We start from the raw sequence: 133,099 nt of genomic DNA, 5'->3' as shown, positions 1-133,099 counted from the left end.
TTTGGGCCTAAGCCCGCACGGTTTTGCTCTTGGGCTTCACCCCAAAAGGCCTCATACCAATTGGAGATGACACACTTACATATAAGCACTTCACCTTTCCTCTACCTAGGCGATGTGGGACTGTGCACCCTTAGCTCGCCAATGTGGTAGCCTGTCAGTGTCTCTCGCACCCGCCCACGACACACCCACCCACAAGGTCATCACAATCCACCCCCCTTGGAGGCCCGATGTCTCCATCGGCACACTTCCGGCTGGGTCAGGCTCTGATACCATTTGTAACAACCCATTCCACCACATGGTATGATATTGTCCGCTTTGGGCCTGAGCCCGCACAGTTTTGCTCTTGGGATAAAACCATGGGCTTTATTAATTAACCCAATAAGGCTTCATTCAAGCCCAAGACCATATATTTTGATCCAACTTTCCTTAAGCCCAATCCAATTAATTAAAATAAATAAAATAATTAAATAAACACTTAAATTAAAAAAACTAATTACACTAAGCACATAAACAAAACAATAAATTATAACCAAGTCATACTATACCAATAAAATCAACACGCCAACAATTCAATCAATAATTAAGCACACACACAACAATCATCATATCAATAATTCACGAAATATAAATAAAATAAAACAATTAATCTAAGCACTCAATAAAACAAATCAATTAAAAATTAAAATAAATGCAATTAATTCAAATTGAATCAAATAAATTATTTAAAAATAAAATAAAAATAATTAATTTCAATTAATAAATCCTTTAAAATATCGGGGCATTACATGAGCTGAGCTCAAAAATCACTTCGTTCACCTTGTTCGTGTTCATGAACAAGCTTGAGTCAAGGCTCCTTTTTTTATATCTATATCTATATCTATACCTATACTATTCTAAAAATGTAGCTAATTTCTTAACATTTTTAGATTTTTCAAAAATACAAAATAGTTTTCATTAAATACTTTTCAATATATCATATACTTATATATATACTACTTAGAATTCTAATAGCCACATATGATTAAATGAGTCATCTCTCTATATATAAAAGTTAAAAAAAAAAAAAAATCCAATAGCCACATGAGTTAAATAAGTCCTCTCTTTATATATAGAATTTTAAAAAATCTAATAGTCACATGTGATTAATGAGTTAAATGAGTCATCTCTCCACATATAAAAGTTTAAAAAATCTAATAGTCATATATGATTAATGAGTACATATATTTTTTTTTATTATTTTTATACATTTTTAACAACTTTGAATTCAAATATTTTTCTAAAGGTTAAACACACATACCTTAATCAATATTCTGAATAAATAAAATAAAATAAAAACATTTTTCGTCCAACTTTTTAAAAAACAGCCCATTTCTCTTCCCCAAAAATTCCATGCCCAATCCACAATATTCCAAATAAAAAATAAAAAATTCCCATTTTTTGCGCAGGAGTTCCTAGTAAATAGAAAAAATCATATATTTTTAATAATTTTCAAATACAATTATTATTTTGTTGGCAACTTTACTTGAGGTATACTATCTTTAAAATTCTTTTTATCTATATATATATTTACACTATGCATAGAAGTGTAAATTTTTTATTTTTTTTTATTTTTATGTACTTTTCACTATAAATATCAATTGCAATTAATTATAGTAATTAATATTATTTCTTATCCTATAGACTCCAAAGGACATGAAGACTAAAATTTCTTACATTTATTGTGGACACTCCAAAGGACACAAATAAAGCTCTGAGCAAAATTAAATATAGTTATTAATATAATTTTATTTTCCTAAACCATCATAATCCAAAGGCGTTTCCTTTTCTTGATATCTCCAAATGACACAAATCTTTTGCAAAACTAACTAGATATATATTTTCTTTCTATAAATAGATGATAAAAACAAGATGGACGAGGAACAGTGGAACATGTGGTTTAGATACAAATTCAAAAAAGTTACTGTTATTGTTATATTAGATCTTGATTAACAGTAAATAAAAATTAATACGATCTCATTCTAAAACATTCAGTGCAAAGAGATGCATTTAATATATTTTTCATTTTAATATTAATTTAAATTATTTTTCTTGTATAGATAATTGTTATGGAAATTGTAAAATCATTAAATTTTAGATGGTGTTGATTCTTAGATTTTATTTCAATGTAAGGTAAGCATCTTTCTTTAATCTTTAAGTTGTAAAGTTGTTGTTGTTTTTTTAAATGCTCTAAATGTTTTACCAATTTAATACAGTTGTTCATATCTTATCAAATATTTGAATTGAATTATTGCAATGAATTGATTTGCTCAATTGTTAGGGATTCTAATGGACACAGTTCCCAGCAAAGGTCTTTTTGGACAAGGCGTGTATTACACTTCACACACTCATCATTTTTTCGTTTGTGTACCTATATTGTTGCTTTAATGCAAATTTATGATCTTTTTTCCTTCTTTCTTTTCAGATTTTTTGGTGATGTTCTGTTCTCCTTGCAATGTCACAAACATACATGAATTTTAGTGGTGAATCTGTAAGTAACTCATCTGTCTACTTAGCATTTCCTAGCTAAATATGTTTATGTTTTTTTTATTTTATTTTTTTATATATATAGAATTTAAATCATTTTTGGTTATTTGCCGTGTTGATTGTTAAATGTTAATGGTTTAAGCTATATATCTTATTTTTTTGTGATTTTTTTACATTGTTTTTCTAGGTTACAAAAAATATATATTTTTGGAACCAGAAGAGTTTTAATTCTTATATCAAATGTTGATATCTCATAGACTTAGAAGTTATGTGGAGGCATTCCATAGTCCTTTAATTTTTAAGGTTTTTTTATTTATTTTATATATATATATATATATTTAAGATGTTATACAAGGTATATCAACCATTGAACAAAAAATGAAGAACTAAAATAAAAAAAACAAATTATTTGGACTCTACAAAAGAATCTGTAGAAACCGTATCTCCCATTTAAAGCCAAAATAACAATATTTTAACATTAAATAGTCCGGTGAAAGTCATCACCAGCACATACCATTTCCAGCCAAGTTATGTTTTTTTGTGTGTTAAGAGTTTCAATTGAAAACTCATTCCTGAATTTTGTGATGGAGGATGATAACAATAGTGGTGATAAAACAGTGAGATTGATTGTGGATATGAGATTGATTGTGGATATGGACCCATTAAACTGAGACTTGATATCCATTCCAAAAAACTCCCTTTCTCTCTCTAGATTTATGCGTCTTTGAGCGTGCTCTAATGGAAGCTTCGTTCATCCTAAAGACTCCGTCCGACCACTCCATTGTCAACAGATTTGTGCCACTTCTTCCACCAAATGTCGACACCACCATCCACCACCGTTGTGTTCCTCCTCCGCCGCACCTTCCTCATAACCTCACCTTCAAGCAACCACAGCCTCGTCGCCGAAGATAGTTCTGTTAAAAAAAAAAAAAAAAACAAACAAACATTTACAGAACTGCAAGACAGTTGCCCGCTGTCAACAGTTGTTGCTCGTTGCCGAAGCTTCTTCCTTGCATCGTCGTTCATCCCTCACCTTCGCTTTAGCCTTTCTGTGTTCCTCAATTTTCAATTCATATTCATTGTTTTGCCTCTTGATTTTGTTGTAAACATGGGTTTGCTCTTGATTTCTTGATAGTGCTACCACGCCTTCATTTCCAGTTTTTGCTTATTCGGGTTCACAAATGCTTTTTATAATTAGCTTTTTTGTGTACTTAGTTCACTGTTTATGTATATTTTATTCAATTTACTAGCTTTTGATATTCACTTTATGGGTTAGGCAAGTAGCTGACGACGGGGATGCAAATATATATATATATAACTTGGCCGAAAATGGTGTTTGCTCACCGAATTAGGAGGGTATTTTGAAATTTTTATAAAAAAAAAATTGGTCAAAATAGCTAATTAGGGGGTAATTTGCACCCAAAAAAATAGTAGGAATTTTTTTGCACCAAAAAAAAAAAGAAAAAAAGTAGGGGGTTTATTGCACATTTTGTATATAGTGATGGTATTTCTTACGCTTAACCCTTGATTTATAAATAACAATAATAAAATAATAAAAGTACAAGGAGGTGTTAAGGTGTTTTAAATTATTTATAAATAAAATAATAAAATAAGTTACCAAATTAAAATAATAATCCTATTCTTCTCATCTTTCCTATCATTGATTTATAAATAAAATAATAAAATAAGTTATCAATTAAAATAATTATCCTATTATATTCAGGATTTCTCAGGACCAAATAAAATAATATTAGGTGTTTTAAATCGTTGATTTTTTTTTTTAAATGATTTTTCAAATCGTTGATTTTTTTAGGATGGTGTGAATAATAATCATCTTCATCCCTTAAATAGAGAAACTGTTTCGGATTCACATGTATTTGGACTGTTCTTATTTGTAAATCATGCCTTATCGCGGAGGTAATTGTAAGCCTTTTTACTTGTTGAATCATATTGGTTTCCTCAAGTTGTGTTATTTAGGGTTCGGCTTTGTTATTTAGGGTTCGGCTTTGATTTTATTTCAATAAGTAAAAAGGCTTACAATTACCTCCGTGATAATATATATATATATATATATATATATTTCTTTTTGGGGGTTAGATTTAGGGATTTTTACATATAAATAGGCTTAAGGCCTCATATTTACTGATTGACTGAGTCAAAGTTTGAGATGACATGGCACATGAAGATTATTATTTCAAATTTGTGTTACCTAAAATGCCCTTCTCCCTATTTTCAATGTTGCCTAAGATGCCCTTCTCCATATTCCAATACATTTTACCCTATTGGAGCCCTAACCTTCACTCAAAATCTCATTCGTGAAGAGCCCTTTCTTTCTTTCTTTCTCTCCCCCTCTCCCCCTCTCTGTAACATCGATTTAAGCATTGCCCTAACCCTCATTCGTGCGCCCTCTAGCTCTCTCCCCCTCTCTGTAACCCAGCGAAGTAGCAGTCCTACTTTTCCACTTCGTTTACTCTTGTTGTTGTTCTTGTTATTGGTGGTCACTGTGCTTCTGTGAACTAGTAAGTACTCTCTCTCTCTCTCTCACACAGACACACACCCGTTTTGGGTGGATCTCCCCCTACCCGCTTTGACCACCTTTTAGTTTCAGTAATTTGCTCAACTGATTTACCATATCCTTACCTGATCTATAAAATTCTTTCTGTTGATTTGGTAGAACGAACCTAGGTTTTGAGGTAAAATACCGAATCTAATTTAAACGTATGCATGTGTTTTTTTGTGGGTTAGTTCAATTTGGATGCTTAATTGGTAATTGATTGTATGCTTGAACTTTGAATGTCCTAGATTTTTTTTTTGGTAATGAGCATGGTGAAATTTCTCACCTCTCAATGTTTCTGTAGCTATATAATTACCCACATTTTTTTTTTTTTTTTTTTCCGTTTTATCTGTTCCATTTGGGTTAAGTGATGCTTTATCTATATAATTACATCTTCATTAGGAGGAATGAGCCATTGATTTGACGTTGATTTATTTTTTTTCATGCTACTCATCTATTGAAAATATATCATTTGTTGATAAAAGTAGAGTCCCGGCAAAAAAGAACAGAAAATTGGTGTTTGTGAATAATGATTCACATTCAAAAACAAATACAAACCTACGAAGCTGCACAAAAATAATAATAATAATAATAATAATAATAATAAATAACATCTTAATTATTTTCATTAATTAAGGTAAGTTTGAGTTTTATCCTGGGACTAATAACATGAATTACAATCACTCAATTAAATGAACTTTATTCTGGGGTTTCCAAGACCTACTGAATATATAATGACTTTCAAATATTTCAAGTATAAGTATATTTCCATGAAAGAAAAGGGGATCACCACTCAAGTAGCAGATATGAATAATTGCATTTGAGCATATATGTTCTTCCCCTCAGTCTATGATGCCTCCATTATCATTTTCTATTTTTGAGATATTCGGAAACAATGATAAATGGGCAACCAACTAACTACAAATGTGCTTACTTAAGTTGCCTGATGTTTTAAGCATTTATTTTCCTTGATATCTTAAGCATTTACTTTTTTTTTGCGATATGAAGACATACATTAGCCAACTTATTATACCTTGGCATCTCCTTTTAGTCTAAGCTTAGAAATCAATCCTATATCAGCATTATGTCTTCCCTCCAAAACTAACTTGGTCCCTTGGCTAGCATCAGAAAGAAAAATAGAGCATTAAAATTCAAAACTACAGAAGCTTTTGTGCTATCACTCAGCTCAATAAAGCTTTGATGGTATCATCAACAACCTCCCCAAATAAAAGTTGGTTGTTTGGGCAGCTGGCATGATGAGCAAGTTAATAACTATGGATGACCAGCATACTTATTATATATACAATAGTTATAAATGATCAAGACCTAACATCACAATTAGATCACTATAAAATCCCTTTTAACTAAAAACCACAGAGATGTACTGACAAATTCTAGAAACTCTATAAGTCAACAATATTATCAGACACTTCAAGCTGTGAACAATACTTTTACACATACCTCTTCAGGTCATATCACACAGGTGAAAGATGAGTAAACTTAACGTTGAACGTTTTCGCAAGTCCATAGCCACTGGAATTCCTGCACCATTCAGCATTTGAACATGAATTCATTAATGTGAAAGCTTGTTATAACAACTATGTGAATGTGAACAACATAATTTAATCAAGTAAACAACTATTACTACAACATAACATTTAAGTAAAATGGCCAAAGATAAACAAAACCTCGTAACATACTCATACGTTCAGGCACAAGCTTCTAACAATTCAGCATGATAAAAAGTTGGAAACTGTGATCTTGTAACAATTCAATAAGAAAAAATATATGGAAATGAATTATAAAAAGACTATTTAGGTAAATCAACAAATTTTATGTTGAAACGACTGAATTTTCTTAACTTCTCTATGTATTTTTTCGCTTATTGCCAGTATTATTCTGATAATAAATTACCTTAGCTTAATTAAGAACATATGCAGCTACTCGAAATCTAAATTCATTTAACCGTCTGTCACCATTACTCAAAGATTAAAACCAAGCCCCAGAAACTCAAGCAACAAAGTGATTACTCTGGAACTCAAATTGAAATCTGTCCATATATGCGTTCTATCCTTCCTTTTTGTATCTAATATGTCTTTGTTGATAATTTATTTGTAAATATTGAATACCTGGTGTTCTACATGTAGATTCAAGGAAGCGGTATGCAATTTAAGTGAGGTAAAAAAGGTAGCCATACAAGAGATTGGGTTTGGGTCCCTTTTAAACATTGAGTGTACCAATTTGAAGCACAACCTGCACTTATGGTTGGTAGAACACTTTGATCCTAGAACATCCTATCTCACCCTTGAATCTGGCGATCAGATCCTTGTTACGCCAAGTGATGTTGAAGAGGTGCTTGGCCGACCCTCGGGAAGAGGAGAAGATGTGCCAAATTATATTGTAGAAAATGTGAATTGGTTAGAAAATGAAATTTTTTTAAAGAACGGTGCAATAAAAGTGCCAAACTTAGTGCATCAATTGGACGTTCTTCCTGTTGGGGATGACTTCAGGAGAGCTTTTGTCCTTTTCACTTGCAGGTCACTTCTATCACCCATATCGAAAAACGATATAAGCAAAAAGTTGTAGGCGGCGGTTGACAATGTGGATGCTATTAAATCATACAATTGGGGGAAGTTTGTTTTAGATTTGTTGAAAAAAGGCATTGCGTCCTATAAAGGAAAGGAAGGAAGAGAAGGTTGTAAATACATATATGGATACTTGTTCTTTCTCATGGTATGTTCTAAGATATAATATTTGTAATGTGTATATCATTTTTTTTTAAATAGCTATAATGTCATTATCATAATGGCTTATATGTTGTAGTTTTTCCACCTACACCATGTGGATGTCAATGGCCCAAAACCGATGGTTGAGATTTCATGCCTATGTGGATGGACCAATATATTAATTAGCGAGAGGTTGAATTTGGAGAAACGTAAATATAATGGTTTCGGCTGCGGTGAGGTAAAGTTTGTAACTCATATATCTGAAGATACTGATTATAAGGCAATCATATCAATCATGGCTTTTTATGATTAGTTCTAAATATACGGTTAAATTTGCATATTCACAATTACTTGTAAATCTACGGTTACATTTATATATTAACTGATATATATTTATAAAAAATTTTAAAAATTGTTAGGAGTTGGAATCTGAAATCATTACAGTGTTTAAAAAATGGAAGCAATGACACAATGTAGGCCAAGGTAGGGAGTCGAGATCCTCACAAAGCCTTGCTACAAAACCCAATTCATCCACACGACAACCTAACCCACCTTCGCAATTGTTTGCATAACACCGTCCGATGAAAGAGGAATATGAAACCCACATACTAGTGGAGGAGGAATACGAAACCCCCACATGACAAGCAAACTCACCTTGGCAATCTTTTGCAAAACACAATCCCATGGAGGACGAAAGAAAAATCCTCGCACCAATGGAGGAGGAAGCGGGAGCCTCCACAGCAATGTGATGCGACTGAGCGTGTGCACAAAATAATGCACAACACTTTAGGTTTATAAATAATGTCAAGTGGGCATCATATTTTATAATTTATAAACTTCTAAACACTTATACTATGGAGTATGAAGCGAGCAGGGATCGTCCCAAAAGATCTAAACAATTATAGGTTTTTAGAATTGAATTCTACTTTAGTGCTTACGTGATAGCTAAAAAGGGTTTTGTTTATGATTAAAACTAATTTTAAACTAAATGACTGCAATAAAGAAATAGAATTTAAGAGATTGGAAAGAGACTTAAGGTGTAGGATTCACCACTAAGCACATTCCCTAACTCACTAACTTTCAACTAATTGGAGAAATAATACTATGTAATCTATATGTGGCTAACAATTGCAATGAAAAGTGTAAACGATCAATTTCAAGCATGAATCAACTACCTAATGACAATTAAACTAAGTGTAGTGCAATTCACTAATTCAAAGCATGATTCATCAATCCAAATTAGAAATTTAACATACATTAATCTAGAGGATACATAATTGTGACAATAAGTATGGATTTCAAACAATTGTATGGATTGTCTACTTACCTAATAATTAAATTGCAATTAACTAATTTACCTTAAATTAAACTAACCAAACTTGAAATTAAACTATTTAAACTAGACATTAACCTAATTGTGTAGTACAACCAATCTAATATAAGCAATTTTTATCAAATTAGAACACAATTACATCAAATTAATACAATGCATAGCCATCACATGATTCAATTCACAAAGAAATCAAGTGTAAAAATTAATTATCAATCAAAAATATATAAGACAATATGAGATTGATCAATCCCCCAAGGGCATTTTTAGTTCTGTAAATAGTGGGGGATCGATCTCCCAGAGTTGGAATTTCCTTTTACACCTTATTTAGCTCCATTTTGACCCCTGGCTAATTGGATTGCTTCTTCATCTTTGGGAATATCATCAAAGGCCCGAGAAAGGTAGAATTGACCGTTTTTGAAGAATAAGCACGCTATACAAGCAATGAGCTACGACCTCTTTTTGCTATTTTTTGAACTTTTTCTTAATGTCTTTGCTTGACTCTAAAAAGGTTTTAGTGAACTAAAATTAGTCTGTTTGAATCTTATTGACCTGAAATTGACAAAAACATAAATTAGAACTAAAACATGAAAATAAGATAGATGCAAAGACTAAAATACCCTAGTTTAGGTGCTGAAATGTGCAACATTTAAGCACTTATCCCAAGGTGATATGCAGGAAGCAGTGAGCATCCCCTTATTACGTGTTATAAAGCCTGGGTACCATATGGGACCACCTTGGGTTGAAATAAAGGTCAACCGATTGTGTGCCATTAGTGCAATAGCAAAGATAGTCCTCACATATGCCATATATAAAAGCAAAAATGATAAGTGAGAAATTATATAAATAATTATTAATTTGCTCTATATTTACTTACTTTCTATACTCAAACACTTAATATGTTATTGTTTAATTATAGTGAAATCCTGGTGGACATAAATGATTTTTACCTCACAAGAAAAGAGATGAGAACAATCTCTTACAATAATTGGATATCAAATGTGGTATGTTCACTTAAAGTTCATTGATTTTTCAAACTAATCACACGCATGCATTTATGGTTTAAATGTGATCGTTGTAAGTGGTTAACGTCTATTGCCAAATGCTCCAACTAAAACAAAGGCGTAGAGGATCCAAATTTTTTTTTCCTTCTTGGATGGGGGTAACAAATTCTTCTATCTATAATGAGTGTTTGTTTCACATATATTAGGTTATCTATTGTGCATTTTTAGATTGAACTTTCCAAGATAGCTTCAAAAGTGGTTGATAGGAAGGCCAAAATATAATCAGTATGGAACGAGTATAAAAGGATAATGAAGTTCAATGACAACAAAGTTTGCCAATTCAATACGGTAATATTTATCGCTTGGAAACATAACCATTTATTATCTTTTTATCAAAAAAATATTATTGTAAAAGTAATTAAATTTTTATATTTTTAAATATACAGCTTTAGCTTTACTTTCCAATACTTGTGTATGTCTTCAACATCTGCGATTGTCGTAAAGTTATGTTGAATTTAATGAAGCGATGTTCACATGATAAGCCTACTCCTGACAATATGTCAAAAGATTTGGTAAATGCTTATTACATACGAGCTCATTTTTATGATTAAGTATTCATTTACTGTTAAATTAGGACGGTAAAGTATACTGGTTGCAGAATCTTTACTGAATTTTCTACTCTAATCATTTATATATTGTGCATTTGTAGATAATGTTGGTTGAGATATTCACCGGAAGAGATCTACAAAACTTGTTATACAATGTGCCTAACGTACCTCAACAGCCCGATAGGTAATTTTATCACTTAATGTTCCTGATTTGGTGTATTGATTATGTTCACAATTAATTATAATTGAATTATACCCAAACAATCTTCTATTCAGTGATAGTTGTGGTGCTTTCATGTTGGAGTTCATGGAGAAATGGGATAGTTCACTCAATCACCCAAGAGAGAAGGTGAAGTGGAAAAATCTATTTTTTACGTGGGTCGTATTTATTTTTTTAAATGGTGTTTCTAATTTTGAATTTTCAGAGGACAATAAAGATCCTTATGGTTGATCATAAAGTTAAAGTATATGCTACCTAGTTAAGAATTTATTAAGTTTAACATAATACAAAAGTTGAGATTTCATCATCAACATAAATGTTGATACTTAATAACCATGATTGGCGTGAAGCATGATAGCAAGAAAAAGGAAAATCAATAATCTCACATGGAGCATGCTTGACATGTCGTGTAATTAAGATAGGTTAAATGATGTCTTACTTTAAGTTTATTGTTGGTTATATGTTGTTAATTCAATCTTATTAATATTTTATTATATTTTATAAGCCGAGGGTATTCTAAATATTTGTTGTGTTTTTACATTGGTCTAATAATTGTTCATGTAATTAGGTTTTTTAACTTGAAACTCGACAATCAACCAATGGCTCTTTTAACTTACTATGTTTATGTTGATTAAGAGGGTACACTAGTACTCGACAATCAACCAATGCATGTGCACACATTTTTTGTTCTATTAAAATGCAGTCTCTTGCTTAATTTAGCATTAAGGCTATGTACAAAGTTCTCTCCTATGTCCCTTATGAATCTCTTAATTATTGTGTGATTATTGGCTGATAAGTGTCCTTAGTTCTTCAAAGTTTTTCTCCCGGAACGGAGCTTTCAACGACTGCAAATTCCATAAATTATATATATATATATATATATATATATATATATATATATATATATATATATAATGTAGTGACGAAAGAACAGTTGATGGTTGAAGACAATGGCAAGTAGCAAAAAACTAATAGGACTTTACGTCAGAGGGTGTCATGGCCTCACGAAACGTCGTGAGGAGTTAAAAATGGAATAGCTTCAAATATGAGGAGTGAAAAATGGAATAGCTTAGAATGCTATAATGAATGGATATTAATTAATTTCCCTCCATACATCAACAAGAGAGAACTAATGAATGACTACTGCTTCAACATAGGATTTGGTTTGTGTATTGGCTATATAATTTTATCTATAAAGATAAGATGAGAAAGTGGGATGGTTTTGTGTATATATGTACTAGAGCTGATATTTTTATAGAGAGTCCTATTATGTGACTAGCCATGCGAATGAAGAAAAAGCCAAATTATGTAAAACAACCTTAGGCCATGGCAAATAAAGAGGTATGGTCACATCATCACATGGCTATACCAACTTTTGTATGCCATGGGTGGGTTATCAAGAAAAAGCCTTAGTGTTGAAAGTTGTTATAAATATCTGATTGTTGTCATGCGACAGACTATTGGCATTCCTATTTGTAAGTGCAATTTACTTATCTAATGTTTTTATTTTGGTTTTATTTTAACAAAACTATTATAATGTTAATTTCTTTTTGAAATATATTTCTAAGTGCAATTTGATTATCTAGTATCTTTATTTTGATTCTATTTGATCAAAGTATTATAATTTTTTTTTTTGCCAAATAGATTTCTAAGTGCACTTTGATTATTTAATATCTTTATTTTAATTATATTTAATTAAAGTTATTATAATGTTTTTTTTTTCCAAATAGATTTCTAAGTGCATTTTGATTATGTACTGTCTTTATTTTGATTCTGTTTGATCAAAGGTATTATAATGTTCTTTTTTTCACATAGATTTGTAAGTGCACTTTGATTATGTAATGTCTTTATTTTGATAATGTTAATTTTTTGTAGATACCTGACGGGAGGACGAAGATATTATGTTGCTTTCATTGGCCAAAATGTATGAATATACATAAACCGGGATAAGTATGAGGCACAGACATGCGGTTTACCGAATGGCACGCATTGTGTGTACAATAGCAAAGTGGAGGCTACAGAAGCACTCAATAGATGGAACAATCAAAATTTTAGTGATGGGTTAAACAAGAATGAGAAAGTAGATGATGTTCCTCTTCAACCTCCATCTCTAGTTATGAACCTTAAAAATAATTTGAGGTATAAGAAATTAACAGAGCAAAAGAGTATTCTTGCGGCAAGGTGTAGAAGAGAAGGATTACCTATTCCTAGGGCGTGTTTCGTTGAACTTTTGCATTCAAAGATGACAAACATGGAATCCGTAATTACTCAATTCGAATGTGAAAACCATCAACTATATATCAGATGTTGCAGCAATGAGAGCATTTCCATTGCAAAGAAGATGAATAAGGATCCCACTGAAGTTATTTAAGCCATAACTAATGATCCAGACTTACAATCAGATTCAGAGTTGTCAGATTATTCAAATTCAGGGATGATGACTTTGTAAGTTCACCTCCCCGTTATTGCTAAAAAAAAACTTAAAAAAACTCAGTAGTTGAGTTTAATTTATTTTAGCTTTGATAATATTTAGAAGAGTTTATGGAAATATAATGACTTATTTTACTTTGGGCAAATCTCAATATACACTTAAACATATTGAAATATTACACACTTAAAGTTGAATTTTTTATTTTTTTAAAAAATAGTCCAACTAATTATAAGAAGGTCCTCGAGAATAATAAGGTCCGGGTGGAGGAGATGATGATTACATGCTAAGCGTCATTACATAAAAAAATGAACCATCGATACGAGGAGATAAAAATGGAATAGTTTTGAGTATCATTGAGAATGTATAACAACTACTACTTTTAATCCATGCATTTCTTAACGAGTACTTTTGCTCTATATAAATTCGCTCCATATATCAACAATTGAGATTTACTAGTGCTAATGTTATGGTTTAGTGTATGTGTCATATGTCATTTAAATAACCCAATTCACAGACATGTGATTGAATTTTAGCCATGTGATGATTTGACAACGCCTTACACACTCTCTCTTTGGCACAAAAGGGGTGTCTTTCATAATAATTCACGTGTTTATACACCTAGCACCACAATTTTTAACTTTAGCCATGTGATTATTTGACAACACCTCACTTATCTCTATATATCATAAAATCATGTCACACTGAAGTCTAAGACAGCCTACCTGTATCAGTTCTATCTCTAACACGTGTGTCATCATATGTCTTCTAATATAAAGCCCAATTCACAGACATGTAAATGAATTTTAGTCATATGATGATTTGACAACACGTTACACATCTCTCTCTTTGGCATAAAAGGGGTGTTTTTCATAACAGTTCACGTGCTTATGCACCCAGCACCACTATTTTGAACTTTAGCCATGTGATGATTACACAACACCTCACATATCTCTCTATATCATTAAATCATATATGATACTGAAGTCTAGGATAGCCTACCATGATCATTATAGTTTCCTCCTATAAATTATTTCTTTCATTTAGAATTTTTTAAATTATTTCATCCATCACTTTTTCAAGTTATGCTTTAATGTGTCTAGTTATCACTACAAGAAAAAATTCATTTTATAATTCAAAAATTCATCATTTATCAATGTGCCAAAATAATTCACCATTTAGCAATGTTCCAAAACAAGAACTAAATCCATTTGTCAAGAAAATCATTAATTTCCTAGCACTGCTGTTGAAAAATTTATAAACCTTTTAGCACTTGAGTTTCAGTCTGCACTTGTCAAAAAATTACCTCATTGTCCATGATACAAAATCCAAGCAAGTAGTTACATCACACAAGTCTCAAATTTAGTATGCTAATAACAAAAAGGAAAGAACAAAATTATCATTTATGAATCAAGTGGAAATCATTGTCATCCATAAACAAAATGCAGCCAAGAAACTACAACAAAAAAGTACTAACAAAACAACATATAGAAATAAACAAAACCAAGACAAGAGAAACTATTGTAAGGATCAACTGATTTAAATATATAAGATTATATGGCAACTTCTAGTTACATACATGGGGAAGGTAACGCGACAAAATGTAGTTGATTTTTAATGTAAGTAGTTCCAACCCTTCAAAAGAACTTACGTTCTTCTAGCTAGTTCAAACACTCTATCCTTAACAATTTCTCAACCTCCATTTATGCACAATAAATGGTCACGGTCACTTAAGGCACGTGACCCCCTATACACCTTAAAAAAATGGTTACTTAAAACACGTGACCCCCTATGTAAATGAATATATGGCTATATTTATATAGTATTTTTATGAAATGCATGAATCTTTATTTTAGCTTTGATAATATTTAGAAGAGTTTTATGAAAACATAATGCCTTATTTTACCTTGGGCAAATCTCAATATACACTTAAACATATTGAAATATTACACATTTAAAGTTGAAAAAAAAAATTAAAAAAAAAATAGTTCAACTAATTGTAAGAAGGTCCCGGAGAATCATAAAAAGGTCCACTAAAAACGTTAGCCACTGCGAGATTTCACTCTTGTTAAATATTATTACATTGGTAAGCACACATTGAAAAATAAATACATACCAAATCTCTCTTTGGCATGAAATGAGTATCTTTCATAATAGTTCATGTGTTTATGCACCTAGCACCACTATTTTTAACTCTATCTATATGATGATTTGATAACATCTCACATATCGCTCTATATTATAAAATCATATGTCATACTGAAGTGTAGGACAGCCTACACCTGTCAGTTATATCTTTAACATGTGTGTCATCATATGTCTTCTAATATAGAGCCCAATTCACAGACATCACATGAATTTTAGCCATGTGATGATTTGACAACATCTAGACAAAAGAGCCAAAAAAAAAAAATTATATTAAATAAGTAATTTAGGAAAACAGTGACAATTAGGGGGATATGGAAATCAGAGAAGGCAAATTGAGGACTTAATAAGGAAAAAAAATTAACCTTCATAGTCTGAGATTGGGTACTTATTCTAAATGATCATATCTATTTCAGGGTATGCCATAGACTCATGCTATATAAGTTTTAAACAAGCTTCATATTCTGAGCCAAACATATTGTATATGCATTATATCCAGACATCAATAGTACTCTGAGTTGCAGTTCCATTAATCAGTTGGTTACTAGGTTTGTTGGATATCAAATTATTTGCACTAATATCGTTCTTTATGCATTAAGAAACCAGTTCTCTTATGAACAGCATAAACCACAGTTTTTCCACCATTCTAATTACATATTATGAAGTTGTTTTATCAATTAAAGTCGCTACAACAAAAAATTGCAACTCATATTTAACAAAGAAAATGATCATTTCTTTGTCTTAAATTAAGTACCTCAATCCCTTGCTCCTTGTACCAATCAGGAGTTTGCCTTTCCCCACTTGATCCAACACAAGTACGGAAACCCTTACATAATGGAAATGCCAAAAAGTGCGATCAGATGCAATGTTGGTAAGATTAGCAAAAAGAGCATTGCATAACAAAATCTTAATTATTCTAAACACCTATCTAGTTATTTTATTCAATCTTCACAAGAATTGGGTTAAAATGTTTGTACTTTTGATCCATAAATATACAAATTCGAAATTCAAATTCGAAAATAGTCACCTCTTTAGACACAATACAAAGTTTTCCATTGGCCATCCTGTGTTCGACAAAAGTCCAAGTTGCATATCCGGCTGCATTTCCACCCCCTACTATCACAAACGTACAATAATCAAATCCAACACTCACAATTCCATTTCATATAATACAACAAACAAATTTAAATTCAACAATACATTAACACACTTACACACACACACACACACACATGAATACAGAGAGAGTAACAATTTAACTATAACTATTCTCTATATAGTCCATTTTTAAATCTCATCTTTTCCAGTTTAATGGTGATTATATAATTCAAAAAGTTAATATTATATATTTTCAATTTACCTATTATTCTCTCTTATCACTAGACAAAAATTTTATAATAAAGAAGTCTTAAATCTTAATATTGTGCAATTAATATTGGTTCAGGAAGTAAACTTCAGGTTCAGAAACAAATATTTGATCAAACTATTCTCATCACATTTTGATGTGAATTTCTTAAATACATCAGGAAAAGCTATTTGAAAGTTAATTCAAATAGAAATTCTTGTATTATATTACAGTGGAAAATCAAAGTTTGTATCTGCTAATCGAAGAGGGATATATAAGTTCATATCAACATGTACATATCAATTTTGCATGACAAAATGGCATTATAAATGGTTTGCAGCCATCCTTGAAATGTAATTGTTTCTTTTTGACAATACAAAAGATACTAAATGCCACCACTCTCGAAGATGAAGGACACGTTGTCTAATTTCGCCTAATATTAATAGCCCATTAAGCCAACCTTACAAAATTCTTTCACGTGTAGCCCGGCCATTGTCACATAATCCAATAGCCTCCTTGTATGCTTTGGCATTGTGAGGAAACAAGTCATAATGACTTTAATATGATGTTATTTTCCTAGCCTTTTATAAGCATGTTAAATGTAAGCTCGGCCATTGTCACATAATCCCATAGCCTCCTTGCTTTCATGACCAGTTCTCTAACTGCCAGAAAATTCGTATACTTAAGATTTAAATAACACTCCACAAGGGACTCATATGAGGACCCAGGAAAATAATTTCAATACCAAAATAAACCACCAAAGGAATAATAGAATTTCAACTTAGAATAAGTTACATCTGTAGACACTAAAATTTTAGTGAACTTTAATTTGGACAAATGGACCCATTAAATATGGGCCCAATGTTTAATTAAGTTATTTAATTGGCCCAAGTATGGTCCACTTAAATTATTTAATTAAGCCCAGTCTAGAGTCTAGATGGTCAAATAAAAAGAATAATTATTCCTAATAAAATATATTTGGAATAATTATTTTTAAGGATATACGGCCCGGCCCAATTATAGTTTTTTTCCTTATCAGGAGATGACACGTGTCATCATCCTATTAATCCAAGAAGCCTATCAATAGAGGCTTGGAGGAAGAAAAAGGGAGAGGATTCAGAATTCAGAAGTCTACAAATTCAGACACAAATTCAGAATTCAGAAGTTCAGAGACTCAGAAATCCAAAGACTCAGAATTCAGACACAAATTCAGAATCGAGACCCAAAAGCGAAGAACATCAAGCACATCCAACAACGTGCCGTTCTTCATCAAATTCCATATTGATTCAAGAACAAGCTCGTGCAGCCCTTGGATCCAACCAACTAAAAACAAGGAGATTGAATAAGAGGACCATTCTTTTTTTGTAAAAGATATTACAACGGACTGTACTCCACATTCATAAATTAATAAAATTCTATTTGCTCCATATTTTGTTTCTATTGCAGACTTACAAAATTTGTGTGTACAAATTTGTGGCACACCCGGTGGGACCACCTTTGCCTCTCATCTCTTTCTCCTACCATCAAGTTTCTTCTCTATCAGATTCTATGGCTCCCCCTAAGATTCAGACAGACAAGAAAGCCCAAAAGAACATCGCTATTGCAAAGGTCGACGCTAAAGCCACCATGAAAAGTGGCACGAAGACCAAATTAAGCGATGGAAGTACCTTGACGGGCCCTGTAACACGTAGCAAGTCCCAGGCGATGGCGTCATTCAAACTTCAGCAATATGTGGTGACAACTAATCCTGCAACACCGGCGAACGTGAAAACTCAACATGTCAAAAACCTTGACATTATTCCAGAGGAGGCTCCACCACCAAATTCACTTCGTTCTATCTATGATACTCACTCTAGTGTCGGTTCACCCCCAGAGTCACCACGTCAGACTTCGGAGCAATCAATCACTTCAAGGAACGTGGATTCTCAAGGCCTATCATACTCAGATGTGGTTGCTGCAATGATGACTGGAGCTGCTACGGTGGAGGAACAACTAGCAACTATGGCTCATTCCATTGAGAACCTCACAAAGACTATTGAAGAAAAGGACTTGCAAATCGCTACACTAATGAATAAATTGGAAGTTCAGACCTTCGGTGAAACACCAATGCCATCCGGGAATCGTGCAACTTTCACACCACCACCGTCTGGGAAACCTACATCTTCCACAGCAATACTAACGGAGAATCCTAATTCTACAGCACAAGGTACTCACAGGGAGAATCCCAAACAAGCGACCAGTCAAAACCAGACGCCGGGGATAGAACAGGCGACTGGTCAAACCAATCATACCTCGTCTTCAGTTTCTTCATTATCTGTCGAACAATTGCAAGATATGATAACGAATACAATCCGAGCTCAATATGGTGGTGTCTCACAGAGCACTCTCATGTACTCAAAGCCCTATACAAGGAGAATCGACAGTATGAGAATGCATGTAGGATACCAACCTCCGAAGATTCAGCAATTTGACGGAAAAGGTAACCCCAAGCAACACATTGCCCATTTTGTCGAGACTTGTAACAATGCCGGAACAGAGGGGGACTTACTAGTCAAACAGTTTATCCGGTCCCTTAAAGGAAACGCGTTCGAGTGGTACACTGACCTAAAGTCAGAATCAATTGATAGTTGGGATCAGATGGAACGAGAATTCTTGAACAGGTTCTATAGCACTCGTCGTACTGTTAGTATGATAGAGTTGACTAACACGAAACAATGGAAGGATGAGCCTGTAATCGACTACATTAATCGGTGGAGAGCCCTCAGTCTTGACTGCAAGGACCGTTTGTCAGAAGTATCTGCTGTAGAGATGTGTATGCAGGGAATGCATTGGGGCCTGCTCTACATTCTGCAAGGCATAAAACCTCGCACATTTGAGGAATTGGCTACGCGTGCCCATGACATGGAGATCAGTATGAAATCCCATGACGGCAAAAGTCCCATGACTATAGAACCACGCAAAGATAAGAAGGACTGGAAGAAGGGCGACAAGTCATCAAAAAATGCGGCTAAAGATTCAATGGCTATCTCAACCACCCCAATTAAGATATCTGTTAAAGATGACAAGAAGGATGATAAAAAGCCTCGCCAGTTTCAAGAGAGGGAGAGACAGCGTCCTACGCTAAAGGAGTTAGAGAAGAAAGAATACCCCTTCCCCGATTCCGATGTTCCTGGCATCTTGGAATGTTTACTTGAAAGTAAAGTTATAGAACTCCCTGAATGCAAACGTCCTCCAGAGATGGGACGTATCAACGATCCAAAATATTGCAAATATCATCGCATTATCAGTCATCCAATTGAGAAGTGTTTTATCTTCAAGGAGGTGGTGATGAATCTGGCAAAACAAGGAAAAATCTTGTTGGATACAGACGAAGTTGTAACTTCAAATCATACAACTGCTACTTTGACAACCTCTGTCGTGGGGAGTGCTCGTTCTCAACCTTTAACTTCGGAGGTATCTTGCACAACTATCCAGTTTGGTTCATTGGAACCAATCCCAATCTATATTGGCCAAGGGAGTGTACGGGACATTTCAACATTTGGAAGGGTTTTTCCTCAGGATGATGAAGAAGGATGGACTCTGGTGACAAGAAAGAGACCACGGAAGCAACAAGCTGATATTTTTCAGACTAATTATTCTGATAGAGGGCAAAGGAAGAAGAAACCCCAATATCACCATAAACAGTCTAGCCATAACAGAAAATGGGTCAAGAAGACACAGTCAACTAAACACACCTCTATAAGCAAAAAGAGTCAGAAGCCTATTACTTTGCAAGAGTTCTTTCCAAAAGGATACCTAAATGACGAAGTTGAAACAACTTACATGGTGTCAACTAAGAAAACAAGCCTTAATGATGAGAAAAACGAGGATCAAGATGAAGTCCAGACTGTAGAGAACCATAATACAGCCATCATTGAAAAATCTGATGATGATGAAGTGGTCAGAGGTACGTTTGAGTCATGTTGTGCACCAATTGTTTTCACGGACGAGGATCTTCAGTTGGGTTAGAAGCCGCACAATTGTCCTCTCTTCGTCTCCGGTTACATAAAAGAACGAAGAGTTACTCGTATTCTTGTTGATGGTGGCTCGGCGGTGAATCTAATGCCAAAATTTACGATGAAAAATCTTGGCATCACAATTGACGAGTTATCGCGTAGCCGTCTTATTATTCAAGGTTTTAACCAAGGAGGACAGAGAGCTATCGGCATGATTCGGGCAAAGCTAACTATTGGCGAGCTCCAAGCAGAAACCTTATTCCATGTGATTGATGCAAAGACGTCCTACAATTTGTTGTTGGGAAGGCCTTGGATACATAGTAATGGCGTCATTCCATCAACTCTTCATCAGTGCTTCAAATTCTACAAAAATGGCGTACAAACGGTTGTGGCTGATCATAAGCCATTTACAGAGGCAGAATCTCATTTTGCCGATGCCAAGTTCTATATCGATCATGATACACCTTCGAAAGTGCCCATCCCAAGCCTTCCGTCTACACAAGAGATTCAATCTACAAAAGCAAAAGAAGCATTAAGTGATCCACTAGACGTTTCGGTGACAGACATTGTAAAGGTAGCTAAAACGCGAGGGGTCTCGATAAAAGCACATCGGACGAAACCTATTTTAAAGTATGTTCCAAAATCTCAGCGATAAGAAGGGCAGGCACCTGTTATCGAGATAATTGAAACTAAGGAATTTAAATTAAAGATGTCACAAACCAAGGAAAAAGAAGATATGCAAAAGCTTAAAGGAGAGTTAACTCTTCCTCTCCCTAAGATTCAGAAGTCTTCGCCTTCCAAGTCTCCGTTAAAAGGGTTCGTGCGGCCTTCTCAATCTATGGTTGATCATTTACCACTTCCAAAACAAAGGACCGACGAAGGATTCGATCCTAAAGCATTCCAACTCTTGGCTAAGTCGGGGTATGATTTTACAAATCTTGCAAGCCTTGGAAAACTGAATGCTGAGGTCACCGGTGAGAAGGTGCACAGCCTCAATGAGACACAGAAGAGGTTGAAAGATCAAGGGCATAAAATCATTTCACCTAAGTCTGGTCTCGGTTTCGTAGCTTCTGAGCCACTTCGAATTCAAATCACAAAGAGGGATAAGAAGTCAAGCACCTCATACATTGGGTTTGAAGAAGTTGAGGATGAACAAGATCAGCAGACTGGGCATCAAAAATCAGTCTTTGACCGTATAAGAGCTCCATGCGATTGAACATCTGTATTCAACAGGTTGTCAAGCCGAGAATCAAATGTTTCAAGTTCTCATATCAGCAATTTGCCTCGTACCTCTGTTTTTAACAGAATGAGCTTTCATGACCAAGGAAGAAAATCTGCACAACCTCAATCTCGAAAGTCAGTATTTTCTCGAATTGGTACTATCCATGATGCACCACTAAAAAACAGCAAGATTGTGAAGTCAAAAGAAACTAACATCGACATGGTGAATAATAGTGAGGTTCAGAGCCTAGTGCCTTCGCGAATGAAACGTAAGACAGAGATAGATGTCACCAATGATGTTACATTGAAAGCTCGAAGGCGAACCATTGTATTTACTAATCAATCAGCAGAAGTGGATAGAGTAGAAGGCACTAGCGAATCGTCTTGTGTTACTTCATACCATATCACTGTTGAAGAGGAACCTGACTATGAACAACCAGATGATATCGAGAAAGCTCCACCAACACTAAAATACAGGGGGCAGGCTACTATTGATCAACTCAAAGAAATCAACTTAGGAACTGACGATCAACCCAAACCAGTTTTTGTTAGTGCATTCCTAAACCCCTCAGAAGAAAATGATTACTTTCAATTATTGTCTGAGTACAAGGTTGTCTTTGCTTGGACATACAAAGAGATGCCCGGTCTTGATCCTAAAATTGCAGTGCACAATCTCGCTGTCAAACGTGGGACACGTCCGATTAAGCAGTCTCACCGTTTCTTCCGTCCAGAGCTAGTTCCAAGGATAGAGGAAGAACTCAACAAATTGATTGAAGTAGGGTTTGTCCGTGAGGTCAAATATCCAACATGGATTTCGAGCATTGTTCCAGTGAAGAAGAAAAATGGACAGATTCGAATCTGTGTGGACTTTCGTGATTTAAATGAAGCATGCCCAAAAGATGATTTTCCTCTTCCCATCCATGAGCTCACTGTAGATGCAACCACTGGACATGAAGCTCTCTCTTTTATGGATTGTTACTCTGGGTACAATCAGATAAGAATGACTCTGAGGGACGAGGAGTTAACTGCCTTTCGCACTCCTAAAGGCATATATTGTTACAAAGTTATGCCCTTTGGACTAAAAAATGCGGGAGCAACATACCAGCGCGCTATGCAAAGGATCTTCAACGACATACTTCACAAGATCGTTAAATGTTATGTTGATGACTTGGTGGTTAAGACAAAAGAACGAAGAAATCATTTACAGGATTTACGTACTGTCTTTAATCGCCTTCGAAAATATCAACTTAAGATGAATCCCCTTAAATGTGCATTTGGTGTGACTTCAGGGAAATTCCTGGGATACATCGTACGTCATCATGGTATTGAGATTGATCCTAATAAAATTGAGGCCATTCAAAAGATGCCGCCACCAAAAAATTTACGTGAACTTAGAAGTTTACAAGGTCAACTTGCATTCATTCGTCGGTTTATCTCAAATTTAGCGGGTTGTTGTCAGCCTTTTAACCGACTCCTAAAAAAAGATGTTCCATTTAATTGGGACCAATCATGCCAAAATACTTTTGATAGCATCAAAAAGTACCTTATCAATTCTCCGGTATTGGGAGCACCGGTACCTGGAAAGCCACTCATACTTTACATTGCTGCGCAAGAAGAATCGCTGGGTGCCCTACTTGCTCCAAATAATGAAGAACATAAAGAGAAGGCATTGTATTATTTAAGTCGCAGACTCACCCTGACAGAGCGAAATTATCCTCCAATTGAAAAAACATGCCTCACACTTGTCTTCGCTTCTAAGAAATTGAGGCATTATTTCTTGGCTCATACGATACATCTTGTTGCAAGGGCAGATCCTCTCAAATATGTCATGTCTAAGCCGGTCCTTTCCGGACGATTGGCGAGGTGGTCAATTTTGTTCAACGAATTTGAAATTATTTATGTGCCACGAAAAGCAGTAAAAGGACAAGTCTTAGCTGATTTCTTAGCTGACCATCCTATTCCAGCCGATTTAGAAATTTCTGAAGATTTTCCTGATGAAGAAGTCTTCCTTGTGGACATCCTCCCTCTATAGATGATGTTTTTCGATGGGGCAGCACGATCAGATGGGGCTAGAGCAGGTGTAGTTTTTGTTTCTCCAAAGAGACATGTCATTCTATACTCTTTTGCACTTGCTGAAAACTGCTCAAATAATGTAGCTGAGTATCAAGCCTTGATTATCGGCCTTCAAATGGCGAATGAGATGAACATCACGGACCTCGAAAGATATGGAGACTCTAAGTTGGTGATCAACCAACTTCTTAAAGAATATGAGGTTAAGAAAGATGATCTAGTACCGTACCATCGTTACGCCTCTCATTTGTTGGAACGGTTTAATAGCGTCATACTAGAGCACATTCCAAGAAAAGAAAATCGGATAGCTGATGCTTTGGCAAATTTGGCTACAACATTGGCGTTAACTGATGAAGACCTAGTTGATGTTCCTGTATGTCAAAGATGGGTCTTACCACAAGTCTTGGAGGATAAATTTGAAGAAAGTAATGTAGTTTCTTGTTGGACACAAGAGGAAGAAGACTGGAGAATCCCTATCATTGATCATCTGGAACATGGAAAACTTCCCGAGAACCTACGCCATAAGACTGAAATACGAAGGCGAGCACCTCGTTTCATCTATTACAACGATACATTGTATAGGCGTTCCTATGAGGGCCTTTTCCTTCGCTGCCTTGGAAATGATGAAGCAACGCATGCAATGAAGGAGGCACATTCCGGGATTTATGGAGCTCATCAATCTGGTCCAAAGCTGCACTTTCACGTCAAAAGAATGGGTTATTATTGGCCCACCATGGTCAAAGATTGCTTGGAGTATGCAAAAAGGTGTCAAGCCTGTCAATTCTATGCCAATTTCATACACCAACCACCGGAACCATTACACCCTACTGTGACGTCATGGCCGTTCGATGCATGGGAATTAGATGTAGTTGGTCCTTTAGAAAAGTCTTCAAAAGGCCACTTGTATATCTTGGCTGCAACTGATTATTTTTCAAAATGGGCGGAAGCTGCACCCTATAAACATGTGAAAAAGGAAACAGTGGTTGACTTCATCAAGTCCAACATTATTTATCGATATGGTGTCCCTCGATACATCATCACTAATAACGGGACGAATTTTAAAAACAGTTGGGTAACTGACCTTTGTGAGAAATTTGGATTCAAACAACGTAAATCCTCCATGTACAATGCCCCTGCAAATGGTCTCGCAGAAGCATTCAATAAGACTCTATGTGAGCTATTGAAGAAAGTACTCAACCAAACAAAGCGAGATTGGCATGAGCGAATGGAAGAAGCATTATGGGCATACCGCACTACGCATCGGACACCTGCTCAAGCAACTCCATATTATCTGGTTTATGGCGTAGAAGCAGTTCTTCCATTGGAACAACAAATCCCATCATTAAGGATAGCCACACAAGAAGGTCTTACAAGTGAAGAAAATGCCATCTTACGTCTTCAAGAACTGGAAGCATTGGATGGAAAGAGATTAGAAGCTCAACAATAGCTAAAGTGTTATCAAGCTCGACTTTCTAAAGCGTTCAATAAGAGAGTTCGACCTCGGTCATTTCAAGTTCGAGACTTAGTATTAGCTTTTCGTAGACCGATTGTCATAAATCGCGAGGGAAATAAATTTGTATCCAAATGGGATGGACCGTATGTTGTTCGCGAAGTTTATACTAACGGCGCATATCTCATTATTGATGAAGACGGGGTAAGAGTGGGGCCCATTAATGGAAAATTCCTGAAGCGCTACTACCCATGAAGGCAATGCTCCTGATCGTACGAGTTTAAACTGCACTATGCTCCTGGCCCGCATGAGCAAAAACTGTGTACGGCCCAAAAAAAAAAATAAAAAAAAATTCTTTATAAACTCCTGGCCCGCAAGAGTATAAACTATGAACGGTGAAACAAATAAATAATGATAACATCTTTGTAAATAAAATGGAGATAATAAATCATTTGTTTTATTGCTAAAATTCAAAGTTACAACTTTGTTTTTGAAAAAAAATGATGATCAATACTAAAATTCCATAGCGATAATTTCGTCACGTTCTTGCCATAATATCTCTTCCAATTGTTTCACTACTTCAAGATCGCTATTCGAGATGACGTTAGCTTCTTCTATTGATTTTCGATCTTCCCAAAGTTTGGTGATGGCTTCCTTCTTCTGAGATAACTGTGCATCCGTTGTCGATATGAGGACTTTAAGCCCTTGAGTCTCTTCCCTGGCTTCTTGCAATTCTTTCACTAATCTAGCTTCTTTAAATTCAGCTTTACTCAAACTAGATTGAAGTGATTCTATACGCTTAGAACCATCATCTTTTATAGCCCTAGCATTGGTGAGCTGCGCATCAATACTGGCCAATCGTTGGGATTGAGAGTCTGAAGTCATCATACAGGCATATGAAGAAGATGTAGCAATATAATTGGCCGCATTATTGGTATATGAGTCAATTCGCTTCTTCAAAGCTGAATGGTCTCCAGGGAGTTTTGCGAGTCCTTCATAAAGTGTTTGAAGTTTAGGTGCTCGAGACGGTATTTTATCGGTAGGAGTATCGCGTATGATATTCTTTATGAAATCAATAAAGAATAAAGCAGCACGACGATGAACATCAAGAACGATCTCTTCCGCATTGAAAATTGACATTTCAGAAGGGGCAACACAATGCAAGGGTGGACCCTGTTCTCTTAAAATCAAAGAAGGGATAACTACAAGATCTTTACCAATATTTTCAACCGCCTCCATAGCTTGACTAGTCATTTCAGCAACCCCCAAAACATCCGAGTGTTGATTAACTCTGCTTCTTTGTAGTGAAATCTCTGTACCTTTTCCTATCGCAGTGGCCAACTCTAAGGCAGACGGTCCATAAATAGATTCTTCACTACATGTTGGATTAGCAACAATGACGACATCTTCCCCAAGAAATCCCTTGCTATCTTTTATCTATTAAAAAAAATAATAATAAATAATGGTAATTTGTAGTACCAAAAAAAAAAAAATTATATATATAGGAAAGTTCAATTTAAATACCAGTTACCTGTATAGGTTGTGAACTGCTAGGTACCCCAGTAAAAAATTGATCAAGAGAAGTGGCAACACATTCCTGTACTGAATCAAGTCTCACTTTGTCGGTGACATGCTTCCAGTTACGATACTCATCATAAGCTTTCACATCCTCCTCTAACTCCATTAACAACTGACGACGGCGACGGTTATTGATTAGTGGTGGGATATCTTCTGCTGTTTGGTGATGGCTACTAGATCCTCCAACAACGTCACAATCATTATGAGATTTGATGGTTAACTTTGGCACTGGCTTAGATGGGAGATTTGACTTCAACCCCTTAATTAAAACCTTTCTGATTTTAGTTGGTTTCTCTGGTGGGGAAATCGTGCGTTTAGATTGCTTTGAGGTAGTTTCTTTCTGTGTAAATGGATCAATATATACGCTGGACCACCATTTGGCATATGCTCTGGTAACTGAGGATTTTTGGTGGCTGAAGGTTGAAGGAAGCAACGCATCACAACCAGAAGAATAATGAACGGATGAGTCCCAATGCTTTAAAAATTCCTCTAAGGTGCAAGTACGAAAGTCATTTTTTAATTTTCCAGGAATATCTTGATGGTACCCAAATTGTCGGCTAAATCTGTGTGGACTATACGGCTCAATGATAAGACGGTCATTTTGGCGCAATGTCAAATAACATGATTGAAGATTGATTAGGGTGTCAAAGTTAGCCTTTTTCATCTCGCCATTATCTACAATAAGTCGCTCTGTTGAAGATCTTTTAGCCATTCGAGTTAAGTTTATTCCTTTACATGATCTGAATAAATTTTGGGCTTCAAAATGGTCAAAGTATCTTGCTCCTCCTTCGCCTGCATATAATGTCATTCTAGGCCAATAGTTGGTATTAGGAATGGTGAAATTAGTTCTGAAATATTCACTCAACCATCCGAATACATAGTGAATAGGAAATATCGCAGAGCAGCTTCCAGGATCTGGTGAGGAAACAATCTCGTTCAAGCCTCTGTAAATACTGGCCAGAACCGGGATGGAAAGACAAATGTTGCAGCCATCTGCTAACATGCTTGCGACCTTGAAAGTCCCAGGACGAATTATGTTGCCAGGGTGTGCAGGTAAGGCAAATTTGCAGAGCCAACAGGCTAAAAAAGCAGCTAGATAAGTGGTGTCTCTCGATGTTTCATCTACACCAAGGTTGATAAATACTTCTTTCTCTTTGGTGGACATCGACCGGACAGGAGGGATCACACCCGACGGATTTTGAGTCCTCATAGGGCGGTGAACTTTATTTTTTGTTGATTTCTTTGAAGGTTTGGCATGTCTTGATGCACCTTTAAACCAGAAATTAATCCAGTCAGATATCTTCACATTCTGATCTCCTTTATACTTCTTGGAAAGTCTGTGGAAGGCCAAAAATAGGTGTTGACAACTCAAAGGGATAGAATTTTTGTTGTTGCCAGCTCTTGATAGTTCATCTGCACAAGGAATAACTTCATCATAAATAGTTCCTTGCTGAGGGAGACCACCTAGCATATATAGATCTCGAAGAGAAATTGATAGCTCGCCAATAGAACAATGAAGTGTATTAGTGGCTGGGCACCAACATTCAAGGAATGTTTTGAATACATCTTCATGATGATCATAGGAAAATAGGGAGGCGAATAAAGCACCATATAGTTGTTGTTTTGATAGAAAGTCATGGAAACGCGCCAAGACATCTTCTAACCACTCCCAATATAGTTCGGTGTATAGCAATTCAGCAGGAAGTTTATAGGGAATACCCCATGATATTTCCTTCGCCTGAACATTAAGACCCAATAGTGAAAACTGGTTTTCTTCAACAACTCTCTCATGAAGTGAAGAATTTAGTATCAAGGCTTTAGAGACAATAGATTCTTCATTAATCTGATCAGGACCAAAGTCGGTGAGTTCGCATGTGGCCGTGCATGTCCAATGAGATGAATAATGTTTATTGTTAGAATCAGGCACTTGAATAGCATTGCGACCAAAAAGTGAGTCATATACACTTAATGTCGTTCCTTGGACTCGTTGACTATTTTCGCTCTCTAAGATAGTCAACTTTTGCTTTGCGAAACACTTGAACACCACCATGATGGATACCAAAGCTCAATCGATATTGTTTAGAAAGAGCATTTCAATTTCTGTTATGCCTGACAAAACCAATTTGCTATACCTTCTCAAGTCCTTCAAAAAAAAAAAAAAAAAAAAAAAAAAGGAAAGAAGGAAAAAAAAAAAAAAAAAAGGAAAGAAAAGAAAAGGAGAGTTAAAAAAAAAAAAAAAAAATTGCAATCCTCCAGGAAACGTGAAAAAAAAAAAAAAAAAAATTTGCCACCAACAACAACAGGCAACGTGGAGGAGGAGAAAAAAAAAAAAAAAATTGCAAATCTCAATCTTCCAGGAAACGTGGAGGAGGAAAAAAAAAAAAAAAAAATTTGATTCCTCCAACAACAGGCAACGTGGAGGAGGAGGAAAAAAAAAAAAAAAAAAAAACATTGATTTCTCCAACAACAACAGGCAACGTGGAGGAGAAAAAAAAAATTTTGGTCCCTCCAACAACAACAGGCATGAAAAAAAAAAAACAAAAAAAGCATTCATACCTATGTGTTCAAGCAGATGCCGCAATCCAACACAATCTTCAGAGGTCGCAATCTTACAAGTTCTTCAGAACTGATTGAAATTGATGTCAAACCCTATGACTTGGGTGGTATATATAGACAAGGGATTTGTATAAATTGGAAAGTAAAAAAAAAAAAAAAAAAAGTTGGATACTTCAAGTCCCACTTGAAAAATGAGACAAGTCCTGTTAAGCGTAGAACTTGAAGTGGGGGCAATTTGTAGACACTAAAATTTTAGTGAACTTTAATTTGGACAAATGGACCCATTAAATATGGGCCCAATGTTTAATTAAGTTATTTAATTGGCCCAAGTATGGTCCACTTAAATTATTTAATTAAGCCCAGTCTAGAGTCTAGATGGTCAAATAAAAAGAATAATTATTCCTAATAAAATATATTTGGAATAATTATTTTTAAGGATAATTATCATAATATATCCGGCCCGGCCCAATTATAGTTTTTTTCCTTATCAGGAGATGACACGTGTCATCATCCTATTAATCCAAGAAGCCTATAAATAGAGGCTTGGAGGAAGAAAAAGGGAGAGGATTCAGAATTCAGAAGTCTACAAATTCAGACACAAATTCAGAATTCAGAAGTTCAGAGACTCAGAAATCCAAAGACTCAGAATTCAGACACAAATTCAGAATCGAAACCCAAAAGCGAAGAACATCAAGCACATCCAACAACGTGCCGTTCTTCATCAAATTCCACATTGATTCAAGAACAAGCTCGTGCAGCCCTTGGATCCAACCAACTAAAAACAAGGAGATCGAATAAGAGGACCATTCTTTTTTTGTAAAAGATATTACAAAGGACTGTACTCCACATTAATAAATTAATAAAATTCTATTTGCTCCATATTTTGTTTCTATTGCAGACTTACAAAATTTGTGTGTACAACATCATACTTAGAAATGTTTTCTAAATAAGTTCGAAATACTATTATAACATAGTTATACTAATGCAGCAGCGGAGCTTCAAGGAATTAATAGTAGTTACAAAATAATTCCATTTTTAAGGCTTTAGCAATGATTACAAAATAACTCCACTAGAATTAACAATTATATAACTATTCTATCCAAGTATAAGAGCCTTGCACTTTCGACAATTATGACCAGTTTCGCCACATCGCGAATTGTGTAATGACCTTACATTTTGAAATTGTGATTCGATTCGTTTAATACGAGGTCGTCCAGGGGGACGTGTTACTGCATGAGGCCTAAGATGGGAAGCACCTTCGTCATAAGCAGCAGCAACAGCAATAGCTGGATTCAGCATATCATGCATGGGGACAGAAGATATAAGATATTCTCATAGTTTCTGTTGTGTTTCAACCCTTAACCATGGATCAACCATCTCATAAATATTTAAAGATAATTTATGGATGGCATAGCATGCATGCGAACAAGGAATCCCACTCATGGTTCACTTCAAACAACTACAAGACATTTCACTACCAAATACCACCCTGAATGGTCTTCTATTTCGATCATACATTATACACTCAGTAGTCAAAACACGCATCAACTTAAAACCAAGTGCTAACTCTTCTTTTTGGATTTTCTCCTCAATACGATTCCCAACCGGGATAGTCCACTTCTGAACGTCCAAACTCTTTTGGTATAAAAAATTGTTGAGTCTTTGCATGTGTGTATCCATCAACGTTGTGATTGAAAAAACCCTCTCTTTTTTCACCCATACATTGAAGGACTCTGCTTAATTTGTGTATAATTTATCCCAACGGTTGGAAATAATCTTAGCATTTAACCAATGTTCAAGTGAGTTCGCTAAAATCCAATTGCACAACTCCACCCAAAATACTCGCATGGTAGCCAATGCATTCTCATACTCGTCTAGAGTTCATGCATATGTAATTTTATCGAGTAATTTTTTCACATGCTCTTTACCCAAAGCCCTCAATCCTAAACTTTGTCTCCCAATGATGTAGAAAAATTCGTTGTTAGGTGACGAAGACACCACGGTGGTACTGGGAGCCAAAAATATCTCTACTACAACTTATTAGGCTCGGATGCCTGTCTGTTAAGAGTGTCACAATGCGACCATCTAGAATCTCTTTCACCTTGCTCAAAAACCAATGCCAATCATCATTATTCTCAGAAGAAACAATAGCATACGCCAAAGGCCACAAGCCATTATTCGCATCGAACCCCGTTGCACCGAGTATTGTGCCTTTATAATTGCCATTCAAGTGGCAAGCATTGATTGCTAATATAGGCCTGCAATAGTTGATGAAATCTCGTATGGAGCACTCATAAACTACAAACACTAGCTTAAATCTTCTATCATCCGTGCATTCCCACGATGTAATTATCCCGGGAATATATTTTGTTATTTGTTCACACAACCAAGGAACTAAAATATAGTTATCCTAGGGATTACCCTCAATGATATGATGTGCACACTCCTTAGCTCTCCACGATTGCATGTAAATCATGTCAACAGAAAATTCACCACTTATGTCTGTGGAAATAATCTTGGGAGTGCATTTAGAATTGTCCCTAACCTTGTTCATAATAGCTCGACCCATTTCCTTCGACCGAAAAATGGCTTTATAATTTGAAATGTCTTGAGTAATATGAGTGTGAACATTATTAAACCATTTGATTCTCACTATATCACCACTGCCTTCACAACCAGACAATTTCAATGGACAATTATTAACCTCGCACATAACTCTATAATATTTTCTGCTATTGTTTAAGTACTTGAACTGAAAATGATTACGAAGACCAAACAAAACAAGTGCATCTTTGAAATCATTTGGGCTTTCAAAAAGCTAATCGTCGCAAAGAATGTCATCAATGTGTCGGAAAGAATCCCGATGCGCGTTTCTTGAAGGAAATGAAGACATTGACGTAACACTTTGCGGAAGACAAATTGGCGATACATTGTAACTAGTGGCTTCAACAAATTGTCTACAAGTGGACAAAAAAGTATATTAAAAATCGTATAACCTATGTAGCGCAGACATCAATGTATTACTTTACATATATGTGTCTTACCTCTCACTATGATCACTTGGAATTGTGTATGATGTAATTATAGGCGTTGCATCTTCCATATATACATTTAGCATGAGACCACTCACTAGAAGCATCACTCTAAATCCAGATTCTCTCGTCATTCTTAAAAGTTCATTCTTGTTAGATTTTGTGGTATAATATATGACTTTATCACTCATGTTTGAAGATGAACATTCTTGTAACTCATTTATAAATGATTCATATGTTGTTGTTGTTGTTATCATAAAAGGGTCCGTGACATCGCCGATGTATGTAATTTCCTCATTATCATTTTTGTCAATTTTTCCATCAAATTGACATAAGTATGTAATTTGTCTCTTATCCATTTTTCCAATTGCTTTGAAAATCAACTCATTAGTAAAAAATAAAAAAATAAAAAAAATTGAAATATAAAACAAATAAAAATAATTTAGAGATCTTAACATGCAAACATTTAGCAACAAAAAGGAAAATAAAATTACTTAGAGTACGTGTCTTGCTATCATATTGCCACCTACCTTCTACTACTAAAGTCTTCAAAAATGAGTTAGACAGAAATCAACTCAAGAACAAGTACCATTAACTTAAAAAAACTATAAAATATTTAAAAACTTGTTGCAAAAGACTGGAGTCGGATATGACTCCACCACTAGGAAAGTGCTAGTGGAAGATGATAGGTGGGAAAATTTGTTTAAGGTGTGTACAGTCAAATATATTTTCAATTTTATAACTCAGTTATGTATTATTTAAACTAACCTTCCACTTTGTAGGCTACACCGGGTTGTAGGCCATTAAAGAAAAAAGGATGCAAACATTATGATAAGCTGTGTTTCATCTTTGATGGAACACATGCAACTGGGTCTAAGGCACATCCATCCACCATGGTCCCTTCAAATAGTGATAGTGTTGAGGATGATAATCATTTTCCCATTAAAGAAGCTAAGAAGGAGCGTAGTAAATCACCGAAACAGGTTTGTTGCAAGGTCAAACAAGAAAGTTTTGTTGACACCGTGGACATGATGTTTGATAGACTCATTGAGAATTTTTTTTTTTAAAAAAAAGGAGGGAGGAGGCAAGAATGAGTGTAGGACAAACACCCTTTTTCCAATGCACACAAAAATGAAGTTGTTGATTGTACATTGAGGGCAGAGTATCCAAAAATGGATAATATGCATTTGCTTGAGGAGGCTTTAGAGGCTATTGAGGATTTTAATGATCATGTTGGGTTTGTGGCTCAAAATTGTCTATAGAAATTAATTTCCTTTTTCATTTTGGAATATTGAAATTAAATTCCTTTTTTTTTCCGTTTTGGAATGTTGAAATTTGTTAAGGAAATTGTGTCGTATTAAGGATACAATAAGTGATATAGGCCGGTTATAGTCCGCGGACGTGGCATCGGAGCAACCAATTGAAATACAACCCATACAAGAGCACCACAGAATGGGCCGAGCTCGGAGGATCCACCGAAGAAGACCAAACCCATTGGAAAGAAGAGCCAAAACTGATAGTCTAACAGCATTTGTAATTGCCTATAAAAGGGCAGTGAAGAGAGTAAAAGAGGGGGGATTTATTTATTTTATTGAAAATGTAATGAGACTCTGTTAAAGTAGAGAGAGAAAATTCTTTGCATCTTTAATTGGTGCCGTCTGTGGGAAGCGTTGGAGGTTGATTCTTATTTGATCAACGTCACGTTGATTCAGACTGATTGGTGACGACGAAGCTTGATTTCTAGAAGTTTAATCCAGATCTAAGAGATTGCGGTTTGCTCTTAAGAAGTTCTTGATTCTTGATTGATTTTGAGAAATTGGCATTAGGTTTACGCAGCTGTGATTCATTCTATCGCGCTCGATCTAGCAAGCTCAGACGCTGGAAAAGCTCTGATATATCAAAGGGAGAACATAACTCGTAAAATCTGAGTCCAGATTTGACGTGATTCGTGTCAACGAGACTCAGATCTAACTTAGAATTTGTGATTCATGCCTTTGCTCCGTTCTGGAATGATGACTGGGGGTGAAAACTCCAACACGGTAGAGAATGTCCAGCAGATGAAACTTGATGAGTTGATGAGCATGATCGAAGCTCTCAGGAGAGAGAATACAGATCTAAGGACTGAAGTGCAGCGTCATGAAGTTTCGGTGATTCCATGACCACTCCCAGCCGGAGAGGAAGTTGTGCGTGCCGATGTGGCGCATCACGGCGAGGAGGTAGGGAACAATCAGACAGATCTTCACCGCGGGGAGGTCCAGCCAAACGATTTGCCGCTAGATCCTCGTCGTGTTGATGATCGTGAAGGATCAACTCATGTGGATCCACGACGTGAACAGATCAGGCAAAATGAAGCCGTGACTTTCGATCCGCATCAAGAAATGTTCAGCCGAGAAGAAGCAATGGAGTTTGGTCGCTGCAAAGCTATACCGCCGTGGCACAAAGAGTTTATTGAGGAAAGATCATTCAATCCGACTTATCAGCCTTCCCTGGCGACGCTTGACTATCGCAGCTCAGAAAGGAGATCTGTAGATCAGAGAGCAACCGCGGGGATCCAGAGGGAAAATGAAGCCCTCCGTTCAGCAGCTCGGACGGTCGATTCGCCATTCATTGATGAAATTCTGAAAGCTCCGAGTCCGAGGAAGTTTTCTATGCCCGTTTTCATTCTGTTGGATGGAACGACCGATCCGATTGATCATGTATATCACATCCAGTTGAAAATGACTCTGAACACTAAGAATGATTCCTTGATGTGCAAGTGCTTCCCTACAAGTCTAGCTGGACCAGCCCTCAATTGGTTCAAGAACCTGCTGAGGGGCTTAGTGGATAGTTTCCGAAGCTTGTGTGATCGGTTTATAAGCCAATATTATGGAAATAAACATCCAGTAAAGGATAATTTGAGCCTATTCACAATGAAGCAGCATGAGGACGAGCGTCTCTAAGCTTTCCTAACCAGGTTTAACCTTACTAAGAGCATGGTGATTGAATGTCATCCTTCTACGGCGGTTCAAGCGTTTATATTAGCCATGACTCGTGGCACTCCATTCCACACAAGCTTGGTAGTGAACACGCCGAAGACTATGGATGAACTTAATGAAAGAGCTGATGGATTTGTGCGCTTGGAAGAAGAAGAGGTAACTAACGCTCGGAAGACATCCGTCATATCGACAGAAGAGAAAACCAAAGCAAAGATCAGACAAAAGCAGGTTCAGCCACAGCGTCAGACCTCGTGGAAATTTAAGAAGAGGCCCAGGGAAGAAGAGTTGGTTACTCCATTGAAAGTCACCTTAGCAATGCTGTACCAAGAAAATAAAAATAAGTTCCGATCTCCTTTACCAATCAGACAATCCCTCGAACAGAGGGATCAATCTAAGCATTGTACATTCCATTCTGACTTTGGCCATCAGACTAATGAATGCAGGAACTTAAGGAGACAGGTAGAGATGCTGATAGCCAGAGGGGAGTTCGTAAGCTATATTCAAGGCCCGGCGGTGGAACAGAACCGACTGATGGAGCACGTGAAGAGGAATCAGAAGTCGAACTCCCATAATACGCAACCAGTTCGAATAATCAATGCAATTCATGGTCAGCCTGAACCTACTGAGGAGTCAGATGAACTGCTTCGAACACGCCTTCGCCAGGCACGGATGAAGAGGGGGATAGGCAGTGTAAACACTCTGCACCAACAGAGCGCATCAACACAGATAAAGTTTGACAGAACAGATCTATTGCGTGTTCAGATCCCTCATGAGGATCCGTTGGTCGTCAGTTTGACAGTGGTCGAATGTCTGGTACGCAGAGTTTTGATTGATCCTGGAAGTAGTGCGAACGTCATGCCGAAGAACACATTTGATCGGCTCGAGATCAAGCCGGACCATCTCAAGCCCACTGGGAATCTTTTGCTAGGGTTTGATGGAAAACGAGTGGAGCCCATCGGTATAGTGGAGGTAGCAGTACATGTTGCAGAGAGGGTTCTGATGGAAACTTTTGTAGTTGTCAAGATTCATCCCTCTTACAACCTTCTGATGGGCAGAGGGTGGATCCACATAGTTCAGGGTGTTCCTTCTACTCTGCATCAAGTAATGAGATGCCTGGGGCCAAACGGAGCCAAGGTAATTGACATTCATGGGGACCAGGTTGCAGCTAAGGAATGTTATTCAGTAACGCTGAAGTATGCTGGAAAAAGGAAAGCACCCATCCGTTCAGCAAGCCCGAGATAGCAATTACAGGAGCCTCCCCCCAAGCAAAATGGGGAGGAGGAGCCATTGGACTTAACCGAAGAACCCCTAGTTGATGTACAGATCGATCGGTTCCGACCAGAACGAACAACCAGAGTGGGGGGAACGACTTGCCGTGGAGGAGAAACAGAAGTTAGTTGATTTCTTGTCTCAGAACGCCGATGTTTTTGCATGGAGCCACCTAGACATGCTTGGAATTGATCCTTCCGTATCCTGTCACTCCTTGAACATTAATCCCAATGTAAGACCTGTAAAGCAGAAGCAGCGAAGGTTTGCTCCAGAGCGTAACCGGATCATAGCCGAGGAGGTTGACATGCTGCTTGATGCGGGATTTATAAGAGAAGTGTATTATCCAGACTGGTTGTCAAACATTGTTGTTGTGCAGAAGAAGAATGGGAAATGGCGAGTGTGCATTGATTTCACTAATTTGAACAAAGCCTGTCCGAAGGATAGTTTTTCGCTGCCAAAAATAGATCAAATGGTGGATGCTACTACTAGGTATGAGCGTTTAACCTTTTTAGATGCTTATTCAGGTTATAATCAGATCCCCATGGACTCTGCTGATGAAGAGAAAACTTCTTTCGTTACCGAGAGCGGGACCTATTACTACAAAGTTATGCCATTCGGACTGAAGAACGCTGGAGCAACTTACCAAAGGCTTATTAGCAAAATTTTCAAGGGTCAAATAGGGAAGACCGTGGAAGCTTACATTGATGACATGGTAGTAAAAAGTAAGAAGAAAGTTAACCATCTGAAACATCTACAAGACGTATTTGATGTGTTGAGACAATATGGAATGAAGCTCAATCCGACCAAGTGCTCATTCGGCGTGAGTTCTAGTTAATTCTTGGGACACGTGGTTAATCATAGAGGCATAGAAGCTAGCCCTGCCTAAGCAGAAGCTCTGACTAAGAATGCCGAGCCGACGACAGTCAAAGAAATGCAAACACTTACGGGATGGATTGTTGCATTGAGCCGGTTCATTTCTAAATTGTCAGATCACTGCAAACCATTTTTTGACACAATAGCTATGGCAGACAAGTTTGGAGGGATGAGTAGCGCCTAGCATTAACTAGTCTGAAAGAATATATGCAGAACCTTCCGGTCCTGTCAGCTCTGGAACCAGAAGAGAAGCTATTTTTATACCTCGGGGTATCTAGCATCGCAACAAGTGGCGTTCTGATCCATTGTACAGAGGGGAAGCAATATCCAGTGTTCTATGTTAGCAAAATGATGACTGAGGCTGAACGACGTTATTCAAAGGCCGAGCGGGTGATACTCTCCCTAGTACATGCGAAAAGAAAGCTCAGGTATTATTTTGAATCCCATCCTATCATCGTTTTAACCACTTTCCCTATCAGAATAATCATGCACAAGCCAGACCTCTCAGGAAGGATGACGAAGTGGGCCATAGAGTTGAGCTCATTTGACATAACATATGAACCCAGAACGGCAGTCAAAGGGCAAGCAGTGGAAGATTTTTTACTAAAATGTGATTCAGAAGACATGGAAGAAGACCTTCGTGGTTACTTGTGGAAACTCTTTGTCGATGGATCCTCAAATCAGATGGGGGCAGACATTGGGATCAAACTTGTGATACCCCTCGGATCCGAGACACGGGTTGATCAGGCCCAGGCCCAAATCCGAGGGAATATCAAACAATTAATATTTTATAATGAACACCGAATACAAAATAAATTAAGAAATGAAATTAAAGCTAGAAGGAACTAAAAATAGAATCTGCAAAATATTATAATTATTAAAATCCATCAAACCCAAACTCCAAAACTCCATCAGTTTACAACTTGGGAATCCATCTCTAGTGAACCCCTATTAAACATCCAAACGGAAGATAGAACAACTGTAATAAACGTCCAGAAATAAAACTATAGAGAGAGCCCTACATCGTCGGAAGAGTGAATAGAGACCTCTGCTCAGCACGAACACGTCTAAGCCTAGAACTGTCGTGTACCTGAAAAATAGAAGTGGGTCAGGCCCACGCGCAAGTTCTATACTACTACAATCCAAACAGAGGCCCGATACGCATGTACATCCTAAACAATTGAACAATAGCTGATAGTCCGTAAATATATATATAGTCACACTAAAGGACTCTCACTGTATTACAGGCCGGTCTCAACCTGAATAGAGGTAACATGCTAAAACGCACATGAAGTGGGCATATGTACCTATACCTAAACAGGGTACACCTCCAACCATCGTAGCCGGCTACACATCCCGATACATATACGCTCCCTAGCCATCGGTCCTGAGGCTCAAGCTCATACCGAGGTACCATAACAGTACATATATAAAATCCATCCAAAATCCCTGGTATTGCCGCTCAACAAGTAGTTGCCATGACAATACAAATCCACGGGACTTAACTTTTAGTTAATCCCATCCTTATTCCAAGTAGGTGGGTAATGGTATTGTTTTAAAAACCAAACCCATCCTTAGTATGCCACCGTCCCATACCGGTGCCTACTTTCCAATCCTCCAGTAGTCAATAATACCAATAAATCAAGTATATATCAACTAAATTCCAACATCCAACATTCAATGTTAGCAGTGATAAAATAAGCATTGATAAACAGGGTCACAACAACAACATATACATGCCCAATTTAAGTTGTTCCCTTTAATCTGATATAAAGACAGAATTAATTAAAACTTCCATTTAACACCTTACAAATGACATACAGATATGTAGGGTATGTATCACAAAATCCTAACCTCCACAGTTGATACTAACTGTGATAATGTAAGCATCAAAACGATACTCACAATATGTATGTAGACATGCTCAAATTATAGTGTTCCACAAAATCGATCTAGTGTTAAACTCAAATCCTCCTAGTATTTAAGTTCCAATAGTTGCTATTACAGAAGTTAAGATAGCTATCATCTAGACCCATCCTTCCAATAATTTATACTAGCAGTGGTAAGGAAAAACGTGAACCACAGAACCACAATGCATCCACAAACATGCTTAGTCTAGGTTGAACAAGCATACAACACTACTGTAACTACCAGTTTCATAGCAAAACAGATATCATTTTAGTTTGGTTTAATCTTCATTAATCCTGGAATCATTTAAGAGTGCAAAGAGTATGAAGCCTAAGGGAAAGAGTAAGGATAGAATCTTGCCTCAGAAACTTTTGTTCAAAGTTTCAACGTCGTCTTCTTAAAAAAAATCCCGGCGAGTTCCAAAACCCGGTTACTGTTCACGGGTACGAAACAGTATTCCTGAACTCAAAATCTAATCTCCATCGTTCAGATTGTGCGACACTGAGTCATGAACCTATCCTTCAAATTTCAGCTCGATCAGACCACGGACGAAGCGGATCGGTTGTTTGATGAAATCTGGGCAGAATGGAAAAAAACCTGTGCGACCCAGTTACTGTTCACGAGTACGAATCACTATTCCAGAGGTCAAACTCTGATCTCCACCGTTCAGATTGTGCGTCACTGAGTCGTGAACTTCTCCTCCAAAATTCAGCTAGATCGGACCACGGACGAAGCGGGATCGGAGCTTTGATCAAACCTTGGCAGAACGTGTGCTTTTTTTAAAAAAAACCCTACACAGACGTCTACCTTATACTTATAGAGTTTTCCTAAACCCTAGGTTCATTTAAGTCCAACTCACAATCCTAACCGGCCCATCCAATTAACGTAGAAACCTACGACGGCTATAATATAAAACCCTAATTTATACTGTAATTAAAACCCTAGTTAGATGTATTTACCTAATTACCCTATTCACCATTAAATACTTAACAAATAATCTAATTGAACAAAATAATAATTAGTAAATCCAATTAAACCAAATAAGACACACATAAAATAAGACACACATAGAATAATTAAACCAATTACACTTAAACCATTAATGGCAATTAAATAATTAAAACACTAACAAGTAATTCCAATCATATAACTAAACCAATTAATATCATTTAAATAAATTAAATCACCACAAAAGAAAACAATTAAGCACCTAAAAAAATAATGACACATAATCAAATAAAATGCACTTAAATAATAAATTAAATACCATTAAATACCAGGAATATCCTTTTTAAATTAAGGGTATTACAAAACTGTAGACACCAGAAGGTACGTCTTTAAGTCAAGCACTCCGGCTTGAATTCAGAGCCACTAACAATGAAGCGGAGTATGAGGCACTGTTGGCAGGACTCAAGCTTGCCAAGGAGCTAAAGGTCAGGAATTTGGCTGTCTTTAGTGACTCACAGTTAATTATTCAGCAGGTAAATGGCGAATATGAAACCAATGATGAAACGATGGAAGCATATCATTCTGCTGTCATGCGGGAAGCCAAAAACTTTGAAAAAATTGAATTCATCCAAATACCGAGAGAGCATAACGAAGATGCCAATCGGTTAGCATGTAGTGCCTCGGGTTCTGGAGAAACACTGGCAAGGGTGATTCCAGTAGGAATACTGAACCAGCCATCCATTTTTGAAGAACCTTCGGGCCCAGATTCTTGGCAAGTGAATGTTATTCCATATGAGCCAAGTTGGATTGATCCGATCATAACTTACATTCGGGATGGTACTCTGCCTGAGTAAAGAGATGAGGCTAGGAAAATCAAATGGAATGCTGCAAAGTACGCCATAGTGCATAACCAGTTATACAGGAGATTTTTTTCTGGGCCGTACTTAAAGTGTGTCACCCCTACAGAGGCTTGGCAGATACTGCGAGCTATTCATGAAGGTGTGTGTGGAAATCATTCAAGGGGAAGATCTTTAGCGCACAAAGCAATGACGCAAGGGTACTTCTGGCCGAACATGTCACGAGATGCGGAGGAATTCTCCAGAAGATGTGATAAGTGCCAAAAGGTTCGGACCACTGATCCACTAACCACCTGAGGATTTTCACGTAATGGCCACACCATGGCCTTTCGTACAATGGGGGATGGATGTGGTTAGTCCTCTGCCAACTGCAAGAGCTCAGAACAAGTATGTATTGCTGGCAACAGATTACTTTACCAAATGGGTAGAAGCAAAGCCATATTCGAACGTAACGCAAACTCATGTGAGACGTTTCATCTGGAGGAATATTATTTGGTGTCCCGAGGTCAATCGTTATGGATAATGGGACTAATCTCGACAACAACCAAGTTAGAGAATTGCTGGAAGAATATGGAATTAACCAAAAATTGGCAGCAGTAAGTCATCCCCAAGCCAATGGATAAACAAAAATTACGAATAGAATAATTTTCGCTTGTATCAAGAAGAAGCTGGAAGACCATAAAGGGAAGTGGCTGGACGAACTCCCGAACGTCCTATGGGCTTACAGAATGACCCCTAAACGGCCGATCGGGGAGAGCCCATTCGCCATGGCTTATGAAATCGAGGCAGTCATACCGGTTGAATATTTGGTTCTGACTGTCCGAAGCTTAGCATGGAATCAGGAACAGAATGACAAAATGCTGAGATTTAACCTTGATATGTTAGAAGAAAAGAGGGATGCTGCGGCAATAAGGCTTGCATCCTATCAGCAGACACTGGCTAGCAGCCACAACAAAAGGGTGAAGCACAGGGATTTTGCACTTGGCGATCTGGTTCTGAAGAAGAAGGTAGGAATGGTTAAAAAGATGATGTCACCTTGGAAAGAACCATGCAGAATTGCAGAGGTCATAGGGAAGGGGGCATATGTATTAGAGACCATGGCCGGAAGGTTGGTTAACAAGCCATAGAATGCTACATCTTTAAAAAGGTATTACATGTAGAAAGTTTAAAGTTCTAATTCTGGCATTACTTATTTTCAGTTGTACATAATTTCAAAATTTATAAAAAGTTATCTTCTTCTAGAAGAAAAATCTAGTTTATGGAAACAACAAAGTAAGTGGCATCTGGCACTATGAGCCGAACGCCAAAAACTTGCCAAAAAATAAAAGAGTGAAAGTGGCAAATGGCATTCTAACCGAGTGCCAATCACTCAGCAAAGTAAGTGGCACCTGGCACTATGAGCCGAACGCCAAAAAATAAAAGAGTGAATGTGGCAAGTGGCATTCTAGTCGAGCGCCAACCACTCGGCAAAGTAAGTGGCACTTGGCACTATAAGCCGAATGCCAAAAACTTGCCAAAAAATAAAAGAGTGAAAGTGGCAAGTGGCATTTTAGCCGAGCGCCAACCACTTAGCAAAGTAAGTAGCACCTGGCACTATAAGCCGAACGCCAAAAACTTGCCAAAAAATAAAAGAGTGAAAGTGGCAAGTGGCATTTTAGCCGAGCGCCAACCACTCAGCAAAGTAAGTGGCAGCTGGCGCTATGAGCCGAACGCCAAAAACTTGCACAAAAAATTTGTTGTGTCGTAAAGTGACACACTAGCCGAAAGCCAGCCACTGACATACAGAGAAGAACCAGATCAGATAGCATTAAATCATTAAGTCAAAGGATTTATGGTAAGAGCTCAATCAAAAGTCGGCCATCTCATTAATAATGAAGTTTCAGAGTTACAAAAAAAAGTGAGGTATACAGATGGCAAAAATACAAAAGAAAGGAGGTCAATACATCAGAAAGAATCTAGCTAGAAGTATTTGCCCCGTCAGTTTCTTGATGGTGCTGAATGGCCTCCTCATCATTGTTGGCGTTACCATCCTCACGGGGAGGAGAATCTAGCTGAATGACTGAATCATTCTGCTGAGTTCTATCCTCAATTGCATTAGAAGAATCATTCTGCCGAAGGTCATACTCAGCAGCAGTGACAGATGGAGTCACGGTGGACAGAGGAAGAACGTCCAAAGGCAGAGCGGTAGAAGGAGTAGGATTGATCCTGGAAGAGGCGATCTCTTGGAATTCATCAAATATGCCCTCGACAGGGGTGGAGTCTGGGTCGGCATAAACACCCGGAGGATCAATCTCTAGCTCTCTGTCAACCTCATCTGGGGTAGAACCGGTCTGACCCTCATCTGGAACATGATCGGCATAACCCTCTCGGAACCCCTGAGTATATTTGAGGGCCCCAACCCTGGAAAACCGAGCTTGCAGAGCTAGCATACCACCATTTACCTTACTAATGGTGTCGAGTAAAGCATTGCGCTCGTCTAGAGCCCTTTTTCTCAAAGGCCATCCGAGCGGATTGCTCATCACTCAGAAGGCGTAGAAGTTCTTCCTTTTCAGCCTTAAGGGATTCTCGCTCGGTATGCCAGACACTCTTCTCAAGCTGCAGAGCATTCCTTTCGTCCTGAAGAGAGTCCGTCTCCTTCTTCAAAGAGTCCCTCTCCTTTTCAACTTTGTTGAGCTGAACCATCAACCCGGTATTCTGAGCACCTAAAGCATCGTTCTCCTTGTTAGCTACACCAAGGTTATCAGAGAGCATGCGAACCTTGGCATTCACCAGCTCAACCTGCTCCTGCATGGCCATCATCCCGTACAGGGTTTGTAGAGATATACATGACAATTGATTAAGCCAAGCGGATGGTTAGAAGAAATCAAATGTAAAGACTGTGTAAAGATTCATTGATTGAGGGACAGAAGTTACCTCCATGGCAGATAAAGGGAACCGGCTGAACACTTCCTTCTGAGATAGACCCTTGGCTACCTCAATATCCCTTGGAGTCCACATGCTCCTGTAGTATGCCATAACGGTCTAACCATCATTGAACATGGTCTCGTTCGGCTTTATAGACGATCCGTCTGTTCGAATGAAGCGAGAGTTCCATGGTGCCGTTCCAGAGGCAGAGGCATGCCCAGAGGGGGTAGGAGGCCTAGTCAGAGGAGGCCTGGTTAGAGGTTGCACGGACACACTCGGCCCAGAAGGCCTAACCCTCTGTGACAGAGAAACATCATCAGGGCTAAGAGCACTCTCAGGCTGATGCCTTTTTCCTCTCGTCTTTTCCTATGCGGTAGCAGTAGCAGTGCTGGGAAGGTTGTTGACAGAAGGGATCACGTTCGGATTGACTGTTATAGCGCTGGAAATTGGGTTGGCAGCCGTGACGTTTAGATCAGTGGAAGGAGTGGTATCAAAAATAGTGGCAGAGGAAGATACTGAAACTGGAGAAGAAGTTGTTGCAGGGGCAACAACGATCCTGGGGGCAACTTTCCTCCTGCCGAAGGAAGGGATCTGGAGGTGACTCATTGTTTTGCCAAGGGCTGAGGGAGCAAGAAGGTTGTCTGAGGTAAGGAGATCCGAGCAAGAGGGAATGTTGGTTAGAACGTACTGCTTCAAATAGTTATCCCTATCCCTGCAAACGTCGTAGCTCAAATCATCACAAGTAATGCCTAAGGAACGACATAAGAAAGTACAAAAGCGAGGAACGCAAATCTCGCAAGGACAGTCACTCTTATGGGTTTTGTATTTTTTATATGAATAGACAGAGCACTCTCCAAAAGTGCTCGGGATAGGGAAATCCTCTACGGCTGGAGAAAACTAGGCTCCCCTAATCCAAATTATATTTTTCCTCCAACCCTTCTCAGACTTGATTTTATCTTTGCAGATGGACCTCTTCTCAATTGGGTAGAAGCGGTAAAATGGTTCATCAGTTCTGATTTTGCTAACCTTGTAACAGAGGAGAAGATCTACGAGGTCTAGATCTAGACCTCTGTCACGGTTCAGAAGCAACATAACAGATAAAACCCTAAGGAAATTTGGGTTCACTTGCAAAGGGGAAAGTTTCAGTTTATTAAAAACATAGTTAAAGAAGGGATGCAGAGGGAACCTAAGGAGGTTAAGATGAAAGTGGGAAAATAGAACCTCGCCGAAAAGAAGGCCAGCACCAGTTCTAATATTCACCTCTTTAGGGCAATTTCTAATTTCTATATCGTCAAGAAGATGAAGTCTCATGCGAAGAACATCTAGATCTATAGTCATGGTGAGAATGAATAAGGATTTTAAGAGAGAAAAAGAGGTCTTCTGAAAGAAAAAGGCAAACAAAACTAACCTCAGAGGGAGAAAACGTCAAAGAGTACTGCAAGGTCGCTGGAAAAAGGAGCTTTTGCAAGAAATTACCGGAGAAGATTTGAACAACAGTAAAGTAAGATGGAGACAGTAAAGAGAATCGATGGAACATCTATGAGGCTTATAAAGACAAGGTGGGCCCGAAGGCCGAGGAGTTAGGAAAACAAGGAGTTTTTTGAATCTCGAAGCACCGACCCCCAAATCTAACCGTCCATTCTTCCATGCGATCTTCTCGAGCTGTCAAGTCATGATTAACAGCCTCTAATAATTACCCCCTAATTATTAAGGAGTAATTATAGGGGCAGTTGAGGATACAATAAGTGATATGGGCCGGTTATAGTCCGCGGACGTGGCATCGGGGCAAACAATTGAAATACAGCCCATACAAGAGCACCACAGAATAGGCCGAGCTCGGAGGATCCACCGAAGAAGACCAAGCCCATTGGAAAGAAGGCCCAAAACGGATAGTCCAGCAGCATTTGGAATTGCCTATAAAAGGGCAGTGAAGAGAGTAAAAAAGGGGGAGATTTATTTATTTTTTATTGAAAATGTAATGAGACTCTGTCAAAGTAGAGAGAGAAAATTCTTTGCATCTTCACGTATAAAGTTCCTATTTTAGAGTTGGGATTGATATGGTAACTCCTTATAGGCAAGTTGGTGAATACTTGTCTAACAAGGATTTGGGTTTGAAGACTCTATAAATAGATATGGGTATGAGAAGAGTAAATTATAGAGAGAAAAAGAGAGTTGAGATTGTGAGAAAGAGAGAGAATAGTGTGTAATCAAGTTTTTGAAGTAAAGTTAGTCGTTCTTCGCCCGTGGACTAGGCAATTTGCCAAACCACGTAAATCTCGTTTTTTATTTGTGTGTGATTTTTTATCTGTTATATTTGCCAATTGTGTGTGTGAAACCCTAACAACTGGTATTAGAGCCATGGCGGCAACTATTACAGATGGAAAGTACGTGGTCGAGAAGTTTGATGGAAGAAAGAACTTTAGTCTTTGGCAAGTTCGAATGCAGGATTTACTGATTCAGCGCAGTCTAGAAGATGCCTTGGGTAAGCAACCGAAAAAGATGGAAGATGCAGATTGGGTAAAGATCAACTTGAAGGCAATGAGTGCAATTCAATTAACATTGGTAGATGATATTGTGTATGATGTGATAAAAGAAGATTTAGCAGCAGATATGTGGAAGAAGTTGGAGAATCTGTATATGGGAAAGAATCTCACTAACAGGTTAGTTTTAAAGCAATAGTTGTTTTCCTTCAAGAGAAAAGATGGGGTAAGCCTTCAAGAACATCTTGGTGAGTTCAACAAAATTATTTGTGATTTGTCTAACATTGATGTCAAGTTAAGTGATGAGGATAAAATAATTATTTTGTTAACGTCGGTATGCTCTATCCATAAGCATTTATTCAATACTTTGCTTTATGGGAGAGACACCATCTCGGTGGAACAAGTTAAGAGTGCTTTGTTCTCTAATGAAAAGTTGAATGATGAAGAGAGTCGTGATGATCAGGCTCAAATTCTTATTGCTCAAGAGAAGAAAAGATTTGGAGCTTCAAGAAACCTTGTGCCATTATCAAAGAAAAGATGTTATAAGTGTGGAAGAAAGGGGCATATTCAGTGGTATTGTCCAGAAAGAAAGGAGAGTGCATCCGCTGCCATTATTGTGTTTGACGATACAAAAGAAGAGAGTGATAATGATGAAGCATTATCAATCATTGATAATAAGAGAGAAGCTAAGGAATGAATACTTGATTCTGCTTGTTCCTTTCATGTATGTCCTTATAAAGAATGGTTTGCTACCTACAAACCTATTGGTGGTAAGGTATTTATGGGAAATAATGTCTCTTACGATATTATGGGAATTGGAACAATTAAAATCAAGACAATGAATGGTTTGGTAAGAACCCTAATGAATGTACGCCATATTCCAAGTGTTAGAAGGAATGTGATCTCTGTAGGAGCATTGGATTCCAAAGGTTGTTGGTGTGAAGTGAAAAATGGATTGATGAAGATTAGAAGAGGGCCACGTGTCATGCTTTTGGGAAGGAAGGTCAACAATCTCTATATTCTGTTAGGAAATACTATGCTAGGTGGAGCAATTGCAAAGATGGAATGGAAGCCTGTTTCGAGATCTACTAGAATAAAGAATCAAGAACAATAAGTGAATGAAGAAGTCTTGACAATTGCAAGAGTACTGGCCTTTATTCCAAAAGCAAGAAGAGTTCAATTTGGTGATGCGAAAGTAGATTCCAAGTTTAATTATTTGAGCTTGGAATTTGCTAAGAATAGTTGAGTATAGTAATGCGGTGAGGAATGACAAGAAGAAGAGTGATGAATTTGAGAAAAGGTGAAGATTGTTAAAGTGTTTCTCAATTTCATTATAGTGATTTATTTGAGGTGGAGAAATCTTTGTTCAATGTGGAGTGATCTTCATTCGAGGTGGAGTTGTAGAGGAGCGTGTGAAGACCAATTTCGAGCCAAGGTGGAGATTGTTGGGTTTGTGGCTCAAAATTGTCTATAGAAATTAATTTCCTTTTTCATTTTGGAATATTGAAATTAATTTCCTTTTTTTTCCGTTTTGGAATGTTGAAATTTGTTAAGGAAATTGTGTCCCATAAACTTCCTATTTTAGAGTTGGGATTGATATGGTATCTCCTTATAGGTAAGTTGGGGAATACTTGTCCAATAAGGATTTTGGGTTTGAAGACTCTATAAATAGATATAGGTATGAGAAGAGTAAATTGTAGAGAGAAAAAGAGAGTTGGAGATTGTGAGAGAGAGAAATAATAGTGTGTAATCAAGTTTTTGAAGTAAAGTTAGTCGTTTTTCGCCCATGGACTAGGCAATTTACTAAACCACGTAATCTCGTTTTTTGTTTTTGTGTGATTTTTTATCTGTTATATTTGCCAATTGTATGTGTGAAACCCTAACAGATCAATATAAGGGAAAATTTATTGGAAAGATGTTTGATAATCTACCTTGGAGGGAGTACTTTCTTTGAGTTCCTAGAGGAATGACGAAGGTGTATTTAATGACCCTTTAATGACTCTTAACAATGTTATTTTAATTCATCTACAACATTTAGGTCTTGAACAATTTTATAATTTCTTTTATTTTTTAATTTGGTAATGTAATTAATGATTCTTTACAATGTTATTTTAATTGGTTTAATTTATTTTTATTTTGAATTTGGTAATATAATAGATAACTTTAGTTACTGGAACTGGAATGACTTTTTATTTTGAATTTGGTAATATAATAGGGACTTGTTTTTGTTCTTATTTGTCATGTTTTAATGCTTATGTTATTTCATTATTTATCTTGTATTAATAGATGGACATGGAGAGACAAATAGCTCTTATTCATGCCAATGAGGAAGAGGAAAATGTGGCTATGGTATTTTTCTGTATGGTAGAGGGGTATAAAGGATTTTTTACATTGGAATAGGCCATGTAGAAACAATGCATTACATGGTCATGATTATATTATTGAATTAATTCATGGTCATAAGTCAAGATGTTATGAGATGTTTAGAATGAAGAAACATGTATTCTTGAATTTATGTGATGAATGAAAAAAAAAATGAAAAAGCTATACTTTAGGTATCTTTCAATTAAAGAACAACTTGCAATGTTTCTTTATATTTTAACTCAAAATGAGAGGATGCACATTATGGCTGAGAGATTTCGGCACTCTAGATGGACAATGTCTACTTATTTTCATAAAATGTGAAAGCAATATGTGATTTAGGGATGCGGATTATTACCCCATCAAACTTAGACAAAGTTCCACAAGAGATATTACATAATCCAAAAGTTTATCCTTTCTTTAAGGTTAGCCTCATATTATCATTGTTTTATTATCTATAACAATTTATAATATTGGTACTCATGTGTATATTGTTATAATTTAGGATTGCGTTGAGGCTATTGATGAAACAAATATTGGTACTCATATGTATATCTGCTTTTGTTCATTTGGATGAACAAATACCATATTGTGGTAGGAATTCAAACACTACCACGAGTGTAATGGCTGTATATTCATTCGACATGTTGTTTACTTTTGCTGTGGCAGGTTGGGAAGGTATAACAAACGATTTTAGGATGTTTATGGAGTGTGTGAACGATAGAAAAAATAAATTCCCACGACCACCTAAAGGTATATAATAAATAATATAATTGATATTTAGCTTTATTTGTGTCAATGATAAGATAACTTACTAAGGTAGTTATCTATTTGTAGGGAATATTATCTACTAGATTCCGGATATGCAAACCAACTTAGTTATTTGACACCATATCGGGGGTGAAAGATACCACGTGCAAGAGTATAGGGCCATTGGAAGGCAGCCCAATGGTCAGGAGGAATTATTTAACTATAGGCATTCCTCTCTTAGAAATGTGATTGAACGCTATTTTTGTATGGTAAAAATGAGATTTTCAATATTCAAACAAATTTCTCCTTTTAAATTAGGTTGTCAAAAATATATTGTCATTACTTGTTTTAACCTTTATAATTTCATTTGAAAAGAGACATATAAAGACGCACTATTTTCCATGTATAGGAACAATGATTATGTTGATGGAGTGGAAGAACAATGTAGTAGACGTCGAAGAAGGCAGAGACTTGATGTTAGTTAAAATCGACTACGTGCATCAAATGAGTTGCGTGATTCAATTGCTGATGCACTATGTGATGATAATCATTGATGTCTCTTTTTGTTGTAATTTTATTAGGGACATGTATGGTTATGCGAACTTTATGTGCAATTTATTTATTAATTAGACCTTTTTATTTTGGACTTCTACGAATCCTTTTGCACTGATGGAAACAGAGTTATTAGATGGATCCTTTTGTTTCTAAATGTTGCCTTTTGTTTGTGGATGTTGAATTGAAAGGCATGTTGTGCAATTGTTTAAGCAAGATATATGTAATGCAATGAGTTGTTTTGGAGTGTTGATATGTGTAATATTTATGATATGTCATACATATATATATATATATGTTAAAAGATTTTTTTTTTTGTTAGCTGTGGGGCCCACTTTACTGCAAGGCATATATGGTTAATAGGATTGCAGACCCATTTCTCTCATCTCTCATCTCTCTCGCAGCCTTTCTATCTCCTTCTCTGTTTTCCTTTTTCTTTTCTTTTTCCCACAAGCTTCCACTCTTGATTTCTCCCTCATTTCTTAGTGTTTTTAAGAGCCATTTTTGGCTATTCGAAGCCCACGACAAGATAAACAAGTTGATAGGAGCAATTCCTTGGTTGGTGCATTATGGAGATTCAAAAATTCTAGGGTTTGAGGTGAAAATTAGGGATTTTGCATAAAATTGAGGTAGAGGTGTTTAATCCACAATCTCTTAGATTTTGGTGAATTATTTTTCATAGTTTGTGTTCTAATTTGTGTTATTTTCATATTTGTTATATGTTATATATGAGATGTGTATATATACATGTTAGTTGTTATGTGATAAAGGACCATATTAAATTGATGTTAAATTTCATGCCTATATGCTGAATTTTATGATTTTAAAGTATGATGTAAATTCCTAGAATATTCCTATGAGGCATGTATATTGTAAATATTTGACTTGTAAGAAATAAAAATTTCTTTATTGGTACGTCATTGAAATGCATAAGACATATATACATTCATTGGGAAAGAATAGGAAAAATTGATTTGAAAGAAATGAAATAGATTTTGGGAAAGAATTTTGAAAATGATTTTTGTGAAAAACCCGGCCGCCTAGGAGTTGCCTAGGGACCCTGGCGTTAGTGAGGCCTAGAGGGGAATAAGGAGATCGCCCTAGTGTGGTTGAGTTACCTTGCCCCAAATGATGTCATGGAGTTGCCATGGGTCAGGGACAGTGGCCAATCCTCCTCTCGTGCCGCCATGGAGTTACCATGGGACGGATTCACTAACGATTTGAAAATGATAATGGAAATGGTTTTGGAAAATGGGGAGTGACATTGCATGGCATGGCATGACATATCATTGCATGGCATATTCATTTGTGGTATCGGATTAATGACGTGGCATGGTGGTTATATATATATTTTTTTCCCGACATGGTATGATCCTAATTTCTTTATTCCTATTCATGGTGTGGATTCATGGAGTCTAAAAATGTGTGTCTTAGGCACTTCCTACGGAGCTTATACTCACCCCTTCATTTTAAAATTTTTCAGGAAACGGGAAAGAAATGGTGGATGACGTTCCACCACAGGCTTAAATTGGATCAGAAGAGCTTTTTGTTATTTTTGTATTTAAGTCCCACTATTTTTGTAAAGCTTAGCATATTGTATTCTGTACTGAGACTTATAGACTTTTGCTATTGTAGTTATATTCATGGGCTGTAATTTTATTAGAAGTCATGGACGTTGTAAGACATGTACGTTTGAACTTAATTATATTTTTGGGATTGTACTTATGATATTTGAATTAAATAGCACGTAATTGTTCCACCATAAACTGAACTATGTTGAGATATAATGAATGGATGAACGGGATGTTGAAATATAATATTTATATTGCGTGTTGGGACAGGTTGGATAAGTATTGAAGGCCCAAGAGAGGTTATTGCATTTTTTTGCGTTTAAGCAAGTGGTTGTAGGATCCCTTTTTAGCAGAGGCCATGCCGAACTTTTTATTATTATTATTTAAATAGTATCGGTTTAGGGTCGTTACAATATGGCTTGCTTACAGACAAGAATCATATTAAAAAATCATGTGAAAATAGTAGGGATAGATAAAATGAGGATGTAAGGCGAATGAGTTTTTGACAAATTAGAGAATGATTAATAATGAAATTAAAATTATGAGTTTTTTTTTTTTTTTGCAAAATTTTACCAAACACGTTTTCTCTTTTCAGTTTTTAAAAATTCAAACAGCATATGTACGTTACCAAACATATTTTGTTTTGACATAAATGGCAGCATAACTTTTTAAAATTTGCCATTTAAAAAAAAATGAAACCGCAGCCAAAATTGAAAACCATAGCTTTACCAAACAGGACCTAAGTGCATTGAAAAATATATTTGCGTCAATTTTTACATAGACATGTACAAAATATATTAAAAATTAAATCCTATCATATAGTCTATATATCCGACAAACTTTCCAGTTTTCTATACAAAGAGGTCTAAAGTAGGTGACTCTCAAAATCTCACAAATAGAATGAGGCCAATTTAAAATTCAGTGGTCTTCAACAATATTATAGTATTAATCAATTAATTTGAAGGTTATTCTTTGCATTGGATTCATAGGGAAGCAATAATTTGACTAAAAGCAATTTTTCTTGTTAATGGTGTTTGAATTCATTGATGATGCTTTGTAATTTATTTACCTCTTGATAAATAAATTATACTTTGCTAGGAATACGAAAAAATAATCAAGTATGACTTGAACATTGGATGAAGGTTCTATTAATGGGTAGTTTGATGGGCAAAAAATCATGTAGATTTGGAGAAGCCAATTACAAGTTTATGTAAACTTGCGGGGGCTAAATATAAATTTAGTGAGATTTAATACTTGAAGAGGGGCACTTTGTGAAATTTTATAAAATTTGGGGGCCATGGCCCCCCTTGGTGAATGGTGTTGCTTATGCTTGTGGTTAAGTGTATTCTACTCAGGATTCGTATAATTGATTTATAAATAAAATAATAAAATAAGTTAGCAATTAAAATAATAATCCTATTCTACTCATAATTTTTAAAAAATAATTAAAATAATAATAGGTGTTTCAAATCATTGGTTTTTTTAATTATAATTTTTTATATTTAATTCTCTTATTTATGCAATTTCCTCTATTTTTATTTATTGATGTTGATTTCTTTTTAATTTTTCATGATTGTGATGGAGTTGTTATGAGCCGTTCCTTTGGTCCAAGTCCTAATTAATTGAAAATAAATTATTATTATATGCGTAAACTAAAAAAAAATAAAAATTTAAATTTCTTTGCAAAAATAAGATTAAAAATTTAAAATTAATTTCACTGGAATAGTAAGTACGTCAACCATTTGAATTTATTTTACACCCAAGCCCAACAATCCAAACCAGCCCATTCGTTATATATTTTATCTTTTGAAAAATAAAAGTAACCCAACAACCCAGCCCAGCCCAACCCAACCCAAATTGATATCATTTTTCTATCTTGAAAATAAAAATAGCCCAATCCATTCCTTAATTCCCAAGCCCATCTCCTTCCACCCCTTCTAAACCCTAAACTAATATTCTTCTCTCTCCATTCTTCCGCAAACCAAATCCCAACCCTTCAAGCGACTCTGCAAATTGTTCAGGTTAGTGATATTTTTATCTCTGATAGTAGAGAAGCCTCTTCATATTGGCATATTGTTCGAAATCGAAGGTTGGATTCGGATATTAAACACGGAAGATCAATGGGTATATATTTACTCAGTTTCATATATGCACATCGAAATCGGGGAGTGGGATTTTGGAGATTATGGAAGATTGTGGAAGATGCTTGGGTATTAATAGATTCATATATGCATATATATATATATACACATACATATATGTATATATATATGGGTATATGTAAACGAGCAGCCGAGCTCGGCTCGAGCACCCGCCGAACCGAGCTCGAGCATCCATTTGCTGTGACGAGCCGAGCCCGAGCACCTCAATACTCGGCTCGTCTCGTTTGCAGCCCTTTCCACTAGAGTACTAGGTCTAAATAATATATAAGGGCGTTTATACTTCTAAACTTGTAGGGTTTCTCTGATTTCTATCATTTGGTCTCTCTAGTTTGCTCTCTTTGATTTGTATCGTTTGCCTGCATCTGGTCCAAGCACAGAGATGCTTGAGGTGTACAGGGGAAGCTCTGTCGGGTGGAAGCCGTCACCCGTTGTCGCGTTAGCCACCAGTGCCGACGACTGTCAAGTAGCCGCCGCCCGCGAAGATGGATCTCTGGAGGTTTGGTTGGTCTCCCCGGGCTCCGTTGGTTGGCACTGCCAATTGGTATATATATATTTCAATCATAGTGGTATATTTAGTTGATTTAATGATGTTGTATGTTTTGGGTATTTTTTCCAATCATAGTGGTGTATTTAGTTGATTTAATGTGGCTATGTTGTGGTTGGTGACGGCTTAGACTATACATGGAAACACCAATTCCAGAGTTTCATCCCTCGTTTGGTGCCCGTCCAGCTCAAAAGGATTGCCGTGTGGTCGCTTGTTTTCTTCCAGCATAGATGGTTCAGTGTCGGAGTGGGACTTTTTTGATTTGAAACAGAAGGTATGTGAATAGCGTTGTTGTAGTTGTGTGTAGTTACAAAATAATTTTGAAAAATAGATCACATAAGAATATGCATTGAATTACCTGCAAAAAGCTCAATATCTTCATCTTTCTTTACCAAAATGTAAAAGGATTAAAAAAGGAGAAAAAGAAAAAAGAAAAGCTAAATGAGAATCGGTTCCATGAATTCTCTTTTCATTTTTTATGGAACACTATTATTGTTATTAGTTTGTAGAATATGACTTTTCTTGTTACTTGTGAACTTGATTGCTGCTTGGGCAACCACCACAAGTCTTAGACCGAAATTGATCTTTCAATATTATATGAAATGAATCTAATATGATTGATATGAATAATAGTCCTTTAGCATATGTTTTCAAGCTAATCATCTGTTTTTGAGTTCTGGGATAGTCAGACTCTGCAACAATTACCATTATTTTTTTAGTTTTGATACAAAGCCCGACAACCGACTATTGCTACTACTCACAGCACTGTTCTGAGACTCACTAATACAGTGAGTAGTTGCAACACCCGAGTCGGTCATTTAATGCTATGTTTGGAAGCACCAAACTGGTGCATTGGGTTTAGTTCAACATGCATTTAGAAAATTAAATGTTCAAGCATTTCTCTTCTAATTTATGCTTTATAGTAGTTGCATCCTTTATTTTCATCAATAGTCTTGCTATCTTAGCTTTTGGCTTCCGGTTGCAGAATTACTTATATGTTAGTGATATGAGTTGATTAACCTAAGTGTTGCTCTGGTGCTTGTTTAATTTGTTTCAGTATAATATAATGTAATATGAAAAGAGTAAATTGGGACAATACCACGTGCAATGTGATGCGCTGACTGTATTCACACAACACCAATTCAAAATTGTAATGATCCAACAATAAATATATGCATAAACTATATTGGAGGTAGGTGGTTTAAAATTATGTCAGTGAGTATTGCTTGAATAATGTTCATTATTAAAGTTTTAATTAAATTTTTTTTTTTATGATCAGTTGTTATTGATGGCGGCCACATTGGTCGCAAAAATAACCTACCAACCATATAACTATGCTTCAAATGGCACCCTCCAACTGAAAAAACGAGATGCAATTGTAAACCGATCATTCATACTCTTTGACTATACTGGATTTGTTGCATCAGTGGCTCTGATTATATTCCTTCTCCATAAATTCCCACTGAAACTCTCATTCTCATAGTTTTGACTCTCAACGAAAGCCCTACCATGGAGGAGGATGTGTCAATGCTGGTCCCACTGCGAATGTTGATACATGGATATGGCGGCGAAGTCTCTCCCAACCACCATTAGGTGGTTGTGACCACTACCACCTCCAGTACCTCACGCTTTAAACAAAAGTCGATTCCTAGCATTTATAAATCTTTTGCTGCCCTCTTTTTTGGGATGAAATGAAGCGACTTTCTTAAAACATCATGACATTCACATACAATATGAAAACACAACACATTTATACTTATGAGGGGTTTGAATTTTTTAGTGGGCAATTTTTGAAATGTGTAAAAAAAAAATAAAAATACTTTTCTTCTTACAAATTACTGAACTGTATAATCTAGTAGGAGCCCTTATTACCATTTATAACCACTACTCCAACAAAAATACCAACCAAGATTATTTTCTCCATTGAAAAAGAAGAAGGGAGTCGATGAATGTTGAAACAATTGAAAAAACTTCGGTATTTTCGACATGGAATCAATTGTTCCACAGTACTTTTCTTTAAGAGATGCTTTTCATTGCCAAAATATCAACACGAAGTGTCTCTTGAAATAGATTAATTTAAGACAGTTTTTTTATGATGCCTAAACTAGTGAATCGTGTTTTATTGTACGTCCATATTGATAATATCTTTGAATTCAACTGACTGGCATAATAATAATAATAAAAGCAAAATTATTAATCGCTTTTGTTGTTTTGTTGGTTGTAACACAGTAATAATGGAAAGTAATATTCAATTGACACAAGTTTAATATTCATTTTGACTTATCAAAAAAAAGTTTAATATTCATTTTGAACAAGAGGACTAAGGCGACCATGTACATTAATTTTTTCTTTATGCATATTAACCTTTCCTTGTCTCATTTTTGGGGATTATTTTTTAATAAACACAGTTCATCTTGCAGATTGTGCTAGATTCCATTGGGTTCTCGATTTGGCAGATGGCTGTGGCACCCCACAATAGTTTGCTGCTTCATACAAAGCAAGGCAGCAAGCTTATGCAAAATGGGCATGCTAATTATATGCTTAATGATCTCAATGATCATGAGACTAGTGAAAGTGAAAGTGAAAGTGAAGACGATGCTGACTCAGTTGATCTTCATGAACAACCGAGTACTAGTGATGGTATGCGTGTAGCACTTGCTTGCGATGATGGTTGTGTGCGAATATACATTATTTCTGACTCAGACAAGTTAATTTATCATAAATCGATGACAAGAGTCAGTGGTGAGTGTCAAATGACTTTGTTTGTTATTTAACGTGTTAACTGTTACAGATATAATTTTTTCCATGCTATAATTTGTAGGGCGCGTCTTATGCGTGGCCTGGAGTCCTGATGCAAAATTCATATATTCAGGGAGTAGTGATGGGTATGCATAATTGGCTAGATGTTATAAAAATTTTTTATCGTCTTTGATTGCTAAAAACTCTGCTGCATGCTTCCCATAAAATACTAGTATTACCTTACCGTTTTGGTTGTTTTTTTTAAGTATTCAATATTACAAAACATCTATTTTCATTGTTTTTGTGGTTTATATTTTTAAATTTCTCAAGTACACGATGGAATTTTTCAGGTTCATCAGATGTTGGGATGCTAAATTGTCTCATGAGGTCTATAGAATAACAGTTGGGCTTGGAGGTTTAGGCAGTGGACCTGAACTGTGCATATGGTCACTACTTGCACTGAGGTAAGTGGTCCTTTTCCCCCTGGTACCATGGCCCTTATTTGGTCTATCTTACATAACATTTAGTTTTGTTGGAATCAGGTGTGGGACCCTTGTCAGTGCAGATAGTACTGGTAGTGTTCAGTTTTGGGACAGTCAGCATGGATCCCTTTTGCAGGCACATTCTTGTCACAAGGGTGATGTCAATGCTCTTGCAGCAGTTCCTGGTCATAACAGGGTGTTCTCTGCTGGTTCTGATGGTCAGGTATGGGGTATTTGTTTATTTATTTCCACAATACTTATTATTAGTCAAAAACCCCTGGCTCAGCGGGTAAGACAAATAATCAACAGATGGTGCTGAATTGTTTTGTTGTTTTCGTTGTTGCTAATTTTTATGATGCTTCTTTTGTCAAATTGTTTTGCATTTTTTTTTCTTCTAATTATTATTCAGTTGTTATGTGAGAGTTTTCTGCTTTTTCTTATTGCCTTCCTACATCTTATGTTATCCTGTGTTCAATTGAGATGCCTGTAACTGAATACTTTACTGGGCAGATAATGTAGTCCACTTGAGAATAACCCTGACCATTTAGGTCATTGGTAAGCAAATATATAATAGGAAGCTTTTGAATACTTTATTGGACAATGGCTCGAGTCTAACTAGTTTATTGTGACTTGTCTCAAATTCACACAGTTTGAATGAGTCACTGAAAACTTCTGTTCCTCTTCAAATGATTCTGTTACATGTCGTACATTTTAGGTGTGTTGGGATGAGTGAGTTTAATTTAACTTGGTGAGTGAAATGAGTGGGTGTCACCTAGCTTGCATTGTGCTCACAACTACTGGGCTGGCCTTAGGGATAAAGCTTGTCTACTATGTTATGAAATGCTCAAGTTATATCCAACTCTGTAAAGTCGAATTTTGCCGCAGAGCTCAGGGTACAATTTTCTATTATTAGCCAACGGTCTTTGAAGAAAAATTAGCAATGTTAGCTGGAGCAAGTGCGGTATAGTTTGAGAGGATCATGTTCATCTCAGAAAAGATCTTTTCAGCTTGTCATAGGGGAAGAGAAAAAAGGGGGAGTGGGGGTGTTAGGAAGTGAAGGATTCTATGCCTTAAAACTTTGACAATTCGGAGGAGAGTATCATCATGAATGTTACTGCAATAAATTGGAGGTTCTACAGTTTAATTATTTAATAATTAGAGTGTAGAATGTCCTATATTGTGGCTAAAGAAGGTCCAAGGGGATTACTAGTAATGCAAAAGCATAGGTTGTGAGAATAAAAAAAAATGGCTTGTCATTTACAAAATTGCCTCAATGAAATTTTTTGTTTTTGTCTAGATGAATTGGAATGGCTCGAGGGACTGGTGTATAGTTATTAAAGGCTCACGACACACTAAGGCACTAAGATCTTCTAGACTCTAAGCCAAGGTGCAACATAAGGCGTTTGTCTAATTGAAGTTGGGCACGGGAAACAAAATTAAGTATGAAATATGAGTATAAAAAAAAAAATTGAAATACGCGAAAATTTTCAGCATATCAATTTAATGGATTCTTCATCATCATCAACATCCTTATCTTTGTCCCATTGAGATAGGGTCAAGCACATGAATTCTCTTTTTATATTCTTTCCTATTATAAATGTTTGACTTTTCTCTCTCCTCTTTTTTCTCTTTTTGACGTCGGAGTCTTTCACTTTGGCGTCAGCCGTTTACATTCGAGATTGTCCTACTGATTCTCCGTTCTGTTGGTAAGGAATTGTGTTATGCATCGTTCCTATCTCAGTGTTGTGACTTTACCACGTCTCAACCTTCATGGAGAAATCAAACGATGCTCTATAGGCAACGATCTAGTTTTTAGGGTTGATCATCAGAGCATCAAGGAGCGAGAATCTGCCTTGCGATCTTGTTTGGTAGGTCGCTTTGATAGAGACGTGGGGAGTATTGACGGGATCGAGGCTTGGGCGTCGAAAACTTGGAAGGTATCAAGCAGGGTGAAAGTTTCTCCTTTGCCCGACGATCTGCTTTTATTTAGGTTTCCATCGGAAGTTGAGGCCTTAAGGGTGTTGGATGAAGGGAGGAAGAGATGGGGCGAAGCTTTGTTATCCATCGACATTTGGTATTTTGCGGCTGGTTGCTCTGCTGTAAAAGAGAGAATTATACGAAGGGTGATCTTGTATGGTTTGCCTCTCCATCTCTGGTGTAATAAGCTATTTGAAGCAATCGGGAATTTATGTGGTGGATTTCGAGGTGTCGAGGCAGACGTCTCGGCGAATGGACAGAGAATCCTCCTCTATGTTTCCGTCGGAAAGATGATACCTGAATATGTCTTTGTTGAGGACCAACGTGTGGCCTTCAGGGTTACTCTGATAGAGGAAATTACACCTCGTATCCTTCCAAAATCCTACCACGGTCTTGGAGAAAGCCCTCATATCCTGGCTGTTGCAATAGCAGGTAGTCGCCGAAAACCACAGAACCACAAAGGCGTTGAAGGAAAAAGACGAGTGCCTCTTCACACGCTAGAAGCGCGTAGACGAGATAGATCCAAGACCTGTATCAATCAATCCCTCGGTCATCGCCTTTTGTTCCCTTGTAAAATCCGCGGTGGCGGATACCAAACACGTGGCCATAATAGCGGCTTTGAAGATGATCGTTATGTTGCAGATTCAGCTGGGCCAAAACGTGGATCCACAAAGGTCTATGGGCCAAAATGTGGGCCTGTTTCTTTTCAAAATAAGCCCAGCCCACATTCTTTAAGTAATCTGAAGAGAAAGGTCTTGCGGGGGCCCAATAATAAAATCTTAGTTTCTCTTATTAACTCCAAGCGCAGCCCACTTACCTCCACTGAAATAAGCCATTCACAGAGCCGTCGTTCTAACGAAACCTCTGCAACTTTCTGGAATTCACTGGAGAAGAAGAGATGGAGGGATTTTTCTGTTGCCGCGGCTGGTGGAGATCTTGCAAGGAAGGGATTGCATTACTCTCAGTGTTATGCAAGTATCTCATCTTCAACCCTCTCTGTTTCTACACAAACAAAGGGATGGATTCTCAGATCTTCATCTCGGGACTTTCACAGTGGTGTTAGATGGTCCCGAAAAGAAAAGCAGAAATGGGCTTCTTCTCCAGCTCCAGGTATGCCTTCAACTTCACATTCTCAGAGTTTTAATATTCCATCCTCTTCTTCTACCCCTTCTAGTGAGGTGTTGAGGAGTGACGGCGTTGTGACTGAAGTGGGAAAGAGGTGTGGGATATCGGTAATGGACAGTGGAAATGGCCTTATGCATGGGCCGAATATAGAGGGAAAAGAAGATAGTGTTTCTAGTGTCTCTAGGCAGCTGGAAATTACTGATTGTGCAGTCAAGAAATTTTATGAAGGGTTTACAGTCTGCGTGGGCAGAGATTTGTATTTTCAGTTATCCGATGACGAGGCTGTAGCTCTGTTCAATGAGCTTCGATTAAATGCAGCTTTGAAAGGCCTTAATTGCAAGCCTTCTGCAGTGGTTGAGGGGGATGATTTTGCAACTGATTCTGATTCTTTTTACAAGAATGACAGAGAGTTTCTAGAGGAGGCGGTTGATGATTATGGTCTTCTCCAACAGGTTAGTTCCAAAGAGCTAGCACCCTGGTTGGAGAATGGTTCTGAAATTTTAGAGGAGGAACCACTGGCCATGGTGCAACCTGATTAAGAGGTTGCTGATTCGGGAAAAGACTGGGTTGTTGACAATATAGGAGTCACTAGTGAGCTGTTGGGAGTCTCTTCAGAAGGTAATGAAGATTAGACGTTATCTATCCTTCAAGCGATTGTGGAAGGGAGAGAGGTCGTAGTGACCAATGAAGTTATGAACACGAGGCCTTTATCGTCTTGGAAAGGGGCAAGGGAGATAAAGAGTCTTAATTCTGAAGTCAACTATGAAGGGATAAGAGGAGTGGTGAAGGAAAGGGGAAGGACCAGGTGTAGGAGTCTTAAGAAGGGTGGAGGGGAGATAATTTTATCAGGTTCTTAATGAAGCTACGAATTATTACATGGACTGTTCGAGGTCTCAACGATCCGAACAAGAGAAGGGTGGTGAAGGTAGCTTTAAAGAAGTGGGGTGCCCAGGTTTGTTTGTTTACAGGAAACCAAGCTGGCATCCATTTCTGATAGGGTGGTTAGGAGTTTGTGGGGAGGTAGGTTTGTGGAATGGGAGGCTTTGAATGCCATAGGTACTTCGGGTGGGATTTTAATTATGTGGGATAGCCGATGGTTATCTAGAACGGACGTGTGGATTGAGAGATTTTCTGTGTCTTGTTTGTTTAATACGGAAGAGGACAATTTCAGATGGGTTTTCACTGGAGTCTATGGATCAGTTATTGATGATGAGCGACCCATCTTTTGGGAGGAACTTAGTCACGTTCAAGGATTGTGGTCTCTCCCTTGGTGCTTGGGAGGAGATTTCAACTTTGTCAGGTCCCCGTCAAAGAGGTTTACAGGGGGAAGAAGGTCACTGGAAATGGATCAATTTTCTGATTTTATTGATGAGCATCTTCTTGTTGATTTACCAATGGAAGGTGCAGCATATACTTGGTCGAATGGTAGGGATCCAATCACTTTGCCAAGACTGGATAGATTTATAATTTCTGGGGCGTGGGAAGAGAAATTCCTGGATGTCATTCAGGCGGTGTTAGCAAGGGTTATCTCTGCTCATGTTCCTTTGGTCTTGGATTGTGGGGGCTTGTGTACTCGAAGAACCCTGTTTAGATTTGAGAATATGTGGCTACGTGCAGAGGATTTCCAAGAGCAAGTTAGATCTTGGTGGGAGGGAGTCATTGTTTCAGGATCGCCCAGTTTCATAATCACAAAAAAGTTAAGAGCTCTCAAATTCGCTCTTAAGCAGTGGAACAAGGATGTTTTTGGGAACCTGGAATGGAGGAAGAACAGAGTCCTTGCTAATTTTTCTGAGATTGACCGTCTTGAGGAGGCGGGTGGGGATGTGGAGTCTCTACGTTCTAGGAGAGTCTCTTGTTAGGCGGTTCTTGCTGAGATTGCTTGTATGGAGGAGATATTGTGGAGACAAAAATCTCGAGCTCTTTGGCTAAAAGAAGGGGATAGGAACACAAAATTCTTCCATAGATTAGCTAACGCTCATAGAAGGAGTAATTATATTGGAAGAATTCGGGTGGAAGGTGTGGAGCTGTGGAGATAGGAGGAGGTGCGTAACGGGATTGTGTCTTTTTATCTGTAGCTTTATACCGAGTCTTTAGCTTGGAGACCTAAACTTGATGGTCTTCATTTTGAGGCTTTATCTGAGCTGGATAGAGAAAGGATAGAGAATCCTTTTACTGAAGAAGTTCTAAATGCTTTATTAAGTTGTAATGGGGACAAAGCTCCGGGGCCTGATGGTTTTACGATGCGTTTTTTGTTGGAAAGCTGGGCGATAGTAAAACATGAGGTTATGGGTACTTTTCAGGAAATTCATTCTTCTGGCGTCTTTGAGAAGTCGCTTAATGCTTCATATATTGCCCTTATCCCTAAGAAGGGAGGCTTTTCTGACATTAAGGATTTCCGTCCAATTAGTTTGGTGGGTTGTATTTACAAACTTATTGCTAAGGTGCTTGCTCTAAGAATGAGGGAAGTAATGGATGGGATTATTTCAAACTCCCAGAATGCATTTATTGGACGACGACAAATTCTTGATTCAGTTCTTATTGCTGGCGAATGTGTGGATTCCAGATTGCGAAGCGGTATTCCTGGAGTTTTATTCAAACTTGATATTGAGAAAGCATACGATCATGTGAATTGGAATTTCCTTCTCTATTTGTTACAAAGAATGGGGTTTGGAAGCAAATGGAGGAAGTGGATCGAGACCTATCTTTCATTTGTCAAGTTTTCTATTCTTGTGAATGGCTTTCCTGCTGGCTTCTTTGGTTGCACCCGGGGCACAAGACAAGGCGATCTTTTGTCATCTTTCCTCTTTCTTCTTGTTATGGAGGGATTAAGCGGACTTATGCGCAGGGCAGAGGACCTTGGCTTTATTAAAGGTTTCAAAGTGGGTAGAGACTTAGCCCAATAGATGGAGATTTCTCATTTACTTTTCGCAGACGATACCCTGGTTTTCTGTAATGCTGATGTGTCTCAACTTCGTTATTTGAGATACATCTTAACTTGTTTTCAGGCGGTCTCCGGGCTAAAGGTCTATGTGGCGAAGAGGGTGCTTGTCTCAGTAGGGAATGTTCAGGATATCTCTTCCTTAGCTGCAGTTCTTGGATGCAGGGTGGGTTCTTTTCCCATTCCTTATTTGGGGTTGCCCTTAGGGGTCTCTTCAAGGATAGTGGGGAGTTGGGATTCAGTGATTGACAGGTATGCGAAGAGACTAGCAGGATGGAAAAAGCAATATTTGTCCAAGGGGGGTAAAGTTACTCTTATTAAGAGTACGTTATGGAGTCTTCCCACTTATTTTCTTTCTATGTTCCAAATTCCTTGTTCTATTGCGGATAGGATTGAAAAAATTCAACGGTATTTTCTATGGGGAGGAAGGGGAGATGAGTTCAAGTATCACCTTGTCAGATGGGAATAAGTTTGCAAGCCTGTGAAATTAGGAGAACTTGACATAAGACGAATAGTTCCTTTCAATCAAGCCCTCCTAGGTAAATGGTTATGGAGATTTGGAAGGGAAACACATCGTCTTTGGCGTAGGTTAGTTTCCTGTCGGTGCGGGGAAGAAGATGGAGGCTGGTCTACACGTTCGGTTACTCTTGTGGGAGGAGTAGGGATGTGGAAGTCTATTCGGAAGGGTTGGGATGCCTTTTTTGCTCATATCAGATTCAAAGTTCGTGATGGACGTCGTGTTCGGTTTTGGGAAGATCTTTGGTGTGGTGATCAACCACTATCTCGTTTATTTCCTAGATTATTTAGTATTGCAGTTGATAAACACGCCTATGTAGTTGACTGTTATCGTCTTGATAATAGTGGGATTACGTGGGATGTGCACTTTCGGCGCTCTTTTCAGGATTGGAAGATTGATGAGGTATGTGTTTTTTTGGATCTTCTGTATCGGCAGGAGGGTGTTGGCAGAGGAAACGATGATTTGATTTGGGCTCCTTCTTCCCATGGTCGTTTCGAAGTAAGATCCCTATTTTTATGTCTGTCTCATTTTGTTAATTATGTTTTACTGTGGAAAACTATTTGGTGATCCATGGCTCCAACTAGGGTGGCTTTCTTTGTTTGGACCTCTGTTTGGAGAAATATTTTGACAATTGATAATTTAAGGATCAGGGGCAACTGTATTGTTAATCAGTGTTGTCTATGCAAGAAAGATGGGGAGTCTGTTGCCCACCTCCTTATGCATTGCCCCGTGGCGAATGACTGTTGGAATCTTATTTTTGGGTTGTTTGGCATGTGTTGGGTAATGTCAAGATCTACTAAGGATTTGATTCATGTATGGAGAGGTTGTCGCGTGAGAAGGGATGTTCGTGATTTCTGGAGAGTTATCCCACATTGTGTTTTGTGGTGTATTTGGAAGGAGAGAAATAGTAGAATGTTTGAAGATAAAGAGTCATTTACGGCAATGGTGAAACATCACATTCTTTGCTCTCTATTCTCTTATGTGAAGAGGAGTTCTTGCTCTTCTTCTGATGATTTAATTATTTTTTTGGATTCCTTGGGGCCTTAGTCCCGGTTCTATTTCTGTAATAGGGACGCGTTCCCCTTTTGAGCGCCTTTTTTATATTATTATTATTACTTATCAAAAAAAAAAAAATATTCTTTCCTATCATACCATGTTCTCTCTTAAATATCCGATAACAAATATTAGTTGACTTTAGTTAACAAATGCAGCACTATTACTTTTCTATCTGCAATTCTCCATCATTACTGTTAACTAGTGTGTCTATTTAAGTTTGTTGAAAAATTGGAGTCCTCGAATCGGTTGTTCTGAATATACATGGTTGCGTCGACAACTCTCGTCATGATGTTAGGTATCAGTCACGCCATCAGATAGGCAGGCTTTGATACAACAGTCTATTGGCAATATGACTTGGTAGTGGACAATTACTGGGATCTAGACAACAATACTTCCAAAGAGAGAGAATCATAGGATTTTTTTTTTCTTGGTAAATACCCACGTACACCCACAAATACCATCTATGGGACTCGAATCCCTCACCTTTCTTTTGAGGGAGGGGAAGTTATACCAGCTGGGCTAACAGCCCAGTGGTAATCACGGAAGATTGTTTATAATTAGAAACACATAATTAAGCGATGTATAATGTACAAATTAAACAAATACAATATTATATGGTCCTTGAATTCTTAAATACACATCATAATGGTATACCATTTGAATTAAATTACTTATTTTTTTTATATGTATAAATCTGTACGGATCACAATGATTAAAATATTATCTGTCTGGAAATGGAAGAGTGACAATACTGGGCCAAAAGTATATCAAGTGCTCCAATCTTTCTATAGTCTGTCAAATGTATTGAGCGGCTTAAAGGACTATCTCCCATTATTATTAAAGAATTTCATTACATTTAACTATGTACATCTGCATTATGCCATTATGAGTAAATAAGCATACACATACAGCCCTTCTTGCAAGGAGATGGCAGAAAAGAATTTTTGTTTGGGTATGAGAATGACAAAACTCACGTGAAATTATTGTAACGACCCGAACCGGGGGTCCGAATCGCTAACCGGGTCCTTACCCGAACCCGAGGACATACTAGGGGTAAAATGGTCATTTTAAAATATGAGATCAATCCATCCTTAAACTAATAAAATTAGGTTTAAAACAATCACTCTAGTCATTCCATGATACTCGATGAGGTTCTAGGGTCATCGGTTATGAATTCCCAAAAGTACCCTTACTCGGCTCAAGGAGAATTCCGACACTGTTCCACTAAAATAATTATAACTCTCAACATGAATGGAATTTGAGGATGAGGTTGGTCTCATTGGAAAGCTAACTCAAAATTCTTGAAAATGGACTCAAGAATGACCCTATTTGGGTTTGGAATGAAGAAGTTATGACCAAACGAAGTCAAGCGGTCAAAGCTGATACACTGTCAAGGCGAAAATATACATTGGAGGGCTGGAACTGGTTCCCAAAACTTGGTACCGGTTCCACATGGGCAGAATGCCGCAATGCGAACCAAAAACACCCTTGAACCGGTTCCAGAATGAGGTACCGGTTCCCCAAGTCCAGAACCTTAAAAATGCCAAGAAAAATGCCTAAACTCAAGCACTTGTGCACATGGCACCCCTTTGGTCCCTTGGTGACCCTAATTAAATTATATCCTGTACCCAAACATGCAATTGATAGTGTATGAGACATAATTAAATTCCCATGCCATCAATTAAATCGAATACAAGTCCAATACATCGTTTAAAGACCGGATTACACTAATCTCATTTTATACAATTTCAAAAGAATTAGCTACAAGGAATGAGGCCTATATGGCCAAAATTACATAGCTTTAATGTAAATAAAATGAAATGAACTCCTAACTACATCAATGTCCGTGGATGCATATCATTCACTAGCTCACCTCCAAACTCCTGAAAAATGTTAATAATGATAGGGTGAGCTTAACAGCTCAGTAGAAAAAGCTTAAATTACATTCCTAAAAATCCCGTGAACCACAACCAAAGAAGAGGAGAATAAGAAAAAGGGATCATGGGAATGTCAACCATAACATCAAACATTAATTTCAATGAATTTATAAATCATTTCAACACATGAGATGCAATTGCCCTCCGCTTTCCTTCCAACCCAAATCTCATCAAACCTTTCACAACTATCATTTCACCTCTCATCCCAACTTACACCACAACATCAATTCACTTCTCATACTTCATTCCCACATCATGAATTCAATTCCGCAAGCCCAATTTCCCTCGTGAAAAATACATGAAACTTATGCCATTAATCATCAAAATATCATTCATGAATTTAAATCAATATCATCACTCATGATATACAAAACATAAGACAAACGTACAAGCTATCCTTCCACATTTCAACATAGAAAATAGCATGTCATGCACAATTAGCATAAAAACACATTAACTACATTTCAAACCACATAAATCAACAACATATCATGCTTGAACACCACAACCCAAAACTCTACAAAACTAAGTATGCTACACAACAAGAAGATTTCATTTAAGAATATACATAGAAGCTCACTAAAACCATAGGACTCATAATTTAAACTTCCCCTACCTCAAGATAGCAACCTAAGTTCCAAGCCCCAAACTCAAATCCCACCAAAAGCTTGCAATACCGGTGCCAAAATGTAGTCCTTGCAATGATCTACAATTTGCTAACTTCGACTTAAACCAAGTCTTCTTTTAGCATGAAAAAATTCTAGAGAGAAGGGAGAGGAATATAGAGAGAGAATGAGAAAGGTTAGAGAGAGAGAGAGGGCTTGGCCGAAAATGATGAAAAAAAAATGGGTGTAGGCTTGGTCTTATAATTGCTTGTGTGGCCTTCCTTGTGCCACTTGTCATGATCTTATGGTTACTAACTTTTTGTCAAGTTATCATCATGCCCTTGCCCTTCCTCTATAATGTCATCCTTGTCCCATAAAATATCTTCCTAATATATAGATATAGATGTATACATATATACGAGAATAGTCCATTATGGCCCTTTCTTAAAATGGCAAAACCGGGAGAAATTCCCGAGTCCGGAAATCGTCCCGACTTCTGAAAAATTCTAAAAATGATACCGGCACTTCTAATTAACTTAAAATGATTAAAAATACACTTATAAGACCCTCGGCTCAAAAAAATGACCAAAACACCCTTCGGGGCCCGCGTGGCACCCAAAACGAGGCAATTATTAAAATAATCCAGAAAAATCAAATAAATTCCAGAAATTAGAAAATAAGGAAAATCGGTAACATTACAATTACACTGGATGGAGTGGGTGCTAAATGCCAAAATGCATTAAAAGGCATACTGTTACAAGGGCATGAATAAGGCAAATAAGTGTGTGGCTTTGGATAACGAGAAAATGGTTAGTGTTATATGATTAGAAGAAAAAAGATCTTTAGATAACGCAGAATGGTTAAAAGATGCATGTAGCCAATGGCTGATCTTAGTAGTACATAGGATATGCTCCAAAGATAATATTAACTGGACCAGATTCATGCTTTTTAAGAGAAACGGGGAAAGAGGTTGTGGGATCACATTGTTTGCCTTGTGATAGGGAGGACAGAAGTAGAAAATGAAGCTCTGCCTTTGTTATTATTATTTGTAGTCTAAAACACCACGTCCTCTTGGTGTATCTGACTGGCTACCATGTCTAGTTTCCGATTAACGACTTGTGATGGGCTCAAAAGTTGTCTGATCACTTCCATTGTTTTCCTTAAATAAGTTATCTGTAGGCATAAATGAGAAATATCTAGAGAACAACTTATTTCCTTGTTGCTTTCCACTGGTGGTTACTTGTTACATGGTATCACCATACAAACATCTATATCATATTGCTTGTTGGTGTTGGAGTATTCTGGATATTAATAATCTTTAGTAACGTCTGGTTTATGGAAATGGCTGTTTTATGGTTGGTCTAGTTCAGCTTACCAAATTCTTACCTGTCCTAGCTTATGAAGGCTACAAAGGCAAAACCTGAGAATCTTTGGGGTTATACTTCTACTACTACTACACTTTGATATGTCCATAAACAACAAAATTTGGAGAAAATATCTTCTGTGGCATATAAGGATCTGTGTGTTTCTATTATTTATTCAGTTTAGTAGTGATGTAATGTTCAAAATTTATTACATGCAAATAGCTGTATATTCAAAAACTCAAGTTTTTCAAGCCAAGTAAGGTAGATCTTACAATCCAGAGCTCTCGTTTGTTTGTATAATTGCAAGTGTGCGGCATACGCCACATTGGAGCTTATAGGTTCATTTGTTGTTCATTATCTTTTATAGTCCTGTAGCCTTGTACAAGGTGTTGTAGTTGATGTGATATCTTTATTATGATATACTCTGATTTATATTTATTCTACATTTAGTTGACAAAAAATCTGATGTTTTAAACCCATAAATTTTCTGACGTGTCTGCCATCAAAAGATAACAATTTCAGTTGGGATGCTACTGTTGTAGGTTATACTCTATAAGCTCTCTAGCGAATCAGGCGAGGTTGGTGATGACAGATCATCTGAAGTAATGAAGAAATGGGTCTATGTTGGTTATGTTAGAGCTCATACTCATGATGTGAGGGCCTTGACAGTGGCAGTACCTATCAGTAGAGAAGGTTTGTCTATGGTTTTAAGTTATCATTTCTTGTTTATTCTTAGGTACTGTTTAGATTTTTGGTCTTTGTAGTCTTCTATAATCCTTCTTTTAGCTGTGTGACTTACTTTATTAACTGTATTCTCTCCATTGGCAGATTTTGTGCCTGATGAAAAGGTAAAAAGGGTTCGTGGTAGACAGAAGCCCATTGATTTTAGTTATCATAAATGGGCCCACTTGGGAGTTCCCATGCTTATTTCGGCTGGTGATGACACTAAGCTTTTTGCGTATTCTGCCAAGGAGTTCACTAGCTTCTCTCCACATGATATCTGCCCTGCACCACAGAGAGTACCCATTCAACTGGTGGTCAATACGGCTATCAGTCAGACTCCTTTGCTTCTAGTCCAGGCTTCTCATTGGTTAGATATTCTGTGTGTTCGTGTGAGAAGAGGTGGTGTTTCTGATTTGGGTTCTGGTCCTTCTGGGGGGCTTGCGACCACAGATTTGGTAGCCCGAGTTAAGAGTAAGGCATCTCGAAAGATCATTTGCAGCACCATTTCTACTTCAGGATTTCTTTTTGCCTATTCTGACCACGTGAAGCCCAGCTTGTTTGAATTGAAGAGGTGTGAAGTTGGCAAAAGTGCATGGACAGTTAATAAAAGGCAACTTCCACCTAAACTGCCATTTGTCCATTCAATGGTTTTCAGTTTTGATTCTTCTCATTTGATGATGGCAGGGCATGATCGAAAAATATATGTAAGTCCTATCTTTCAGCTTAGGGAATGTTCGGCTAATGCTTTTGCTTTGTTTTTTTTGCTTTTGCTAGTGTATTGTAGCAAAGCAAAAGCACAGAGCATGTTTGGTAACGTTTGCTGTCATTTGAATAGTACCGAAGCGCTTCCAAAATTGAGGCCAAAGTCAGAAGCATAAAAATGATGCTTTTGTTTGCTTCCGCACTGTAGCAAAGCACTGTTCAAAAAAAAAAAAAAACATTTTTTTTTTTCTAAAATGACATTTTTAACTAGCCATTCAATTTTTCGAACTTGCAACACTTTTTACCAAACATGCTTTCATGTTTTTGCTTCCAAAAATCTTGCAGCAAATTTACGTTACCAAACAAGTTTTGAAATAGTGTTGAACACACTCTAAAGTAGACACTTTGCTTCTGCTTCGGGTCAAAGCAAAGGCGGTTGCCAAACGGGCCCTTAATATTTGCATTTCATATTGCTCGCAATGGTAAATTATAATTACGAAAATAACATTATATAAATTTCTCTTTACTTTTCTATCATTATCATGATTAACAATACTAATTATTCTATTATCACGTTCCTCCAAATGGTACCGGATTCAAAGGTTTAGTGCAGGGTGGCCTTATGACCCAAGACAGACTAAAGCAATTAGAATAGTGCGCAGATCAATAATAATAACTATGCTAATATGCATATATTCCATATTTGTTGCTGAATTTATCCTGTAAAACCTATTGTAGAATTTTTCCTACTTTAGAACTCTTAAACATTGTTTACTGAAAATGATGATTCCATAATTTGTACTTCTCATTATAGCCTCTAGCATCAATGGTAAATTTTTTTAATACAATATAGTATATATGCTTATTTTACTCCACTGTCTACATTTATGATTATTCCCAATTAATTATTACAAAAATGTCATTAGTTATATAGATATATATTATATTTATTGATAATGTCTATAATAAGATTGCCTTATATATAGATATGTTGTCATCATTGCCCTTAATAGTGAGTATTACTGACAGTAGTGTTAGTAACTAATATATTACGTATATGCGTATATACCCTTAATTTTAGTTGATAATAATGATGTTATTATTATTATTGCCAACTCATAAGTATTTCCCTTTATTACTGTTACTTGTAATCATGACCTTTTGTTTAGCTGTTGTAGTAATTTGGCTTGCGTTATTGTGGATCTATGTGATAACAGTCTGTTGACACAGTTCTCTAAGGTGGTAATTCACACCTTGTTATGCATGAATATATAAAAGTAACACGAGAATACACATCAATAGGCAAACATATGAACCTTACTCTAGTAATGAATAGGCTACAAATTAGGAGTCATGATAGCAGTAAAGAAAGATTAAGTATCCAAGTTCATATACTGAAAGGGACCTTCTCAGCCAGTCTACTTGAACATATGGACTAACCATGGGACACATTCTAGTACCAGAACTGGAATATCAGATTCATTATTAAATTAGAAATTTTAATCTCATTAGCTAACCCATATTTCATGATGTTGCAAGTTCAATAAACTTGTAGAAAATGTGATTTTGTTGAACATGGATTCTACCATAATGTATTAACTTATATCCCCACCCTTTTTTATATTTTTGTACAGACTATTCAACATACTATATGTACTTTTAGCTGACTGTCTTAAGATTGGAAATAAAAGGAATTGACCATTACTATCGCATAATGTTTTTGAAACTCTTGCATTTATTTGTCAATTTGAAGTTTGTGATAGTAATTGCAGCTTTATATGCTGTAGTCTTTTTTCAAAATTTTAACATATTCCTCCTTTCCTTCCATTTTCTCCAAAATATTGTAATAATGTATTTATATATATATTTACGAATTTCAATTTATATACTAATATTCTTATCAACCCAGTGGGTTTAATTTTTAATTTTGGGGTTCCAGCTCCTTATCTCATATCTTGCTCATTTAAAATATCTTGGTTGTACTTGTGTGCCACAAGTTGTCCTTATCTCATATTAGTTGGTCCTGTCCTTCGTGCTGCAGGTTGTGGATGTGGGAAGCTTAGTAGTGGTACGTGCCTTCACACCATGCCGAAAGGAGCAAGATGAGGAATTGCCTCCTAGTGAGCCTCCCATAACAAGGATGTTTACTAGTTCTGATGGGCAGTGGCTAGCTGCCATCAACTGCTTTGGAGATATTTATGTATTTAATCTTGAGACATTAAGGTGCGAAACTAACTTTGCTGATAGTTTTTACTTATGTTTCTTGTCCCTCCTTTCTAATTATAGTCTCACACATCATGAGTCAAGTAAATCTCATCAGGTAGTAGGAAGTTCTGATAATATTTCTATGTTCACAGGTAGTTCATTGGGTCTGGGATCTAATTATTTTTCTTTACTGAAACTTCTTCTATTTGTTTGCTTGTTTTGAGACAATAATTAGAACAAAAATACTGGTGGGTCATTCTATTTCCACGATTAACTTGGAACCATTTTTCAGCGTCTGTTTTTTTCACATATACAATTTCGTCATTTGAATTTACCACTTCATCGTGTGAGTCACCAAATTCTGATGTGGGAATGTTGAGTGTTAAAATTATGACCCAAGGCCCCAAACAAGTAGGCATTATTATGTTTTTTTATCTTTCAATCGTTTCTTTTCTTTATTGGTGGTGCATTTTTTTTTTTCTGTTTATAGTACTTGTTTTTGGTCTGGCCAGATGCCAGCTAACTCTAACAGCTTTTATTTGGTTAGATGTTTGTCCTTTATCTTGTGGGACAGACCGAAGTTTTGCCTATTGTGTTCTTTTATGTATTTTAATCTTTTTAGATACTCAGAAAGTTGTTTAGTAAAATTATGTTATAGAATAGCCCTTTGAATGCCCTACACTTTTTTCTTAGCTGGAAACTATATCTAAAGTATGCCTCTTATATCTTAGTTTCTGTAATTGATACAATTGGTTTATGTTTTGTGGGACAGGCAACACTGGTTCATATCAAGATTGGATGGTGCATCTGTGACTGCTGGTGGTTTCACTCCCCGGAACAGCAATGTGCTTATAATCTCTACCTCTTCAAACCAGGTTTATGCATTTGACGTAGAAGCTAAACAGTTAGGAGAATGGTCAAGGAAGCACACATTTGTTCTGCCAAGAAGATACCAAGAATTTCCTGGAGAAGTAATTGGGCTTTCATTTCCTCCGTCCTCAAATTCATCATCTGTTATCATCTATAGTGCCAGGTGCTTTCCTCTCCTTCCTTGTTTGATGAAAATGTATCTGCTTTTGTAGGTTTGAATTTTGGTTTAATTATTGGCTGCACCTTCATAGCCTTTATTAAAGCCTTGAGTTTCCATTACTTTATAGGAGAGACAGTAAGAAGTTTGGTGGTTGGGGGTGGATCAAGTTTATAATGTAAACTTGAAAATGAAACTGACTATGTAGAATATCGGTGAAATTGGTGATCTCAGGCAGCTGAGGGTTGTTCTGTTGTATGTTCTTTTAAAGGAAGCTATGGTGAATTCAAATGATTCTGGATGTCTTTATCAAAGATCCATCAACTAAGATGGTATATTGACTTTAGGCACAGAGTGCTGAAGTTGACAGGTAGAATGACCATTAGTTGCTGTAATGAATTTACGAGCTTGAATTGAAATATTAACCAGTTTAAATGGGATTGAGTGTCGCTCGTTTATATTTATGAATAATCTTGTATGAGTTTTAAATTATTTATGCCAAACTTGATTAACTCTCGAGTAGCATTGTGCTATATTGCCCTATTTGGTTGAAAGATGTTTTTATTACCGATGCATTACATTTATCACCAGTTCTAAGCTTGATGGTATGTTGTGGCACCTCCAAAGAGAGATGTTTCATTTTCCTTTAGAATTAATTTATTGGTTAAAAAGTTTTAAATAGAGACCATTTTTTGACATTCCTAAGAAATCGATTCTTCCGTACTTTTTGTGAATGATATTTTGTTAAAAAATCTAGCGGCTTTAAGAGAAACTATCATGACAGAGATACTAATTTATGTGTAATTGTTTGTGCTTTAGGGCGATGTGCTTGATTGACTTTGGGATGCCGGTTGATCAAGATGAGAACAATGACTTGGTAAACGGTCATGATTCAACATTGAAGAAGTGTCCAAATTTTCCCATTAATGGGATACTAAAACGTAAGTTGAGCGGCCATGAATTAGATACTAAACACAATGGTAGAAAGAATTTTGAATTTTGTGCTTTCCGGGATCCTGTTTTATTTGTTGGACATCTTTCGAAAAATTCTGTTTTGATCATAGACAAACCATGGATGCAAGTGGTTAAAACTTTCGATGCTCCACCTGTTCACAGACATATTTATGGGACATAACTACTTGTCAAAGGTGGTTTGTAGTCTAGGTGGGAGAGTGCAAAATGGGGCAGTTGATCCCGTTCTTTTCAATGTGTCAGTGGGGGGGTCTAAAGCATGTTGTGTAATGTATTCCTTCATAAGTTTTGCTAACATGTTAAAGTATTTTTTTTTCCCTTTTATATATTCATTTTAACCTGCAATGATTCCCCTTGGTTGTTCACGGTGCAGTGATTCGTTACAGCTTTGAAATGTTGTATTTTTATTCCACAACAAATTTTCATGCAGGCATGTACAGTTCCCCCCTCCCTTTCTCTCTTTATGTCGCTTCTATGAAAATCATGCCCTTTTTGAATGAATTTCTGTTAGAAACTTTTTGCTCCATTGGGATGGAATTTTGTGAAATTACTTGGAACCAGAAGTTCACAAGGGCACCGTAAGTTTGCAAATTTTGGCTGTTTTGATAAGCTGCTGTTATTTGTGCATATATATTCATATGTTGTACATATGAAGGGTTCTGTTATTTTAATTTGCATTTATGTAGGAACGTAAGGTTCACTAGAACACTGCATATTTTTAGGTAAAATATAGCCTCTCCCATTCATTGAGATGTAGCTTCAAGCATTTGAATTTGTACATAAAATTTTGATTAGAAAACCATAATGATTAAGCTATGAAAACAGTATGTCTCGGACGAGTGAAAGGTCTGCATGTGACTAAATCATATCAATTTTGTTTTACGTGACATTTGTCTGCCTTCGTGATAGTATTGAAAAGCATTGAGAGGATGGGTCTGAAATTACACGGATGTGTTGTGCAATTTTGATTTGTATTTAGATTTGGAGGTGTCTATAGATCTTGATGGTACAAGGCTCGATCCTTTTCTTTAATCATTTGCATATGTCTTCACATCTGGTATGTTTTCAAGTCATTATCAACCAATTATTCATGCAGTTTTTTCTGGTGTCAAATGGAAGTGAAAAAGCTGTTGCTCTTTCAGCCTCACAGATTTTTAGCTTGTTTGTCTTTAAGTTCACACCTCTCTATCCCTATCTCTTTCTCTCCCGCCATCATAATAAAGTTCAAGATATGAAGTCCGTATTGGTGGAATCTATTGACTTGTTATCTTCTTGAGTAATCTCAAACATCCTTGGTAATGCACAGACCAATATGTTATCCAATTATAATGGAGAAGATAAAACCTTGATTTTCTTTGTTACGGCTTTCTTGTTACGACTTAACTATAGTCACTAGTTACGGCTCCCACAACGTCATGGGCAGTGTGTACAAGGCCAGGAACGGATTCACTGCCGTATGGGCGATTACTAGTGATTCCGGCTTCATTCTGACGAGTATTATGGTCACTCTTCTACATAGTAGTCATGGATTGGGGTTTTTTTTTTTAAAAAAAAAATTGTTGTTGAGGAGGAAATGCACAACTTTTAGGGGTGTAACCTGAGGCTGTGAGTGAGTTGGGAGTTTGCACTGTCAACATCTATGAAAGTTGAGAGTTGAGAATTGGAAGGGTACCATTAAGGAAGGGTGTGGGGTGCATATGGATTGGATGTTTTGGCCTTTGCCTTGTCCTTTTACTAGTGAGGATGTGATTTGTTTTAGTAAAGATTTGATGGTATCCAACCAAAACAATTTCAATAATTGCACCCATATGTACCATGTGGATCCTATTCTTAGTGGGCACCTGTTTGGGTCGTGGGGCGCTGGGTTTTTTGGGATCCTCTAGGGGCAATAAAGTTGGAGGGAGGGCCAATCATCGGTTTTCTTAGAAAGTTTTTGTTTTTAGAAGGAAAAACGATTAAGTATTTTTACGGACTAATGTGTCATTCATTCATTAAAACACTTCGATTTGGAAGCGAGAGTGTTACATTTATTCGTCACTAATTAGGAGTCCTTGTTGGTCACAAGTGATTTGAGTGCGAAAAACACATGATGAAGTCTAGTTGTACTCTTTTAAAAACAAGTTAATGCGCAATTTTCTTATTTAAAAATCTTAAAATAGTTCTCGAAAAATTAAATCAAATATACCAAAGGTCTAGAATGTTGACCGATCAAGTCTAAAAAGGGATAAAGTAAATGTGTGACTCTGTTTCTTGTCAATAAAAAATGAAAAATTTAAACCCGAATATGTTTAATAGTCGGTGTTTGTGCCTTTTGGGTTTTTGGAAATAGTTTTTTATGTTTTTAAAATTTAATTGACAAACTTACACCTAATACTTATATCTATTTAGGAGTTAAAAACACTCATGTTTTTTAAATTTAAATGACAAACTTACACGTGATTGTTACAAAAGATATATAACATAAGATATAGTAGGGCTAGGACAGTTATTGAGGGGAGTACAAATGTCTCCTTGTGAGATGATAAATGTTTTCACAAATCACATATGTGGTGGGCCCTCATTACATGTGAGAGAGTCGAAAATAGTACCTAAGTCACACAATCCTTCTTAACAGGTGTCGCTCTTACACTCCGAATACGTTCCCGCTCTAATGCTCTGCGCGCACTCTCGTTCAAATTCGCACTGTTTATGACTTTATTCTGCCGCTCTCATGTTCCTGTTCTCGAATTTGCTCCCTCTCTCGCTTTATGTGACTAAGGGTTATAGCAATTTTTAGAGGTTATTTATTTATTTTTTTATTTTTTTATTTGAGCGAATTCAACCAAACAAGAGTTGTTGGCAAAATAAACTTATAATTTAATAATTTATTGCAGCAAGAAAACTAGGAATAGGGATGTCAATTTTTACCGCCCTGCCGGGGCCCCGCCCCGTCCCGCCCCATTAATAACAGATATGGGAACACTTTTTATACCGTTGGGGCGGGCATGGATACAAATTTTGTACCCATCGCGGGTCACGGGGCGGGTAAGGGTTCAGTATACATATCCTAGGGGCCCCGCCCCGCCCCGCCCCTCCCCGCCCTGTTAAGCATATAATTATATTATATTATATTATATATATATATATATATATATATATATATATATATATATGTAAACTTGATATTAAATTTGCTCTTGTTTTGGTTGTGGTGGAAGTTGGAGTTTAGAACTTTTTGTGATTTAGTTGTATAAAACTTTTATTTTTGTTTATTATGTTATCCGAATTATGTTATGTGCATGTTATTTTTTTTTATTTTTGTTGGGATACATAATTTCATTTATATTGTACCATTCCCAGGCTTTCCACATTCAAATAGGAACTTAAGTTCCAAAAAGTGGGAGAAAAAAATTTGTTAGCAGAGTGGGCATGGGGACACCGTATTTTCCAACGGGGCGGGGCTGGACATGAAAATCCAATCCGTCGAGGGTCTCGGGGCAGGCATGGACTTGACAAAAATTAAAAGGGACAGGGCAGAATTTAAGAAAACCCGCTCTAAACCCGCCCCGTTGCCATCCCTAACTAGGAAGGAAGTAATGGACTCTCTGTCTCTCCCCCAATTATGAAAGTGGAGCTCAATAATACAAAAGACATGAGTGACTTTTCTTCTGCAGCCTATGAGAATTGCACTTTAACAACTCTTCTCAGTCTTCTAAACAAAAATCTCCTTTTGTTTCCATAATGCAACTGAAATGTTTTATCCTGACATTTTTTTTATTTATTTTCGTCTACAATCTCCTACAAACCAAACCATATACAATTCCATTTAAATTCACTGAAAAAGCTTGAAAAATTTCTGAACACACAATATGCTTCTGACAGCTTTAGAGAATCTAAGGAGGAAAGGTGTCATTCCTACCATGCATTATCATGTTCCAGAACAGTACATATATATATATATATATATATATATATATATATATATATATATATTACCAAACGGCTTCTCCTCCAATGTTATAAACTTATAACCTTTCCCTCTTCAAAAAGGTGACTCGGGCTTGGATAGAAAGTGTCTGAATACTTGCCTGACCATGCTTGGACAAAGAGTGTGTGTGAGTACTTACCTGATGAAATATATATATATATATTTATATATATAAATTGCTCTTTAGTCTTTACCCTTGAAAACCAATCCATTTCCATTTGGATAATAAAAAACTAGCTCATGCACTTTTGTAGCTTTTTAATTAACCTGCCCTATTGTACAGAAATCTAGGAAATTTCTATATTAAGTGAGGATGACTATAAACTATAAAGTTATGGGAAGATTAGCAGGAAAATTTGACAAGGTTGGAAGATGATGATGATTAAGATATGACAAAATGAAAAATTTGTACAAAATAAATGTGTAAATTGACCAATACTGATAACTAGCATATAGGAGTCAAGAATTCATAGGAAAAAAAAAAACAAAAAAACAAAAAAAAAAAAAAGAAGCAAAGATATTGATCAGATATGAGTGAAAGTGAAAGTACAATGAATATGAGATAAACAAATGTATTGTAGATGGCACATGATTGCGTTCGTGTTCATTTCCGTATCATAATTTGTGGGCAAACATGTTATTAACATATTTCTGGTGTGTCACCACAGATGAACTGTCGAGTTGGCAAGATTATGCTGATATTATGGATGTTTTGGCCTCCATTATTAGCTGATAGATTCATCCCCCTATCCACATAAGGTTGGCTTTAAACATGCGTGTGTGTGTGCGCGCGCGCGCGTGCACGAATTGTCATGAGGACAAGGGTTTGAGGATTGTTTGAAGAAGCAACACTGGTAGGTAACACCTTGATTAATGGTGATGAGTCTATTCTGATGTGAATGGGACTAAGCAAATTTGTTTGCTGATAAACTCTGATGTCACGAGGACAAGGGTACATAATATGATAATGACAAGTCTGTTTCAACCTTCTGGGAGCATTTGGAAGTGTTAAAATGTGCTACCAAATGCTTATGGATCGAACATAGTTGGAAGATTCCCTCCTAGGATATGATCAAACCTGCCCTAAACCACAGACACAAGCACTTGAATTGTGCTGATAAACTTTGTTTGTGACTGTGTGTGCAAAAGCTGTCTGTCTCTACATTTTTATCCTCATGCCTATTTCTGCAATATTTTACTACGTCTTTATGATCCTCATGCCTATTTCTACAATATTTTACTACGTCTTTAGATTCTTATTTATCATTAGTGTGTGTATATATATATATATATATTTTAATGGTGTTTGGGGATTGAAAAAGCTGTTAGTTCCATTAAACTTTGATATTTTTGCTTAACTGTTCATTTGTGTTTAAATATGATTTCTGCTCTCTCTCTCTGTCTTGTGTGTGTGTGTGTGGAGAAAGCAGAAGTGAATGGGAGGTTGAGATGTTCTTTTCTCATTTTTTCTACATAATGTGGACAAATGTTTCTATCAGTATCAAAGAGAAGTTGACTTCAAAGTTCAAACCATGAAAACAAGTAAAAAAGTAAAGCACAATTGTAATATGATTTCAAGCACAAATAATTTCTTTCTGAACCAAGTGAGGCACAGGCCTTTGAAAACAAGGACATAGATGATAGAACAAACATGAAACACACACATGCACAAAGGGAGAGTGTGAAATATTTAGATGAAGTACATGTGTTGGATCAGGAAGATCTCATTGCACTTCTACTTGGATTAAAGGCATCTAGAAACTGAAGATTAGACACATGATATTCCCACCTTTCTACTGTCATTTCTTAATATAGAAACTATCACTAAAATACCCTCGAGGGGATAGGGCTAAGCGGAGCAAAAAGGGTTTTTCATGGGATGGGAAATGAAAGTATTAGCTCCCCACACGAGGTTTTTGAATAAGTGATTGTCCAATAATGAGGAAGGAATATGTCTTTCTGCTAAACAGGATGTACTGAACTCATAATTCATTAGATACTTTTTATGAATGTAATTGCGCCCGGTTGTTCAGTACGCAATTTTGTTTTGATTGTTGACTTACCAATCTTGAATAACACCCACATAAGTACCCTTTAACTCACCGAAATTATTTTTGATTTCATGATATTTGTCATGGGAAGAATATAAGGAGAGAGAGCTGGGAAATGTTGTCCCTTTCCTAAAATTTATGACATTTTATGAGATGTGGGTACTAATTCTAAGGATGAAAAGCCCTTGAATAAAGATTTTGAAGGGAACCCACCCAAACAAAATCAATAATTGCAGCAGGGTATTATATATGGATCACATTCTTAGTGGGTAGCTGTCATGAGGTGGTGGGGTGCTGCTTTTGGACCATCTTTGGTGGAAAATGTGTATAGTTTCATCAGAAATTTTGTCTGTTTTTTAAGTTTTAGAGTGGATTGCATTTAGCAAATTTACCTATCTCATCACACCTCATTCACTCTCTAGCTTGGCTGTCAATCCCAAAAGCAGAAAAATGGGGGTCACTGTTTGGTCTTTGTGGTTGGTCTGCATATGATGATGCCCTCTCTCTCTCTCTCTCTCTCTCATTTGTATGTGTCCATGTCCATATGTGGTATTTACCAACTAATAGGAAAAGCAACACCACTGCTCTTGAGAAGACTACACTTCTTTATTTAATGATTTAATGATTTTCTGGTTTTCTTCACCTCTTCTTTCTTGCATCTATTTAACCTTTTTTTGCCAATAAGTATATCCTTTTATACTGTTGCTTGAAATTCAGTTTCATAATTCATATATGATTCTAAAATTGTTCTTTTTCCTTCTGAATAGTTAAAGGAAGTGCATTGTTGTGGTTTCAACTTTCAAGCCCATGGATTCAGATGACTTTTGTTTTTCTCTTATTTGCTTTGTTCATCTTATAAATTAGGTTATGTAATGATGACTTAATAGAGTTAGTGCCACCATCCATGACAAACTAGAAAGAAAAGAAAATTAAATTTGACATTTATGTAACAACTTACAAGGTTGTTTCCTTCTGCATTGACAGGAACATAAAACAATATATGAAAATAAAAAAACCAATAAAGAGAAGAGAAGAAAGGAGCAAGAGGTCTTAGAAATCTATTGCCCTTTTCTTTTTTACATTCCCAAACAAGAGCTCTTAGGAAAAAGAACTCCCTGTCTGTCTCTTTCTCTCAATATTGAAGCAGCAGCAGCACCTCATCCGCGCTTTCTTCCCTGTAAACCACCTATCAACAAACACATAGAGATGGTGAGAGAGGAACCAATCTAGGCTGCTAGAGAGTATATAGGTACTATTACAACAATGTACATAGAGAGATTCACTCACTGGCTGCCTCTGAAGATGAAGATTTCCCCTGCAAGAGTATATAAATCGAATTGGAAGAAATCCACAAGAAAAATCTGTAAAAAATTTGGTAAGAAAATGGGAAGAATATTAGGACCTTAAATCTTGTTTCAGAGAAGCCCTTTGAAGCTTCATTGGAAGAAAAAGCTATATCCTTCTGTAAAATATAGGAAACACAATAAGTACTAAAAGCTCATTATATACATATAGAAAGCAGTGTCCTTTATTTGAACTTGCCTCGGAGAATCTGAGGACTGGGGAGCTAGCAGTGTCGTCAAGATACGAATGCTGTTTTTTCCCTCTACGTTCTTTGGTTTTCTTTTTCTTCTCACCCTTCTTTGCTTGTTCATAAGCAGAAGAAGCATAGCCAAAGTACCTAGTTTCATCGAAGCACCCTTCATCTTCGCAGAATTGTGGAGGTCCAGATGATGCATCGGACACCATGGACAAATCCTCGTCGTCCTCCTTCACATTCGCCACTTTGCTTCTGAAATCTTTATCATCAGCTTTGTAGAATTGATCTCCATAATTTGAGGATTGATCGAAGTACATAGTCCAACCGGATTCACGCCTACTACTGCATTCAGAACTTGAATTCTTCATATTCTTATAGATTCTTTAGAAACAAACAGAAAATGAAATATATATCTACTATATATACAATCCCTAGGAGCCAAGAGAGAGCTGTTCACTTATACAAAAAAAAAAGAGAAAAAGAGACTGATTACACTGCTCTCTTGTTCTAGTCTCTCTATATAAGCACAAGAGAAGAAGACTAGAGCATAAAACACCAAATGAATCACACTCAAATCTTAGACTGTTTTTGTCCTTTGCTCCATCTTTTCCACCTTTTTTTTAAAATTTTTTTTTTTTTAATATCTATTTTGTGAATGAATCAAAAATTGCCAGTTGGCTTGGTCTTGGAGAGAGAGAGAGAGAGAGGAATCATTGGCCATTGGAAACTGATGTTGGTTACATTGGTTATAATGAGAGGATGTGTCCTCATCTCAACAAAAATAATAATAATAATAATTATATTTTTTGTTCATCTGTTATTGTTTGATAGTCACAATGGCATGGCCACACTCTTTGATTATGGTTATCATGTAGGAAATTGCAATGATCACCTAAATTCTTTAGTTACTGTTTTTTTCATACCAGAAGTTGAATCATTCAGTCCAGTTGTCCTAACATCACAACAACAGCAACTGATGCATTTCATTTTGAACAATAGTTGGATGAAGCATCATGTCGTGTGGCACAAAATGAGAGGAAATGGGCTGTGTTGATAATTTGTACCCTTTTCCTTTTCCACTTCCACATAGGCTCTCTATGACCAAATAAAGTGGTTGATCAGGAGTTTAGAATGCGCACACACACACACACACACACGAACTTGAAATACATAGCAAAATCTGCTAAATATGATGCAACAGTTCTATCCTTCTGAAGTTCTGATGAAGCTGGATTTTGTTGGTAAAACTAAAAACAGCGAAATCTTTGAAAAATATAAGAAGGTAGTAAGCGAAGCAAAACATGGAGCATATGACGATTTTTATTTTAAGCTAAGGCACAAAAGAAGAGGAGACGAACATATATAAACTTGCTAAACTAAGGGAGAGAAAAACCTGGAGATTTTAGCTATATTAAATGTATTAAGAATGAAGATTCACGGGTTTTAGTAAAAGATAGACGAAATTAAAGATAGAAAAATTATTTCGAAAAATTGCTAAATGAAAATAATATAGGAAGTTTAGGCTTAGATGAATGCAAGAAAATTTTAGGAGTAGACACTTTTGGAAGAGGAAAATTGTTCCATGAATTCTACCTAGATTTGGTACATTGACATAGTAAGGTTCTAAGTTTGGAACAGAAAGATAGTAAACCATCAATGTTATGCTTTTACTGTAGTTTTGTTTTCTTGAGAAAATTACTACTTGTTTGGAAAGCTAGAATGTGATAAGACATGGGAAATGCAGGAGAGAAAAGACAGGCTGACAGATAAAGGCAACATCTTGTATAATGGACTATAGTTAGTGGCAGTTTTCAGCTGTCACATTGACTAAATATGTCCAAGTTAATTAGGAACAATCCTATATTTGGAATTGCTTTGGAATTCCAACTGTAACCCTCTTTTTGGTGAAAACATAGATGATGAAAGATTGCTTTAGGAGCCACTTAATTGTTAGAATTATACGGAATAGTTTCTTTGTCAAATAAGATATCAGACCTTGAACTCTGTTCAGAAGAATAAAATACAAATATACTTCAAATTTAGGAGTGTCAGTACAATTTATTCTTATTATTATTTAAACTAGAAAAAAGAAATTTAGACCAATTTATTGTAATGAAATATTTATTGCGGTACTTACTCCATTATTTACAGAAAAAAATAGAGTTACAAAATCAGTGAAGAACATAAATGAAACCTTTCTTATGATAGTTTTCATATGGAGATTTTAGATTTGTTATTTAAACCTATGAAGAAAGGACTTCCAAAGAATTATAGTGTGATATTTCATAACAAATATCTACTTTGAAACGACCAAAAAAGTGAATCAATCATAACAAAAAAATCCTCCATGATCTCATGCTCGAAAGTAACACCAACGATCCACGTTACAGGACTAAAAGTGATTGATAAAATCGAGTAATGCTCTCAAGAGAGCTCCCTCACTATCAACTTTTCATTTTAACCTATGAATTAAAAGATACATTTGAATTTTTACATATCTCCAAAAATTGTCTCAATTCAATGGTTAAACATTAAGAGCTCTCGGTTGTTCTTACGAGGGAGTTCTCTTGAGAACATTACTTGATAAATAAATACAAATCCCACGTCATGCCATTTCATCAATTTCTCACCTTTTTTTTTATTTTTGATTTTTTATTTAATTTTTTGGTGGAAAACATATTTGTATGTATGAAATATAGGCCAAGCTTTTGAGTATTGTCATTATAGAGTAACAACTCTTGCTAGGAGGTTCATGGGGCCACTAATAGGATAGATGCTCATATGATTCAACTGGTCCCTGAAACTGATCTCATGTGCATATGTCCTTTGATAGGTTGTGGTTCTTGGGCATTCTAAATCTGGATGTGGGTCAAACTCAATCGGATCATAAAAGCACCTCTCTGTACTGTGTTAGTGTTTTTTCCACAGGAGTTTTGATTTAAATGGCATATTCTTGCTTCTCATTTTAACCCAAGTGGCTTAATGTAATAGTGAGAAATCATTGCATGATTCCGGGACTACTCACCATTAGACATCTAAATAAAAGAAATATTTAAGTTTTATTTAATTTTTTGCTTAAGTTTTAAATAGTGATTGGCCGGGTCCCATCTCGGCCAATCATAAATTGACAAGTAACAAAAGATAATAATAATAATAATAATAATAAAACTGATACATTTAATTGTCTGTTTACGATGGAACTTTATTGTCTCGAAAAAAGAAAAAAAAATAATTAGTTCATTGTGAGGTCAACATCACCCATTTAACCTCAAAGTAAAAAATTCAAAGTTTTTACATCTCTTGAAAGGTTTAGACAAGTTAACAACCCAAGTCAACATCAGCATTGTCAAATCATTCATTTCACCTTCTTTTTTTTTTTTTTTTTTCTTTTTTTCTTTCTTTCTTTTTTTTTTTTCTCAAATTACTCTAATTCATAAGTGGTGTTATTGGGATTAAGATCTTCTCCTGCGCTGCATTAAATATGTTCTAGTTAGTAAAGAGGTCTAGTGATACGCTATACAAAAAAGCCTTACATCCCAACATTTTCCTCTCCTCACTAACTAACAACATTTTACACTGTAGCGCATGAGAGAATTTTGATCCAGTGTTGTATAGACTCAAATTACATGTCCTATCTAACCCTTTGAATTAAATGGCTGATCAAATGGCATCACATTTGCAGTCCAGTTATCATTTATAATGCATAAAAGTTCTTTTCAAAATAGTTTTGTAGGGTGTGTAATTCCATCCAACTTTTTAATCAAAATGAATCCCAAGGTTGAGTGATCGAGTCCTGTTAAAAATAATATTGTGAATATGCGTGCGTTTGCTTGAACTTTTGACAAATTTTTTTAGTCTCGTCCGGACAAGCTATAGTGCAATCCAAAAACAAGCAACTACTGAAGCCACTGCTGCATGAGACATGAAAACGGACATTGTCATTGAACTGCAATTCAAATGGAGCATTTATTGACTTGACAATGGACTTGTTCTAGTTCAAGAATACATGCTCATCTAGGATGTTGTGTGTGAACAGGACCAATTCAGGAAGAAAGAAAAGCCTAGTATGAACTGAAAGTGTTCAGATTACAGTATTGGAGGGAAAAAAAAAAAAAAAACAAGGCTTGCAATAAAATAGATTCACACTAAAAATTCAACCAAATTATATTTCATGAAATTAAAACTGTAGTACCCACCTGTAAGTAAAATTATATACAAATTTATGAGATAAAAGTCTCTTTCACTAAAGAAATATACTGAAATGAGTTTAAAAATGTAGTGACACTGGTGAGAATAGTTATTGCCCCACCATTTTAGTGGTACCACAGAAGTTCACTGAATTTCATAAATTATATCTGCCAAAAAGAATAAAGAAAAAAATCATAAATTATATTCAATTTTCCAAACTAAGCATTTATTTTTGGTCCTGACGAAGTATCTATAGATATTCTCTGTTTAAGAACACAAGCAAAACTCTGTTTTTTTTTTTTTTTTTCACTTCAGAAAGTGTTTCTAATTGAACTAAGGCTATGTTCAGTTGCATGGAATTGTAATTGGAATTGGAATTGGAATTAAAGAAAAATAACTCATAAAATTAACCAAAATTTGTACTAATTCCAATTTCAATTCTATGCAACCGAACACAGCCAAAATTTCCTCCAATTTTAAATCTAAGTCGTTGATTCAGTACTCCTAAACACAACAATACTGAATTTATAGAGCTTGTGTTAATATGTAAGATACAAGACTCTACAACGCAATTGCAAAAGAACCAAGTCAAGTCGTGCCTTAGGTAGTTCGAGCTTAAGTGAACCAAACTTTGGGTGTCTGAGTTCATCTGGTCTGGCTTTTTAGATAGTTCAAGCTCAAACTAGATCTCATTATCAAGCTCGAGTTTAAAGTCAAGATTCATAAAGAGAATTTGATTGTAAATCCAAACAAAGCCTTGATGAACAAGTAGTCGAATCCACAAGCTTGTTTAGGAACACACTTATTATTCCTCAAGATGTTCGCTAGCCTAATGAGCTAAGCTAGAGGTTGCTCCAGCTCGGCTCATTTATTAGACAAACATAAAAACCAAATTGGAAACGAACTTCAATCAAGCTAAACTAGTTCTCTCTACTCACGAACAACTTAGTTGATTTACAGCCCTAAACGTCTTAGCCAAAACAATAAAATAGAACTATCAATAACAAAATTCAAGACACCCATTGGATACTTATGAATAATTGAAGCTTCATGTATAATGAGCTAAACTTGAACTGAGCTCAACCACCAATGCATGTGGCCTAATAGTGTCTCCTCCTCTCTTTCAAGTTTTTTCAAAAGTTTAAGCACATGCCGACAATTTCATGTAATGTCACAACTGTGCATTGATCTGTTGGTAGTTGGTACTCATTTAACTACAACTGCGTTATAACCGCGCATGTATGGGATGCACAGAGCTGACCTTTCAAGACTGTGCCGACCATCAGGCCACGCCAATCCCTCTTGAGCATGCAAGCCCAAGCCCTTGAACTGCTCCATATTGCCATGCTGATACCAAATCGTCACGCTCCAAAAATCATAGGGTGCGAGTAAACGAGGTTTAAAGAGAAAATGGTAAAACTAAACTAGTTTTAAACCTTCAAATATACAGGTAAACAACCCAAATTTTGATACACAACTAATGGCAGGCATCAAGCAAGGATAGAGATCTCCACAAGAATCCATGTCATTGATATTCATAGAAGAAACAATTCAACAAATGCACAGTGATGGGTTTTGCAGTGTCGGAGCAGAAAAGCCTAAGCATAAAACAACCCCCAAGAAAGTGCCACAATCTAAAATCCTAAATGGGAATCAGAACAGAGATAATGAGTTCAGGGGAGAGATTATGGGAGGGTGGTTTGAATTTCAAACATTCTGAAAACAAACAGGGGACACCTTATCGGCAACACCATTAGCAGTCAATACGCGTGACATCAGTTGATGAATGCAAGAAATGCCAAGCAAATTCAAGGAGAATTTTTTTTTTGGGGGTGGGGGGGGGGGAGATGGGGACCAACACCATAGCAACACAACAAAGCATATCAAACGACAAACCAAACATCTCAATATCGATTATATTCATATCTCAAGTCTCTGTTCACAACTATCATGACATCAATTAATACATAATGAAATGTACAGCAGAGAGTAACTGATAAGAAATGCTTCTGTCGCTCTCTATAATTGCTTTCCTTTTGCCTCAACTGTTTGGGATTCTTGCCCTTTGGCCCCTTCCCACCCTTTACTAGTGAGCCTGAATACAAAGATGTTCCACTTTTAGATGCAAAAAAGAGAACTATTTTTCTGAGAAGATTCAGTTACAGCTTCCTCTAACTGCAGAGAAGATGGAGGAATAAGAGATAAATTTATATCACACTCACATTTTTGGCAAAATTGTGGAACATGATTCAAAATAGCGAGCACCAATCAATATAAATTAGAATTTCTGAAGTAATTATTTTTAACATCCAGAACATCAATAGTGTCTTTGTGTCTCCACCATTAGGTCAAGTGTGAGACATTAATTTTGCAGTGTCATATAGTTTTAGCTTGTCATTGGTGATTACATTCTAATATATATATATATATCAGTCTGAGCTGGAAAAAAACTTGCATCTTTAATGTGCTTGGTTATGGCCATGTTCATGGTGAATCTCCATGAAATTTGTATTAGTCAAATGGACTAGCACTATAAAGATGCTAAGTATCAGTCAGAAAAAAATGCTATAATTGAAAGTTCAAATCCTTTAGTCCAACTGAAGTTTGGAATATGTGAAGTTTCTATAATATTCTAAATAATTGCACTCTGTTCAACCAGAGTTAAGAATAGACTTTGTTTATTTAATCAGATAACTTGCAACCACTCTAGAAAAGGGGGTTAGACTGTCACAAGAAAAGAAGTTAGGGGTATTTAAGCGAGTTAGAATGGTCATTTCCTGCATGACTCTTTGAAATTACATTATGCTGTGTGTGTGTGTGTGACGAATGAAGGAGCTTTCGCACTTGTATCTACAAGGCGTGGGAGTGAAATTTGAGACATTGTCTGGATTAATCTTTTCTTTGCTCAAATCAATAGAGAATATAATATGTTGTAGCAGATGGGAACGTTTTAGAATGTGCCTATATTATGCATGTGCACTGATCATAATTAAGCTGAATTTAGAAGAGAACTACATTGCAAGAACAGGAGCAAAATCACAATACCGAACACGATGTTCTAAAATGAACTAAATCTTTCAGTTGTGCAGGTATGCATGGGTTGGTGGTATAAGCCCAAGTATCTTAACCATCTGGTAGTGTTCTTTTACAAATGGTCCTTTGATAACAAGAAGTTTCAAGCAAAAGGCCTTAACCATCGTGATTCATGACATACTCAATAACAAAATTCAAGACACCCATTGGATAATGGCGAATAATTGAGGCTTCATGGATATTAAGCTAAAAAATTTCACCTAAATAGGCTAAATTGCACCATGGTGATGACACAGAGTCTCAGTCTTGGCTAAACTTGCACTTAATGCTCTCAATAGAGTACACAAAAGTAATACAAGAGTAAACTCTCAAACTTTATTACACTCAATAAATGGATAACTACACAAATGAAACCCCTCTATTTTTTATTTTTTATTTTTTTTCCTGAATGGGTTTATGAAACACCTCTATTGCACACTGTGTATCCTATTTCTAGCTAGGGTACAAAATTGTGAACTACTCTTCAACCGTAAACCACGAACGCATGTGGCCTAATAGTATCTCCTCCCTTTCCAAAGCACGAACTCTCTGTGCTATAACCGCACATGTATGGGATGCATAGTGCTGACTTTTCAAGACTGTGCCGACCATCAAGCCATGTCCATATATGGGATTGACTCCTTTGAGCACGCAAGCCCAAGCCCTTGAACAGCTCCATATTATTATTATGTTAATATATTTTAGACTGAACTTATTTTGTAGTACTAAGTCATTTACTACGAAAATTTGTTTCTGTCACCTTTACTTTAAAATTTTATTATAGTTCTGGCACAAATGGTTTTGTAGTAAACTACACAGGTATTTAGAACAGAATTTGACTTCGTAAAAAATACCCGATTTTAGTGTATGTTTTCTATACTAAGGTTTTTAGCCCGGTCTGTTGCCCTTAATGGCTTTTCAATTGTATTCACTTCCTTTTGCCTGGTTTACAAAAAATAAAAAAATAAAAAATATATATATAAAAAACTACACATTTTTGCTCCCTAGTAAATGATTTGTTATACTAATTCCCTCAGAATTTTCAGAATTTCACTCTCACTCTAAAGTGAGATGTATCTTAGATATTTCGACAAATCCATTCTCAATATTTGTAAACAATTATATTGCCTTATACTTGATCTTTAAAAACCCATTCTTAGACCAGTCCTTACCTAAGTCACAAAATTCTTCGCAATGTGAATCTTTGGTTGTAAAATAAATGTATAAAGAGCAATGGTCTTATGCAAATCAGTCCGGGAGATTCTACTCTATGCATTTGTGATGCAGCCATTATATCCCTAACGGTTTCTCTTGGTGGGCTTTCACAGATATGGGTTATCTCATTTTGCTCTGTATTTATTTTTATTGTTGAGCCAGTTCCATTCTGTACAATTCTCTGCCCTTGTGGTTCTCCCTTTGGTTTTTGGGCTTTTGCCTGCATTTATAGTAATAAGGCATTTAAAAGATTAGTTGGCTACTTTGGCCATTATTATTATTATTATTATTATTATTTTTTTTGGGAGTAGTTTTTATAAGCAATTATCTATCTGTCTCATTCTTACTCCAACGGTCCAACCTCATCTTAACTCAAATAGATTAGCATTACAATATATGCACAACTGAAGATGTTGTTGTAACTCAATTTGATATGCATTTAAATCCATTTTTATTTTTTGGAAATGGGAAACCCTTCCAAACACCTACCCTTTGGACTTATGGTTGCAAATATCATCTCCTCGGATATTTGCAACCATAAGTCCAAAGGGCAGGTGGTTGGAAGGATTCCTTGTTTCAAAAAAAAAAATATTGTTCTAGTAGTTATAATACTGCATTCATATTTGAATCGGTTATAACACTACTAGAACATGTTGGCCATAATAGACCTAAACATCCAAACCCATATGTATCAAAACATGCATATATATAAATATATATATATATATCATAATTGATAGTAATCATATGAGTTGGCTAATTTGGTCCTTTTTTTTTGTTGGCAAGTATAGGCTCTATTAAACTCAAAACTCTTAGAAGTAAATTGTAATACAGATGCTGAGGGCTTTCTTTCATTCATAGCCCTCATCATCCGTGTTTCATTGGTTGTTCTTACAATTCACTTCAAAAAGTTCGGCAGAATTTTAAGGACCCTGATCATCATTTTTTGAAGTTCTATCACCTACTTCCCTGGTTTCAGTGTTTGTGCCAGATTGGGTTAGTTGACACATGTTCATAGCATGGGTCTTCGTGTCAATAGCAGTGGCACGAAGATTATTGCTGGAAATCTACCAAATAATACACGAGAGGACTACAAATGCGATTTATCAACCGTACAGTGTATTCAGAGGGTTCAGGGGATGCAGCTGGAGGCAGCAACAACAAGATCTTCCGGTATAAATTTATTGTATTTTGAAAGACTAAATATTCTAGTTTTTCATTCAAATTATGGTTTAAACGAAATCAGAATTATGAAATGTGAAAACCGCTCACACCGGCTAACCAAGCATGATACAATGATATCAAACAACATGAAGTTCAGTAAAATGTACTAGATATTATTATTCAGTTTAAAAATGACCTGTTGGTTAATGAAAATTTACTTACCTCCTTGTTCCAGATGGTTTTGTGAATTATGAACAGAAGGAACAACGTATGCAGAGCAGTTCCGGCTATCATGCCCAGCTAAATTCCCTAAAATTGTTAGCCCATCAGCACAAAAGCTAGCAGCAAAATAAAATAGAATAAAATAAAATAACAGATATGATGGAGGTTTGAAGTAGATCAGCTAATATTCTACGATATAAAATCAAGTAGCATCCGGAAAATTGGAAATGCAAGCAATAAAAAAAATCCTTTCACAACAATAATGAAACATGACAAGATTATAACGTAGCGGAAACGATAAAGAACAGGGTTAAATCCTTGAATTCACAAAGAACACACTCACAAGAGAGAAACTGAAATTATAGTGATAAAGATGATGTCTGTAGACTTACATCTCTTGCCTTTATATAGGCAAGTCAAAAAAAAGAACAAAAAGAAAGAAAAAAGAAAGCATGCGTGAAATAATATTAAAGGGGAAATCTGAGTTTTGATGGAGCAGAATCCTTCTTAAATCTTGCAATGGAGAATAATATCTTCTATTGTTGGCAACTACACCAAATCTTCTTATTTATTTTTTGAATCCTCCTAAATTCTTGCAATGAAGAATAATATCTTCTATTGTTGGCAACTACACCAAATCTCCTTTTGACTTTTCCTTTCTTATTTATTTTTTTCTTCTATTCTCCTTACCTTTTCAGCGTCCCTGATTTGCGATGATCTTGTATGCTCTAATAATCGTGAGCGAGCTGTTCTACATCAGTCTCCCCTACGTAAAAAGAACTCATCCCTGAGTTACCCGAATCTGGTGAATAATATTCATGTATGTCAGCCACATTGAAGGTAGAAGAAATGGCCATGTCAGCAGGTAAATCAATCACCTAGGCATTGTCGTTGATTTTCTTTAGAATCTAGTATGGACCATATTTCTTGGTCTTCAGCTTGTTGTATGTTCCCATTGGAAACCTCTCTTTTCTTAGATACACCATAACCAGGTCCCCTTCTTCAAATACTCTTTTCCTTCGTCTCTCGTCAGCTGCAGCCCTGTATTTGGCATAAGTTTCCTCTAGATGTTTCTTGACACTCTCCTAAATGGTCTTAATGTGCTCAGTCATTTTCTCTGCAGCAACACTCTTCCCCGGCAACTTCGGTAAGGATACCAAATCCAAAGCAACTTTTGGAGGACAGCAATACACAACCGCAAACGGGGATTTGCTAGTGGACCCGTTAACCATGCAATTGTAAGCAAATTTTGCCTGGGCAAGAACAAGATCCCACTGTTTTGGTTTCTCTCCTGAAATACAGCGAATTAAATTTCCAAGGGTCCTAAACACCACCTCTGTTTGGCCATCAGTTTGGGGGTGACTGGTGCTACTGAAATTAAGAGAGGTATCGAATCTCTTCCATAAAGTCCACCAAAAGTGAGACACGAACTTGGTGTCACAATCTGAGGTAATGGACTGTGGCACCCCATATAAACGAACCACCTCCTTAAAGAACAGATTGGCCATTTGGACTACACCGTTCATTTTCTTGCATGCAATAAAATAGGACATCTTGGAAAATCGATCGACCACCACAAAAACAGAGTCTGCTCCTCATTACGTCCTCGGCAACCCTAGAATAAAATCCATGAATAAATCCTCCCATGAAGCATCTAGAATAGGCAGCGGTGTGTAAAGACCAGTATTCTGAGATTGGCCTTTATTAGTTTAGCAGCTTGAGCACCGCCGCACATGGTTCTCTACGTCACGCTTAAGTTGCGGCCAATAATACCATTCTTCTACCAGCTCTTGCGTCTTATCATGCCATACAATTCACGAACCACTTAATCCCGCAAAGAACTCCGTGGAATGCACAACTGATAGCCATTGAAGATAAATCCTTCCCGCATGTGCAACCCTTTAAAGGATTGGCTCATTTTACACGCTTCCCAGGCTTGGCCAAAATCTTCGTCGGCTTCGTATAACTCCTTCGGGCACTCGAACCCTGTAATTTTAGCCCTCATAGTCACTAAGAAAGCTGTTCTCCGACTTAGTGTATCTGTAACTTTGTTCTGTTGGCCTGACTTTTGTTTTAGCGAGAAGGTGAATCGCTGGATATAAGCCGCCCATCTCGCATGCATCCTATTAGCACTATTTTGATTGTTAATGGATTTCAGTGCCTGGTGATTTGTAAACAACACGAACTCTCGCTGGATAAGATAATGCTCCCATGTATGCAAAGCTTACACCACTGCATAAAATTCCAACTCATAGGTAGTCCACTTCTTGCGTGCTTCACTCAGCTTCTCACTGTAAAACGTTGCTAGCCTTCCTTCTTGTTATAGAACTGCTCCGATTCCCACTATTGAGGCATCAAAATCCACCTGGAATAGCTTCTCAAAATCTGGAAGGACCAAGATTGGGGTTGTTGACAGTTTCCTTAATTAAGGCAAAACTCATCTCAGCTTCCTCTCCCTATTGGAATTTTCCTTTCTTCATGCATTCTGTGATGGGAACCACAATACTACTGAAGTTCTTGATGATCCTTCAGTAGAACGTGGCTAAGCCACGGAACCTTCATTAGAACGTAGGCCACTGCCGCCACTCCCGCATGGCCCTCACCTTCTCCTCATCTACCTGAATGCCATCATTACAAACCACATAGTCGAGGAATACTAGGCTTGGAGTCACAAAGCTACACTTCTTTAGATTAATGAATAGTTTATTCTTCTGCAAAGCTGTTAATATCTCTTTCAAGTGCAAAAGGTATTCTGCCTCTGTTTGACTATAAACCAAAATATCATCGAAATAAACAACTACAAATCGACCAATAAATGGTTTGAGTACTTGATTCATCAACCGCATGAAAGTACTTGGCGCATTAGATAATCCGAATGGCATGACTAACCACTCGTACAGTCCTTCTTTTGTCTTGAACGCCGTTTTCCACTCATCCCCAGGGCGGATTCTGATCTGATGGTATCCACTCTTGAGGTCCACTTTGGTGAAGACTTTCGATCCCATCAACATATCCAACATATCATCCAACCGTGGAATGGGAAATCTGTATTTGATAGTGATTCTGTTAATTGCGCGATTATCAACACACATTCTCCAACTGCCATCTTTCTTCGGTACTAGCAAGGCTGGAACAGCACATGGGCTCATGCTCTCCTGAATCAACCTTTTTTGTAGAAACTCTTCCACTTGCCCTTGCAAAATCTGACTCTCACTGGGACTCATCCAGTAATGTGGTAGATTTGGCAGGCTTGCCCCAGGTAACGTGGTGTTGAATGTACCTCATGGGAGGGAGACTTACCAGGCAAGTCTTCCGGCACTAACTCACTAAACTCCTGCAATAATGGTTGCACTATTGCTAGTACTGTAAAAGGAGGTTGTTCAACAACTTCCCCCTTGAACATAACAATAAAGATTTCAGGGGCAGTTGTTACTTCGCCCAAAAATTCCTCACCGTTGATCAACATAATTGAATTTCCTTTAGGAAATTCGACTTCTTTCAGCTGACCCAAAATAATCTTCTGACCATTCTTGTATAGAATATACACATTGTCTCTACCACGGTGAGTGGCATCGACATCAAATTGCCATGGTCTGCCCAATATCATATGGCATGCATCCATGTCGACTACATCACAACGCACCTCCTTTGCATATACTTTCCCAATTGAGAATGGAACGGTGCAGGTTTCAGTTACTCGCGTTTATGAGCCTTTCTTGATCCATCCAATTTTGTATGGATGGAGATGTTTCTCTGTTTTAAGCCCCAATTTTCGAACCATTGTTAAGGAAACACTGTTCTCACTACTGCCGCTATCAATAATAACGTCACATACCTTATGGTTGACAGTGCAATGTGTACGGAACATATTATAACGTTGCAAGTGCTCCTCCTCCTTTGGCGTGAACAACAGCCTCCTCACAACTAAAGAGTGGGACAACAACTCGCCATTGTCTCCTTCAGTCACCTATTCTTCTTCAAAGGTAAAGAACTCACCTTCCTCACCCTCGCCTTCCTCCTCATGCTCGACCAAATTTACTGTCGGTCGCTTAGGGAAATTGTTGGATTTATTGCCAGGTTCTCCACATCGAAAACACTTGCCCATACTTGGGTGTGCATAAGGATTTTCTCTCACAGCTGGGGCTCCTCTTCCAGCAGGGCCTATGGGTGCTATGGGTTTGGCCTTTGTTGGACCACTCCAATGCCTTGCCATGTCATTGGAACAGGGACTACTGCGGTCTGTTCAACCATGTCATGTGTAGGACGTGGGGTATTATATGAACTATGAGACCAATTCTTCAACTTCTCCAGTAATGATTTTGCTTTCTCTGCCGCCGTGACAATATCAGACAGTTTGAATAGCGGTTGCAGCGCCACTTTCTCTACAATATCCCATCGTAACCCGCCTTTGAAAGGGCCACTATGCTAATTTCGGGTTCCACCAGGTTGTTACAGAATGTTAACAGATAAAATTCTTCAGCATATTCAGCAATCGTTCTACTTCCCTACGTGCAGGACTGATATTTCTGATAAAGAACATGTTCGTAGTCAGGGGGTAAAAATCGAGCTTTCATCAACTTCTTCATCTTAACCCATATACGAACTGGATCTTTACCCTCACGTACGCGGGTAGTTTGCACTTGATCCCACCAATGCGCCGCCTTTCAACTTATAGGCCACGAGTTTGACTTGCTTCTCCTCCTGGATTTTCATATAGTCAAAGAAACGTTCAACTTCACTAATCCAGTCCAAGAATTCTTCAATACGAAGATGACCTTGAAAGGTGGGTAAGTTAATCATCATACAAAAATCCCTGGAATCATAAATTTCCTATCAACCTCGATTATCTCCAAACACCTTTACGCCTCGGTTGTTACCAAAACCGATATTTTCCTCATAGGCTAGTTGCATATTTGGTGGGTTTGGGTTGCAATTACCAGCAGGATGTCCATGATGACCGTTGTTAGGCAGCCTGTTGTTCTCGTGGTTAAGTTCTACTGTTGTCAATCTCGCCAATACTTACACGCATAATTTCATGCAGATCAAGTAAGGTTCGATTAACATTGGTCTGGAACTCAGTAAACTCATCCCTCAAAAGAACTACTCTATCAGGATCACTATCGCTGAAAGGGTTGCTTCCATCTAGTGCACCGGCCATTGGAAACAAAGGCGAATCTTGGATTCAGAACCTTGCTATGATACCAACTAACGTAGTGGAAACGATAAAGAACATGATTAAACTCTTGAATTCACAAAGAACACACTCACAAGAGAGAAACTGAAATTATATTGATAATGATGATGCATGTAGACTTACATCTCCTGTGTTTATATAGGCAAGTCAAAAATAAAATAAAAAAAGAAAGCATGCGTGACATAATATTAAAGGGGAAATCTGAGATTTGATGGAGCAGAATCCTCCTTAATTCTTGCAATGGAGAATAATATCTTCTATTGCTGGCAACTACACCAAATCTCCTTTTCAGCGTCCCTGATTTGCGACGATCTTGTATGCTCAGATAATCGTGAGCGAGCTATTCTATATCAGATTAAGTAATTTTTAGGTCAGATGGGTTTATAAGAAATCTCTTGCAGTATAATTAATATAAAGAAACACATTATCTTCTGTAGGAAGACATAAAAATGGCCTTCTACTTTCTACTCGAACCTTTACATTATTCAACCTACTGAAGTGGCTAAGACTAGTTAAGTGAGTTTATAACATAATGCAAATTCTAACCCGTAAATAATTCTACAATATGATTGATATGATGTGAATCAAATGTAATTATCACATCAACAAATAAGATAAAAAAAATACACCTCACAATACAACCCTAATAGTTTAATCCAATTGAGAGCTCTTGCAAAAAATGAGCACTTAAGTCCCAGGTTTACAATGCATATTGCTAACACATGCACAAAATATACAGAAATCAAAAGAGCCTGAATTTGTGTATATGAATAATGAATCCAAACTAGGGAAAAACAAGAACACGCAAGGCAATTCAATACTTATATTTCAGCATCAATCGCAGAAATCTGAACAACTTGGACAACAACACATGTAATCCAAATTTGCTAATCACCAAAAATTCACCATTTTTATTTTAAAACCAAAATCAATTGCAGTCCAAAATAAGGCAACAAACAAATTGCTGAAAAAATCAAGTTCCAACAAGCATGTACATTATCAGAATATAAAAGCAGCGGTGTGTCAACATCATTTTACATAAAAATTTAATACGGAGTAATGTATATATGTATGTGCACATATATATAAAGCAAGGAATTCTGAATCTGAAATTTGAACTTACATATACCATATACGAATAAATCTGTGTGTGTAAAGAATTAATGCATTTTCAGTAAACCATCCAGTTAGAGAAAATTCATCATCGATCTCGAAGAAAAGACAATCACAACCACTGATCTTGACAATGAATCCAAACAAGAATAAACTATCTGAGTTGAAAATAAATAATACCTGTTTAAGTTTGGGTCGCAAGATTCAGTTTATGTGAACAGATCTCTAGACAGTTGTAGAGATTGTAATTGAATACAAGGGCAATATTTATGTCATTTTTAGAGGGAGAGAGGAGAGGATGTGGGATTTTAAAGGCAACGAATAGAGACCAACCCCTCAAATTTTAAGTGAGTACAAGGACGAAAATTAGTAAGTAAATTATTTTTTGTTAGGTTTAAAAATAAAAATAAAAAATTGTAAATATTTTACGATAATTAAATATTAAAAAATAAAAAAAATATCTTACATCTAACCATTGGAACCAATGTAAAAATACATGAAATTAGATGTCAATCATTTATTAAATCACATTACTGCGGGGATAATTTTTCTTATCTTTCGCTTTACTTGTTCTCCTCTCCGGTAATAATTTACATCTACCAAAATTTAATCCAATTTTCCCTTTCTAAGTTCTCAATTTAGATGAAGATGGTTAAATGTTTCTTCCCCTACTAATGAAGTGATATGATCATTAAATGATTATTCCAGGACTGTCTTGTGTGTACAAGGACTAAGGGGATGTTACAATCAATAATTATATTTCTTTTATTATGCTATTTTTCATTTAACGCATTTCTGAACTTGACCCTGAACCCTTCTACTTTTATGTCAAGCTTTGTTACATTATTTAAAATTGTGTAGTGAAATGAAAGATATATATATATATAACGCACAAGTATATGTAGATGAAAATGTTTTTTCTTTAAAAATTATTATTATTTTTTTGGTGTTTGATCATCCAATGTTTAAGTAAAATATTCACAAAATAAAATATTTTATCAAAACCTAACAAAAAATTATGTGCTTTTGTTTTTGGGAAAAGAAAAAAAAAAAAAAAAAATCAGAACCTTCGCGAAACGCCAAAAATAAAAATTATATATTTCTTCTAAAAAAATATTTTTTGAAAAAGATATTTTACTTGAAAACAAAGAAAAAAAAAAAACAAAATTTTTATTATATATATATATATTTTAAGTAACTGTGACACTCATTTAAGAAGCCATGCAAAATGGGCCCACGTACCATTGCTGTTTGCATTCTTTTTATTTTTTAAAAAACTTGAATGTTAATTTCGACATCAACAACTTCATGAAGCTAGGACGGATGTGAAATGGGGTATTATTTTGTGGCCAGTAAACTCAGTGAGGACCCCAACCCATCGTTATCAATATATCAATCAATTTCTCGGACGTTAAAAATAGAAAATATTAATACAAAACGCAAACACACTATGACACATCATAATCACCTTTGACACTCTTGTCTCGATAACTGAAAAATATTAAGACTATATTTGATAGGTACGAAAAAACAAACCCCAAGCATAAAACAATCCCTAATAGAGTGTCACAACAGAGATAGTAAGTTTAGCCGAGAGTGAAAGGGAGGGCTGTTTCAAACAGAGGACACCTTATCGGCAATGCCATTAGCAGCCAATACCTGCGACGTCAGTTGATGAATGCAAGAAATACCAAGCAAAAATTTCAGGAATACGGCATTATCAGCGGCTCAAATCTAAATAAACCACAAAAGAGAGACTGCACACATCTGTTATGATTCTATGAAATTTCCAACAGGACCGACGCCATCGGCAACACAACAAAGCATAACATATGACAAACCAAACATCTCTCAATATCAGTGATATCAATATTCCAAGTCTTCGCTTCCATCACGATGACATCAACGAATACATAATGAAACGCACAGCAGAGAGTAACTGATAAGAAATGCTTCTGTCATTCTCTACAATTGCTTTCCTTTTGCCTCTACCGTATCGGGTTCTTGCCCTTCCAACCCTTTACAAGTGAACCTGAATACAAAGATGTTCCACTTTTAGATGCAAACAAAAGAGAGAACTATTTTTCTAAGAAGATTCAGTTGGAGCTTCATCTAAATGCTGAGAAAAGGAGAAATAAGATATATATTTATATTATATACCCACATTTTTGGCAACATTGCGGAACATGATTCGATGAAAAAATGCTAGTATTGATTACAAATGCTAAAAAAGAGAACACCAATCAACATGAATTAATTTGCCAAAGTAATAAAATTTCAGCACAAAGTACAGACACCTTCCAGAAGAAGACAAGTAAATTTATTTGGATATTATAGAATTGCTGCAATTTTTAACCTCGGGGAGGTGGGTGGGGGGGAGTTTGAGACATGGGGCCTCTTTTAACACCATCGTTATCGACTCTGTATCTGCACTTGTGAAATATTAAGAACTAGTATTCTTATTGAGACTACTACTCACAGGAATAAATAAATAAATAAATTTATGGATGAAACTAAATAAGCATTCTTTATAAGCAAGGCTATTCATTTATTTGGGGAAAATTGAGATGATCCAATTATAAGTTCATGAGAGTTAAAAAAAATTATTATTTCAAGCTCTCGGTTGTCCATTTCAAAATAGTCACATTGTAGAAGTTCGGAGTGTCGTCGTGAACTCTAAGAGCAGATTAATGCCAAACGTCAGGTCTGTATATAATATACTCGTTCTACTTAACTTTGATAACGGGGATCACATGGGGCAATGACCCTTTAAATATGATGTTTGGAAATCTTAAATAAAAGGAGTTACTTACTTAGATTGTGGTCATGAAAAGGTAGCATATCAACAGAAATACAATAATGATGAAGAAAACCAAATATCCTTACAAAAGCCTAACTCAACCAGCAGCATACAATGAGACAACAAAAATTCATTCAAATGATCAGTAAAGTAAAACTTAATGAATTTTACTTATGTAAAATACAGGACCGGTACTCTAGTTTCTCGTTAGGTAAAGTCCGTGTGGTAAATTAGACCAATACAGGGGTTGATAGGTCTTATGGATGTTAATTCTGAATTTTGACTAACTTTCAAATTACAATTGATTGTGATTTGAAATTCAGTTATTTAGTTTAATTTTACCATCAAATTTCATTCACATAATCACATTAAGCATAAGTAGAGAGAGCATAGAGACACGGGTTTGAACGTGAAAAAGACTAAACAGGAAAAAACTACAGGACCTCGTCAATCTACTATGAGAAACAGATTGTGCAACCAAGTTACCAGATCCCAACCCCAGAATCCCATAGTTACAACTTGACACAGACACACACCAAACTCTCCACCCAAGTTTCAGGTTGTCCGCACTGTCAACAGATTCACTCCTCGCCCAATATGCTTCACTAGGACTTGTTCAATCATTTGCTCTCAGTTAGACCGATCGAAGCACCACTCCTGTAGTTGATTATGATGATCTCCTTGTCATAGAACTCTCAATCACATGTATGTAATGTGTATATAATGTTTATACTCCAGCTTCAGTAAGTAGAGTACACTGACACCAAATGACAATTATTATTCTTCCCCGTTAGTAAGTCCATGTCTTTCTAAAAGCCCATTCTTGACCTCATGAAGCGAAGCAAGTAGCAGAGAACCGAGAATTTTATGCAAAATTGATAAGGCTTATAACCATGCTCCCTGGAGGTTCTTGAAAAATTTGCTTAGGAGAATGGGATTCGGAGTAAAGAGAATAAAGAAGCTGTCCCTTTATCGAAAGGGCCTACTGAATCGCTCCCCAAAGGCTTCTTCCACAGCTCTAGGGGTCTTCAATGAGGGGACCCACTCCTATTTAGAGAGTGCATTTGGATTGGAAAAGGTTTGAAGGAAAGAAAAGGAAAGGGAAATGAGAGGAAGGTTATCTCATGTTTGGTTCTAGAAATGACGAGAGAAAGGAAAAGAAAAGGGGGAAAAGAGATTTGTTAACTCCTTAAACATTGCTTTGATTTTCTTCCCTCCTGCGGTAGAAACTAGGAAAAAAGAACGATGGAGTTAGTGATTACCATTTAACAGTTATGCAACTTATGCGAATTCTTGTTTTACCCTTTCCACTCACATAAGAAAACAACCCTTTCATTTCTTTTCTCTCCACCATCTTTCTCAAACAAGATGAAGGGTTTATAACTATCTTTCCTTTCTTTTCCTTTCCTTGAAATTCAATCAGATGTGGCTAACACTATCCTTTCTTTTTCTTTTCTTCTCTCCTAATTAATACTATCTTCCCAGTAAAAATATCAGATATAATTGTAGTCTAAACAATGTAGCCTAACTATGTGGTGCTGGCTATACAAAACCTGCTCTAGGCAGTCTGGCTCTTGAAGACACTTTGACTCAGATTGCCATTGTGCTTCTCCTAAGTCCTACCACAATATATTCCCTTTCCATTTCCTATTTAAGTTATACATCCAAATATTTCTTACACATGTCACTCCCAAATGACATGATCTTTTTATAAAAGTCAACTCCAAACAGGCAGGCTAATATCCAATATCTGTTTCTAAGCTTTCAGCCTTCGGATTCTGAAATACGTGAGAAGTCCAAGATTCATGTTGTTAATCTCATTGAAATTGTTAAGGGCTCAAGGCACACCAGGAACCAAGGTCTCCCAAAGTCCAATAGCAAGGTAGCATAAGGAGTGAGACTGAGGGGAGTAAGCAATATGTGTATATATATTGTACTCAATTTGCATATGTATTCAAATATATCAGTATTAACCTCCAATCTTTTCGTCTAAATTAGGAATGCCCTAATCAAAACATATTCAACATGTGGTGTTCTATTGTGTATACTATGTGTTGATGATATTGTTTTGATTGAAGAAACTAAAGTAAAAGATGCTAAATTAGAGGTGTATAGAGATACTACTCTAAAATCCTTTTTTATTTTTATTTTTTTTATAAGTAAGATTGTATTAGAAAGCGTTCAAAAGGGGAACGCATCCCAAAAGAAGCTACACAAGCCAAAAAGGCACTAGACTCTCAAAGAGTCCAAAAAAAATATACTATCTCCCCAATAGATTTACAATTTCTCCCCAAAACTCAACAAAAAAAGAGAACAAAGAATAGAGAACTCTATAGCTCCAATAGGAGTCTCCTTGTCATCAAACATATGCACCACCAAACACACAGATGAATTACCCTCCAAAAGTCGCAGGCTTGGGCATCCACTGTACATCCTCTCCAAGCCTCAATCAAACCCTTGGAGGACCTAGGCATAACCCAATGGACCCCAAACAGATACAACAAAAGACCCCAACTATCTTGGGCCACAGGATAGTGCAACAAAAGATGATCAACTGTCTCAAATACATAGAACGTAACTTAACTCTTTTTATTTTTGATAAGTAGAATGTAACTTAACTCTTAAGCGAAACTATGAACATATAAAGGATGTAGTGAATCTCAAGGACCAATAGATATAAAAAAGCAAACATTCATTACTTAAACTCAATCATTTCGAAAGAGTGGGAGTTTGGGTACGATGTTACTCATAGAATGAAGCCAAGATAAGTTAAGTGAGTAACACTCATGGCATATTGCATGATGAACACATACCTCCAAAACTTAAAGGTAAATCATGAAAAAGAGTTATCGTACTAGTCATAATTCTTAGAACAAAATGCTGGGTGGCTAGGTGATAACAACATATATGGGTGACTTATAACTTTCAAAAAACAAAAAACAAAAAAAAACATGGGTGACTTGCCAAAAAAGGAGGAGATAACAACATGGGTGACATATGAATATTGAGATGAATGTGGTAAGCCAAGATAGGATAAACTTAAAAATGAATATCTTATTGGGAATTTTTTTTTTTTTTTTTTTTTTTTTTTTTTTTCATTCTTATTGGGATATTGGAAGTAGCATCCTTTGAATATAATATGAGAACGAACAGTTCAAGACGGTTGGCTGTGTAGGGAAAATCAATGACCTACACTAGAAAGCAACAGTGATATGATCTACATTGAAGGTAATGTTAAATAGTTCCTTTGGGAGCGCTCCCCATGTCGTTTTATGAAATCTTAGTTATCAAAAAAAAAGAAAAACAAGGGTAGTGCTAGATAGAAAGGAAGTTTAAAATTTACATTGGTTGAGATAGTAAAAGAAAATATGATAATTTGCGGTCTAACTAAAACTATGACCTTAGGTATCATATAACAAAAAATCATTTAACCGACCAAAATAATGGGACAACACATTATCATGTTGTATTGTTTCATAAATATTCAGAAACACATTCTGAAAACATTAATTTCAAGCATGGTTCGAAGTTGCGGACGTGTCGGGCATACCATAGTTCAATCAGTTACTGCAATCGTAAAATTTTATTGACCATGCACACCATCAATTGTGCTGACTCAACTGAGTCGTGGGGAACTCAAAAACAGACTAAGGCTAGATTCAGCCAATTCTCTACCGAGTCTCATGTGATTCCGATTCTTACCAATATATCAATGAGTATCGGACTTGGACTCAGCTGAGTCCATTATGCCTCAATCAATATGAAAAATTATGATTCATGTTGTCAACTACTGACCCACAAATCAATTCCATATATATTATATTAATTAAGCAACATGATGTGTCACATAACATCGATGTAAAATATAAAATGCATAGGATCTGGCAAAATGTTTAAAAAACCATTGATGATGTGTACTTTTCTTGCACTTGGAGCAAACTAGAAAGCGAGCATCCTAATGTTTTAGTCTGAACTTAAGCGCTTTATCCCTTTAGCATGCACGTTAAGGGTTTAATTGTTACATTGGTTTTCTGTCATGTTAAGGATTTAGTGTGCATTGAGGGGGCCTCACCTTGTATGGAATGAAGCACTTCCACAGCTGAGAGCACCTTGCTAATGCAGGAAATTCTTCTTTTTGTCTAAACTTATCTTTAACAAATATGGTCTCACTTCTTTTCCCTCTTTTGTAGTTCAGGAAATATACTAACTTAAAGAACTTGACAGAAAACAAAAAAGACCATAAGTTGCACATGACAGAATTTATGATTCGATAACATTTGCAGCCACGGACTTAGTCACAACATGGGCTTTACCATTCTGTTACCTTTCTAACTATTCACAGTATGGAAGCTTCTCAATGAGTTAAGTCCCCATGTCAACAATGTATTGGATTCCTTCCTCCCACAAATTTCTCCGACAAAACCTAGAGACGACCTTCTGATGTCCCCACAATATTAGTTAGGATCTCCCCTGAGTCCCCTCTAATGCTTTTCAAATTTTGTGACTGAACAACACAACATTACTGATCTCAGAGAGCTTATTTTTCTGAATATAGAGTTCAATTGCTAAGATGTAATAATGTTCAATCCTTACCGGAAAAAAAGAAGTCCAATCATTGTACCTTTACTTATCTAAAGATTCAGTCATGCTATGTCATACTACTGAATACACATTAGTAATAGCAAGTGAATTATACCTTTTTAGATTGTTTAAGCGAACCCTGTATTCATGCCACAATCTAACATCGGTTATAGTATCTTAGCAGCAGAGCCTTTTAATAAGTAGCATAAGAATTCCCGGACAATTTATACCACTCTAGAAGAGTTTCTAAATAACTTTGATGCTTCTCTAATGACGACGACTGCTCCGGTCATTCTATTGCCAAAACAAATAAACTAACTGCTGACATTAGGCTATTTTTACATGAATGCATATGAATACAATGGGATTGAAATATCACACTACTTTATTTTATTTTCGGAAAGATTTCAGACTTAAAAAATTGAGACACTTGATTTGTACCATATACATGATATTTTCTTCTCAAAGCAGTTATTTTGGAAGGAAAATTGATCAAATATACAGATTTCAATATCACATAATAAATAGATTCTAGAGAAACTAAATACTATAAAACATTCACAGTCATCTCAACTAAGAAACAAAAGCATTGAAAGAACAACTGAATCTATACAACACAACATCGCCATAGTTACCTGAACTCTGAGTTTTGGCAGCATCAGCATCAGCATCAGCATCAGATGTCTCTCCTTTTCTCACCCATACCAAGCTAGCATCTATGGGCTTCCCAGTATTCCAGCGGTTGAACCCTTCAAAACCCCTATTGTAATTCCTGTGACCACCATTCATCTCCGCCGTCAATCTCTGGTTGCTTTCTTTCCCACCATTCAGTGACAGATTGTTAAAATTCGATCTGATCTCCGCTGACCCATCCAATAAACCTTTCTGCTCCCAAACCTTACCATACACTCGCAAACCCTTTCTATTTGACCTAAAATTACTTCTAACCCCCTCCTTCTCACCGTTCCTTTCCGCCAGAACCACCGGAATTTCCTCCTCTGTTTCCTTCTCCGAAACCTTGACATCATACACCGGCACATTAGGCCGGAATTCACAACCACGCTTCTCCTTCTCACCGTTTATTTCAGTCACAACCACCGGAATTTCCTCCTCCGGCTCGTTCTCCGAAACCTTACGATACACCGGCAAGTTTTTGCCATTTGGCCGGATTTCACTCCCAGTCTTCTCCTCCTCACCGTTTGTTTCAGTCACAACCACCGAAACTTTCTCCTCCGCCTCGTTTTCCGGCGGCAACTGTGCTGTACTTGGTGCTAGGTGTTCCTGTGCCCTAGACCTCCTTTTCATCTTATACTTCTTCTTGTTCTTTTTCTTCTTCATAGATTTACCACCATTTTGCTCCTGACAGTTAACCCCTCCAATTTCCGATTCCTCCGCCTCGTTTTCCGGCGGCAACTGTGCTGTACTTGGTGCTAGGTCTTCCTGTGCCCTAGAGCTCCTTTTCCTCTCCCACATCGTCACGTTGTTCTTTTTCTTCATCATAGATTTACCACCATTTTGCTCCTGACAGTTAACCCCTCCAATTTTCGATTCCTCCATCCTTGTCTCCGTCACTTCCACCCTCCGGCGACTTTTCTCCGCCTGACTCCGGAAGTTTCTCTGAAATTGCCATTGACTACCGACTGATACAGAGTTGGTCCTCCTTTTCCCTCCATTCTCGTTCCGTCTCTGATTCTCTTTCTCTCTACGCTTTCGTTCTTGTTCTTCTTTTTTCTCTCCCTGATTTCGTTTCCATTCTCGTTCTTCTTCTTGTTTCTCTCTCTGCTTTCGTTGCTGTTCATTGAGCCACCGCTCTTGGAGCTGTGCGAGAGTCACGTAGTTCGGAGGCAGCGTTGGATGTTTTTTTCCCTTCTCCATTGAAGATTTAAACAAAGGAAACTTCAAGAAACATGAAGAATAACCATGAACTCTGCCTATCTACAGGTGTATATATGAATACATTCAGAGAGAGAGAGAGGAGAGAGAAAAATTGACCAGAGAGGAGACTGGAATATATGCTGCAGTTCCAAGGTCTGTAGTTTTCCTGTCAGACTCATTATCCGTGAAAGGGACAAACACGAGGTAAACCCGAGGTGAAGTAATTGCTTTGTAAAAGCAAAAACAGAGAGATCAAGCTCAAATAGCATTAACTTCCTCGTAAATTACGGAAATGAATTAATTTGTCATGTTTTGGAGGTTAAAAAATGTTACAAATAAACCCAATTGTTATTTATTTTTATTTTTTATTTTTTATTTTTTATTTTTTAAACACGGTGGTGTCGTGTTTCTTAAAGTTCTCTGCACTTCATAACTCATGGCCGTCCACACCATTTCAATTGTACGAGTAATTATAAAAATAAAAAAATAAAAAAAAAATCTATAGAATATCTGCTAAACAGTAAAAGATTGCATAAAGTATTCTTGACCTTCAAAAATGTTATTAGGATCTCCCTTATTGAATTGTTTAAAATTTAGTTTGGCCTCGTTTATTATTATGATAGAATATTATGATAATGAATTTTTGGAATCAATGTCGTTTATATAAATTAGTCAATTTAAAGTTTGACTTTGTAACTTATTTAGTAAATAAGTTGATTTAGAAGATTGTTACGATTTGTAACATTGTTAAATTTTGTTTGTGAACTTTAAACTTATGTGGATTAGCATATATGTTTATAAACGTAGATTTGTGTATAATTGTATGTTCATAACTGCCCGTAAATATAAATGTATATAGACTTTGTTAAGTTAATCGATTAACTAAATGATTTTGTGTTCAAACTTGAACTACTTCTATTGTTAAATAAGTTTTGTATCAATGAATTTCCAACTTCTCAAAATTTCGACCCAGTCATTTCTCAAAAAATTAATTAGTTAATTAATTAAGTAACATTAATTTCATCATTAACTACATGTAATTATCATTTCCTTTCTGTTTTCTTAGATTGTGTTTGATAAAACTTAAAATTAAGTATTAAAATTTTTAAAATGGAATGATAAGAATGATATTCTATTTATAATAAAATTTTATTTCATTTAAAAAAAATTAATTAATATTTAAATTTTGTTATTAAAAGCACTTAATGAGCGTTTAATTTCTTCAAAATTAAGAATTGAATTAAAGTACCAAACAGAACTTTATTAGCTAATAACAATCAAATTGTTTAAATTTTGATTTTACTTCAATCTCAGCGAATATATATATATACACACACACACGGAGTATATTTATTTATTTATTGAATTGAAGAAAACAACTAATTAAGGGACGAGAGTGAATACATATGTTCAAGGTCTACTTTCTGTCCTAATCTGCCAGGCGCCCTTTACCTGTCGTGTGGGACCCATGTGCCATTTATTGATGTGAAAATACCAAGTACAGACTACAGATAATTCTAAATGACAAAAATTATTGTTGTACTATTTATTAGAGTGCAAACAAAAATCCATTGGTTAATATATCATAAAATAAATATATTTTTTTTTCCAACTAAAAGAGTGCATCATATTCTAGGGTTTATTGTTTTGAGAATTAACTTAGACAAAGTTTTGAATCTGATTTTGCTGAGGAGGAGGTTAAACAATGCGATTTGTAATTGGCTTTCCACATTTTTAGTGATATCTCTTTTCTCTTCTTTGAGGGGAAGAAAAAAATATATATATATTATTTCTCATCACTCGATGTTTTGCAATTCTAATACATAATTTACGTAATTCGGTTTCCACATTTTTTTGTTTTGCATTTTTTATTTTATACGAATTAAAATTTTAGAAGCAATACTACTTTGTTGTGTTGTGATTTTTTTCTAAACATAAACATATTTATAACTAAGAAAAAAATATGTTTGCATGGTTTTAAGAAATGGTTTTTACACTAAATTGGTTTTGTTTTTTTTGTTTTTTAAAGAATAAAAATTTATTATTACAGTTGTTCAATTATAGTAGTCATTACAAGTGAAAACTATTATACTTTTCCCTCTAGATTTTGGTCCTTTTATTTATTTATTTTAAACAAAACAGTAATGTTAGAAACATAACAATATTAATAAGGTTTTTGTTTTTTACTCAAGTCCCATAATTTTGTAAGATTTTTTATATTAATTTTTTTTAAAAAAAATATTAGAGATTAATCTTATTTTTAAATCTTTGTGTTAATTATATAAATATTATTTTTAAATTTCAATGAATTAATGGAGTAGCTTTTTCAGATTTAAAAAAAAAAAAAATGAAAACCTTGATTCCACGCACAATCCTATTCAACAACACACTTACAATGCCTTTGTTTCTCCTCCTCAATCATTGATCTTGGTACATGTATCCAATACCAAATAATAATAAATAAAAAATGATTATTCTTTGGATAGCCAAATTTATTTTGTCTTTCATAAAGTCGTAGAATTAAAGATTAATTACAATAACACTTTTTAAGATTTGTTATAATAATATTTATATACAAGTTGAATGTTTATTTTTTTTTAACGATGACACTATCAAAAATTTTTGATCCAATCAAGTCCTTAAAAGATTTGAAAAGACAAAATTATCTATCAATACTTAACTAATTTAAATTCTAAAATATCATAATTTTAGAGTTGGTTATACAAGTTGAACGTTTTTTTATTTTTTGGCCGATGACATTCTCACAAAATTTTGAAAGGTTTGAAAAGACAAAATTGTCTATCAATATTTAGCTAATTTAGATTCATAATTTAAAAAAGACACTTTTACCCTCCTACCAATCTCACCGAACGCATTCAACCACCACTGAGCTAGTGAGCTAGTGTTTAATTTCTCTCCCACATTCGTCACCACCACCACCACCACCATCACCCCCTCTCTCTATCACCCGCAAGAAAACAGACAACCTTCCCACAAGAAAACAGAATCGTCACCATCACCCACCTTCACCACCGCCCACCCCTTCTTTCCCCTTTCTCCACTCACCACCACAACCTCTACCACACAACCACCACCCACCATCGCCATAGATCCTATTTTTGTAAAACCCATTATTACAATAGATCTATAAATATATATATATATATATCCGGTCATCACCACCATAACTCTCATCGGGAAAGTTCTGCCGACCGACCCATGTTCAAAGAAACTGAGGAGCAAAAACAAACAGATGAGCAACCCATAGATCAATCCAAATCCATATGCATCATCAGACCGTGGTCAGAGGTTGCGACGGATGTGGTGGGGCATCACCGGAATTAACTAAATTGGATTCGTAGACTGATTGGATTCGTAGATTGATTTGATTGCTAATCAGAGAAGTTCTGTTTGGTGTGTTATTCACAAATGTTTGGCACGATTTGGGCGATTTTACACCACTGTTGATTCGTCTGTCTCCAATAGACCTAGGATTTCGGCGATTCCAGTACAGAGCTCCGGCGACCACCCCACTGGTACGTTGGAGAACCATGGAACGTTCTTCAACCCAGGCTCCGGTAACCCCACTAACACGTTAGATCTATGGAACCCATATGTGATATATATATATATATATACACATATATATCAGGTTATATATCGACAATATTTGTTTATAGAGAGATGTGGGAGAGGTTATTTTGGACATTTCAAATTTATTATAATGGATAACTTAGTAATTTCATTATTCAAAAGGGTCACTTTACAAGTTAAATGATACTTAACGTCATTTTATCACATGTCAAATGAGTCTCTTTATCAAAAGTGAGTTAACTTATGAACCTCAAATAGTGTCATTATAATTAACCCTAGAATTAATTAAAAAAAACAATCACCAAATATATAATAAAGCAATGGGGCTCGGGGGAGGGTGAGAGAGGGAGAGAAGGAAGGTAGCCTGGCAGGGTTCTGATCATCCTCTATAGGGTAGTTTGGTGGAAACAAATTAGGGTTAGTTTTGAATTTTTCTTTTTTTTTTTAAAAAAAAAAAAAGCTCATCAAAGTTAACACGGTTTATATGGACTGTTTGTTTACTAACAGAAATATTTAAAAGTAGGACCGATCTCTAACACTTTTTTAAAAAGACACTAATCTCAAAACCTATACAGAATTATGGGACTTGAGTCAAAAAAGCCCTATTAATAAACATGTTTTTGGGACTTGTTTATGTTTTCAAGTGGTTTGACAATAAAAACTCGAAACAAATGATTGTCAAACAAGTCCTAAGTTCGTAAAATTGCATTAATAAATTTAAAGAAGAATAAGAGAAATAATAAATAATAAAAAAAAAAAGAATGAGAATAAAGACTTAATTCATGTTGTTTTACTTACCAAAAAAACAAAGGAGAGAAAGAAAGGATGATGGTGCACATATGTTTATATATGAGTGCAAGAAGAATAAATTCAAGATGAGAAAAAGAAGAAGAAATAATAAAAGAAAAATGAGAACTTTAAAGGGGAAAAAATAGTTGAGTAAAAAGGAAAAGAAAAAAGATGGAAATTTTTTTTGAGGGCAAGAACATTTGTTTAATAGAAAAGATAAATTGAACATTATTATGGTGCACTAAGCTCATGAACTCATTAGAAACTACCATTCAACCTCTTCCTCTCCTAGATGTGCAATCAAAGTGGACATTAAAAAGGCCTTTGACACTATAGGTTGGGATTTTCTAATTGATACTCATTAGAAACGACCATTCTACCTCTTACTCTCCTAAATGTGCAATCTAGTGGCCATTGAAAAGGCCTTTGACACACTAGGTTGGGATTTTCTAAATTTGCGAATAGAAGTGTGATACAATCAAATCCAACTCACCAATGGTGACTATACACTTTTTCATTATTGTGTATTTGTTGGTAGTTTGGATGTAGCGGCGGTTTGAATGAAATTGTAGATTTGAATTCTTAACAGTTTAATTAAAGCAAAATAATTCTAAGAATATCTCTTACTAGATTAGATAAATTTAGGTTAGAACCACTTTAAATGTACCAAGTAATTATCAAAAAAATTCTATAGAATAGTTGTAAAGGATTGCAAAATTCGTATTAATCTTGACCTTCAAAAATATTATTAGGCTCTCTTTGAGATTATGTTAACGAATAATTAGAATTTAATTGTTTAAATTTCAGTTCAACATCGTTTATGTAAATGAGTCAATTTAGAGTTCGAATTTTGAGCTTATTTAGTAAATAAATTGATTTAGAAGACAGTTAAGATTTCGAACATTGTTAGATCCTGTTCCTATACATTAAACTCATGGAGACTAGCCTATGTTTATAAACACATTTATAAATGTAGACTTATGTATAATTGTATGTTCCTGAAGCTCGTAAATATAAATTTATGTAGACTTGTTAAGTTTTTCAATGAACCAAACGATCTTGTGTTCAAAATTGAACAACTTCTACTATTAAATTAGTTTTGTATCAACCGATTTCCAACTTCTCAAATCTACGACGGAGTCATTTGGGCGCAAATCCTTTGCTGTGAGATTCCTATGCAGTTCCTGCTGTGAGTTTTAAGTGGCCTACATTTTGCCACATCATTCTTCATTTAATAGCTCTTAAGGCAGCGTTTGAGTGGAATTGAGGCAGCGTTTGGATTCTTCTTTACCACCATTTATAAGTATCTTCACACACAAAATAAGTTATGCACATAACACAGACTAAGTAATGTCACATACAAACTTAACTCAATTCAACATACTGTGTTTGGCAATTACACCACCATTTATAAGTAACATTTCAATACCATTTATAAGTATTTTCACCCTTAAATTAAGGTATGCACATAAATGGTGATGTTACTTTTAGACTCCTGTGATGTTACTTTTTAGACTCCTGTGATGTTACTTATAAATGGTGGTGTAATTGGCAAACACGGTCTCAATTGTCAAATGGTGGTGAATGACGTGGCCAAAGGTATGCACATAAATGGTGATGCTACTTTTAGACTCCTGTGATGTTACTTTTTAGATACTGTGATGTTACTTATAAATGGTGGTGTGATTGCTAAACACGGTTTCAATTGTCAAATGGTGGACATGGCCAAACATAAACCTAATAAGAACTTACAGCAGGAGACAACTTGGGAATCTACAGCATTTGCGCCCGAGTCATTTCTCGAAAAAAAAAAAAAAAAAAAAACGAAGAAGAAGAAGAAGAAGAAGAAGTTAGGTAAGCATTAATTTTATATTAACAACATGTATAGGTAAAAAGTATAAGTACCGCCGTGCCGCGCCCCGCCTGCCCAGCCAAAAAAAAAAAAAAAAAAACTTTTTTCTTTTTTTAAAAAAATCCTTTTGTCCCCTGGTCTCATTGTTTGTTTGTTTGTTTATATTATATTCCCATTTCTTTTCCTTGAAATATGGCTCAATTTTGGGGCTCCTTTTTTTTTTTTTTTTTTTTTTTTTTTTTTTTTTGCAAAATGGGGGACGCAATTCTTTTCCTCAATAGCAATGTCAATCCCATTCTCTCTTCTCTCACTCTCCACTTTGTTTTTTCTGTTTTCCAGATTGTATGATTTTGATTTTTGAGCATTGCATCTCAATCAATTAAAGTTTAATATTATTTTCATCAAACCAGACACCGGTTTTGTTTTCAGATTCAAAATTCTCTCACTTTATATTTTGATTTTTCTATTTTCAAATCACTTAACATTTTGATTTTTCTATTTCCAGATCTATGATTTTCAATGCACTGTATCTCAAAAATCACATCGTACTAAGGTATGGTGGCTCTTTTTGTTTTTCAATCACTCAAAGTGCAATATTATTTTGGGTAAAATGCAAAAAACCCCCTCGAACTATTGGGGTATTGCAAAAAAACCCCTGAATTACAAAAAAAACCCATATACCATGAATTTGTAGTTTAGTCATTGGCCAAAGATTCCAGAATCAAATTGCTCTTGTTCAAGGACCCAATAGCGGAATAGGTAATCAATTTTCACTAGTTTTCAAATTTTTTCTTTTCGACAATTGTGTTATTTATTTATTTAATATGTGCTATTATTACATGAAATTTTTATTTATTTATAAATTAAAGTGTAAGTTTTTTAATTGAATGTTTTTAAATTTTGGCTTAGGCTTTTTTTTTTTTTTTTTTTTTTTTTTTTTTTAAAACAAAACAGTATTGTGAAAAACATAACAATATTAATAAACATGCTTTTGCGATTTATTTTTGTTTTTAAGTGGTTTGACAATAAATACTCAAAACAAATGATTATCAAACAAGTCCTAAAGTCGTAAAATTGCATTAATAAATCTAAAGAAGAAGAAGAGAAATAATAAATAATAAATAATGATAATAAAGAAAGAAGGATTGTAGTGGATATAAACTTAATTCATGTTGTTTTACTTACCGAATAAAAAAAAGAAAAAAGAAAAAGAAAAAAAAGGATAGTGCACATACGTTTATAGGTAATTTACACATATCTCCTCTATAGTTTGCCATAATTACACGGATCTCCCCTGAAAATAAAACTATCCTACACGGACCTCCCTTCCGTTACAGTCAACGACGGATTCTGTTGATGTTATCCACTTAATTAAGTTAAATACCCATCATATCCTTAACCCTACAAATGATTGTTTCTCTCTCCTCTTTGTTTTCCCTCTCCTTTCTCTGCCCTCCGTGGGTGTCACTTATCAGACGCTGATGTGGCACGTTGATAAGTCAATACAACCCTGGCTAAATCCTCCGTGGCAAGTTGAAAAGTCAAAAACCTCGAAAGATTAAGCACTTTAAGCCCTGGCATCGCTCCAGGCCCTCAAGCTACGAAAGATCAAATCTCGAGCACTCTAAGCCCTGGCATCGCCCCAGGCCCAGTAAGCCTCGAGAGGCTGATCTTCGAGCATTCTGAATCCTAGTGTTACGCCAGGCGATACCGTCCCGAGAGATCGGAGCTCCTTAGCATGAGATGAGGTAGGATCTCTGTGTTATAGGAGTCCATATTTGGGAAACTTAGGAGGATCTTGGATTGGTGGATGAGAAGTCAAGAAGTGCCTTCGCTCTTAGCAAGGCCCAATTAACAAGATGATGGGATTATACACGTTATGACAGCAAACCTTAAAATCACAATTAATGCTGTGTCAGGCTTAACCAACCGACGGCCAAGCAACATTTAATGCCCCTGATTAGGGGAGAAGTGACATGGCAGCATGGGACAAGGCTCGAGGAAAGGATTAGACCCTTCAGCCCTCTAAATCTGCAGGATTACTCGCGTAATCCGGATTGGGGGTGATGCATGCGAGAAACCATGCATAAAAAGGACCATTGGGTAATGACCAATGGAATTTCGATCTATAAATAGCACTGTCCTATGAACAAAGAAGGAACGCTCCCGAACTAAAGAAAAGCTGTCACATTGTATATTCGCCCTACCACCATCTGGATCTAGTTAATTAGTCTTCTTCTCCTCCTCTTACACTAAGCATCTCCTCTGTTTTCCTTCGTATTTGTACTCCTGATATCTCTTTTTATTACTATTTTATTACTTAGCAAAAAAGAACCCCTACACCCTCCTACTAATTCAAGCCATGCCTTAGGTTGATGATGGGATTTTGATAACTCCTTGTCATTTGGGAGATGATGTTGACTATCAATGCTTGATGATATGAAGATGGAAGATTGGAATTGAGGTGACGATGTCTTGAGTTGGTAGGTTTGGATAAAGAATAAGGCAACTGAGATATTGGGGTTTGAGAGAGGAGAGAGAGTCACAGCCTTGCCGCCGTTCTCTATGGTCATCGCCTGGTCTATTACCGTCGCCGATGTCTCTGTTCATCGCCGGAGTAGTCACTACGACAACTGAACACTCTGCTCGCCGCACTCCTCTCTCTCTCTCTCTCTCTCTCTCTCTATATTACTATATACACATAACAATCCACCCACCCACCCACTACCACCATCTATTCACTCTCTCTAACCACCACCATTACCGTCACCAATACCCACCACCACCAACAAGCCCAACAATGTTCACAAAATCTAATCCAAGAACTACAAGTATACACCATTAACGGCCTCTCTCCTCTCAATATGGCGGTGGTTTACTAGAATTTATTGTCGGAGAATATATGTAAATATGTTCTTGTTCTAGATTCATGATTAATTTTGTGGATCCCTTGAATATTTTGTGTATGCCCAAATTGAATTGTACACAAAGTATTTCACGGGTTGGAGTAATGATACCCAGTGAATATATGTCTACATTTGCTTATTCTGGGTTTAGATTTAATTTGGTTAATCTATTAAATATTTTGGTCTATGTCCAAATTGATGGTGGTTCGCCGATGGGTGGTGGTCGAGGTGTGGTGGCGGCGGTGGTTTTGAAGAAGAAGAGTCTTAGAGGATTGAGCCACATATGCATTTCCCCCTCTCTATATATATAAAATAATATGAGTAGTTTAGACATTTACTATAATAACTTAAGGGTATTTTAGTAAATTAAACAGGTCAGCTAGTAAATTTGACGGTTCGTCACCAGGAGGGAAGATCCGTGTAGGTTAGTTTCATTTTTAGGGGAGATCCATGTAAATTTCCAAACCAGAGGGGAGGTCTCTGTAAACATGGCAGACCATAGGGGAGGTCTGTGTAAATTACCCATCTTGTTTTTATTTGTTTTATTTAATTTCATTATTCAAAAGTTCAAGAAATTATTTTAAAATATTCTTTTTTATCCCATAAATTTTGGTTTTGACTTTGAGTTCGGAATCTTACTTAATAGTGGTTTGACCCCGCTTATCATATACTATTTTTATCAAATATTTATAGATTTTTATTATTTTTATACGGTGTAAAAGAACCACGACATATTTTAGAAATCTACATTCGTAAAATGGTGTCGTGGCTTCAAGAATTCGGAGACCGATTCAGAACTGAAGATATCAAAGCTATTCCTACAAATGAAGATACCAAAGGTTTCATTTTCCCTATGAATAAAGACAAGTCACCAGCCACTCGGATGAATTTAATGCACATTTTTTTACCAATGGTAAGCGCCTAAAACAAGTCAATGCCTCCTATATAGCCTTAGTACCCAAATGCCCTTACCTTACATCCATGAATGATTACAGGCCCATCTCATGTTGTAATGTGATACATCCAAAACCACACAACTTTAAACGACACAATCATTCTATAATATGAAAAAGAAAAATGACATAATGTTGTCCTATGCCATTTTCATTCAAGAACTGGTGAAAACTTTTAGGCAATACATGCATCTAGGTGTCTTCGGTATAGCATAATATGCTGAATGACTTGTATTACTTGAAAGAGATAGAGAAGGACATGTATTAATTACCAAATAGAATAGAGAGACAGTGACATGTATTTGTGCAACCGAGCACCAATTCAATCTTCAAAGCCAATCTCAGCAATTCAAGCAAGTATCCTGCATGTGGGATCCCTATTTCTCTATTTCTCTCACATGGTATGAGATATGTGTTCGACGTTTTTTATTGAATATTATAACTTTCAAATGAGTCAAATGCTTACATTTTCACACAATATTAGATAAAAAATTTATTTTACTCTAGAAATAAAAAAAAATAATTAAATAAAAAGAATATTTGACGTATCTTTCTGTTTAGATATTTGACGCGCTGAATAACAAACTATTCTAAGTAATATAGGTTTGACCAATGGTTTAAAAGTGGCAATCTATACCTCAAGATGCCCCGTGCAATTGCCTTGAGCACTGCAATTGGGAGATATGCTTATGTTGGAAATGTCATTCAGAATGGTCAATCGAGAAATCCAAATACTCTCTGCAGACTCAACCCTAAACTGAGGCATACTGCCTCTCTCTACCTCTCAATCCAGGAAGCCAATTCTTACTCCTTTCTATGGTCCAGCTGCTCTTCATTCTCTCTCACCATTAACAACCTCTCTCCCACCCTCCGACCATAGAAAGGCCCATCTCATGTTGTAGTGAATGTGCAATTGGATATTAGGGTCTTCCTCTCCTAGATGTGCAATCAAAGTGGACATTAAAAAGGCCTTTGACACTGTAGGTTGGGATTTTCTAATTGATACTCTAACCCTATCTGGATTCCCAGCTACATTCATAATTTAAATCAAGGACTGCATCACATCCCCATCTTTCTCCATCTCAGTCAATGGATAGCTAAAAGGTTACTTCACGGGTTTAAGGGTTTTAGGCAAGGGGATCCCCTATATATCCCCTCTCTTATTTGTGCTTGCTATGGGAAGTCTTCGATCTCATCAGTGCTACAATCACTTGTCATCACTTCCCCCAACTTCAGGTACCATAAAGGTGTAAAAAGGTTGGATTCACCCTAATCAGCTTTGCTGATGACCTGCTACTTCTCTCCAATGGCAATGTGTACTTAGTAAGTGTACTTAAATAAGCACTGGACCAGTTATCTCTATTATCAGGGCTCACAATTGCCTTCTCCAATAGTTCAATTTTCTCCTCTGGCATCTCACTAGTCCAAGAAGATTGCCTATCCTCCCTCCTAGGCATTGGCAAAGGCATACTCCCCATCATGCACTTGGAGCTTCCCTTTACATCCACCGGACTTAGAGCCACTAAATGTAGGACTCTAGTGGAACAAATCACAAACAGAATCAACCACTGGAGCAACTATTCACTTTCTTATGCAGGCAGAGTTCAACTAATTCAATCCATCCTAATCTGTTCCTTCACCTGCTGGGCATGCCTCTTTAACCTTCTAATGGCTGTAATTGACGAGCTCAGTGCTACATTCAGAGCCTTTTTGTGGTCTGGTGCCGAAATGAAAAGGACAGGAGCTAAGGTTGTCTGGATTAATGTTTGCAAAACCTAAGGTTGAGGGTGGGTTGGGGTTTCCTAACCTTGAGCTATTTAATAAGGCTGTTGTCGACATCTTTGGGCCCTCTTTACTCCTAACTCTCCTAGTATATGGGTCACCTGGTGCAACACTTACCTCATCCAGAACATATCATTCTGTCATATCCCAGTCCCCCAAACTTGTTCATGGTTTTGGTGAAAACTTCTGCTTATTAGACCTCTCGCTCGCCCTCTACTCAGAATTCGAGTTGGGAATGGGGGCTACTTGCTTGTTTTCGCATCACACTTATCTGTAGGGACAACCACTTTCGGATAGGTACGCTCAGATTGCGCCTTCGGAGGCGATGCTCAGTTATTTTGCAAATGGTTTCTCATGGAGCTTTCCAGAGCCTCTACTGCAGGCCATCCCGGAGCTCTCCACCATTTCCCCTCCCAACCTCTCGGTTCCTGACACTTCAATCCGGATTGTCTCTCCCACTGGAGTGTATTCCCTACAAAACACATTACAACCAATCAGTACTGAAGGCATTCCTGAAGTTTGGGCTCACTTAGTCAACAATTCACTGTCTATTCCCAAACATAGATTTATACTATGGCTTGCTATACAAGGACGCTTATCCACATTGGACCGGAGTAGGATAACTTACCTTCAACAATCCAACTGTCACTTCTGTTAGCTTGAGCTGGAAATCCATGACCACCTCTTCTTCAAATACCAATTCTCTGCTCCCAATTTGGCATCACATTCAAGCAATTTGCAGGTTCTACATCTGCCCTAATAATTGGGGAGATCTCATTTTGTGGGCATCTTTCCACTGGAGCGGCAGTGGAGCCCCAAAACCTTCAACAAACAATGTCACCAAGTTAGCATTTGCGGCAACGGCGTACCAAACATGGCAAGAACGAAACTCTCGGATCTTTAAGAGTACGAGATCATCACAAAAACTCAGTCCTCAACAAAAGTTCAAGAACAATTAGAGAAAAATTGCAATCGAGTGCCTTGAGATCTCGCATGGAAGCCTTCCTAGCATTGAATGACTGGGAGAATGGATCTTCAATCATCAGGCCTCCTCCGAGACCGCCGGACTAGCCTCGTCGTCGTCGCTGCGATGAGCTACACTGTGATGTAAAGTTTTCTTCGGCTTTGGGCCGTTAAGCCCTTTCATCCAGCCCAAACTGGATGATCTTGTAATTATCTTCATATATGATATTTGCTTTACATTTAAAAATAAATAAAAAATTTCGGCATGGTACGGACCTATAATTTTCTACACTTCTGTAAAGTCTCTCTCTAAACTCTACAGAGTTGCGTAACCTTGAAAATATCTTATATATATACTAAGTATTTAAAACTATATTATATAATTCTCCGTGTATACATCCTATCCATTTATTGTAAGGCTGCTCGCTTATAAATTGATCCATAACCAAGCCATTCTTGTAAGCATCCTCCCAGTAATACAAAGCTACTGGTTGAAGGAATCACTACTCATGGATGGAGGTGTGAATCATTTGAGGTTGCGAATGGATTTGTGATGATGGGATCAACTGAGTTTGCGAATGAATGTGTGATACGATTACATCCAAGTGAAAATGGATTTCAATTTGAGAATTTAGTTTAAATCAAAATTAATATGCATTGTTACATCGTTGATAGTGCCTAGTTGCCAACAAACACGAATGCGTAATTTTTTAACTGTATGATATAATAAAAACGATTTTTTTAGTTAATTTTGGTGATTGTAATTGAATTTTGAAAGATAAATTATTATTTTTATTAAAATTGCTTAATATTATATAAAGTTATTAAATGAAAATAAACTTAATTATTTCATAATTAGTGACATCTAATTATTATTTTTTTTTAAAATGTAAAAATAAAACAAATTTGAGAATTCAACTACATCCACTTGTCCTCCGATTTTGATTTGGGGGTAGTATTCATGAAAGTGAATATGAAAGGACAAAAAGGCTTCATTATGATTTTGTTTTGGGTCTGTTCCAACCAATGATGAAGGGCAACATCAGTCTATGCTCTTCAACAGGTGGTCGACCCAGCCTAGTTTTCACAGTTCATCAAGGATAGATTCTCAACGACATAGAGTTTCATCAGTTGGGGGAGTTAGATTGTGGATTGAGCCATCACTAATGTAATCCCAGAGTATTCTCACATCGATAATGTGGAAAAAGTTGCTGCCAAAAGTATAACATATGATACCAACATAGACTTCTAATCACTCTGTGATGTGCTTGTCCCGCGAGTCATATGCACTTCCATTGGATAAATGGAAACGTCTTCAACCTTCCATTGGATAATTACTTTTAATTTTTATATTAATAGTTGTAATAATTTTTATATTATATATATAATGCTTTCACTACTTTATCATAATAGTATTTTTATTTAAAATATATATATATATACTAGAAAATAATCACGTGCATATAAGTCTTAAGCGCATGACTTTACTTATTTAGTAAAACAAAAAGGTAAAATAACCAAGTTGTATAAATACAAGAAGAAGGGGAGAGGGAGAGAGAGAGAGAGAAAGCAAAATAAATTACTGAGGTTGTAAGGTTATAAACACAAAATACCCAAATCATTTACTTAGGTTATACCCAAATGAACATTCAGAGGCATATTAGCACAACTAAAGAATGAGAACATCATGAATAATTCTGAATTATGATCAACAAACTTCACATAATTAAGAAACATAATAGGAAAAAAAAATTCCAACATTGTATCCTCAAAAACAAAAATATAAATAACACAAAATACAGATTGAAACATACCTTAAGCCAAAATAGGCCTTGAGTCATGTGTTTCAACCAAATATTGATTTTTGAAGTAGAATTAGATAGTAAATGTTGAAAGAAGATATGGGTAGAAGAAGCAAGAGGGGTAGAAGAAGCGAGAAAGGTAGAATGAGAGAAGCAAGATCCAATCTGCCGATTATATATAAGGTTCTTCAGATACCAACAACCGAATAGACATGAAAGAAGAAGACGTGTCAGTTTGATTGCTATTGTTTCGATACAATGGAAAAAAATGATTTTTTTTTTAAAATTTTTTTTTTAAAGAAGAAAGGGATCAAAAAAAAAAAAAAAAACAGCCGAGTAAACATGAAAAAAGAAGACGTGTCGGTTTGAACAATTGAAAAAAAGGAATATTTATTTTTTATTTTTTTAAGAAGAAAGGAATATAAAGAAAAATTGTTTTGTTTTTTAAAATTTCTTAAAATAAAACTGACGTCATCTTAAGCAACGTATGTACTGAGGAAGCTGTGAAAACCGAAAACAACATATACGTTTTTTAAAATGGAAACAACGCTTATAAAATATTGAAATAAAGTATATATTATTATTATTATTATTTTTTTTCATAATTGGGTTTGTATAAAAGAAAGAAAAATTATTTACAGGCGCACAGAGGGCATTCCCTCAGAATGAAACAGAAATGGAAAAACCTATTTCAGAAAAAGAAATGAAATGTAAACAAATAATGCTAAATAATGGGACATTATAAACATCAAGAACTTCATATAAAATTTGTCAAGCCACCTCGGAGGTGGACCTAGAACTGTGGTCATGAAGTCTTCGATTTCTCTTTTGCCAAATACCCCAAAGCCCAGCAACTAGCATAGTGTGAACCATTTTGCTACTCTGCTGCAAAAACCAAGTCAATAAATCATCCATTGAGTTCAAAAGAGTAAAATCAGTCCTCCAATCAAGAGTGTCTGCCAACCATTTCCAGAAATTCCTTGCAAATGGACATTGAACAAACAAATGATTTCTGGTATCAATCCCTTGTAAACAAAGAGAACATCTTGGAGCCAACTGCACCTTTCTTCTCTGCAAATTATACATAGACGGTAGTCTATCTTGGAACAGAAAGACACCATTAACTGACCACCTTGGTCTAGCTTTGCCCCAGCAAATTTTAGACCAATTAACCTCTAGATTTATGACCCTAGAGCTTTCCCACACATTTTTGAATGTGAAATTTCCTCCATCCCAAAGTAACCTATCAGTTCTAGAGTGAATTGTCAATGTATACAAATAATCTCTAATAGGTTTAAAAATATCCTCCTGTAACAATTCAAAATTCCATCCACCATCAATCATTAGTTGCAACAATGATGAATTCCATGTGAAACCCAACCTTCTGACAATTCTATAGCCAAATTTCTGCAATAAAGTCGCCCCCTCACACCAAGGATCTGATATAGCTTTAAAGAACTGCCCATCACTAATTGAGAAATGAATTGCATTAAGCAAAGTTTCTCTAACATTAATCATGTTCTTCCACAAGATTGAATGTGAAATCTTAGGAATAGCATTCCAAAAATTAGAAGATGTTGTATACCTGTGATGAAACCAAGATATCCAAAGCCTATCCTTGCTTAATAGGAAATCCCAGCAACGGAACATTTTAAAGTATATATTATTATTATTATTACCAAAAAGTGTAAAGGAAAACTGTTTTGTTTTTTTTTTAAATTCTAAATTTAAAACTGATGGTATAAAATAAGTTGCAATAGTTAGGAACATTCTTTTTTAATTTTAAATTAAATAATTAGTAAATGATAAGTATTTTCCAAAAAAAAAAAATCACGATTTTCCATTAGAAGATAACTTTTAAACATTAGAAGAAAACTTTTAAAGATTTATTAGTTTAGAGTTAAGGAAAGAGGAAACAAATAATACAACTAGAGTGGAGAGACATGTTATAAAAAGAAGAGGTCAATTAACTATTTAAAGAGTATTTTGAGTAAGAGTCTAACTCTTTAAATAAATGAGTTTTAAGAATAAATATCAGTATTCAAGTAAAATCAAGTCCAAGAAGAATTTCGTTAATTAAGAAGTCTTGGAAAATAGAGCTGGACTCAAAGTCTACTTTACTTGTAGTATGGACAAAGATGGAATGAGGAGCGCATTATTTTTTTGTTTTTAAATAATTATTAAAATAAACTTGATGGTGTCTTAAGAAATGTATGTAATGAGAAAAATTGTGTAACTGAAAACGGTGTATACGATGCTTATAAAATATTGGAAAAGGTGTATATAAAAATTAAAAATAAAGATTCGAAACGACGCTTTATTGGACTGTGAAAATCGAGATGACACTTTAAAAATTAAAAATAAAAAGTGTGAAAATCGAGACGATACTTATAAAATATTGAAAAAAGTGTATATAAAAATAAAAAATAGAATATACTTTTATAGGGTATATATATATATTTCATTCAATGTTTCGCTTGCCATCATAGTATATAATGTTAATTTTTCTTAAAGAAAAAAAGTTAACACTCTAGAATGTCTTACAAATGTTTGAAAGCATGTGTCAAAGAAATGTCGGTGAAGTGTTGGAAAAATGTCAAAAAAAAAAAAAAATTATTTTTATTTACGGACACGTATATGAAGTGTCAAATCGAGAAATATCCGACGAGTGTCGGTATCCGACACCGACACAACACAGGTACGACTCTTTTAAAGAAGTATCCGTGCTTCATATGTTCATATTATTACTATTATTATTAATTAATTAATTTGTAATGAGGTACTACTTGATATTTGACTTCAATTGTGGCATTTTTTTTTTTTACCCTAACAAACAAACTGCCAACTTTCCATTACAAAAGCAACCAACAGTAAAAACAAGGATACATCATGAACCTTTGAGAACCACATAACATCCAAAAACAAAACCACTCCATAGAAACCTAATACTAAGCTAAGACATGACAATCGTTATGATAGCCGAAGCTTAAACGGTTTCTGGAGCATTGAAGCGACTAGCGCCAACCAACAATGCAATTTTAGTAGAGAAAGATTGGGATGAGTCCGAGGTAAAAGATTCAGTCGCCTGCACCCCTATCCTTCCAGACGAAGCTGAATTCGTACTCACTAAGCCACTTGGCGAACTCAGATCTACCATCTTGCTCCCCCCCCCCCCCCCCAAACTTTAAGTTTCTTATCCCCCTTAACTCTTTTTGCATGAGAACCACCTGATATAGTTTGACGACGTTTACGGCCCTTTCGAACCGCAAAAGATCCTTGGCTATTAGATGTGGCAGAGGAGTCAGACATATTCCCTTTAGACTTTATTGACTTTGCCTTCCTCTTCTTCCAATCCTTTGACATTTGATCGCACCATTCCAACGGCAATATCCTGCCTTTAATGGGAGACGTAACTTGAGCACAAATCACAACCTCATCATACTGCACCGAAACTACATGGCTCTGAGAAGAAAAACCCGAAAGCAATCCCTCTTCCCGCATAGGAAAGTACTCCCCAACAGGATTAAAGTCCTCAATCACCCATTTCCCTTGAGGATCCACAACAGTCCAATTTTATATATCAATAGTCCCCGTGGATCCCTCCCCACGACCATCTTTACCAGCAACTCGAGTCGGGTCGCCAACATTTGACAAAACAACTACTGCAGGCTGTAAAGGATGCACCCAAAGAAACCCTGGGCCTTGTGAAGGACTCCCAAACACCCCACGAGAATCAACAGGCCACCCCTGAAGCTGACGGGACATAAAAGAAATATTGGGAATACCTGGGTCCTTAGACCCATCCAAATCAGTATCTTCAACAAACAACCATTTTTTACCTAATCTGTCACCTCTAGAATCACCCACGTCTTTCTCAGGATTCCAAAGATCCTTACCAATAAAGCCTTTAACCCTTAGCCACCCCCATACTCTTTTAAACCCGTCGAAGAAGAAACCCTCTCTACGGTACATACTTTCCAGTGATGCCTAATAATGCCACACGTGTAACAGAATGAGGGCAACTTTTCATACCGTACTTGAGCCCGTGATTCAACACCTGTTAGATTGGTTAACACTATATACCGGCGAAGGGGCTGCAAAAGATCCAACTCCACTTTAAGTCGCAAGACACAATTATCCATAACAGGCTTCTCTTTACCTTCAACTATACTCTTATTCCGTAACTTCACCTTTAAGCACTTCCCAAAAGAAGCTGTAATCCGTTGTCCCACCTTCTCTGAAAGGAGATTCGCCTTAACATCCAAAATCTGGACCCAGAATGGAGACATCTGAAACAGAGCTTCAGAAAACAATAGCCCCTCATCCCATGCCTTAATAACCACCAAATGCCCATCAAATAGCCACGGGCAGCCATGGAGAACATGGTGATGAACAAGAGCATCCAGAATAATTAATTGGAATAAATTTGCCGCCATTTTAAACACTTAAAGCCTCTGTGGAATGATGTTCTAATGTTTGTCCTTCGGTTACAACTTGTTATGTAACTTACCAAAAGTAAATTTTGCCCTTGCAAGTGTAATTGTTTTAGATGTCTAGACTTTAGTAAATAAACTATCATTAGAAACCTGAACCCCTTGAGCGGTGTATTCCTTGGATAAATGAATGGGCTCCGTCTCAACCGTAGTCAACGTCAAACCCCTGAACTGATCAAGGATGCCTTGCTCCATCACTCCCTTAGGTGAAGTATCCAGATAAATAAAAACGATAAATATAATCACACACCACCGTGGATTCAGAAAGTAAAAGAGAGTATGTGTATAAAAAGCACATGGAAAGAACTGAAAGAGCATAAGAAATATAACCATAGGAAGGCACAGCTCCCAGGAAAAGATGATTATCACCATAGCCCCAACTTCAGTGACGTACAACTGACACAGGTGGAAAAACCAACCATGCACAGCTCTAGGAAGGATATAGTCTTTAATATCAGAAAGATAAGCGTACAACAGACGGTAATGTATCCCAACCATACACATAGGCTGAACACCACTAAAACGAAGAAAAGGAAACTTACCCATCAGAGCAGGCAGCAGAATTGTCATATGAGATAGCAGGCAGCAGAATTGTCATATGAGATGTTGAAATAATCACGTGCCTAGGGCCCACCACCATCCATCCTAAGGCTTCCGCTAGAATCTTCCTTGACCTCACTCATGACGTCAACACCAATCGAACTAACAGCACCATCGCTGACCTTGTAAACCGACAAGCCAAAAATCCTATACCAGCACCAATCCAAAAACCAACAGACTATGTATCCCACCGGTAATCAATCCAACGGAAACAGTGGAAGCACTGAGAGGATTAACACGTCCACCTCTGCAACTAGTGCATACACCACCATAATAGAGGATAATAAAGGATCCACCGAAAGCAGAAGATTAACCGCATCCCACTACAGCTCCAACAAATTTCACTCCAGAGATCATGATAAAGCACCACCAAAATCCAAAACTGAACCACACCACTACCACCAAATAACCTTTCAAAAATATAGATCAAGAAACGTAACAGGATAGAAGTAGAAAGAAGAAGTAAAGGAAGCATACACCACCAAAACACCCAAATGATAATCACAGTATCAAGCACGATTCGAGATCGGGAAAAATTACCAAAAGAAGACACACCGAAAATGAAAAATCACAGTTCAGAACGAGATCAAGATCTAGATGTATGTCGCTAATTCTCCCACCGACATCAGGACCCTCGAAACCCTAAAAGACTAGATCACCACCCAAGATCCACCACTCTAAATCCCTCAACAACCCACACCCCCTACCGGAGCACAAGGTTTCACAAACCCAATTTAATACGATCTCAAATTAACACCTAACGAAACAGTTTGAAGAGAAGAAATCAGTCGGACAACAATGAAAAAAGAGGGAAAAGATTAGACCAAACAAACCAGTGACACGGAGCAAAGAACTCCCAAACAACACCTCCAACAAGTGGAAAAACTCTTATGAAAAGAGAGCTCCTATGAAAGGAGAAAGAAACCCAAGCGGGCCTTTTTTATAAAGTTTAAACCCTTTAGGGGTGTAATTGGAGTAGCAAAAAAACAGTCGATTTCAATTGTGGCATTTGTAGAATGAACACGTCTAATAAATTTGGTACTGTGTGTTCTCCAACTCTGAAAATGAACATGGGCGTCCAGTGGAATAAGATATCGAAATTGTGATGTGCCCAAAGAACATCAGTGGAACACATCAAAACTTTGAAAAACAGAAAGCTACGAACTTCCTAAGACATGGTTAGAGTGGATGGTGAATATTAGGGAGTGGAATATACAGCTTAATATTTGCGGGAAATTTTTTTTATATAGCTTAAATTTGCAAATTCTGTTTCAAAGCTAAATTATTACTGTTACTTTAATTCCTTTGAGCTAAATTTTATACATATTTGAAAATGGTAAAGCGACACACAATGTTTTTTTGCCTAGGCATGGACTCAAATCCTTCCCTCCTCTTTTAGGATGGGGTGTAGAGGCTATACCACTATACCGCTAAGTATAAAAATAAATTTTAAATTCCAGTTCATTTACATGTTAGAATGTAATCTAATTTTTAATCCAAACATTTTTTATTTTTTTAGTCTCAATTATATGAATTTTTTATTTTTATTGGCAAAAATTTTACAAATGTTTATCGGGAATTCTAATCATCACTTTTTATTTTGGGAGGAATATAAAATACCTCTAGACAACACAACTTTTTGGTATGTTTCAATTGCACTCGAGTTCACAATAGATATTTTGGTTGAGATTGCACGTAAAAATCTCTCTTTTTTTTTTAAAAAAAAAAATAATAATAATAAATTTTAAAAACAATAGAGCAAATATTTCAACAATTAGAATACTGTTCAATAATTAAATAACCAAACAGTGGTCGAAGGAGGAAGAGATGCTTCTTGAATTAAACCCTTAGTTTGAATGTAATACATATGTTTCACTTAGATTGAGGTTGAACTAAAAAAAAGTTCAACTAAAATTCAATAATAAAAAAAAAAAGTGGCCAAACCTAATTGAAGATCAAAATCGGAAAAAAGTTGAATCAAATTAAACTAAACCAATTAAGTGGAGTCCAAGTCATGTTACAAGTAAAACAATGGTACCCTTTTAAAAAGATAATAATGATGAAAACTAAAATTATAAATATTTTTAAGAATATTGTTGGATTCGTTTTGAGAATTTTATAAGTTTATTGTCATGATATTTTTCTAATTACAATATATATATATATATATATATATATATATATATAAAATCAAGATAATATGGAAGTGTGCAGTGGTGCCCCCACACTGAACCTCATGTAGCTCCGCCACTGGCTGCAGGGTAAGGAAAAAAAATGTACTCCGTGATTGATAGTTAGGAGACAAAAGAAAAGTATATACAAAATAATATTAACCCTTGCTTACTTGGAACCCAAGGTAAACAATGGTACCCTTTTAAAACTAGTACAGTACCCTCTTTTAATTTTTCCTTATAAAAATGTGATACAATTAGAGTAAACTGTAAAATTCCTAGATAGAACACTAATATACAAATAACCCTTGAACTACAAGATAGATCCATATAGGGGCGGAGCTACGATTTTAAATCAGTATAGTGAAATAAAAAAATTAGAGCACGATTGAATAAGAGAAATTTAACATTTTTTAAAAGGTAATTAAAGAAATTTAAAGAGAAAAAAGAGGATAATAGAAAAAAGTTTAAAAGAATTTTGGAAACTAATAATTCTAGGGGGCATAATATACCAATTTCTATATATATATATGTGTGTGTGTGTGTAAAAATAAAGTAAAAATCATATATATTATAGAGAGCGGGCCAGGCCAGGGAGCATGTGCCTCCTTTGGGCACACACTGGCTCCGCTGTAGGTCCAGGGTACACTGAGGGATTTTAATTCTTTCCAATATTGAGAGGAATCGATGCCATTCATTTGGTGAAGTTCATTATATGATGACTCACGTTATTATAATGATATGCTCTCGGAAGTAGATAATAATAAATTTAACATCCTTATAATAAGGTGAGTTACCATCAATGATAATGAACTTCACCAATTGAATGGAACGACATGTTTCCTCATAAAATTTAATTCACAATTGAGAGTAGGTGTCCTCGATGTCAAGGACACGGTAGATTAATTGGATGATGATATTAATTTGCACTGGGGTCTTTTAGAATTTCTCACATATGTATAGATTTGTGTAGCATTCTCTAAACACTCTAGAGTGGTGTAATGAGTAAACTTGTAATTATCATACATATTCTTCTTTTAAAGTGTTTTAAAACTCTATTTTACAATTCTCCGGTTAGATGTGTAGATGCTAACCGGAGAATTGATATTATTGCATTCATTAAGGAGAATTACCGCTGAATTTTTTAACGAATATTTGATGGCGGGATTAACTGAATTTGCGAATGGATGTGTAATAGGAGCACATCCAAGTTGTCATTGGTGACTGAACAGTTTTTCATGTTTGAGAAATGTTTCATAAGCTTTCTTCCTATTACTATTATTATTAAATAATTTTTAATGAGAAAGTAGTTGGATATTTGGCTTCCTAATTAACTGACATTCACATTCAGACGGTGTAACAGTAAATTAATGTGTAATAAACTTGTTCATCTAATGTGCATTCCAACACTAAAAATGAATAAGAATTCGAAATTGTGATGTGCCCAAAGGATATCAGTGGAACACATCAAAAACTCTGGAAAACATAATGCTAGAAACTTCCCAAGTACATAGTTAGAGTAGATGCAAAACATTTTTGAGGGGAATTTATAGCTTAAATTTGCAACTTCCGTTTCGATCGAAGCTAAATTGTTATTCTACTTTAAATTCTTAAAAATTTCCCCTTTCATAGGCTCCATTTGTTTCACCTTAAAATATTATTTAAAAATTATTTTTCTTATTTTCTTTGGAAGACTACAAGGTTAGAAAATAACTTTTTATAGGAGTGTTTTGATAAATTAATCAGTATCATTGCTAATATACACAATACAGTTATATATAATCTCTATGAATATGCAAAAACCGACCAAGCACCAAAATGTCACAAAAATAAGAACTTCGAGGAATTTGAATTGTGTGTACCATACAAAGATATATACCAAGGAGAAAACATCAATGTGATTGATCATCACATTGCATCAAACACTGCAAGTACCATACAAAGATATATACCAAGACCAACTGCATCAAACACTGCAAGTATCATAGCTCAAACGTTCCTCGCCACCGGACAAAAAGAGGAAACCTCAAATTTTCAACAAAAGTAGAGAAACCCTATGGGTTCGACTGATTCATGAACTAAAAATTTCAATTCCGATTGTCAAAGTGGGAAATAACGTTATGATCTCATTGATCGGATGACACAAAAGATGAGTTCGGAATTAAAATTTTGATGCCAATTTTTATCCAACTATTTGTATAGGTTCATGAACGGAATTTCATAAAAAAAAAAAAAAAAGAAGGAGAAGGAAAAATCAAGTTAAATAACATTCTCTCGTTTGTTTAAAATTTGATTTGACTAGATGACTCAACCCCAAGTCTGATTTATAAACTTGTTCAAAACACTATTCTATGCTGAATATTATTATTGGTTGAAGAAAGCAACTAATCAGAGGAGAGAGTGAATACACGTTGAAAGTCTAATTTTATTCCAACAGGGATTGTGAAGCCAGCATACCGAATATATTTCCCCCAATCTGGTTATTGAGGATGACCCGAGGTAATGCGCTTAAGAAGGGAAAAGTGGTCAAGCTAAAAGGGTATGTTTGGATTGGTTTTTCATATGCTTTTTTGGCTTTTTGAGTTTAGAAACTGTTTTGTGTAGTGTTTGACTAGGTTTAAAAAGAGCTTTTATGTCTTAGAAGTGCGTTTGAAAGAAGCTGGCATTCTCCATCTTTTCCAAAACGCTCTTTCAAGAAATACGGAATAGCTTTTGGCCTTTTAATGAAACTTTTTAAATGACAAACATATCATTTTTATTACATAGTAAAAAAATATAATTACAAGAGTATCTTTATAAAAGACTTCTTAATTTTCTTCACATACTCTAGTGCAACAAAACTCACCATTGCCTTCTTTGCATCGATGGAGCTTTAACCGAAGAAAACTCTGAAGAAGATTCTTG

The 133,099-nt window shown here is 36.2% G+C and overlaps 3 protein-coding genes and 1 long non-coding RNA gene across 8 annotated transcripts; 1 reads left to right on the top strand and 3 right to left on the bottom strand.

The window, feature by feature from the left end:
* The first annotated feature begins 54,173 nt into the window (after positions 1-54,173).
* LOC132274028 (WD repeat-containing protein PCN-like) lies at positions 54,174-75,653 on the top strand. 3 transcript variants are annotated; one of them, XM_059775171.1, is made up of 12 exons: positions 54,174-54,254; positions 54,773-54,936; positions 55,070-55,213; positions 57,360-57,681; positions 57,761-57,824; positions 58,029-58,142; positions 58,221-58,383; positions 70,222-70,372; positions 70,508-71,106; positions 73,146-73,327; positions 74,082-74,342; positions 75,156-75,653. In XM_059775171.1, the coding sequence occupies exons 2-12, from the start codon at positions 54,775-54,777 to the stop codon at positions 75,469-75,471; spliced, it is 2,478 nt and encodes an 825-aa protein (XP_059631154.1). In that variant the 5' UTR covers positions 54,174-54,254; positions 54,773-54,774; the 3' UTR covers positions 75,472-75,653. The 3 variants fall into 3 exon arrangements, with proteins under 3 accessions (XP_059631154.1, XP_059631156.1, XP_059631155.1); XM_059775173.1 differs by having other exon boundaries at positions 54,247-54,357; XM_059775172.1 differs by lacking the exon at positions 54,174-54,254 and adding an exon at positions 54,264-54,357 and having other exon boundaries at positions 54,768-54,936.
* Positions 75,654-82,239: 6,586 nt separating this feature from the next.
* On the bottom strand, positions 82,240-83,433 carry LOC132273300 (protein SOB FIVE-LIKE 5-like). 2 transcript variants are annotated; one of them, XM_059774286.1, is made up of 4 exons: positions 82,869-83,428; positions 82,729-82,788; positions 82,614-82,641; positions 82,240-82,512 (listed from the first exon to the last, which is right to left on the bottom strand). In XM_059774286.1, the coding sequence occupies exons 1-4, from the start codon at positions 83,232-83,234 to the stop codon at positions 82,484-82,486; spliced, it is 483 nt and encodes a 160-aa protein (XP_059630269.1). In that variant the 5' UTR covers positions 83,235-83,428; the 3' UTR covers positions 82,240-82,483. The 2 variants fall into 2 exon arrangements, with proteins under 2 accessions (XP_059630269.1, XP_059630268.1); XM_059774285.1 differs by lacking the exon at positions 82,729-82,788 and having other exon boundaries at positions 82,614-82,687; positions 82,869-83,433.
* Positions 83,434-88,937: 5,504 nt separating this feature from the next.
* On the bottom strand, positions 88,938-99,610 carry LOC132274027 (uncharacterized). Of its 2 annotated transcripts, none has more exons than XR_009470317.1 (3): positions 99,215-99,610; positions 92,728-92,814; positions 88,938-89,229 (listed from the first exon to the last, which is right to left on the bottom strand). It is a non-coding gene; the product is annotated as an uncharacterized LOC132274027 (long non-coding RNA). The 2 variants fall into 2 exon arrangements; XR_009470318.1 differs by having other exon boundaries at positions 88,938-89,149.
* Positions 99,611-100,521: 911 nt separating this feature from the next.
* On the bottom strand, positions 100,522-108,455 carry LOC132274026 (uncharacterized). The gene is made up of 2 exons (XM_059775170.1): positions 107,051-108,455; positions 100,522-101,066 (listed from the first exon to the last, which is right to left on the bottom strand). Exons 1-2 carry the CDS (start codon positions 108,288-108,290, stop codon positions 101,023-101,025), a joined length of 1,284 nt encoding a protein of 427 aa, XP_059631153.1. The 5' UTR covers positions 108,291-108,455; the 3' UTR covers positions 100,522-101,022.
* Between the last annotated feature and the right edge of the window lie 24,644 nt (positions 108,456-133,099).

Source organism: Cornus florida, unplaced genomic scaffold, assembly GCF_030987335.1.
Source record: "Cornus florida cultivar Cherokee Brave unplaced genomic scaffold, ASM3098733v1 CherokeeBrave_3.0.0_Hap2_Chr09, whole genome shotgun sequence".
Lineage (NCBI taxonomy): Eukaryota > Viridiplantae > Streptophyta > Magnoliopsida > Cornales > Cornaceae > Cornus > Cornus florida.
Note: the sequence above shows the minus strand (reverse complement) of the source record. Positions and strands in the feature narration are given on the sequence as shown.

What these genes read in the sequence shown, in the direction of transcription:
- LOC132274028 (XM_059775173.1), top strand. An exon ending in TGGTCACTACTTGCACTGAG is followed by an intron (nt 58,143 to 58,220) that starts GTAAGTGGTCCT and finishes TGTTGGAATCAG; the next exon opens with GTGTGGGACCCTTGTCAGTG. An exon ending in CTGCTGGTTCTGATGGTCAG is followed by an intron (nt 58,384 to 70,221) that starts GTATGGGGTATT and finishes CTACTGTTGTAG; the next exon opens with GTTATACTCTATAAGCTCTC.
- LOC132273300 (XM_059774285.1), bottom strand. Translation starts at nt 83,234, where the DNA reads ATGAAGAATTCAAGTTCTGAATGCAGTAGTAGGCGTGAATCCGGTTGG. An exon ending in CAGTCCTCAGATTCTCCGAG is followed by an intron (nt 82,688 to 82,868) that starts GCAAGTTCAAAT and finishes AATTTTTTACAG; the next exon opens with ATTTTTCTTGTGGATTTCTT. An exon ending in TTCATCTTCAGAGGCAGCCA is followed by an intron (nt 82,513 to 82,613) that starts GTGAGTGAATCT and finishes GTTTGTTGATAG; the next exon opens with GTGGTTTACAGGGAAGAAAG.
- LOC132274026 (XM_059775170.1), bottom strand. Translation starts at nt 108,290, where the DNA reads ATGGAGAAGGGAAAAAAACATCCAACGCTGCCTCCGAACTACGTGACT. An exon ending in TGCCAAAACTCAGAGTTCAG is followed by an intron (nt 101,067 to 107,050) that starts GTAACTATGGCG and finishes CTTTGTATTCAG; the next exon opens with GTTCACTTGTAAAGGGTTGG.